This window comes from Phodopus roborovskii, unplaced genomic scaffold, assembly GCF_943737965.1.
Source record: "Phodopus roborovskii unplaced genomic scaffold, PHOROB, whole genome shotgun sequence".
Lineage (NCBI taxonomy): Eukaryota > Metazoa > Chordata > Mammalia > Rodentia > Cricetidae > Phodopus > Phodopus roborovskii.
In genome coordinates, this window is record NW_026126469.1 from 28,722,435 (window position 1) to 28,866,613 (window position 144,179).

The window sequence follows — 144,179 nt, forward strand, 5'->3', positions numbered from 1 at the left end:
AAGGTCAAATGGTAACTCTGGAGTTGGTTCTGTTCTCTACCTTTATGTAGTTTCTGGGGATTGTAATCAGGTTTTCAAGCTTGTATGGCAAACATCTTTACCTACTCAGCCATTTTGCTCCTCCCATCATCAAGAATTTTTGATGACATTAAAAAAAAAAAGCTCATGTTGTTATAATAGCAAGTGGAAAAAAAGAATACAGACATGACTAAGGAAATTAGCCAATATCCTTGACATTGCCAGCAGAGAATTTAAGCCTCTGTTGTCGGAACCTAAGTCTTAACAGCTTCGTGTGATGGAAAAACAGTATCACAATTTAAATATTTCTTCGATTCTTTTTTCAGATATCAGATGAATCATTGAACAGAAGTGAGGATAGCTACTGTTCACTCATTGTCTCATTGTCATAGCCCATGTCTTCAAGCCTTTCTTGCTCTTAAGGATCTTATCTCATGTAAATCAGACTGATTCACTGAGAATGCTTGAGAGGGGGAGGGGAGAATATATATATATATATATATATATATATATATATATATATAGTTTAATGTTTGGTAAGGGGGAAGATAGAACTGCTAACTTTGAAAAAAAATGCATGTCATTTATCTTTTTTCCTGTTTGCAATGTTTTCTTCCCCTTCCTGGAGCACTTTGCACTGGGGTAGGAAATTCTTACCACAGAGTTTTTTTTTTTTTTTTTCTTCCTCTCAACTGTAATTTAAGTGAATACTAACTAGTAACATTGCACAGAATTTTTCTGGAAAGTCAGAACCTCAGATGTGTGACAACTGAAAGGTGATTTTCTGAACTTCCAATAACCTAACTTTTCAAAAGTCAGAGACAATGAAAACTATGTATTGAACCCCCAACAGAGGTCCATGCCTGAATGTCCACTGATCTGGCAAAATGGACTCTGTGGTTGTAACTAAATTAAGGGTCTTCAGATGGAGAGACACTGCTGGGCCTGAGCAGGGCCAAATCAGTCACACGATCCTTTTAAGAGACAGGAATAGGGGTCATGGGGGGGGGGGAAGGGAATCAGGTACCCCAACAAAGGCCAGAGTGACATGTCCATGGGCCAGAGAGTGGACATGTCTTGCAGGTGCTGGGAAAGGTTGAGCCCCCAGAAGAAGTAAAGTCCTGATGATGGCTTGATTTTAACTCCACACAATGCTATTCAATCTGACTCCCAGGCATTGCGTTTGTGTTGTGTTAAGCCACCAATTTTGGGATTGCTATGGTGATAACAGAAAAGTGGTAGGTACACTTACAATGCTCCCAGCGTTATGTATGCACTAGATAGTAATTTCACCAAAGCATTTCCAAGGAGAAATATTTATTCCTCATTAAAAGACCAAAGAAGGCTGTACACTTTTTATTTATTTATTTATTTATTTATTTATTTATTTATTTTATTTCCCCCACTTGGAGAACTTCCCAGAAGTTAATTGTGATTGGGACATTTACAAGCACAAGCTCCAAGTAGATCAATATCCAGCCTCTGATTTGAATGGAGAAATCCATCTGTCTCCAGCATGCTCAGAGCCTTATTGTACAGTTTTATCTGTGGGCAGCAGAGGAGGAGAACCAATGAACTGGGAGATAACCCAGTCTGCTTCCTCTGCAAAGCTTCGGGGCATTGCACAGGAAACCTACTGCTGTGTCAAGTCCCAGAGAAGTAGAAACTTCTTCCAAGTTACTAATCACAGCGAAATGCAAGTCCACGGAAAGGGCAGGGAGGAAAGGAGTGCCCGCTGCTGATGGTTAAGAGGTGCTACCACGCAGAAGCCAACGGGAGAGCAGAACGAGCTGGCCATGGTCACTGCTGCACCTGTGAGGAGAAAAAGAACAGGGTGAGCAGCAGAAACCAGAAACCAGAAATGCGCTGCTTTTGGAGAACTTCTGACCTAGTGGTACTCTTGATATGGGGAGTCCTCGTGGCTGGTGAGTTTGAATTTTCTTCGGGAAAATGACTAGGGATGAGAGATCTGCTCTGTGCTGTTTTTGAGCCTTCCCTTTTCGCCAGGCAATACAAGCCGATTGCTGCTGTTGAGAAGGGGGGCTGGGGTTCTCTAGATGTGAGTTATCTCATCACCCCTACTTTCTGCTTTGTCTTATTTATTTTGCTTCGTGTCCTATAATATATGTGTTTCTATAATTTCCTTCACTGCCATGTCCTCATCTTCCCTTCCTTTTAAGGACAAGGCAGAATAAATTAAACACACATTCATAGCAATCAAAAGGGCTCTCTGTATTTTCTCCCTTTTGGGAAAATATCTAAATGACTGTCATCTCCCATACCCCATACCCCATCTTGGTCTCCCTTGCTTACGTTTGTTTCTTTCTATCACGCCCTGTGACTGTGGGATTTATGCATCTAGTTATGCTGGCATATCTGTGATGTATGTCTGTATTTATCTTGAAAATGTGTGGGCTACAGGAGACACTTTCTGAATCAGAAAGTGCACTCCCTAATGTCTGCATTCTTGTAGGAGTTGAATTCGATTTGGGACTACTGTGGGGGTGTCCTGGTTTCACTATAGAAGGTAGGTGGGAGTTGATGTGGGAGGGCATTTTCATGTTTCAGTTTTAGTAGATGGGAGAAGCTGCAAGGGAACAACACAGTTCTAAATTTTATAATTTAAAAATTTAAAGGAGAAATGGTACATTTTCCTCTCATCAGACTTCCTTTAAAATCATTTTTGTCTATCTCTTGGAAAAAGAGTATATCTCATAATAACCTTGTTGGTGAGCACACATAATATAACTATGGTATACCATTGCACCTCTCTGCTGAGAATTTTCACATTTCTCTTTGATGTGCATAGCAACCCAGTGAAGTAGGCATGGAAGACAGCTCCATTTTACAAAGATAGAACTTGAAGCTTAGAGAGGTGAAATGATTTGTCCATGGTTATAAAGGGTACCACAAAACACTTGCGTGAGCAATTTACCCATATGCTTTCCACTAAAGAGAACCACCCATAGTAGCTCTGCTGGAAAATGCTAAGCTAATATTGGGCTATAAATTGAATGGAAAAAGAAAAAGAAAGAGAGATCTATGTCTTTCAGTAGTTGGGCTTCTCTAGAAAGCTCCTAAAATCTGTGAAGGATGAGTTTGACAGGAAAAGCCAGGCAGGCAAGAAGCTGTTTGTGTCAGATTGAGTATTAACTTAGCAAAGCAGACAGAAAAGCAACAAAATGAAAACATAACAGATAATTTGAATTTTAAAGGCTAAAAGTTGATTTTTAAAACTTCATCTGAACACAAATTGGAGATGCTATGTTCACCAGATCCCTGAAATTCATGCTTACATCATAAAATCAAGTGTTTAGAATACAAATAAACAAATTACTTTATACACATGACCTGGCATGATAAGTTTGCTAAGAAATTATGGATAATGGTGATCTGAAAACCAACCAGGGCTTCAACTTTTTGGCCTGTTACTGGTGTTGCAGTAGCAAGCTCACTCTGTGTAACATCCATCACATAGGAGAGGGAGGTAGGGCATCTGGGTTAAGAACAGGGTGCTTTTGTTTTGCTTATTTACTTTTAAAATTTAATTTAAATTGTAAACTATGTGATATTTATCTAATAAAATACTCTATCTAGATGGAAGTTAAAAAGAGTCTAAACTCTCCATTTCATGTGTGGCTGCCTGTCCTCACTTTCACTGACCATGCCATTTCTTTCTACTTAATTTTTGTTCCATTGACTTCCACGTTTCTTATGTTCAAATTATAGTTTCATATCCAGACTTAAATCAACCCTCCTCCCCCATTTTTTATGTTACTGGTTTTACCAAAGTGAGTTGGAAAAAGCAAAGCAAAACAAAACAAAAAACAAAATAAACAAGGAACCAATCCTCCAGTGTTTTGTTTTGTTTTTTTTTTCTTTTTCTTTTCATAGTTTTTATCTTCCACTAGGGGGCAGGTAGCAACAGGAGGAGACACAAACAGCTCTAAAGAGATTAAAAGCAATGTCCAAAAAGTAATGAATTGTCCTTATTAACTTCAGCCCTATCTTCTTTTTATTTTGTATATTTGCCTACTAGCTTAATATATAGGTGTATTTTCCTCTGGACATTCATGTTTAATATTATGATAAATAAAATGTCAAGAGTTTTCTCTCTACCTCTCTGTCTCTCTCTCTCCCCGTGTGTGTGTGTGTGTATGTGTGGTATGTGTGTGTGTGTGTGTGTGTGTGTGTGTGTATGCATGCATGTGTGGTATATACAATATTGATTAAAAGTTTCCAGCAATTTAAATGAGGTATATGAAAATACAACTAAATCCTCAAGGAACATTTAAAATCAGAAAATATTAAAATAAAGAGGAGGAAAGGTAAAAGCATAGGTTGTTGGCAGTGTTACAGAGGAGTTGGGTCTTGAGTTGGGCCTTGACTGACAGCTTTGGGTAGATAGAAGTTAGAGAAGAAATTGGGAAGGAGGGATGTGTAACAGGAACAAAGGTCAGGAAGTCTGTGAGGCAATGGGATTTAGCTTACAGGAACAATGTATCATATAATAATAATAATAATAATGCATTCCAAGGGTCTCTAATGGATAAATAGGTTATCTGGATACTGTACAGTTAATGGTGAGGTCATCTGTTACCTTCTGAAGAGAAACAATAATCTAAGGCAGTAGATTTGGAAAATAATGTGGCAGCAATATCCTGTTGCTTGGCAGTGGCACTTAGCAAAGCATTCCCTTTAAAGCAGGAATAGGGAGCTTCTGAGCTGGAGATCCTACAATATGAGTTCTGTGCAACTGATAAAGGAATCATAGAGGAAGGACATAATGCTAAACATTCCTATCCATACTGGGGAGTATAGAAAAATCCAGCATTTGGAGCCATGTATGGAACAGATGTTCCCTCAAAGCTGATACAGAGATTGTAATGATAGAGGAAACACCAGAAATGCATGCAGTCAGGTCTGGGGAGCCATAATGATCTTTTTCCCTCCCTATAACAGAGAACAAGATCTAAGAAGAGATGGGAAAGGAGACAATACCACCAGCAGATTATGGCTTAGCCTTAACAAAGAGGAAATACATGCTCTGAGATTGAGAAATGGGATGAAACTGATATTAGATACAGGAAGGTTGACCAGCCCAGAATAGCTAGACCAAGATGGGGATAAATGAAGGTACTCACCATTCGTTAACTATTACTCAGTAAGACCACAGGAATTTTAGCTCATGATGCTCCCGAGCAAAACTATCCAGTGGTCATTTGGTTTTATATTATGTCCTAAGAATTAATCTATGCAGTCATTAAAACATTATCAGTGATAATGTGATTTTGGCTCTTCTCCCTTGGAATCACTGACTCCCATTTTCTATTTCCTGACTGGGTTTGGGGAGCAGGACAGTGGGTACCATGTAGCTTTGGGTTTTGTGGCAGTAAGTAGGAAGTAGTCACTGTTCATTACTTTAAGAAATGATAAACATCACAAACTCATGTAATTTTTATGAGAGTTGGTTATAATCTATTCATCCCCCCCCAAAAAAAAAACTGACAGCATCCATGCTTTAAAACTAAACAAAGAATTTCAAGGTTTTCATACCTAGAATTTACATGCCTTGTGTGTCTGAAAACCTAGGCTCTGTTCTGAGAATGCAATTTTATTTTTGTTTGAAGAAAGTACCATAGAGAAGGTGTAGTAGCATTGAGGTACACCAAGCAATTTTCTTTAAGCATCTCTGATGGTCCGAACTGTTGATGCTGAGCAGGTTTTTCTGAAGTCAGACTTAGACTGAGTTTGGTGTATAGAACATTCCTGCATCTCAAACATCCGACACAGTGGGTGGGAGTACTACTAAGCTAGCATTGATTAGAATGCTGGCCCCTTACACGCCCACCTTATTCAGTGATTAGGTGGGTTGCCCTGGGAAGGGCTTGATTTTGTGCAAGAAAGGAAAACTACCTTTGAAGTCCTGGAAAACTGAAAGTTGTCTACTGGCAGCACTCTTGGTTGGAGAAAGGGGCTGTCCCTGAAGGGTATTCTGGTTGGCACATTCTAGATATGCGCCATAGTTTCAGCCTCCTATGTTCTTCATTCCTTTGTGAAATTCTGAGTCTCTATCTGGTCTTATTTCCCCAGTCAATTTTATATCTTTAATTTTTTATTTCATTTTTTGTTGTTGTTGAGAAGTTCTTTCAGTTTTCGTTTGTATGAAAAGAATTACTAATGACTTTATATCTGAAATGTTTATCTTACTTTCATTATCAAAGCACATTGTTTGCTGGAGATGTGTAAAATTCTGGGCAGAGATTGATTCCCCCACCATCCACTTTTAGAGCCTGAAAAACTCTAATAAGAAGTCAGCCTGCCATTCACACTGTTTCTCTAAATTTAGTCTCCCATCTTCTAGGGTTATTTCCAATATTACACCCTTATTGCTTGGGTTTGCAATACTTAATCTGTCTAACTGTGGCATTTTCATCTGTAAGGGATTACTTAGTCTTTTTAGACAACATTTCCTCACTTAAGAAACAAGTCGTTATAACACTATTAGGAGATAGTCTTTTCAGAAGGGAGGGACTCAAGACACCTCTTTCATTTTGTATGTGGATTAATGAAAGCTAGTCATGTTCAAGGAACTGATGAGCATGTCACTTCATCCTTCCAGTGAACAAGTTGGCTTGGAACAGCTCTCCAGTACCAACAATAGAAGGCAAAGAGCTGTGTTAAGAGTGTGTGTATGGTAACCCAAAGTTTTAGATGTGATCGTCTGGAAACGACAGTGACATTCAAGAGAGAAACAATAGCAGCTAAAGGTTAGGGATTATCATTTAGGAAAAAAGTCACAGCTAAAATGAAGTTTGGCCATGGGAATGTTCTGCCATTGTGTCTATCACTGCTTTGTACTGCTGTTATTTAATGAAGAAAGATGTGGAGGGTCTGGGGATGTAGCTTGGTGCCAGAGCATTGCTCCACTATGTATAAGGCTTTTAAATTAATTCCTAGCACTCAAAAAGACAGCTACAGTTCCTGTTCTCTTGGAGCTTAGTATCTGGCAGAAAAGATAGATATTAAATAATAAAATAATGAAGCAACATAAAGAATGTAGGGGAAATATAGGATGGCATAAAACTGTAATTGGTGGATGAGCCTATGTGATACACAGAGAGCTGAGGTATGGTTGGAGTGAGCGAATCCATGGTGTGGAGGTTTAGCAGAAATTCTGGAAGATGGGAGGGATAATGAGGTAAGAATCAGAGAAACAAGGGTAGGTAAAGACCCATGGATGGTGGTACATGCCTGAAATCTTAGCATTTAGGTGAGTGGGGCCACCTAGGCTACATAGTTAGAGGCTGTCTCAAAGGAGCAAGCAAGTAAGCAAAATCTCTTTAAAAGTAGAGGAACAGCTGATGCTTGAGAGGATTCTCCACACCAAGGTGCTGGAGGACAAAGGCAGCTTGCAGAGAGGGTACTGAGCAGGCAGGCAAGGAGATGGAGAAGGAAATGAGTAGGTGTCATGGTGGAGAAAGGGGCTTCACAAGGAGAAAGTGACCATATGTTGTCAACTTAGAGAGCAGAGAGAGGTGACCCAAAGTTTAGTAAATCTTTGTAGGAGTAGCGCCATCCTGTTAACACACAACATAGTTAACCATGTATATATTCTAGGAGGTTGAGGCAAGGGAGTTTTTAAAGGTGGAAAGAGGAGGATTATACAGGGAGTTTTCATGTTGTCATCATTGGCTGCAAGGGTTCACGACACAAGTGGAGTCTGTCCACATTTGCCCATAGTTGCTGGGTAAATGTCTTTTACTTTCTGTGGAAGGTAGCAGTGATCTTTACCCGGAGTTCTACAGAGTCACAGCATCTCTTCTTACCACACAGACACTCAAGACCCCTGTCTCACATAACCTTTCAAATTTATTTACTTTATTTGATTTTTTTTTAAAAAATAAGCCTTAATACAAACATCTTAATTCTAACTTCCCCAGTATAAAAACCCAGCCAAGCAACCCAGGTGTATAAATACTGCCACGAAGATAGAATTTGACTGCAAAGATAGTGGTGGCCTTTGAGATTGTAGTTTGAGTAGAAGGTGGCTGGGGGTGGAGGTGGGGAGATTGCTAGTACTGCTAGGGAAGTGAGTGGGAGGGAAATTGATGTTGAGAGCCCAGTCCACTCATTCTAGAAGTAAGGCAGCAAAGAAGGGGGAAAAGACTGTAGCAAGAATGGGAAAGCAGAATCTACCTTTTATTTATTTATTTATTTATAATCTCTATCAACACTGGTAAGCCGAGGATAGTGCTAATGATAAGGACACTATCTGAGACAGTTCAGTAAAAATGTCTTTCTGATCTCTATGTGTCCATGCAGTTTTAAGGTATTTAGTAACTTCCTTTGTCTTTTGACATTTTTTTACTTTACCATAAAATCCCACTGCCTGAAAAACTTACCCAATTGCACGCTATAGAAACATTTACTTCTGTGACTCTTTGTAAGGTGTTGACAAACATGTTGAAGTGGTGAATGCATGTAGATTCCAAATGATTAAGTCTAGCTGTTTTTATTCCCAAAGCAATGCTTAATCGGTTCCTTCTTAGGAGTTGCCCAGGGGCTACTGTAACCCAGTACTTTTTAGATGTGCCTCCTGGAGCCAGGGAAATCCAGTCTCAACAAATCAACAAATGAAACAAAACAACAACAGCAACAAAAGATGTTCCAAATGGAATCTCCCCTACCCCCTTTGGTTTTTTGGGACCGGGTTTCTCTGTATTGTTTTGGAACCTGTTCTGGAACTTGCTCTGTAGACCAGGCTGGCCTCTTATACATGGCTCATGTATCTGTAATCGTGGCCTCTTAGGTCTTTTAAAAAGGAAACCAGAATGCTTTTTGCCCCATGTTCCTTCAGTATATCTAGGATCCTGATTTCTCAGTTAGCTTTCTTCATTCTTACAACTTCTACATCTTTCTGTCTACAAGCACACTTTGTTTCTCTTTTTTTAGGCGTGTCTTCAGTCCTCAAGCATCTCTTCCTTAAGAATCCTTGAGAGTGTAAGGCTCCATTTTGTTGAGTCAGTCGGCTCTGCTCTCTAGGTATTTTCAGGCTGGTTTCCCCTTGAACATCTTTACTAAAATGTTTTCCTTATAGGTCTTGGGGACAATCACTGACATTCTTGTTGCCAAGTTGTAAAGTTCTTCAGGATTTTCCCTCATTTAACTTGATCTAGATCCTTCATGTCAGGAAATCTTATTGCTTCTGCTTTGCTACACTGCTTCTGCCAAGTTCACAGCCTCCAACAGAGCTCTAGGTACACAGGTTTTAAAGGTCTGGGTTTGACCTTTTATCTAATTTCCATACCATAGACAGACTTTTGGCAGTTTACAGGCTTGAGCTAGCTCACAGTCACTCTCAGTCAGTTTGTATTATATTTTACAACTTTAAATAATCTGCCTATTCCTTAGTCTAGTGTCTAGAGTTGCTGGAAGGATTAGGTCCAACAATACAACTTAAGTTTTTGGCACAGTTTATATTCACAAACATTTAAAAAGGATTATTTTATAGTTTCAAAGAATTTTTAATTGTTTTATGACATTTTAGTTAGCTCTCTACGTATCAACTTTTTGGCCATTTTGAGTTTCTTGAGAAATAAGAGATTTTTGTGTTTTGGGTTTTGTTTTAAAAACACAGTAAGATGGCTTTTATTAGCAGTTGGCATAAGTCGCTGACACAGATGACTGCTTTGCTGTGGAATAAGATTTATTGTTTACCACAATTACTGTTTGCTTTCTAATTTTTATTTACCTGTTGAAGTTATTGTTTGAATTCTTGTGTCTTAAGATTTGCTTTTTAATCATTTTATTTATGTCTTCACTTTATAAACCATCTGGGTGTATTATTTGACCTCTGCATCCCATTTGCTCAGTAGAATTGCAGTTGCTAACTATGACACTTCCAAGATGTTGTTTAATCTTTTGTAAAGATATTAATGTCTTTTTCCTGTTTTCCTTAATTCAGCTTTTCCATTTTTTTTCAGAGTGATTGTATGTTTTCTGTATATTTTCTGAGGAAAATTGGCCTTTGTTCATCATAAATGTTGTGAATGGTCTTTAGAATTTTGCTTGGCAATCTTTTAGTGGTTTTTTTTTTCCCCATAAAAAGAATTTAAGTTCTAGGGTTAACTACTTCAGCATTTTTATTTATAGTTTTAGTTTTCTATGGTTAGAAACGTTTCTGGTTAAACCCAACTGACACATTTCACCTGGAACTTTCTTCCTGGTTTCAATACTTGAACTCCTAGGAAGTCCTATAGCTCCAGAAACAGTATCTTAACATCTTCAGCCCTGTTCAAGATGGAAAACCCCAAACTACCCAAGTTTTCTTTCAGGGATTTAAAAAATTTTGATATTTAAATATTTCATTTCTTTTCATCTGAGGAGTGAGATAGAAACCTGATTTTATTTATTCCACATGCCTAGCTATCCCTCTTAATACCATTCACTAATAATGTAGTGAATCACCCTTGCCTACAGGAACTTAAGTGTCACTCATAATATCTGATACTCAGTTCTCACATGTGTAATTAAGCAACTGAGGTTCTCAGAAACCTGTGTAAAATTACGGGGATAAGAAATGAAGACAACAAAATTCTTGATATTCTGACTCAGATTTTGATGTTTTCTCTCCTCTATCTTTGATAGAACTTTGGACTCTGTCCAGAATTTTGTTACTTAACACCTAGCTAGAGTGTTGTCTGCTAATGGGTCAGTATCTTTAATAAGAAAAGATAGTTTCATAAAGTCTAAGAATATGAAACAAATTCCTAGATCAATTGTGTCAATTATGATTAAAATATTAAAGCTAAGACATAGACATACAAGCTTGTAGTTTTTATTTACTTGCAATTATTTTATTTTTTCTATGTTAATATATACATGTTGTATAAAATAGACAATTTAATCCCACAATTCAAGGAGCTTTATTCTCATTCCATCTATAACTCAAAAATACCTTGAAAAAAATGACATTTTTCTAACTTACAGCTACAACACGAAGTTTATAAAATGTAGAAAAGCATCTACTAAGTCACAATTAAAGTTACCATGTTAACCTTTATTAGAGCCAGGAGTTTTCCATAGTGACTTTATTATTCTTGTGGGTGGCAAAAGTTCCTTTGCAGTTGAGCTAAATAAAGGTCTGCTAATGCCATCTGAATTTCTGGATCTTTTATAATGAAGATGTGAATCATGAAGTTGTATTCATTTAAAATAAAACCTTGAGCCTGGTATACTGGCAACACCTTTAAACCTAGCACTCAGGAGATAGAGGTAAGTGAACCCTCATAAGTTTGAGACCAGCCTGATCTATGTAGCAAGGCCAGCCAGGACTACATAGATAGACCATGTCTGAAAATGAATGAATAAACAAGATAAAATAGAATCTTCAGGAGAAATGAATCCATGATTATAATGAATTTACTACTTCAGCTTGCAATGTGGTTTTATATTATTATTCATTTGTAAAACAAAGAAACAACAATGTATATATTTTTTGGAGGGGAAAGCAATACAGCATAATTCATCTTATTATATAAAAACACTTGAAGGAAAAGAACGAGACAAAAACTCCCATTGCTCATATTCTCTAGCTATTAGAAATGGCTTCCTGCTTCACCTCCAAAGACCCAGCCTTGAGTGTATTAGAATAGCTTCAAAGATCCTAAGGGCGGAAAGAAAACAGTTATGAAGTTTGAGATTTAGGACTGACAAATGAAGACAGGAAATCTTTTACTTGGTTTTCCTTAGATATTTCTGCAGATTCTGATGTATAGTTTTTTTTTTTTGTGTGTGTGTGTGTGTTAAATAGCAATGAAGATGACAGGTTCTGTAGTTTATGATAAGCAATAGGAATGAGTTTTACTCGACTAAATACCTATGTAGAAGTAGCTATAGAAATGTGGAAACAAAACTACCTTATACTTATTTTTTGCAGTGATACAGTTATAAATTCAGAGCTTCATTTTTTACAAAACTACAACTTGGGCCCCATTTAAAATTTAATACGAACTGCATTTATTAGACCTTTAACTGTAAGTTTGCATTTCCTCTAAAGACCTGCAAATGAATAGAAATAAATAAATTTTTAAAAATTTAACCTCGAGTTTATGCCCCCAGCATACATCTTGGTACCACTGCCAGCCCCCCTCCCCCAATACATCAAGTCACATAACTGTCACCCACATTCAGAGGGTCCATTGGGTCCCATGCAGATTCCCCAGCTGACATCCCAAATGCTCAAATGACTCTCAGCGATGGATCACTTGGCTTGTGCGCCCATGAAAAATGTCGCTAGCTTTGAGAATTAATGTGAATTGCAAGAAGGAAAATCTTAACATTTTTTGTTTCTCATTTTATGCATTAGTAATAATAAATGACTATTAACCTCAGCGTTAGCTGCTTAACTGTGGCACACTCCATGTTCTATTTGAACTAATAATGGGTCCAGAACCAGGGACTGCTAATGCTGATATTTCAGAAATGCCTCCCTCCAGGGCTTTTTTTTTTTTTTTTTGAGTGTGCACTCAAAGCTCAGCATTTTGCAACAGATGAAAATTGTTTAATCTTGCAAGGAAGTCATGTGTTGTCTCTGAGAGCCCCTTTCTGGCACTGAGGAAGCTTCTCTGGGTTTGCACAGTCATGCCTAAGCATTGTGTCCTGTGTGGGCGGTATTTGCTTGCTCAGGCATATGACAAAGATGGTTTGGGAAAGGAAACTTCTGCCGCTTGAAGTTACTAAGAAGTTTCGCTAACCGTAAAACCAAAAAGCATTCTCCTGTGATGACTTAGGTGGAAAAGTCTTCTCTCTCAGTATTCAAATACTACTTGCATTCGGACTCTGTTACGTGACTGTTTGTGCAGCCGCATATGGTGATGGTACATTTATTAAAACTCGGTGTTTCTTTTCTTTTTTTTAAATGATGTTTTATTTTTTAAAATTAGCTTACAAGTGTCCAGATGATATTTTTTATTGATATTCCACTTTGGTTTAATAACTGCCCACCCCGCCCCGCCCCGCCCCGCTCCCCACTCACTATTCCCTTTTTCACTTTGTTCTATTGTCTTTCCTACCCCTTTCCTTAAAGCACTGGCCCCTGCCCCCCCAAGTCTGATTGGCTCCTCTCTAGGTTCCTGGCCTGGACATACATTTACTAACTAGTGGCTAGCATCCATATAAGAGAGAGATCACATGGCATTTGTATTTCTGATTAGAATCTTTTCTAATTCTATCCATTTTCCTATGAATTCCATTTTTCCATACAGTTAAACAAAGTTTTATGTGTATCTATATCACATTTCAATTGCCCATTTATGAAGGCTGATTTGGTTCCCTTTTCTTATCATGGTGAAAAGAGCAGAGGCAAACACAATACTCAGGAATGGTAGCTGGCTCGTGCGGTAGACCCATTTTTATCTTCTCAAGAAGCTTCAACATTGATTTCCACAGTGGCTGCCCTAGTAAGGGCTCGCCATCCTCACATCTTTGAAACATTTGCTGTCATTTGCTTTCTTGACGGTGTTTATTCTGACTGGGCTGATAGGAATTTCCCAGACTTAGTGATGCATGCCTTTAATCCCTGAACTCTGGAGGCCAATGTCCACAAGCCTTTGTTAGTTTGAGGCCAGCCTTGTCTACACTGTGAGTTCTAGAACAGCCATGGCTACATGGACAGACCCTGTCTCAAAAACGAAACAAAATGAAGTGGTTTAAAATTATTTTTAGTTTTATTTATGTGTATTTGTATACCACATGTGTGAAAGTACCCATGGGGGCCAGAAGAGCTTTGGCTCCCGTGGAGCTCATGTGACTGCTGGGAACTGAAGTTAAGTTGTCTGAAAGTGTAGGGAGGACTCTTAACTAGTGAGAAAAATCTCTTCAACCCTTAATTTTTAAAATTGTGTGTGTGGTGTATTGTGTGCAGGTGGAGGTCAGAGGTCAACTCATGAAGTGTTGGTTCCCTCCTTCCTCCGTTTGAGTTTCAGGATCAAACTCCAGTCATTAGGCTTGGTGGGCATTGTCTTTACCCACTGAGCTATTTAACCTCCCTCAAACTAGATTTTATTAGCCAGAGGTGTAGAACATTTTAAAATACATCTCTTTTCCATTTGCATTTCTTCTTTTGAGAACTGTTTGTTTATGTCTTTGGTCCTGATTTATTCATTGACAGTTTGAGGGGCTGGTGTGTATTTTTACTGTTCTTTATGCAATCTAGATACTAACCATTCGTCTGGAGTTAGCTGGACAAGATTTTCTCTTATTCTGTAGACTGTCAGTTCACTCTGTTAATAGTTTCTTTAACGGTAAAATTGTGTTTAAACTTTATGTAATCCCATTTGTCAATTCTTGTGTGCAGTAGGAGAGCTATCAATGTAATTTCATTCTTCTGTGGGTGAATATTCAGTATTTCCCCACCTCCAAACAAGGTTTTTCTGTGTACTCTTGGTTGTCCTATAACTCACTCTGTGAACAAGGCTGGCCTCGAACTCTCAGAGATCTGCCTGCCTCTGCTTCCTGAGTGGTGGAACACTGCCCTGTGGATATTGAGTTTTGCTCACATAATTTGTTGAAAAGAATGTCTATTTTTCAAGTTCATATTTTTTTTGTCCTAACTGTGTGTGTTTATTTCTTAGCCTTTTAGTACATTCCATTGGTTTACATGTCTGCAGAAACATAAAAGGCTTTGAATTGCCAAAGCAATTCTCATTAAAAAGAATAATGACCGTTATTTAATGTTTCCATACAAATTTTAGGATTCTTTTTTCTAGTTCTGTGAATAATGTCACTGGAATTTTGATCGGAATTTTATTGAATCTGTAGATTGTTTTTGGTATTATAACCATTTTCAAAACATTAATTATTCCAGTCCAAGAATATGTAAGGTCTTTCCAATATCTATCAGCTTCTTCTATTTTTTAAAAATTTAAAAGTTTTCCTATGTAGGTCATTCACCTTGGTTATGTTTATTCCTAGATTTGCTTTGAGGTTATTGTGAAAGACATATTTTTCCTGACTTACTTCTCAGCAATTTTTTATATGTGTAGACATACATACATAAATGGAGTTCTTAACTGATGTAAGTAATAAAAACCCAGAGTCAAATATAGAGAAAAATGCTGAGAGATCAGAGAGAAAAAGGAACAAGCCACTGCCACACCTTACTTCCTTAGTGTCTCAGCAGACAACAGAGTGATTTCCTGTTACTCCCTGCTTATACTGTTTCCACCCCTCTACCTTACTTCCTGTCTGTCTGTACAGACCTCTAGACCTCTATGGTTAGCTAGTGGCAAGCTCCAATTCTCTGACCTTCAGACAGATATAACCACATATAAAGTCAATTTGTTGCCCTAAAGTCATCTTTGCTCTGTGCATTCATCTTTCCTTTCCTCTGACCCCTATTTACTCTAGCCACAACTTTGCTTTTCCCACCATGCAACATGGCAGCAACAAGTGTGCAGCTTTTCCAGTTTTTCTTTAAATTTAGTCATGTGCATCTGATTTTTCTTCATGTCTTTTAGTGGCCCAATAGCCCTTTTTCCCTCTTTCTTTAACTTGGGATCTCCAAATGTGGTCAAGGGTACCCTTGAACTTCTAGTTTTTCATCTTCTACCTCCAAATTCCTAGAATTACACGAGTATATTATGTCCAATTCTGTACAAGGCTGGGTTTTGAACTCAGGGCGTTGTGTATGCTAAGCAAACTCTCTACCCACTAAGTTATGTCTTCAGATCTGATAATTTCTTTCAAGCACTGAGTGATATTGTCATTTCCAAATGTGATATAATATATTTACCTATTTGTTTACAAAGAATATCTTGTTATCTACATTAGACCTGGCAAGGGGCTGGAAGAAGGAAAGCGGGTTTACTCTACAAACTACTTGACAAAATAAGTGGGAAATAATTGATTAATACCTTATACATGTAATTTTCAAGATGCTGACATATCAGTGATGATTAAACTTCTAATTACTGCTTTACTATGCTTTAAATGTTTAAACACTGTTATTTAAATATTTTCTAGAGTCAAGCTGTATGAATGGGAATCAAACGTCACTGAATAGTTCATTACTTAAGACAGAAGGTACTCTTTTTCGTTATCTTGTGGCCAGCACTGTGGGACTGGAGTATTGACTTGCTCAGAAACAGCAGCTTGTGCCTTGGCTGCTGGACAGATTTAGGATGAGTGACTGTTATCACCACTCAGCAAACTTGTATCCATCATGGACACTTAAAGTAGGTGTACAGGCAGTGGCCTTGAATTTTTGCTTTAGAAAGTGAATAATGTAGTTAATTCTGATAGATTAAACATACAGAACCAAAAAAAAATGTGAGAAAAATCTATTTTTTTTTTCTGAAGTACATTCATTAGTCAAGCAATGCTCTAGTGTAATTTTGTATAAGCTGCTGTGGACAGACTTAACTCATTCTCTTTGTGTCTATGTGTCCAGTTAGCACTCCAGTGTCTGTACAGATGGGTACAAAGGCTCAGCTGTGCTGCCCTCCCATTTCATTGACAAAAACAGTCTTAATAACGTGGAAAATAACCCTCAGAGGCCAGCCTCCCTGCACAATATCCTACAAAGTGGCAACAAAGGAGATCAGTGAAGCCAACTGTACCGACAGGAGAATCACCTGGGCCTCCACACCTGGCCAGAGTCCTCATCTTCAGATCAATACAGTGGCCCTCAGTCACGATGGGCAGTATTTATGTGAGGTGGCATCACATGAAGGGCATTACCAAGAGAGACATGACCTCCATGTTGTAGGTAAGTAAGTTGTCACATATTGTGGTATTTCAGGCCACCAGCTTTTAAATGCCTTTGGAATTAGTGACAAGGCTGAAACTTGTTTTCCATTCTATTTCTACAGTCCCTCCTGAAGTAACCCTGTTTCCAGGGAAAAACAGAACTGTAGTTTGTGAGGCCATTGCAGGCAGGCCTGCTGCTCAGATCTTTTGGGCTCCAGATGGCTATCATGTCACTGAGAATGAATCACACAGCAATGGCACTGTGACTGTCAGGAGCACATACCACAGGGAGCCCAACAATGAGTCTGCTGTGCTCTGCTTTGTCTCCCATGTGACTGGCAACAAGACTCTGCAAATAACACTGAACAGAGGTAGTGAGTACTTCTGTATTTTTTGCTTTTGTTTGTTTATTTATTGTGTTTGCACATTTGCCATACTTAGTATGTGGAGACTAGAGGGCAACTTGTCCTTCTACCAAATGGGATAGCACTTTGGTCTTCAGACTTCACAGCAAATGCTCTTGCCAGCTGAACTAACCACAGGCCCATTTTTTTCTTGTTATTGTTTTCTTCTTCTGAGATATGATCTTTGCAGTCCAGACTGACCTTAAATCATGATCTGCCTATGCTGCCTGAGTGCTGGGATTACAGAGGAGCTGTTTCTTCTCTTAGAGGGAACTGGTATTTGACTTACTCTTTAAGTAGTAGCTAATGAATAACACAACACTGAAGACAATTTGAGTTGTTTACATAGACATTGTTCTAATGCCAGGGAATGAATTGTTGAGCTGGAGAAGTATTTTGTTACTCCATACCAGGTGGGAAGAATTGCCAATACTAAATACTTCTTATCTGTACTCCCTAAATGCCTTTCATTAGGTTCACCATAAAACATTGTCTTACTTCAGTGATGTGTAGACGTTAACTCTCAGATTATCAAATAATACATCAATAATTGCGGTGTTCCTTCTCTTCCTGGTTTCTCTGCTTCTTCCAGTTGTTCAAAGTGAGAATCAGATTTCCCTGCTCATTCTGTCTTGTCTTCTGAAGCCAATATTTATCAGAAATTATGTATACATTTGAAGCTTGTGATACAATGATAAAAGTGAGAACATCCACAGCTTTATATTGAGTTTCAGAATGCAATATGACAGCTAGGAGCAAAGTCTTTGTACAGCATGACGTCTCATTCACAGCTGTATAAATATGGATATCATTCAAAACGTTCTGATAACAGTCCCTTTCTTTTTCTATCTGAGGAAACAGGGTGGGTTAGTATACTGCAAAAACAGCAAGTAATAGAACAATGTCCTACATCATATTTTTTCTTAAAGACATCTTTTATTTTCTTTCCTTTTTTTGAATCAATAAAGGGATTGACATTTTTCTTAGTCTCTGAAAGGTATAAAACACATTTTTAAAGTTTTTCTTTTCAAAAAATATTATTTTGCAATATATATGCTTATTATTATGTTGATCATACTCTTTCCATTATCCTCCCATTATCCTTCCATTGAACCTCTTCTTCAAAGCATGATCTCTTCTATTTCTTCTTTTTTTTTTTTTTTTTGGTGTGTATGGCACTTTGTATTTAATTCAGGTTGCTTGCATGAGCATGGATAGGGAATTATATAACTGAACAACTTATGAGCCCTTCCCCCATCAGTGGGGGAATGTTGAAGAGTTCAGTCTTGTACATGCAGCCGCTGCTACTGTGAGTCCAACGCCCATTTTATGCTGGAGTTTTGTATTGCTCCTTCCCATCCTCTGGCTCTTACTTTCATTCTACCCCTCTTCTTCTGTGTTCCCTGAACCTTGGAGGCAGTGATAGAGATACAGTGTTTAGGACTGAACACTCCATTTAACAATGGCTTGTTCTCAGAACCTTGAGCAGTTATGTGTCCCTGCATTAACTATCCCCTTTTGCAAACAGAAAGTTCTCTGACCAAGATTGAAAGCAGCACCAATCTATGAACATAGTATTTAGAAGACAGCATGACACCAATGTCCATTTAGCAAAGCAGCGGTGGTTGCCCTTCCTCCCCAGGGCTCATTGTCTTTCTCACTACTTGGTTTTGAGCATGTTTCAGTACCAGACATGAATGCCTCCTTCATTTTATTAGTGAAAAAAAACCCTATTATCTGTATGTATCATCTTTGAACCATAAACATTTCCTGTCTGTCATTACAGGTGGCAAAGCATTATTACGATTATATATTTCATACATCATCCCACCCATTCTTACTAGTATTTTGATCATCGTAGGATGCATTTGGCTTTTGAAATTCAGTGGCTTCAGGTATTAAGTGATGATTTTTTTTCTTCAATCTTATTGGATTAGAAAAGGCTGAGGAACATGGGACTGCCTGATATATTGGGAGTAACAATAGTGTTCTCATGAGCAAAAAAGGCATGTGAAGTGTTAGACTGGGACAACCCTGCATGGGGACAGTGTTTAGTGAGCTGCTCGGGCGTGCAAACACTGAGATTCAAGCCAGTAACGGCTGAGAATCTGGGAATGCTATTTTTTTAAATTTGATAAAATAATTGCCATAATTCTTTCCATGTAACAAAGAGATCATGTCACATATATTTTATTGCATCAAGTTCCTATCTCAATATTTTGCTTTTTTTTTTTTTACCTAAGATCCAGAGTTTTCTTATTTTGTATAATAACTGCAAATCAATGTATTCCATTCATTTTGGATTTACTGAGACTTACATAATAGTTATCAGAATAATTCAATACTATAATTGTTTATTCTAAACAATGATGCTGCTTGCATTCACTCTAGATTATCTTATTTTATTTTTAAGAAAATGTAAACGGACAAGACCAGATGCTTCTCCAGTTGTTGAGGAGGTAAGATAAATGAAAAGAAATATTTGTGAACTTTAAAGCCACATGGTCTTAAACCTAGTAACATAATCTGTAATTTGTATTAATATTTATGTTTTAGTTGAACAAAACAATTCCAATTTACACTGTTAGTAGTCAGTCTTACTTACTCTGCTAATCATCTATCAGATAGTACTTATAATCTGTCCAATACACCTTTCCAACTGAAAAATTCCATCTTTGTCACTCTTGGACTGTAATCTCTGGAGAAATCAAGTAGGTGTTTCCTTCTCCAGGAACTTGTGTCTAATTCCTGACTTCCCCTTTTCAGAACCACCAAAGATTTTCTCTCATCCAGGCTTTAAACAGCCTTCCCCTTAGTCTCCTGTAACCAGATTCTTATTGTCTTTGACTCATCTCTTTGAAATACTTCTCACATTACTCTGCTCATTTACATTTCTACTTTCACCCACCAACCATATCACCCAAAACATAGATAATCAACAGATGTTTGACAGATGATTAGAACAAAGCCTTGCTCACATAAGTCAGAGATACATATATGAGCATTACTAGTAGTTAATAGCATGGTAGGGGAAAAAAGGTAATTTGGGTAATGATTTCTTGCTCTTTTGAAGGGATTTTGACTTTGAGCTTTTTCCAAGGATGAAATGCAACCTTATGCTAGCTACACAGAGAAGAGAAATCCACTCTATGACACTGTGACCAAGGCGGAGGCTTGTCCAGCATCGCAAGGTGAAGTCAATGGCATGGACTGGCTTGCTTTATCAGCCACTGAAATCTATCACCAAGAAAAATGAATCAAGAGACAGCATAATTACTGTTTTTCTTTTCTTAAGATTCTACATTGGAAAGATGACATGGGGATTAGCTCTTCAAACGTTCTTAGGAAGCACACATGTTTCTAATGGATTTACATCTATAGTCTTCTATGACTGGCGGTTTGGAATTTTTGCTGCTACCAGTTAGTCCTTTGAAGAAATGATGTAATTATTACAAAGAAAGCACATGGTTATGATACAGTATCAAATTGTGCAATACAGTATGATGAAGACTGAATTTCTTCCAGACATAACTACAAAAGGAACAATCATTACTAAAGAGTTTCTCATGAATTCTTCCAAAAAATTTCTCTGTATATGACATGCCTATGACATATGTGTGCATTTATATGTTTATTTACATATGTGTATACATGCACACATCACCTTGTCAAGACAATTCCTTGTCAAAACATGCTGAAATACTAGACTTATAAAAGTTAATAATGTAAATCTTAAAAATCTTTTTATAACAACATAAGCAAAACTACCTCATTCTTTTCAATGGCTATGTAAAAATCCACTGTAAGACTACATTGTAATTTAATTAATCATGATCCTTGGATGGGCCTTTAGATTTTGTTTTCTGTGTGGTATTAAACAATACCAAGTAGAATGTTTCTTGTGGATAATCTCTGCATTATTTGATCACATTGTGAGATAATTTTTTGAGTGTAATTGTTTTGTCATTTTACATTCCCACCAATTGTGTTTGGATGTATCTTTCTCCACGTTCTTATTCTTGTATCTTTAATAATCTCACAGTTTTAATTAACCAGTTGGGTGATGTGTCTTAAGATTATGATATTAACTCTATTATTTAGTGGAAGTGGATTCATGTCTTTGTCATGTCTGCAAGAGAGACAGCATTTGTAATGAGAGTACTTCTCAACTCCTTGTATAGCTACAGGAATACTGACATCTCATGCATAACAGTTTTACACATGTTAGGAGTTGTGTACTTTTAACGTTGTGTTCTGTTGTATTTATTAAATAGCAAGTGTCTTTGGACTATCTCTGTAGGTGGGACAACTTGGGAGTATTTGCACGCTGAAAGGATGGCAATGCTTTTCCCTCCATTTTTGTTAAGAGGGAGATATGGGGAATACAAATATTGATAATTTTTAACATATTTTTAATTGTTAAAAATAAACCTGTTTTCCTTTAATATCAGGAAAAATATTTAAGATGGTATTTTTAAAAATCTTATTTTGTGTTCTTTGTTCTTTTGAAACAAGGCCTTGCTGATATCTAAGGTAGTCCCTAGACTTACTATTGAGCCCAGGCTGGCCTTCCAAGAACTGTGATTACAACTATGTGGCAACATACCCACAAAAATTTATTTCATTACAATAAAACAGTAGAAATTAAAACAAGACCCACCCACTCTTCATATATCCCAACTGAAACAGTTCAGGTAACTCTTTTGTATATTAAAGTATTTTTTTCTTTTCTTTCTGGAAAATGATCTCATTTCATTCTTTCTGTTTCTCCCTGCCCTCACTCCACTTTGGAAGTTATGCATTATAACATATATGGCTATGCTTTATTTTTGAACATCTAAAAATAGTAGTATGGAGGTATAATTGAAATTTAATGTTTACCCATTTTTAAATTTTTTATTAAATTTCTTAGCTTACTTTACATACCAACCACAGTTCCCCCTTCCTCCGCTCCTCCTGTTACCTTCAGCCACTTCCTGTCTATCTCTCCTGCATCAACTCCTCCTCCATTCAGAAAGGGACAAGGTTTCCATGAGAGTCAAAAAAACATGGCACATCAAGTTGCGGCAGGACCAATCTCCTTCCCTGGCATCAAGGCTGGCCCAGCATGGGGAATTGGTTTCCAAAAGCCAGCTCAAGCACCAGAGACAGGTCCTGACCCCACTGCTAGGGGCTCTACAAACAGACCAAGCTACACAGCTGTCACCCACATGCAGAGGACCTAGGTCAGTCCTGTGCAGGCTCCCTAGGATTTATCTTTGAATAAGTCAGACTTTTCTAGTGGAAGAGATCCAATAGAAGGAATATTCTGGGAGAGCCACTGGTCTTCAGTCCACATGAAAAAGGCAAAGAAACTGAGTCCTGATGTCTGTGAAGAAGGAAACAGCAGACGCAGCTGCTGCACGGGGTTTGCTATGGAAGTATTTACCTGTATTTGGTCATCTAGACACTCTTAGGGCATTTTGGCCTTGGACCAAGCATGTCCTACTACTGTACCATCTGGCAACAGACCTGGGTGTTATATAGACATACAGAATTCAAGTGTTGTGGATGCTGCCACTAAGATGCAAAGGAAAGCCTGGGAGGCATCAGTTCCATCAAGAATATTGGCTTATAGTTCTCATTTCTTATGTCTTTTGCTTTGATATCAGTGTGAAATTGAACTGGAAAACTACAGATCTGGGGAAGAGGTTGGAAGGCTTGGTAATTGTTATTCTTTAAATGTTAGAAATTTCCAGTGAAGCCTTCAGGTCCTGAATTCTTATTTGTTTGTTTGTTTATTTATTTATTTTTGATTGAGAGTTAGTTTAATCTCACTACTAGTTGTATTTATCCAAACTATTTTATTTACTCATACTGCTTCTCTGTGGGCCATATGCTTCTGAGATTCCCTACTTCTCTTCAGTTATTGGTTGGTGGTTTGCAATTATTCATGGTAGTCTCTAATGATATTCTAATTTTCAATTATTATTATTCCTACAGTATTAGCATCAGTAGATGTACAGTAGTATAGAGACAGGGGTATCACTATGTCACCCTCTCACCCTCTTGCCCTCACCTCCCAAGGGCTGGGATCACAGATGTGAAGCACTGTTCCTGGTTTTCTTACAATATTTTTGTTTCTATGATATCAGTTGTAAAGCTTCCTCTTTTGTTTTGGCATTATGTATCTGTATCTCCCCCCTTCTTTTTTTTTCTTGATAAATCTACAGGTATCAGTTTTGTTTATATATGTTTTAAAAATTTAAATTTTAGTTTTATTAATTTTTTCTATTATTTTCTGTTTTTCATTTTCCTTCCCTCCCTCTCTTCCTCTTTCCTTCCTTCCTCCCCCTCTCCCTCTTTCCCTCCTTCTCTCCCTTTCTTCCTTCTCCCCCTTCTCTCTTGCTCTCTCATACTCTTTCTTTCTTTCATAATAGGAATTGAACCAGGGCCTTATCCATGCTAAGCAAGCACTATGCCATTAATCTATACCCTGGCCTTCTCATCAAACTTTTGTTCTTTCATTTCTTATGTTAACCTTCAGTTTAGTGTTTTTTTCTATTTCCAGATCTTTGATATATAGTTATATTTTTCATTTGACATTTTTAAAAATGTAGGTATTCAGCATTATAAACTTTAAGGTTTTTAAAAGTTTTCCTTTACTCTTTGATCTACTAGTTGTTCAAAGATATGTGAATTTTCACACATTTGTGAAATTTTTTTTATTAACACAGAAAAATTAGTTATGTATTTATACCCTGATAACCATTTATATGGAAAGGAAATTGAAAAGTAAATTTTATATGCAGTAATATCAAAGAGAATAAAGTCCCTAGAATTTTAAATTGAGGCAGAAAAAAAAGTACTGAAAACTATAAAACATTTATGAAAAAATTAAGATTTAAACAAACGAAGACATTTTGTTTATTCATAGATTGGAAAACTTATAATTATAGGTCAAAAGATCTGCAGGTTCAATACAATCTCTATCAAAATCACAAGGACATATTTTATAGAAATAGAAAAATTTCTGACATCCATATGAACCTATAAAAATTTCTGAACAGCCAAACAATTATAAATGAAAACCAAACCTGGGGACATCACACTTTCTTATTTCAAAATACATTATAAAGCCACAATAACTAAAATTGCATACTATTGTTATAAAGATAAATGAGTATAAAGTAGTATAATGTAATAGAGAAAGCAGAAATAAATCCGTGAATATTTTAAAGATTTATTTTTACTTATACACACGTGTGTGCATGTCAGCATGTGGGCGTGTGCACACGACTCCAGGTGCCCTTGGAGGCCAGAAGCATCAGCTCCCTTGGAGTTGGATTTATAGGAAGTTATGAGTTGCCTGACTAGGGTGCTGGGAATGGAACTGAGTCTCCTGCATTAAAACAAAGTTTAAGGAGAACATTTTCCTTAAATAACTGCATTTTGTAATTTCCCGTAGGAGCAGCAAGTGCTCCTAATCACTGGTCTGTCTTTTCAACCCCAACCCATACATATTTATGTTAACTGACTTCTGGCAAGGGTCTAAAGAATACACGATAGAGAAAGGATAGTCTCCCCACCAAGCAGTATATATCCATATGCTGTATGTGAGTCAAATCTGACCTCTGTGTTATTGTGTGTGCAAAAGTCAATTTAAATCTCAGGGTAGATGAGGATAATAAGATACACATGCATTGTCCTTTCACCAAACACTGTCACTTTGACCATCAAAGCACCAAAGAAGTGGTCTATCTCATAGCCGATATCAGCCCCTGGTGATAATCTATACGTTGGAGAATTAAATGTGGATATCACAGTGACTTCTTTTTTTTTCTCATAATAAGGTAACACCAATTGCTTCTTTTGGCTAGCCAAAGAGGAACCAATGTCAACCATGGGGGCTTGGAGGGTGCCACAGGATAAACCCAAAGGACTGGGCTATTTCCTGCAAAGAGAATGTGTGAGCAGAAACTTCAACCTGTGGGAAAATGTCCTCAGTCTTCATCTTCACACTCCATGAAGAAAACCTGTTTGTGGTGGGAGACAGCATCTCCTAAATTGCCACAGCTGTAGAACACCGACCAGAGGAAAGAAAGGTGAAACAAAAGTGTGCAGATGCTAATACTGGTGTTTGGGTGGAGAATTCGTTCTGTGGAAGTCACCTGATAGGTCATCTAATTCCAGTTTGTCAATCCTAAACACATGCACATACAGGTAACACTGAAAGAAAGGACTCAGTAGGTAGGATGTGTGTGTGTGCACAAGCATGCGCATGTGTGTATGTGGTACGTAACAATAATAACTGAAGAAGAGGTCATGAAATTCAGAGAGAGTGGGAAGGCATGGGGGGGAGCTGGATGGGAGTGAGAAAGAGATGGGAATGATGTAAATTAATTACTCATATATGAAATCTCAAAAAATAAATTTTTATTAGTTTACAAAACACTAGACTCCCATATAGGATTTTTCATGGTTATTTCATTTTGTTAGATTCTGCTCCTTATCCCTTTCTCTGCTGTACCTTTTGTCCTCGCTGTTCAATGGCACTAATCCTACATCAGCACAGAATTGAAATGTCTGCCCTCAGCTGTTCTATCTGGAGGTGTCCTTGTCTCTCACTCCCTTTACTGGTCCTGTCTTAACTTATTACCCTTCCCTTGGACAGTGGCAAGAGATTTCTAACCCATAATTCCTACATCTAGTCTCTTTTTAAGGGTCATGTTTCAGAATGCAACCATATATCCTTATACATTATTCCATCAACACCTGTGTTTTCCAAGCTCTCCAACAGCCAATTCCCCACTTGTTCTGCATATTTAATGACACACGTGTCTCTTGTCTTCCATACACTCCTGTTATTGCATGTGCTCTTCTCATGGAAGAGCATGTGCTCTTCTCATGGAATCCCTCTCCTAGACTTAGTTCATGTTGGGTATCTGTGTAAGCGTGTGCCAAACAGCTCTTCATTCATCTCAAAAGACTGCCATCAACCTCAGATAATGCAAACTAGGTCACTTACATTCTACCTTCATGAGATGGTAGTGCTCCCTCTTTGGACAAATGGCATCCAAAGTGGACAATGTGTTTATTAAGTTACTAGAGAGTAGAGCAGAGACCTATGACTTAGTTGACCATTTTTACTTATATAGATGTTTACAATTAAAGTCATAAATATCTGCATCAGGTAGATCGATGAAGAATATTCCTTTGTATTTTTTTATGAACTGTATTCCTATGTTTATGCATGTTTTCATGTGTCTGTGTATGTGTTTATGTGTGGGCTCACATACATGTGTACGTGCATACGTGTAGAAGCCATGGCTAAGATCAGGTGTCTTCTGCATTTGCTTCTCTGACATATTTTTTTGAATAAGGTCTTTCACAGAATCTGGAGCTTACTTTTGGCCAGAGGGGCTGGCCAACAAATCCCAGATCTTGTTATCTCTACTTCTGCATGGAAATTGCAAATTCCCAAAACTGCATCTGTTTTTGTTTTCTAACATGGTGCTGGGAATCTTAACTCAGGCCTTCAGGCTTGAGTGGTTACCATTTTTACGCTTTTAAAGTGTTTCTGGTAAAAATGTGTTGTGAATGGACAATTGAACAGTGCCCTCTAATGTAACTGATGTATGGATATTATTAACCAGTACTTTTTTCCTACATCTAGTTAACACTTCTCAGTTTGTATCAGGAGCTATTGGCCCTTCTCTCCTCTGTCTCATGAAAAGAGTGATGCTAAAAACACAGAGACACTCTTCAGAGATTCTACAGGAGACTCTACAGGAGACATAGAAATGAACTGCACTTACCACCCAATGACTTGCACCTCCAGACTGGCCCTTCAAATTAGTCATTATTACATGAGTGTTCTTGTAATGCTTGCTGGAACTTTCCAATGTGACAATCACCTTTTTATATTAGGTGACATACTTCACTGGAAGAGTAAAAAACTAATCCAGGTTCAGGATGGAAAAACAGAATTTTCCAAGATTCTTGGAATCCTTTGTTTCCTCCCAATTTCTATAATTCACATAACCCATCACAACATTTTAAAAATACTAATGTTGCTATTTACAGAGCATTTACTACATGTTAGAAGGTTGTGTGTTCTACATGCATTAATTCACTTAGCTGTCATATTCCAAGAACAATTAGTCTCACTTTACAGAAAGAAAAATGAGGCACACAGGGTGATAAGTGTAATTTCTTATTATTCCTAAGATGCATGCATTCCCCACTTTTATTCAACATAGAGTGAGTACCAGCTATTTCATATCTCAGTGGGAATATGCAATAAAAAATATAGTCAGTGTGAAAGATGGAGCAGAAAGAATGCAAGGACCAGGGGAAGGGGTGGTATGTTATAACACTGTATTCCAGGCATGATATGGCATTTGAACTCTCAAACTCACAACAGCCATGATTGCTTGGACAAGACCTATGCAAGACTGGGAACATCAACACATGGTCATGGTTAGAGGATCAGTCATAAGGTCCCACCCCTCTGTAAGGATGGATAGGCAGCTAACAGCTACTAAAGGAGGGAGCAATATTCTCTATTTATAAAGTTTATTTATTTTTGGTACATACACATATATAGTGTGTTAGTATGTACATATGTATGTATATGTGTATAGATATGCTTCTCCATGTTTTCTACAGGTATCTTTCTCTATTGTTCTGTACTTTTTCTTTTTTTTTTCTTCTTTTGATGTTTCAAATAAGTTAGCTGACCAGCAACCTTGGGGATCTGCCTATATCTGCTCTCCCCACCCCTTCTCCAGTGCTCAATAGAGTTGGTCACACTAGTGACATGCAATGTGACCTCACTTTCTTCCTATCTGCTGATCTACATTTACAGTCAGTTTTCTGCCAGTGCTGCTAATAATGGATCCCTTCTGAGTCATAGAAGGCTGGAGAAGGCTGGAGAGTGAATCTAGACAGACAAATGGAATGTTCCAGCACAGGATGAAATATGAAGTCATGAATAATTGGCAAAGTTTTTTTAATCCCTTCTCTATATAGTTAATATGTTAAAAATCAACAGTATTGCTTAAGTCACAGGACATAGTTCTGGCAGAGGCTGAAGCTGGATGTCTAACTCCACAGTTCAGGCCCCTTAACTCAGGATTAATAAGGATTAATCGTCCTTAGACATTACTCATAAGCTCCCTTGCTTTTTAAAGAGTTAAGCTGGAAGCAATTTTCTGTCCTTGCTTATGTCATCCTTTGAGGTCACACCTTTCTTCAGAAAGGACAGCAGTGCAGCTATGTGAACAGTGTATGGGAAGTGAACGGTGTAGCTCTAGACCACAGGGGGAAATTGAGCAAAGCCACAAGATGTGACTGCAAAGAGCATACCTATCCAGGAAGACATGATCTCTTGGTCATTTGTTTGGAGCAAGAATCTGACCACTGGTAAGTAAGCTGGCATTTATGGACCCAGTTATTAAAACTTTTTCGCTCATTGAATTATCTCCTCCAAAATCCAAAGTGACTTAGATCGGGTTTTCTCATGCTTCTTTCCATTTATTGCACTCTCTCTTTCATGTTGCCATGAGATTGGTCTCAGATCAATCATCCTCTCACCTTCTCTCCGATTAGTTTAAATAGATTCACTAAAGAACGGGAGTGCGATGCATACATAAAGCAGTGAATGACACCAGTTGACTTATGCCTTTTGATAGGGATTAAATTTATTCCTTTAAAAACAGCAATCCCTTCTTCTACTGACTTTGCATTTATTTTGAAATACCCAGAGGCACACACATTTATTTCTTTCAATGCTAAAGCTCATGGATTTATTTTCAATTGTCTCCGGTCTGTGTTTAGTTTATCTTTGTCATTTAACATCAATGATTATATTTCTAAAAAGTTAGGTTTTGTTGTTTAATTGTTTCTTCTTTTTCTTTTAAATCTTAATAGCCATGTGTCATTTTAGGGTGGCCTTTACCCTCTTATGTTATTTTCAGTTCTTGCTTTGAGCTATCTCCCGTGGACTGCTATAGTAGAATGGTAGACTTACAGACACAATAATTGATATATGGTGAATGGGAATGTTGTGTGTGGCGAGGAGCAAGAGAGTACTTTGGAAAGTCTGTTAGGTATTTAAAAGATTTTATTCTGATTATACTAAGAACAGGGCACATTAAATGAATTTGTCTACATATGAAAAGACTTAAAGTGATGAAATCATTGGTGGGCTGCCGAAATATAGTGCGAGTGGACTTGCGTAGAGCAGACAGAGGAAAGTGCTCTGCTGATGACCTAAGGGAGGCATTGTCTCTGATATAAATATATTGTTACTTTTAGCCTTAACCGGGCATTTGGCTTTTTCTACTTATTGTACTTTAGCTTAGAAAACTGAGATGTTTTCTGGGTTCTTCTTTCAGAGGAGAACATATGGGATTAGGAAGATTAAGTCAGGGGACGAATAGGTCATAAAGCCAAAAAGGTGGTGAAAAGATTAATGAGGAGAATTGTAAGGACTAAAACCAATAATAGCATGCCTGGAAAATCTATACCTTTAAAGTGGGTGGAATCAAGACATTTCTAGACAAACATTCCCAACAGACAATAAACTACACATACCTGAGGAAATAGGAATACTGATATAAAAAGTACTCATTTAGAAGATAAATATGGAAGCAACAGTAAGTCTATGTTAAATTGGTGCCATGCAAAAAGGATATTAGTAACAGTAACAACATGAAGGGGAAAGATGAACTCATGAATGGGCTGAATTTATTACTACAACTAAGTTGATATTAATTCAAACTATTTGGTTATAAATATAATTTATTAAGATTTATTTTCTGATTAAAATATAAGTATTTTGTCTGTATGTGAATATAACACACATGCCTGCATATTATGTCCTCACTGGTATCCACCAAGGCCAGAAAAGAGTGTCAGATTCCTTGTAATTAGAGTTACAGATGGTTATGATCTGCTGTGTGGGTGCTGGGAAATGAAACCAGGTCCTCTGCAAGAGCAGCCAGTGTTCTTAGATGCAGAACCATCTCTCTAGCCCTATAAATTTAACTACAGTTATCATAACAAAACCTCAAAAGGGAAATGAAAAAGAAAATAACAGTAGAAAAAAATCAAATAAAAAACTTAAGAAAGAGTTGAGAAATGACTGATGTATAAGACAGAAAGTAAACAAATGAAAAAGGAGCAAGAATTAATTCTTGCATAAAATTATGTTATTGATTAAACTTTTCAGTTAAATGTCAGAGGTTAGCGGAATGGGAGGGCACCTAACATGATCCAATTATATGTTATTTATAAGAGAGTAACTTTAGAACAAAGAAGCAAATGGGTTACAAATGGAAGGATGAAAATATATATTTATGTAAATAGTATCCATACTGTATTAGTCAAGGTTCTTTAGAGTCATAGAACTTATGGAAGGAATATCTCTCATCTATATCTACATCTATATATCTATCTGTCTATAGGCTCTCTCTCTTCTTTGTGATTTTCTGTCTACCATAAGGTAATGCCCACATAGGGCAACCCCTCAGTCCTAAGCTTTCTAGCATTTAGAATCATGAGACAAATACATGTATTTTATTTATGTTACTTAGTCTCTGCTATCCTGTTATCTGCCATGAAATGGACAAAAATAGCTTGTGTTTGACTTGACAAACTGAAGAGATATTGCTGGAACAATGGTCTATGTCCTAGGTGAGACCCTAGAGCAAGAGGAAAGGTTATGTCCAGTGTCAAGGTCTTAGGCTGGAGCAATGTTATTTGCAAGATGGGACAACAATATCATTATTAAGTGGGTGCCAACTCAGATTGATGTGGGTCTTGCTTCTGTGGCTCTATGGCATTATGTCTTAGGGTTGCTATTACTGTGATGGAAACACCATGGCCAAATGCAACTTGAGGGAGGAAAGGGTTTACTTTGCTTACATATCTCACAGCACAGTCCATTGAGGGAGCAAGCCGGAAAGCATGAGCTCTGCACTAGCTCCTGTTTCCATGTTCCCCCCAACATCCCTCTGACCCAGCCCAACCCAAATTCCTGCTGTTATTATCAATGTGATAGGTATTCTTGATTGACAAGTTGACTACATTCAGAATTAACTAATGGGATGATCCACCTATGGCAACCCCCACACACACACGGTTTTCATATGTGTGTGTGTTTGTGTGTATAATATATATACATAGATATGTATATATATATCTTTTTGCTGTATTTCCCTCACTCTCATTGGCAAGTTTATTTATCCTGCTACTGAAGTGTTCTTTCACTGGTGTCAGAGCCTACTTCTTTGGGATTCTGTCATATACTGAGCACCAGCTGAGACATCCAGCTTGACAGGCTGAACAACTACTGAATTCTTGGACTTTCCACAGGGGGACAGACATTGTTTGATTAGCTGGATAGCTGGACTACAGCTTCTAGCTACTATCAGGAATCATATATAATACATACACCCCCCACACACATACACACACACACAATTCCTGTATATATATTATCCAACATATATATGTATATATATACATATATATGTACACAAACATACATACATGTAGACTTAAGTTCTGTTTCTCTAGGAATAGTGATTAGTACAGACTGTGGTACTGGGAAAGGATCCTGCAACAGGAGAAGGCTTTTCCACAGGTCCCAGCTGCTGTGAAGGCTGCTCCATCACTTGGACCATGTGCTCGATCCAGCAGGAGGCATATAAACTTGGCCACCTCTGAACCAAGCCTTTGATGCTGAGGAAACACTTCCCAGAGTTCACCTCAGTGGTGCTGAATTCTTCTTGATCACCGCTAATTTCTCAGTTCCAGCTATCATCAGTTGTCCCAGTAAAGGACACATTTTGCTTCACGTCTCTTGTTACTTCAGTGGTGCCAGTGTCTTGTTAAGCACAGCCAATTCTCTAGCCCAGCTTAACAGAACCACAGATTCTTAATTCAAAACATCATATGGCCCCAATAGTCTTTAAAGTTCCCTCTGAAACTTTCTTCCTTAGAAATCATTTATATCAGGAGTCTTGTTACAGCAACAGAAAGATGAGTTTACCTATTCTGGACTGTCCTCCTTTTATCTCTACTACCCCTCCCCCCAATTAAATGCTATCCATCATGTTTGGGAAATGCATGCATTTCTTATGAAAAGTCTTCCCTCTATATGGGACATTCACATACCTCCAAAATCATGCTTAAAAATGTTCACAAGCACCAATTTTAATATAGTTTTCCATTTTTAGAAGGACCATTTAGACCCAGCTTAAAGGCCTTGACAGGGGCTGTCTGGTTCCCATTTGGAGCACCTGTTTTATGTATTTTTCCAACTAGTCTCTTTATGCAGGGTTAAACCCTGTGCCCACCCTCCTCTTCCCACCATCCTACATGTCTCAGGTTAATTATAAGATAAATGATGGCCAGAATATGGAATGAGGGCCACACTCATCCATTGTAGGTGGGAGTGCAAGCTCAAACAACTACTATGGAAACCAGTGTATGGGGTTCCTAGAGAGATAGGAATTAATACAACTCAAGATCCAGCTATACCACTCTTGGGCTTGTCCCCAAAGGGTATTTCATCTTATCACAAGCACACTTGTTCAACCATATTCATTGCTGCTGTATCATAATAGCCAGAAATTGGAAAAAAATGTGGCCCTTCCACTGAAGAATAGATAAGGAAAATGTGATACATTTATACAACAGAGTATTACTCAGCTATTAAAAAATAAAATCATGAAATTCTTAGGCAAATGGATGGATCTAGAAAAAAATCATCCTGAGTGAGCTAACCTGGACCCAGAAAGATAAGTATGGCATGTATTATATTTACTTATGTGTGGATATTAGCTGTTAAATAAATGTTAACTAAGCTGTAACCTGTGGACCAAGAGAGGTTAGATATAGAGGAAAGGATGTGGGGAGGCATGGATCTCCTTGGGAGGAGGAAACTGAATAGATTTTATGGGTGAATTGGGGGCTGGAGGCAATAGGAACAACAGGATTAGGAGGGGAGAGGGAGGGGACATGGAATTCAGGGAAAGATAGCTAGAATGGAGGGGCATTTGAGGGGTAGTATAGAAAACTAGTATGGTAGAAACTTCTTGAAATATATGAAGGCAATCCTAATGAAGTCTCCAAACAATGAGGGAGACAGAGTCCCAACTGGTCTCCCTTGTCACCAAATGAAGCTTCTGGTACTGGGATTGGGTAACAATCAATTGAGTTATTGACTAAAGGGGCCCATGAAAATCCCCAGACAACCTGGGCTGTTGCCAGGACAATAGGCTGTTCTCCACAAACTGACAGCAAGGCCCCATTGTTGAAGAAAACACCTATTATAACTCATTGAATACAGAGAGGTTGATCCAGTGCCTACATAGAAATTTCACCTATACATTCTAGTGTCTGGTATAGGAAGATATTCTGCAGGCTACTAAAAGAGAAAGTTAAGCACCAATCCACAAAACCTTTGATCTACAATCTGTTCTGCCTGCAAAATAGGCTAGGGCAATGAAGGCACAAAGCATGCGGAAGTAACCAACCACTGTCTGCTTTGATTTAAGGCCATTCCTTTGAGTGGAACTAATACCTAACACTGCTTGGGTGATCAAGAACCAGAAACTAGCTAGCTCAGATAACTAGAGTAAAACCAAATACTACTGGTCTAAAAAAAAAAAAAAAAAAAAAAAACCAAAGTAGCAATAAAATGGCTTCTAATGATACTCTTCTATACTCACAGATCTGTGCTTAATTAAGCCATCATCAGAAAAGCTTCCTCCTACAGCAGATGGGAAAAAAATACAGAAACCCACAGCCAGACATTACACACACACACAAACACAAACACACACACACACACACAGAGAGAGAGAGAGAGAGAGAGAGAGAGACAGAGACAGAGAGAGAGAGAAAGAGAGAGAGAGAGCATCTCTAAATGGAGTGGCTCAAACAAATCCCTCCTCTCAGTGCTTTGGGAACTCTGCTGAAGAGCAGGTGGAAAGGGTGTAAGAGCCAGAGGGGATGGAAAAGACCAGGAGAAAAAGCCTTGTAAACCCAGCTAAGCAAGGCTCACATGACCTCACAGGGACTGCAGCGAGCACAAGGCTGCAGGGGGCTGTACCAGGTCTTCTCTGTACATGTTGTAGCTTTCAGTTTAATATTTTTATGGGAATCCTGAGAATGGGAACAAGTAGGTCTCTGATTCGTGTGCCTTCTCTTAGACTCTTTTCTCCATGGTGAGTCCCTTGTTCAGCCTCATTGGGATGGTTTTTGTTAATCTTATTTTATTTTGTTAGGTTTTGGGCTTATACCTTAGAAGCCTGCTCTTTTCTAAAGAGAGACAGAAAGGCAGTGGATTTGGATGGGAGTGGAAGTGGAGAGGAACTAGGAGGAGGAGAGGGAAGAGAAACTGAAACTGGGATATAATGTTTGAGAAAAGAATCTATTTTTAATAAAAGGAGGAAATACTATCCTACAGATAACCATGCCACAGTCTTGTGAGGTTATAAAAACTCAACAACCCTGAAGCCCCACCCCCCCCCACCCTTACCCCTTGCTTTTTACGCATGAGCCATCTGCTACTGATCCAGCTTGCTCTTCCCCCTGTTGTTGGGCACAAGGCCTCTGTGATCCCGCATAGCAGCTTTCTCTTCTTGAAACTGTAAGTAAGGGAGTGAATAAGTAACTAAGAGGCTTTTGGCTCTCTAAGTGTCTTTGTGCTGTGGTTTGTTACCATAGGACTGTAAATTTTCTGATGCAGGAAGGAAGGATCTGGTCCTTGCCTGTTTCCCAGCTTCTGGGGGCCTGCTGATAATCCTTGTTGTTTCTTAACTTGTAGAAGGAACACATCTCTCTCTTTGCCTTTGTGTTCACATAAACATTTCCCTGTATACATGTATATGCACTTTCATAGAGATACCAGTAACTCTGAACTAGAGCCCAACTTACCCTGACCCTGTATAGTTTTATTTTAATTAATTATAGATGAAATGACTTTATTTAAAAGTAAGACCACATTCTCAGGTTTGGGTATATAATTTTAAGATAAAAATGAGGGGCAGCATGCCAGTTAATCCATGATGGGAAGTATTTGTTTAAAGTCACACTATCCTATGATCAATCATGTTTATTTGTATGTATATATCTGAGAAAATGGGTGCCATAGAGACCAAAAAAGTATGTTCAAATCAAGAATTCTCATAGAAGCTTTATATATTAGTTATCAATGAAAGCAATTCAAATCACAGAGAAACTGATGAATGAATCATGATATATCCTTTGGTGAGTCCAAATCAGCATGCAGGGAAGAACTCTCTAAAGCATTTAGTTTATGTGGTGCTCCGGAACTGGCACAGTAGGCAAATGGTGAGAGATGTCAACACCCTGTTTGCTTCTTGAGAAGTGGACAAAGGAAGAACATGTCAGCAACTCTGAGTAGCAAAATGTCAGCACCTTAGTTTCAAAATTTTGCAAGTGCTTGTCCAGTTGTACAGATTCATCATCTGTACACACATTATTTGCTCATTATCTAGTATATGAATCATGCTTTAACAACTGCATCAAAATGGAAATTGTCATAAAATGTATCTTAATGTTTTACTATTGCGAGGGAATGAAATGGTTAAGCATTGGCTTCTTTCTGTATCAGTTACCAAACATCACCACACCTTCTTTCCTATGCAGGCTTAGTTATGGAACAGCACATAGAATGAAGATGAAGAAAGATATGCAAAATGAGGAAGAAAATCACCCTTATATCCGATGAACTGAGCACAAAGTTGACCCCGAGAAACAGATTCACTGAGTCCATCCAGGGTTTATGGTGATTTGTGTTTAACTAGAAATCACTCCAGATGGATGCCCTGGGCAGGACCTTGGCTTTGGGGACACTGATCTCCATCACCATTTTGGTGCCAGATGTGACTGGTGAGTGACATTCTGAGTTTTTTTTTTTTTTTTTGAAATGAAATTATCTTTCTGGCTAATTAGACTATGATAATCCTCCTGTCTCAGGCTCCTGATTCTTGGGAATACAGGCATACATGTTTGTTGCAGGCTAACAAGGCTACTTTAACACTCTACTGGTTACTTTAAAGTTGATATAATTTATTTTACATACCAACCAGTTTCCCCTCTCTCCTCTCTTCATGTACCCTCCCTGCACCTCCTTTCTACCCTGCCCCCCAATGCACTCCTCAGAAAGGGGCAGGGCTCTCATGGGGAGTCACAAAACCTGGCATAGTAAGTTGAGGGAGGACCAAACTCCTCCTTCCTGCATCAAGGCTGAGCAAGGCATCCTACTATAGGGACTAGGCTCCAAAAAGCCACAAAGCTGGTTATCTTTAATAAGTGGATTTTCTACAAGTATTCCATGGAATAGATTATTCTACTAGTCATTAACATGAATTTGGAGATTAGTGACTGCCTGTAAGGAAACGTTTTGCTAGACTTCTTGCTTGTCCCATCTTTAAGGTTGAAACATGTCAAAAAAAAAACAAAAACAAACAACCAAGAACACAAACAAACAAACAAAAAGTGAGAAAAACCTCTGAGAAGAGATACAGTGGGGTCCAGAGCAAAGTGGAGGTTCCGGACTTAGCTAGGAAGGGATAGTCCTCCAGTATAGTAGGGGAAAGAGGGACAAGGTGGCCTGGATGCAGGTCAGCTTATAGATTGGTGTCAATGATTATGGAGCATGTCTTTTTAAAAAAATTTTAAATTTACATTACAATCTTATTTTGCATACCAATCTGTTTTCTCTCCCTCCCTTCCTCCCATCCCCGCCCCCCACATCTGTATATCCCACCTCCCATTCACTCCTCACAGAGGCTGAGGCTTCCCATGGAGAATCATCAAAGTCTGTTACTTCATTTGAGGCAGGACCAAGACTCTCCCCCTTCTATCTAGGCTGGGAGAGTATCCCACCATAGGGAATGGGCTCCCAAAGTCCATTCGTGCACTAGGGGTAAATACTGGTTCCACTGTCTGTGGCCCTGTAAACTGCCCAGGCCCCCCAAAAACATCCATGTTCAGGGAGCCTATTTCGGTCTTATACTGGTTCCTCATCTGTCAGACTGGGTCTGTGAGCCCCCACTTACTCAGGTAAGCTTTTTCTGTGGGTTTTCCCAGCATGCTCTTGATACCTTTGCTCATCACTCCTCCCTCTCCACAACTGGATTCCAGGAGTTCAGCTCAGTGCTTCTCTGTGAATCTCTGCTTCCGCTTCCATCAGCTACTGGATGAAGACTCTATGATGGCATTAATGTAGTCATTAATCTCATTATAGGGGAAGGGCATTTAAGGTAGCCTCTCCACTATTGCTTAGATTCTTAGTTGGGGTCATCCTTGTGGATTCCTAGGAATTTTCCTAGTGCCAGGTTTCTCGTCAAACCCATAATGGCTACCTCTCTTAAGGTTTCTCTTTCCTTGCTCTCCTTCTCTGTTCTTCCTCCAACTCGACCTTCCTGATCCCTCATGTTCTCCTTCTCCCCTCCTCTTTCTCTTACCTCCCTAACACCCTACCCCCTCCCACTGCATTCCCAATTTACTCAGAAGATCTTATCCCTTTTCCTTTCTGGGTTGTCCAGAGTTGTCTGAGTTGGGGTGTCCATGTATGTCTCTCTTAGGGTCCTCCAGAGTCTGTCTTAAAGCATTTGAAGTAAAGCTATTCGAAGTTACCAGTGGAAAGAGGGGGCGAGATAAGGAGTGGAATCCGTGAAATAATCACCACAAAGACGGGACAGGCCAGCCTGCTAGCTGAGTGCTAGAACTTACCAGGACCACAGTTCCCAAACAGGATGGTCAACATGGAAGCAAAGTGACTTTTCTTCCAATACAAAAACACCAGAGTATTTCCTTCTACTTCAAAATGTATAAGATACAAGTCTGTCATAAATTACCACATTAATAATCCATTTTAACAATTAAAAAGCATGAGATATCTCTATATAAAGTTAATTTAACCATCTTAAATTATTAAATTATTTAGTGGTGTGTGTGTGTGTGTGTGTGTGTGTGTGTGTGTGTTGTATGTGTATACCCAGGACACAACATTTTGTGTGGGGATCACAGAACAACTATAGGAGTTGTTCTCTTTTTCTATGTGGATTCTAGGGTTTAAACTCAGGTCTTCAGGTATGGCTGCACATACATTTGCCCTCTGAGCCATCTTGCTGGCCCCTGACCTTCTGAAAGGTAAAGATCTGTATTGTGATTCAGCACATAATCAACTTTGATGAATGTACCTGGGTCATTTGAAAAATACATATTATGTACATTGAAATTGTTTTATTAATGTCTCTTTAGTCACTAAAATTGATACTGTTATTGATATATTCTATGTCTATACTACTTTTTAAAATTCTGATTGCTGGTTGATTTTGTTGAACCCTCCTGGAAGGCATCATCCTCCCTGTGGAGTGGGGGGTGGGTGGGTGGGATGGGAGGGTGGTCGGGGGGGCATAGGAAGGAGGGAGAGAGGGAGGGAAGGAGGGAGAGGGAACTGGGATCGATATGTAAAACGAGAAATAAATAAATAAAAATTTGATTGCTCTATCCATTTCTGAGGAAGAGGTGTTAAAACCTCTGTCTATGATTGTGAAACTGTCTACATGTCTCTTTAATTTAGTTAAGTTTTGCTTTTCATTGCTTAAAGCTTCATTATTAGGTATGTACTTAATCATGACAATTAATATGGTACAGATTTGAAAATGACTAGTAACATTCTTTTGCTTTTGAATAGCTTTCCTGCTGTTAATTTAGACTCCAGTTTCTCTCTGCCCCTCTCCTCCTTTCACCCCTACCACGTTGTGTGAAGTTAATATTTTGCTGCCAGAAGTTTGTGGTGTAGTTATATGGTATTTTACATTATCACCATTAATGCCTGTAACTACCTGTTGGAACATGGTTAAAAGAATGACCCATGGTGAACAGTGCCTTGAAGACTGTGAAGGAGACTCAAGAAAGAAGGGCAGAGGGACTTCTACCTCAAGTGCATTTTGTTTCTTGGATTGTCTTGGTCATGATTTCATGCCTCTTGTGTTAAACATTTGCATTTAATTAATAAGACATGTTTTTTCTTGTTGGATGTCAGATCAAAACTATAGAATCCAACTTGGTGAAACAATAACTGAGTGTTGTCCTCAGTGGACCCTGATTCTGGATATGGCCTTCTGCCTTGCTTTCATGCCTTCCCAGATACAATCTATAGTATGTGCCAGGTGATTGTGTTTACATTGATCTATCCTGAGAAAATTCTTGAAAGGGGCTGCTTTTTCAATACTTATTTTGTGCATACCCATGATTATTCACATGTTTTTCTGAATTCAAATACTTCTTTTATCATTTTTTCAGTTACATGAAATAAATACATGAAAGTATATTTAAACTGAAGTAACTTTGTTTATAGCATTATCCTGTAGTTAACCCTATCTGTTAAGGTCTTCAAAACCCAAGTCCTACAGACACAGATCTTCACAGGTCAATTAATGTCAACACTACCAACACTCCATATACATGCACATACCATCAGTCATTTAATTTTGTTCATGCTTCTAGGTAGGTAATGATTATTTTTCTGTGTTTTTGGTTGACATTTACTTTGTATTACTAATCCTTTCTGTGTGTCTACTAGCCATTTAACTACCAGTATTTTTGTGAAGTGTTTGCTCAAATAACCTCTCCAGTTTTCAAAACTGGTTTTTAACATGATTGAATAGTTTATTAATAGTTCTTCATGGATAAGTGTCAGGTTGTATGAAATGCTTCTTTGTCATCTACTGATAATGGTCACATGACTTTTCTCCTTAGTCTGTGTGACGGCTCTCTGAATGTTGAACCAGCCTAGCATCCCTGAGATAAATCCCACTGGCCATGTTTTATGACCCCTTTATAAGTTATTGAATTTGATTAGCTAATAATTTGGTAAACTTCTAATCCTTGGGCTTCTATCTCCTAATTGCTGGAATTACATGTGCAAGTTACCATGTCCAGTTCCATACAGGGCTGGGGAATTGAACTCAGGGCTTTGTTATGCTAAGCAAGTACTAATTTTTGATAAGGTTATCTTCCTCCCATGTATATTTTTGTTAGAAATCAGGTGGCTGTATTGACAAGGCTGTTGGTTTATCTCCACGAACTGATGGTAAGGCTCTCTTGCTGAAGACAACATTTATACAACTTATTGAATATGGAGATATTGAGCTGGTGCTTACCTAGAACGTTCACACCTGCTCATTAGTGAGCATAGTATGGGAAGGTATTCTGCATACTACCACAGGAAGAAGTAACAGTCCTAAGCTGGATATCTCCATCAAATCCCACCTCCCAAGGCTCAGGGAACTCTGCTGCACAGGAGACAGAAAGATTGCAAGAATTGGCAAGAAGGGAAGATACCAAGGAAACAAGAGCTCCTAGACACAGAAGAACTCACAGAGACCCTGGCAACATTCACACACACAGCTTGTCCAGGTCTAAGTCAGATTGGATCCCAGCTCTGAGAGGAGAAGTAGACAGTGCCCCATCCCTAACCCAGAAGCTGTTTCAAAATGATAACTATGCACAAAAGAAAACTTACTTTTCTCCAACAAAGTCTCACTGGGTAATATACCACACTTAAGGGTAGGCCTTGTGGCCAGCAGAAGATGGCCAACACAAAATTAACTCAATAGTATTTCTCTCTCTCTCTCTCTCTCTCTCTCTCTCTCTCTCTCTCTCTCTGTGTGTGTGTGTGTGTGTGTGTGTGTGTGTGATAATGCTTTGCCTGGAATTTTTTTAAATTTTATAGGTCTTTGTTTACATATTATGGTTTCCGATTTTGTGTTTTTATGGGATGTCTTTGTGTGAGAGTGTGTGTGTCTCTTTGTGTTTCTTGTGTTTTTTCTTTGGTGTGCTCTCTCTTTTTTACTGTTCATTTGTTCGTTTCCTCCAATCCTGTTTTGTTTGTATTTATTGGTATTTTATTACTACTAGCTTTAGATGTCTGATGTTTATTTTCTAAGGAGAGAGAGCAGGAAAGGATGTGGATTTGGGTAGGTGAGGTTGTGAAGGAGTTGACAGAAGGGAAATTGATTATAATCTATTTTTATATTTTTTTCCTTTTTTAGTATCTTTTATCCCTTTTCTCATACAGTCGTACTGCTGGGAACCTTGCCTGACTATAGAAGATGGCCAGTTCAAGCTCTGTGTCCTCCATTACCAGCCTTCACTAGGGTCGCTTGTGTAGATTCTAGGGAGCTTCCATTGTACTAGGTTTTTGCATTGTCCCACATTTCCACCAATTTCAGTCATCTCTCCTAGGACTCTCTCCCTCCATTCTCTCCACATGAACCCTCCTGCTCCTGTCCTCACCCTCCCCCAGTCATCCCACAAAATGTATTCTACTTCCCAGGGAGATCTACGAGTCCCCCCTTGAGACATCATTGTTACTTAACCTCTCTGAGTCTCTAGATTGTAGCATGATTAATAGCTAATATCCACTTATTAGTGAGTACATATCATGTTTGTCTCTCTGGATCTGAGTCACCTCACTCAGGTTGGTTTTTTCTTTCTACTTCTATCCATTTACATGCATATCTCATGGTGTTATTTTTTTAACAGCTGAATAATACTCATTGTGCAAATATACAACTCTTTTTTTATCTATTCTTAACTTGAGAGACATTTAGGTTGTTTCCAGTTTATGACTTCTATGAATAAAGCTGCTATGAACATAGTTGAGCAAGTGTCCTTGTGGAATAGTAGAGTGTCCTTTGGGTATCTGCCTAGGAGAGATATGGCTGGGTCTGGGGGTAGTTTGAGTCCCAGTTTTCTGAGGAACTGGCATGTTGATTTCCATAGTGACTGCACAGTTTTACACTATCATCAGCAATGGATGAGTGCTGCCCTGATTCCATATATTTGCCAGCATGAGCTGTCACTTTTGCTATTGATGTTAGTCATTCTGACAGGCGTAAGATGAAATCTAAAAGTTGTTTTGTTTTGTATTTCCCTGAGACTAAGGTTGTTTAATGTTTCTTTAAGTATTTTTCAGCCATTTGAAATTCCTCTGTTGAGAATTCTCTGTTTAGATCTGTAGCCCATTTTTAAAATTGGATTATTTGATTTGTTGATATCTAGTTTTTTTCATTCCTTATATATTTTGGATATTAGCCCTCTGTCAGATGTGGAGTTTATAAAAATCTTTTTGCACTCTGTAGGTTGTCATTTTTTTCCAATTGACAGTGTCCTTTGCCTTACTGAAGCTTTTCAGTTTCATTAGGTCCCATTTATTGATTTTTGATGTTAGTGATTGTACTATCTTCTGTTTAGGAAGATGTCCCTTGTGTCATTGCATTCAAAGCTATTCCCAACTTCGTCTTCTGTTAGGCTCAGTGTATCTGGTTTTATATTGAGGTCTTTAGTCCATTTGGACTTGAGTTTTATGCAGGGTCAAAGATGTGAATCTATCTGGATTCTTCTACATGCTGACATCCAGTTAGACCAGGACCATATGTTGAAGATGCTTGCCCCCCCCCCACTTTTTTTTTTTATTCCAGTGCACATTTCTGGCTTCTTTAGCAAAAAAAATCAGGTGGCTCTGGGAATATGGATGCATGTCTGGGTCTTCAGTTGGATTCTATTGATAAACATGCTTGTTTTTATTATTAGAACTTTAAATCAGAGATGGTGATACTTTGGGAAGCACTTTTATCATACAGGATTATTTTAGCTACCTTGCTTTTTTGTTTTTCTGTATGAAGTTGAGTACTGTTCTTTTAAGATCTGTGAAAAATTATGTTTAGAACTTTGATGGGGATTGCATTGAATCTGTAGATTGCATTTGGTAGGATAAACATTTTTAGTATGGTTAATCCTATCAATCCATGAGCATGGGAGAGCTTTCCATTTTCTGATGTCTTTTTCAATTTCTTTCTTCAAAGACTTAAGTTTTTCTCATACAAGGCTGTCACTTACTAGGTTAGAGTTACCTCAAGGTATTTTATATCATTTGAGGCTATTGTGATGTTTATGATGAAAGTTGGTCTTTAATTCCCTTTCCTTGATAAATCTTTGAATATCATATGTAGCAGATCTCAGAGTAGTTAAAGGAAAGCAATCTATTAAGTATACTTGGGGTACACAAACTTACTTCTTAGTTACCTGATACATACTCAGCCTGAAATCATGTACACAATGCAAGATGAAATCTATTTCTAGAATTAGTTAGTGCTCTATTATGACACTTAATATCACAACAGAAAGTTTAAATATAGATATTATTACTTATTATTTCAAATGTATGTTATTAATATGTGACCACTATTATTAAATATATGAAAATGTAATAAATATGAAACATATTATACATATTTAATAATGTTATATATTACATAAAATAGCTATATGTATAGTAATCTTTTAACCTTAGAGGTAATATTTATACCTTAGTAACAATAGAATAGTCTCTTAATTTTGGTTTTCTTCTGTCTTATATCAGGTGACTCTTCTGACATAAGATAGATTTTAGAATCTCCTTTAACAATCATGCATGATTGAAAGAGAGAGCCATGCTCCAACTCCAAAACCAGCTTTGATTTTTTAATTGAATTGGGACCATAAAGAGACCATTTGTCTTTTATGTTTATAGAGAGTAGAAGAAACAAATATTTGGGAAGATTTATGAAATTTTATCCTGGTAGAAATATGCTATGTCAATAGGTCAATTTCACTCTTTTTTCCTGATACATTTTTCTCTGGATGATTTGTCCTATTTCTTCAGATGTTTCATATATACAGTGGTCTTCAGATTCCTTAATTGGATGCTTTTATCCTCTTGGAAAGACAAAACCAAAAACCTTCCCCAATATTAACTTTGAAGAGATCCTTTTTTGTCAGGATATAGCTTTATTAAGACAAAAACTTTTCTTTGGCAACAGAAAAAAATTATTTTATTTTTTATTATTAAGTACTTTCTTGCTTGATCAAAGGAAGGCTTTTGTTAGTCTTAGAAGTTAGTTTGGATTGAATGACAAAACTGTTTGCTGAACTATGGCCTCTCCTAATAAAGCAGTGTGATTATCACAGTAGATGCTGAAAAAACCTTTGACAAAATCCAACACTTTTTCATGATAAAGGTCTTGGAGAGATCAGGGATAACAGGAACACACCTAAACATAATAAGAGCAATATACAGCAAACCAACAGCCAACGTCAAACTAAATGGAGAGACGCTTAAGGCTATTCCTCTAAAATCAGGAACAAGACAAGGCTGCCCACTCTCTCCATAGCTCTTCAATATTGTACTTGAAGTTCTACCTAGAGCAATAAGACAACAAAAGGAGATTAAGGGGATACAAATCGGAAAGGAAAAAGTCACACTGTCACTATTTGCAGATGATATGATAGTTTACATAAGTGATCTGAAAAACTCTCCCAGAAACTCCTAGCTGATAAACACCTTCAGCAAAATTTCAGGATATAAAATTAACTAAAAAAAAATCAGTAGTCCTACCATATACAGACAATAAAGGGGCTGAAAAAGAAATTATAGAAATATTACCCTTTACAATAGCCACATAAAACAACATAAAATATCTTGGGGTAACGCTAACCAAAGAAGTGAAAGACCTTTATAGCAAGAACTTTGCATCTTTAAAGAAAGAATTTAAAGAATAAACCAGAAAATGGAAAGATAGCCTTTGCTCTTAGATAGGTAGGACAAACATAGTAAAAATGGCAACCTTGCCAAAAGCAATCTACAGATTCCATGCAATCTCTGTCAAAATCCCAGCACAATTCTTCACTGACCTTGAAAGGATAATACTCAATTTTATATGGAAAAATAAAAGACCCAGGATAGCCAAAACAACCCTGTAAAATAAAGAAACTTAAGGAGGAAAACACCATCCCTGACTTCAAGCTCTATTATAGATCTACTATCCTGAAAACAGCTGGTATTGGCACAAAAATAGACAGGAAGATGAATTGAATCAAATCAAAAATCCTGATATTCCCACACAACTATGAACACCTGATTTTTGACAAAACAGCTAAAAATATACAATGGAAGGAAGAAAGCATATTCAACAAATGGTGCTGGTATAACTGGATGTTGGTTTGTCGAAGAGTGCAGATAGATCCCTGTCTATTGCCATGCACAAAAGTTAAGTCAAAATGTATCAAAGACCTCAACATAAATCCAGCCATACTGAACTTCTTAGAAGAGAACAAATTTGTACAGGAGACCTCTTCCTGAACATACCAGTAGCACATACACTGAGATCAATAATTAATAAATGGGACCTCCTCAAACTAAGAAGATTCTGTAAGGCAAAGGGCACAGTTGACAAGACCAAATGGCAGCCCACAGACTGGAAAAGATCTTTACCATCCCCATATCTGACAGAGAGCTGATTTCCAAAATATACAAAGAACTCAAGAAACTAGTCAACAAAACACCAAATACTCTAATTTAAAAGTGGGGTACAGAAATTAGTAGAGAATTCTCAATAAAGGAATCTAAAATGGCTGAAAGACACTTAAAATGCTCAACATCCTTAGCCACCAGGGAAATGCAAATCAAAACAACTCTGAGATACCATCTTACTCCTGTCAAAATGGCTAAAATCAGAAACACCAATGACAGCTTATGCTGGAGAGGATGTGGAGAAAGGGGAACACTCCTCCACTGCTGGTGGGAGTGTGTAGGAGATAGTCCTTCTGTAGCACTGACCACGCCCATTGGGGGGTGGAGCCATGGGCGGAAGTGACCTGTGGAAGGAGGTCGGAGGGGGCCAGGAAAGGCTCTCTCTTTCTGGCGTGACTCGGACAGGAGAGGATCGGGTTGAATTTCCTGGTGTTCATCTGTCTAGGTTGTAAGTTATTTCTCCCTGAATAAACATCTATTCGGCCTATTTGTTTATCCTGATCCTTATTTACCGCAATATCCTGTTTGTATTATCTTTAGAAAAAAAATATCGTTTCTAGGAACACCTTGCCTAATAATGCCTTTTCATGTGACCCAGTTTGCCACAATAAAAACATCTGACCTTTTAATTTTTCTTAAAATTTTAGAAATCACCTCTCCCATCCAAGTATCATCATAAGTGTGAGATAGAATATCAACTGTATTTCAGTCCATTCTTCTATGGATACTGATCTTACCTTTAAAAGCTTAATTGCTCTTTTGCATTCTGAATTAGCATTTTTAAAAGCCAAATAATTAATTAATATTTGCCCAGTGTCTGGATCTGATATCATTCTATTTGTAGCTGAATCCCATAAGTGAAGGCTTCTATTGAGCCTTGTGTGATTTTAGTAAATGAATCAGCATTCCTTCCTGATTGTTCAACCCTGTTCCAAGCATTTGAAGCTGCTACATGGCAGAGAACCAAGATGTTATCATCTGATATAGACTGTCTTTGCAAATCAGCATACTGGCTCTCACCAAGAAGCTGTTCTTGGAAAATCTCAGTACCTCTATTTCTATCTCATTGTTATATAAACCTAGCTTTTTCTCTCCAACATGTTCTTCATTGTAACAAAGGACACGCTTCCAATACTGTCATAACTAAATCTTTCTAGTATTGTGGAATAATGCTATTCCTAGTTGACCATTAATTTAATGTCTGTTTCACAAAGTTAATGCATATCATATGGAATGACTGCTTCCTCGAATCTCTTCAGATATAACATTTCTATGGGATCCCTAATAAGTTCTGTATAGCCTCCAGGTTACCTATCATCTGGTGGTCATTCTTGCATGGTAACTAGATAAATTAAGGTTGGTCTTCTGATAACTTTAGGTCGCTCCTTTTTCAGTTTATAATGCAATAGTGTATTAGGTTCTGCTCTAAATTCCTCTGTGTCTGAGTATTTTTAATATTTTCATTAGGTCTTTCTAAAACTTGTATCGTATGAATAGTAAGTCATTCTAAGGCTTGTATCCAATCAACCAGATTTTTCTTATTTTCATTAGTAAGTCTTTCTAACACTTGTATCTTAATCAGTAGTATTTCTAAAGCTTGTATCTTATCAATAGTAAATCTTTCTAAGCATGTATCTTATCAGTCAAATTATCATATTTGTCACAGCTATCAAACCACTTTTTAAAAGATAAGATATTAATTACCAAACTGATAGTAATTACAATCAACATTAGGTCAATTCCAGACAAGTCATTTATCCCTTCATTTAAATTTTCCATTTACAAACCATTCATAGTAGCACCATACAGGGTCCTAGCACCCTGAATTGTGATATTTCCCATTCTAAATGTGGGAAATGATTTTCTTTTCAATATTTTTTAACTCTTCCTTAAAGGATTTGCCAGGTATCTCACCAAATCTGCTGACTTATCACTGTTTGTGCATGGTGTTGGTGGTGAACTCAAGCCCTTCCCACAATTTCCAAGTACAAGCCTGCTTTTCAGGGCCTGGGCAAATGGCAGCCTGACTGTTGTGAGTGCTCATGCAGTTAGGCCCAGACAGCAACTGCAGCAGAGCCAGGCTGGTGTGGCTTCTCTGCCCATGTGGTCACGCCACTTGGAGCTCTAAATGTTGTTTTAACTTTGACACAGTGTCTATGCCTTAATATACTGTTATTTCATCCAACAATTGCAACTCAGCAATTACTGACCTGATTGTCTAGCAGCAGCCTGGTCACTAGGGTGGCAGCCTGGAAGGAATCTGCTCCTGCAGGACCTGGCTCTCTTATTGCCACCAAAGGTATAACTAAATCACTGTCATTCTACTTATCAATAAATCTCAAGGTTTGAAAGCTGGGTTGAAAACCTGCTAGCTCAGAGAAGCCAGTTCAAAACCAGCTAACCTGCTTTCCTTGCTGGTACCTCCAAAAAACCTGAGTCCTTCCACTCTGTCAAAACAAAACAAAAAGCTGTGCATTCCAAATCTGTTTCCTGTGTCTCTCTATCTCTCCAGGATGCCCTCTGATGCTCTATGATTACTTTCTGTCATCTAGGTGCTAACTCAGTCTCCTGAATCAAGGTTAATTTGATTTAATCAATGCAAATGCACACTTGGTCTTCACAGTGTTACTAAATAACCCTCAACAGATGACACCTGGAGAAAAACATTTAATCAAGACAGATCATGTGTTATGCCTACCTACCAAGGGGTTGGAAGAAGGAAAGCAGGGTACTCTGCAGATAATTTGGCAAAGTAAGGTTACTTATAAATGAGAAATAATTAATATATCATAGATATATTTTTAAAGATGTTGAACAGGATGATGTGACTTCTAATTACTATTTTATAATCACTTAAATATTTAAAACTCTTATTTAAATATTTTCTAGAGTCAAGATATTCAGGTATGGATTGGAATCAAATAACACAGAGTAGTTCATTGCCTGTGGCAGAAGGTATTTTTTTTCCCAATCTTGTGGCCTGCACTGAGGGAATGCAGAATTCACCCTGTTTAGAAATAGTAACTAATGTCTTGGCTGCTGGATGGATTCAGGATGAGTGGAAAAATTTGGCGATGTGGGGGTTTTGGATTAAGGGAACATGAATTGTTGCTTCTAAAACTTTGCTGCCTTAGAGTAAGGAAGGCTATGGAATTAGCACCATTCCACATCTGTGTTAAAGAACCATGCATCATCTAATTAGATGACCTTTATTTGGATATGACATGTGAGGACTTGAGGACCCCAAATAGTATAGTTAAGAGAGTTAATACAATGTTTATCAGAAGCAAATAATTACTGCTCTGGTTAAAGTGACATTAATAACTTCTTGTCACAGGTAATTGTAAAAGATAACTTTATTGAATAATCACCAATCAGCAAAGTTGTATCTATAATGGACTCTTTAAGTTTGTGTATCGGCAGTGTGAGGTACAAGAAATGTGTAGCTCAGAGGCCTTCAATTTTTCTTTAGAAGGTGAAAATGTACTTAATTCTAGTAGACTGAACATACAGATAAAACAAATATGACAATAGTCTAATTTTTCTGGAAAATAATCATTAGCCAAGCAATGCTCTAGTATAACTTTATATATGCTTCTGTGGACAGGGTTTTCTTTCCTCATTCTCTTTGTGTTTGTGTGTCCAGTTAACACTCCAGTGTCTGTACAGATGGGTACAAAGGCTCAGCTGTGCTGCCCTCCCATTTCATTGACAAAAACAGTCTCAATAACGTGGAAAATAACCCTCAGAGGCCAGCCTCCCTGCACAATATCCTACAAAGTGGCAACAAAGGAGATCAGTGAAGCCAACTGTACCGACAGGAGAATCACCTGGGCCTCCACACCTGGCCAGAGTCCTCATCTTCAGATCAATACAGTGGCCCTCAGTCACGATGGGCAGTATTTATGTGAGGTGGCATCACATGAAGGGCATTTCCAAGAGAGACATGACCTCCATGTTGTAGGTAAGTAAGTTGTCACATATTGTGGTATTTCAGGCCACCAGCTTTTAAATGCCTTTGGAATTAGTGACAAGGCTGAAACTTGTTTTCCATTCTATTTCTACAGTCCCTCCTGAAGTAACCCTGTTTCCAGGGAAAAACAGAACTGTAGTTTGTGAGGCCATTGCAGGCAGGCCTGCTGCTCAGATCTTTTGGGCTCCAGATGGCTATCATGTCACTGCGAATGAATCACACAGCAATGGCACTGTGACTGTCAGGAGCATATACCACTGGGAGCCCAACAATGAGTCTGCTGTGCTCTGCTTTGTCTCCCATGTGACTGGCAACAAGACTCTGCAAATAACACTGAACAGAGGTAGTGAGTACTGCTGTATTTTTTGCTTTTGTTTGTTTATTTATTATGTTTGTGCATTTGCCATACTAAGTATGTGGAGACCAGAGGGCAACTTGTCCTTCTACCAAATGGGATAGCACCATTCTGCTTCTTCAGATGTTTAGAGCATTTCATACTCACTTAGCACTTTTTGAAGTCTTTTAAGTTGTAGAAAAGTTATCTGTCACAAAAACCACCTCAGTGTGTTATCAAAAAAAAAAAAAAGTCACAAAATTACAAAATTGGTGGGGTAACAAAATGGGTAGGAGACAGAAGGAGGAACTGTAGGTAATTATAATCAAAATACATAGTATGATATTCTCAAAACATATTTTTAAATGAAAAAAACAATGCCTTTTAAAGGACTAAAATTTGCATGGGATGCACTTTAGACAGAGAACTCATGATCTAAGCTAGATTTGACCTGAAAACCTCCTCCGTGAGGACTAACTTTCATAGCCACCTAAGGTGCTGTTCCAAAGAGAAGGAACTGATAGTGCCTCCGACCTATGAAGCTTATGAACCACAACAATGACCAGCAAGGCTAGCCTCTAAGGTACAATTGTGGCAATCATATGTTGGCAGCAACCAATAGCTGCCTAATTACATTTGAGCAAGGAATATCATGCCTTGTACTAGAAAACTACCCAACTACTCAAGGTTATTGAGGTCATTTGTCTTAGAGATCACAATACTACAGCTCTTCACTAAATCAGCATAAGGCCTGTCTGAACTCTAAATACGCTTATGGCCTCCAATAAGTTTGGCTCTTAACCCTTACCAAAGAAGCTTCTCTTTGTAATAGACAGAAACCCGTATAGAACACCATAGATGATCAAAATGCAAAGAACACTGAACATGGATGTCCAGTCTCCATGGATACTTCTACAACACAGTTTGTATACCTAATGCTCAGGGAATGTTGTAGAGAGGAAACAGAACATTATAAAAACCATAGGACCAGGAAATCTACTCTAAGACTGTGTTTCCTAGAAATGACTAGGAAGCTTCACCAATGAAACCTCAATAAAATATCTGCCCAAACAAGACCTGAATAATTAACTAATAATAGCAACATGAAAGGGGGAAATTTCATATAGCCTCACCCTTAAAAAGAGAACAATAGTTGACTAAGGGGTGCTGAGTGAGGGAGAAGTAGTCTTTTCTCAGAGATGAGATGATCCCCTAATTGTTTATCCAAAACCATGTAATCAGTCCTGAAATCAAGTACATGCAAACAACACCAAATGACCTTAGCAGACTGCACTTGCATATTATGTATAAATATGCAACAATAACAATTTAGAAGAGGCTAGCAGCAATTTGAGAGGGAGCATCAGGGGGAGGATGGAAGAAGGAAGAGGAATGGAAGCAAATGATGCAATTATATGTTCTTAAACCCAGTATGTACTCACTCATATATGGGTTTTAGACAAAAAGTAAAGGATTACCAGTCTATAATCTACACTGCCACGAAAGCTAGGAAATAAGGAGGACCCTAAGAGAGACAGACATGGTCCCCCTGAGAAGGGGAAAGGGACAAGATCTCACAAGCAAATTGGGAGCATGGGGGAGGAGAGAGGGAGTTAGGTGGAAGAGGAGGGGAGAGGTGTCCATGAGGGAGCAGGAAGATTGAGTCAGGGAAAGAATAGAGGAGAGCAAGAGAAGAGATACCATAATAGAGGGAGCCATTATAGGCTTTAAGAGAAATCTGGCACTAGGGAAATGTCCAGAGATCCACAAGGATGACCCAAGTAACTATCTAAGCAATAGTAAAGAAGCTACCTTAAATGACTTTCCCCAATATTGAGATTGATGACTACTTATACGCCATCCTTGAGCCTTCATCTAGAAGGTGATGGAAGCAGAAACAGACACTCACAGCTCAACATTGAGCCAGACTTCTGGAAACCAGTTGCAATGAGGGAGGAGCAACGGGGTCAAGATCAGGCTGTAGAAACCCACAGAAACAGCTGACCTGAAGAAGGGGGAGCTCATGGACTCTAGTCTGAGAGCTGGGAAACAAGAATAGGACCGATCTAGACCCACTAAACGTGGGTGTTAAGTAGGAGGACTGGGCAGTCTATGGGGCCTCAGGTAATAGATCAGTATTTATCCCTAGTATACGAATGGACTTTGGGAGCCCATTCCACAGAGAGGGATACTCTTTCATCCTAGACTCATGGGGAGAGGGCCTAGGCCCTGCACCAAATGATATGACAGACTATGAAGACTTTACATGGAAGGCCTCACCCTCCCTGGGGAGCAGAAATAGGATGGGATGTGGGTTGGTGGGGGTGCAAGGGGAGGATGGGTGGGTACAGGAACTGGGGATGACATGTAAAACAAGCTTGCTTCAAATTTATATTAAAAAAATTTTCAAACTATAAAATAAAATTATCATGGGAACTTTTTCTTCATATAATTAGTGTGTATTTATTCACAAAAAGCAGGACTTTATTTCTAAACTTGATCCTGAAATAATGATAAACGAGTGGCATTTGAATTATAATTGATAAGGTTTTCTGATTTTGACGTTCTCTAAATCTTTAGATATATTGTAAGTGATTTTAAACCTGTTTGATTCTAAGTTCTTGATTACTGAACTGACCTGAATTTTTATCCTTGCCTGTAGATAAAGGTGTCACCAGCCCTCTGAATTCCTTGCTGACCATTCTCTATGTGAAACTTTCCCTTTTGGGGATTATTCTGCTCATTATAGGATTTGTTTTCTTCCAAAGAGAAACCATTTCAGGTATGAACAGAAAACTGAAATGTTAAGAATTATTACAAAGAAATACTGTTATATGTTTAAGTACACAGTGGGCTGGGAAAGTATGTTATATGGCCCTACCATGGTTGTTCCACAGCCTTCCTAAGCATCTGGTGTTGTTAGCAACAGAGTCCAGGCTTAGGTGCCCACAACACTGGCAAGAGCATCTGCTTTCCTGCAGTTCTAACTAAGAAGGCCCTCTCTTTGAGGATCCATTGGTAGAAATGAAGCAGCTGTAACTTTATGGGTTTATTTTTGACATCAGTGGATTTCTGTTCTTTCTTGCTTCATTAATTGTATCTTATGTTGTTTATTTTTGTTTATTTAAAGAGAATAAAAATCCTGATTTTTGAAGCCCATTAGCCTGATGACACAATACAAGAAAATAGCCTGTTGTAATCACCTCTCTTATGGACAACCAGCCCGCCTATTCCTGATGTCTTCATGTTTGTTGGCAGCCATGCAGTATGAATATGCAGGCAAAAGCTTGGTCCTTTCCACCATGCTTGTATGAATGGCTTTCTCCCCTCTCCCTTCCCCACTTCTCAGGCCAAAGAAGAAGATGGCTTAGCAAAAGGTGAGCAACAGTGCTGGCTGGATTTCCTTCACCCACATCCTCTGGGAGTGGCTTCCATCAACTTCCTGTTCCTGGCACATTTTATATGATCATGAATGTTACACCCTCAAGTACCATGACAAACAGCACCTTCAAGTCAGCTAGTATCTGTCCTTATTTCTTTGCTTCCTTGCTACCAAGTAGCTGGAGAGTTGTCTTTTGTATTAACCATTGAATACATAGCTAGGATCTATTTTTTAGCTGTATCTCTGTACTTTAGGAGAACTTAAAAATTGAGCCCAGAGAAGACACTGCCAGCATCATGGAGATAACACTCAAAACCCCCTTACTGTTTACAGCCCCAGAGTCTGTATCCCTTTGCTGTTTGCATTGTGACTTACATGAGTTGGGATGGATCAGTGAATGTAAGGATAAGACATGGGTGAACCCTAATAACTGTGAACCCAGACCTTGTCTTAATTTGACACACATAGTAGTCCTATAATAAAAAATATACTTTTAGTTCAAAGAACAATTTCTTGGGTAAAGTGGCATGTGGTTTGGCCTATTATATTTAGTGTTTGTAAAGTTATAGAGAGAAATGAATGTATAATGCTAAAGGATACTTTTAAAAGTTTAAGTGTTGCAGAAAATGAAAAGATGTGGATTCCTTCCAGACTAATGTGGTTTGATCCCGCCAGACCGCCTGAAACATAGTACAAGGTGATCCTACATTCAAAACAACTAGACAAAAAAGACCTACAGACTACAGCCAGGATATCTGAATCTTCTTCGAATCCCCCATGACAGCGCCCCTTACCAGCAGGAAGTAGTTTGGAAAGAACAACGCCCAAATTCCCAAATATTGTGTATAAATGTTTGTTTTCATTTAATTGGACTTTGTTATATAAAATTAAATAAAATAATAATAAAAAATAAAAAAAATAAAAGTTTAAGTGTTGTCCATTGTACACTTGAATGTATTGATCAGGTCAGGACAGTGGGTAAATGGTGGTGCTCTAAGCTGCTGTTCTATTACACCTGAGAACTCTGTTCTCTGGTTATTTTATATTCAGTGATAACTCTGGAGAGGACAAGATTGTATGTGGGTGAATTCATGAGTCAGTCCTGGAGTAGAAAGCACACCTGCTCAGATTCCATGACTAGTACTCAGTCCTATGACCACATTAACATGTATGAAGTGTACACAATAGAAACTAGTTGATTTGAAGAAAAAGTTTAAGGGTTGGTGCTCACTAAGCAAATCTCAGCACACATTAAAGCACAGGGACTGTTGTGGAACACTTTTTGAATATGTGTTACATTTGTTTATGCTGTGGAACATTTGTTTAATGATGCAAAGTTGTGTTGCATTCTTTTCTGGTGCATTTGTTTAGTTTTGTGAAGATCTGTTCCTTTGCTTTGCCTGCCTGAAATACCTGACTGGTCTAATAACTAGCTGACTGGCCATTAGGAAGGCAGGTGAAAGTTTAGGCAGGGCTGGCAGGCAGAGAGGATACATAGGAGAAATCCAGGAAGGAGGACAGAAGGAGGGAGAAAACAAGAAAAGAAAACAAGAAGGAAAGAAAAAACTTGACAAGGGAGGACATCACGGGCCAGCCATACAGCTACACAGCAAGGCATAGAGTAAGAAGTAAAGGAAGGTATACAGAAATGTAGAAGCCTAGAGGCAAAATGTAGAGAGGACAATTAAAGAAAAGCTGCCAAGAAGCAAGCCAAGCTGAAGCTGGGCATTTATATGTAATATTAAGACTTCATGTGATTTATTTGGGTGGTAGCATGCCAGAAGAGCAAAGAGCAAAAGAATAAACGTAAAAAGAATGAAGATGAAAGAAAAATGATAATGCATGCTTTAGTTGAAAGAATTCACTATATGTCAAGCAGTGAATAAATTCATAATTGTCACTCAAACACATGTAAGATCTGTGCTCTTTTATCTCTTCTTTCATTACAAGTTCTTCATGTTTAAGTCAGGAAGTAGAGAGGAAAGAGATCCAACACTGGAATTCAGTAACAGACTAGAAAATACAGGGGCAGAGATTGCAAGTTGCTGGGTCATTATCTCTCCTCCCTGTTCTACTTGTGGAAGACAATTCTATTCACAAATAAATCTTCCTCCACCTCTCTCTCATGTTTTTAGTAGATCTCAAAGTTCTTTCCATAAAGAGTTCATGGCTCTGTTTACTCACTTGAAGTAGTTTTCTCTGGCCAATAAAAACACAGATAAATGGCGGTTTGTCAGTTCCAAGTTCTTGTCTCACTCAGAAGGTCCTGAGTGTTTCTACTTTTCATTCTATGTGGATATGGAAGACCTAGCCTGCAGGAGGATGAGAATGGAACACAGCTGATTCATGTCAGTCAAGCCTTTCAATTCTCTGTGGAGGCCAGCTGAAGGACCCAGGAGTCAGCTTTCCCTCAGACCCTTAATCAACCTCAATCAAGATCATTAGACATGGCTGATCCCATACAAACAGTCATTGCCATAGAGTTCTTGTGGTTCCTTATCAGGCAGCACATTTGTGGCATTAAGCAACTCATACATTGCTCAAACATAACTTCACTCTTATAAGTAAGTCCTATATTGCTCAATAACAACTCCAATTTTCTAAGAACAGAGGTAGCTCATAGATTCATTCAGTTTCTTTTGCCTCTGAGCCTGACCATTAGCTCTGGCAAATGAAATGTGTGGTGTTTTCAGGAGAATTCTTGAAAGGAATTGAAGGATTTTATTTTGATTTCCAACTTATCTATGGAATTGCAATACTGGTGTGATGCCTGGAGAACCTAGAGCTATTTGAGCCATGGATAATGTTATGGATGAAAGCTATCAAAAGTGAAAAAACAGAACAATGGAAGGACTTGTCCCAGATGTCCACAGATTTACGCCAATAGTTCTGGAGCATCCATTTGTTGCCTTAGTGTGATAAACAATAAACCTTGTTTTTCAAAGCAGTGCTATTTGTGGTTTTACGTTACCCGTAGTTGAGATTAAATCTGGTTGAAATAAATATTTATATGATCCACTGGAAAGTGTACTACCACGAACATTGATTATGTTAGTTGTGTTCATATTCTGGATAATTTTAGTTCTTCCCTTAAGGCTAATTGTCTTCCTTGGGGTTTCTTTTGCTGTGAACCTAGGAACCCTTACGGTATACAATATTTAATTGGCTTGGCTCACTTACAGTTTTAGGGTTTCTGTTCATTACCATCATGATAGGGAGAATAGAATCATGCAGTCCAATATGTTACTAAAGTAGTAGCTGAGATTCCTACACCTTGTACACAACAGAAATTCAACTGACACCCAACAAAGCTTAAGCAAAGAGAACTCAAAGTTGCCCAACAGTCACACACTTTCTCTAATCAGGACATACCTACTTCAACAATGACACACCTCTTTGTAGTGTCACTGTCTTTTGATTATGAGGGTCAATTTTGCTCAAAGTACCACATTTCACACCCTGGCTATCTATTAAAAGACCTCTACAGATTCATTGAAATTCTTTACAGATCTTTAAAGGTCAATTCTCAGTGCCATATGGAAAACAAAAGAAAATAACCCAGATAAGCTAACACAATCCTGAACAAAAACAGAACTTCAGGAGACACCACCATTCCTGATTCTAAGTAGTACTGTGAAGCTATAGTAATTAAAAACTACATGGTATTAGCATAAAAAAAGATGTGTTCATCAGTGGAATTGAAGTGTTGATCCATGGAATTGAATTGAAAATCCAGATATAAGGCACATTCATATAGACATCTGAGTTTTGGTAAAGAAGACAGAAACAGACACTGGAAGAAAGACAACATTTTAAACAAATGGCTCATCGAACTGGATGTCTAATGCAGAATGTAAACAGATCAATATATATCACCGTGCACTAATTACAGATGAAATTACTTTATTTAAAAGACCACATTCTCAGGTTTGGGTATATAATTTTAAGATAAAAATGAAGGCCAGCTGGGCTGCATTGACGGCTCTGCCTTTAAAGGCTAGGCTCACAACCAAAAACAAAAATGAGGGGCAGCATGCCAGTTAACCCATAATGGGAATTATTTGTTTAAAGTCACACCATCCTATGATCAATCATCTTTATTTGTTGGTATATAGCCAAGAAAATGTGTTCCTTAGAAACCAAAAAGTATATGCAAATCAAGAATTCTCATAGAAGCTTTATATATTAGTTATCAATGAAAGTAATTCAAATCACAGAGAAACTGATGAATGAATCATGATATATCCTTTGGTTAGTCCAAATCAGCATGCAGGGAAGAACTTTCTAAAGCATTTAGTTTATGTGGTGCTCAGGAACTGGCACAGTAGGCAAATGGTGAGAGATGACAGCACCCTGTTTGCCTCTTGAGAAGTGGACAAAGGAAGAACATATCAGCAACTTTGAGTAGCAAAATGTCAGCACCTTGGTTTCAAAATTTTGCAAGTGCTTGTCCAGTTGTACAGATTCATCATCTGTACACACATTATTTGCTCATTATCTGGTATGTGAATCAATCTTTAACAACTGCATCAAAATGGAAATTGTCATAAAATGTATCTTAATGTTTTACTATTGCGAGGGAATGAAACGGTTAAGCTTTGGTTTCTTTCTGTATCACTTATCAAACATCAACACACCTTCTTTCCTATGCAGGCTTAGTCATGGAACAGCACATAGAATGAAGATGAAGAAAGATAGGCAAAATGAGGAAGAAAATCACCCTTATATCCAATGAACTGAGCAGAAAGTTGACCTCGAAGAACAGATTCACTGAGTCCATCAAGGGCTTATGGTGATTTGTGTTTAAGTAGAAATCACTCCAGATGGATGCCCTGGGCAGGACTTTGGCTTTGAAGATACTGATCTCCATCACCATTTTGGTGTCTGGTAAGTGTGACATTCTGAGCTGTTTTAGAAAATGTATCCATTCTTTACACTAACTTTGGACTGTGCCTCCACCTTCTGACTCCTGGAATTATAAGCTTCTACCTTTGGAGACACAAAGTGTCAGGCTAACAGGGCCACTTCAACACTCTACAGGATACTCTAAACCTGATTATTTCTTTTTTTTTTTAATTTTTTTTTATTTATTTTCTATAACAAAGTCCATTTAAATGAAAACAAACATTTATAGACAATATTTGGGAATTTGGGCATTGTTCTTTCCAAACTACTTCCTGCTGGTAAGGGGCGCTGTCATGGGGGATTCGAAGAAGATTTAGAAATCCTGCCTGTAGTTTGTAAGGTTGCTTTGTCCAGCTATCAGTCTGGGTGCCCATTATCTCCTCCTTGTTCAGATAATCTGTCTGTATGTGTTTCTGCAGCCTGGTCTTGTCCTCTCCATCTGCATCTGGGTTCTAGTTTGACTCAGTGTTTATGTATGGGTGTTTGATCCTGTTTCCAACAGGCATTAGTTGAGGGCTCCATGGATAAGTTAGTTATTGATCTCACTCTCCGGAAGGGCATTTATGGTAGCCTTTCCACAGCAGCTCAAATTGTTAGTTGGCAGCAGTCTTGTAGTTCTCTCGACATTTCTTTGTGTTCAATTTTATCTTCAAACCAATATTGGCTCCCTATTTTATGTTCCCTCTCTCTTTCCTATCTTCTATTCCTAACCAGGTTCAATCTTCCTGGTCGCACATGCTTTCCTTTCCTCCCCCTCATTTTCTCCTACTTCTCTCTCCATTCGCTGCCCCCCCCCACTTCCCCTGAGCTCTAGGGGACTTTTCCCTTCCCAGTTCTGTGAGGCAGTTTATATGAATCTCTTAGAATATACCTTGTATCCTAGTTCCTCTGGTGGTGTGAATTATAGGCTGGTGATCATTTGATCTAGGTCTAAAATCCATATATGAGTGAGTACATACTGTGTTCCTCTTTTTGTGACTGGGTTACCTCATTCAGGATGGTTTCTTCAAGTGTCATCCACTTGCCTGTGAATTTCTAGATACCATTATTTTTTTCTGCAGAGTAGTATTCCATTGTGTAGATGTGCCACATCTTCATTAACCATTCTTCAATTGAGGGGCATCTAGGTTGCTTCCAGGTTCTTGCTATTACAAATAGTGCTGCTATGAACATAGTTGAACATATGCCTTTGTTGTATGGATGTGAATCCTTTGGGTATATGCCTAAGAGGGGGATTGCCGGGTCCTGTGGTAAACTAATTCCCATTTTCCTGAGGAACCGCCATACTGATCTCCAAAATGGCTGTATGAGTTTGCACTCCCACCAGCAGTGGAGGAGTGTTCCACTTACTCCACATCCTCTCCAACATGAGTCATCATTGGTGATTCTAATTTTAGCCATTCTGGCAGGAGTAAGATGGTATCTCAAAGTTGCTTTGATTTGCATTTTCCTGATAGGTAAAGATGTGGAGCATTTTCTTAAGTGTCTTTCAGGCCTTTTGATTTCCTCTATTGAGAATTCTTTCTTCAGTTCTGTACCCCATTTCCCCCCTTTTTTATTTATTTTCTATAACAAAGTCCATTTAAATGAAAAGAAACATTTATACACAATATTTGGGAATTTGGGCATTGTTCTTTCCAAACTACTTCCTGCTCGCAAGGGGCACTGTCATGGGGGATTCGAAGAAGATTCAGAAATCCTGGCTGTAGTCTGTAAGGCTGCTTTGTCTAGCTGTTTTGAATGTAGGATCACTTTGTACTCTGTTTCAGGTGGTCTGGCGTGATCAAACCATATTAGTCTGGAAGGAATCCACATCTTTTCATTTTCTGTGGAAACAAAAATAGTAATCCTTTTCCCCAGTAACTTGTCCTTCAACTTAAATTTTGGAGTCAAAGCATTTTTTTTAATTTAATATATTATTTTACATATCGATCCCAGTTCCCTCTCCTGCCCTCCCTTCCTCCAGCCTTCCCTCCCTTTTACCCTCTCTGCCCTCTCACATGCACTCTAAGCACTCTCCCCTCCCATCCCTCCACCCCAATTCCATATGTAAGGGAATGCCATCTAGTTTTTGATTTCCTCTATTGAGAATTCTTTCTTCAGTTCTATATCCCATTTTTTAATAGGGTTATTTGGTGTTTTGTTGACTCGTTTCTTGAGTTCTTTGTATATTTTGGAGATCAGCCCTTTGTCAGATATAGGATTGGTGAAAATCTTTTCCCAGTCTGTGGGCTGCCGTTTGGTCTTGTCCACTGTGTCCTTTGCCTTACAGAAGCTTCTAAGTTTGAAGAGGTCCCATTTATTAATTGTTTATCTCAGTGTCTGTGTCCCTGGAGTTATGTTCAGGAAGCAGTCTCCTATAACAATTTCTTCAAGTGTACCTCCTACTTTTTCTACTAAGAGGTTCAATGTGGATGGATTGATGTTGAGGTCTTTGATCCATTTGGACTTGAGTTTTATGCATGGGGACAGACATGGGTCTATCTGTAGTCTTCTACACACCCTCATCCAATTGTGCCAGCACCATTTGTTGAAGATGCTGTCCTTGCCCCATTGTATAATTTTAGCTGTTTTGTCGAAAATCAGGTGTTCATAGGTGTGTGGGTTATTATCAGGATTTTCAATTAGATTCCATTGATCTACCTTTCTATTTTTATGCCAATACCAGGCTGTTTTCAGAACTATCGCTCTGTAGTAGAGCTTTAAGTCAGGAATGGTGATGCCTCCTGATGTTCTTTTATTGTATAGGGTTGTTTTGGCTATCCTGGGTCTTTTGTTTTTCCATATAAAGTTGATTATTATCCTTTCAAGGTCGGTGAAGAATTGTGGTGGGATTTTAATGGGCATTGCATTGAATTTGTAGATTGCTTTTGGTAAGATTGGCATTTTTACTATGTTAATCCTACCTATCCAAGAGCATGGGAGATCTTTCCATTTTCTGGTATCTTCTTTAATTTCTTTCTTTACAGCCACGAAGTTCTTATTATATATGTCTTTTACTTGTTTTGTAGGTGTTACACCAAGATACTTTATGTTGCTTGTGGCTATTGTAAAGGGTGATGTTTCTCTGATTTCTTTCTCTGTCTCTTTATTGTCTGAAAAAAGTAGGGCTACTGATTTTTTTGAGTTTATCTTGTATCCTGCTAGTTTGATGAAGGTGTTTATCAGCTGTAGGAGTTCCCTGGTAGAGTTTATTGGGTCGCTTATGCAAACTATCATATCATCTGCAAATAGAGACAGTTTGACTTCCTTTCCAATTTGGATGCCCTTGATCTCCTTTTGTTGTCTTATAGCATTAGTTAGAACTTCTAGTATGCTATAGAAGAGATATGGAGAGAGAGGGCAGCCTTGTCTTGTTCCTGATTTTAGAGGAATTGGCTTAAGTTTCTCTCCATTCAGTTTGATGTTGGCAGTTGGTTTGATGTATATTTCTCTTATTATGTTTATCCCTGACCTCTCCAAGACCTTTATCATGAAAGGGTGTTGAGTTTTGTCGAAGGCTTTTTCTGCATCTAGGGAGATAATCATATGGGTTTTCTTTTTCTGTTTGTTTATATGGTGGATCACGTTGATAGATTTTCATATGTTAAACCATCCCTGCATTCCAGGGATGAAGCTTACTTGGTAATGGTGAATGATTTCTCTGATGTATTCTTGAATTCGGTTTGCCAGTACTTTATTGAGTATTTTTGCATCGATGTTCATCAGGGATATTGGTCTGTAGTTTTCTTTCTTAGTTGTGTCTTTGTGAGGTTTGGGTACCAAGGTTATTATGGCCTCATAAAAAGAGTTTGGCAATGAACCTTCTGTTTCTATGTTGTGGAATAGTTTGAGGAACAGTTCTTCCTTGAATGTCCGGTAGAATTCTGTGCTGAATCCATCTGGCCCTGGACTTTTTTTGGTTGGAATGCTTTTGATGACTACTTCTATTTCCGTCCAGGTTATAGGTCTTTTTAAGTTGCTTGTCTGGTGGAGCCAGGATGTATCCCTGGTTCACAAAGAACTTTGGGAACATATCCCCCATGAAGGGATAACTGCCTTAATCTAGAGACAGGAGAGAAGCCCTAGTCCCTACTTCACAGGACCTGTCAGATCTACATGACCCCAACTGGATGGCATTCCCCTACATATGGAATTGGGGTGGGGGGATGGGAGGGGAGGGTGTTTAGAGTGCATGTGAGAGGGCAGAGAGGGTAAAAAGGGAGGGAAGGAGAGAGGGAGGGCGGGGGGAGGGAGCGAGAGAGGAAGGGAGAGGGAACTGGGATCGACATGTAAAATAATATATTAAGCTAAAAAAAAAAAAAAAAAAAAATGCTTTGAATCCAAAATTTAAGTTGAAGGACAAGTTACTGGGGAAAAGGATTTCTATTTTTGTTTCCACAGAAAATGAAAAGATGTGGATTCCTTCCAGACTAATGTGTTTTGATCAGGCCAGACCACCTGAAACAGAGTACAAGCTGATCCTACATTCAAAACAGCTGGACAAAACAGTCCTACAGACTACAGCCAGGATATCTGAATTTTCTTCAATTCCCCCAAAACAGTGCCCCTTACCAGCAGGAAGTAGTTTGGAAAGAACGACGCCCAAATTCCCAAATATTGTGTATAAATGTTTGTTTTCATTTAATTGGACTGTTATATAAAATTAAATAAAATTTAAAAAAAAGAAAAAAAGAAAAAAAAGGAATAAAAAGTTGTTTGTCTGTTCTTGATTTAATTTTTGTAAGTGATAGTTACTCAGATTATTTCTAATAAACCAGTTTTGTACAAATATTTCACAAAGGAGATTATTTTATTTGTTATTATCATGACTTTGAAGATGAATGACTGTCTGGAAATGCTGTTTTCTTATATTCCTTGCTTTTCCTATCTTTAAGGTAGTCAGAGAGAGAGAGAGAGAGAGAGAGAGAGAGAGAGAGAGAGAGAGAGAAAGAGAGAGAGAGAGAGAAAGAGAGAAAAAGAGAGAGAGAGAGAGAGAGAGAGAGAGGTCCAAGAAGAGAAGAAGTGGGATCCAGAATCCTGAGTGAAGTGGACACACTTAATTTAGCTAGGAAGGGACAGTCCATCATCATAAGAGAAATAGAAGAAAAGTGGCCTGGATGCAGCACAATTCATGGACTGATGTCATAGATTATTGAGTCTTAAGCATTTAAGTAAAGTTGTTGGAAGTAACCAGTAGAAAGATGGGGCATGATAAGGACCAGAGTCTGTGAAATAACCAGTACAAAGATGGGACAGGTTAGCCTACTAGCTAAAGTGGTAGAACTCTAGTTGGAATTTTACCTCATCAGGACCATATTGCCTAAGCAGACTGGTCAATGTGAATATAAATTGACTTTTCTTCAAATACAAAAATACCATCTTCTTCAAAATGTGAAAGATGTAAGTCTCATATCAATTCCAACATTAATAATCCATTGTCAAAATTAAGATAGCATGAGAGGTCTTTATATGAAACTAATGAATTTTCTTAAGAAATTTTTCAAAATATATATGCATGTGCTTTGTGTGTGTACTGCACTCTTGCACCCATGTGTGTGTGAGTGTGAGTGCATGTGCGTGTGTGTGTATGTGTGTGTGTGTGTGTGTGAATGTGTATATGACACAGCATTTCTTTGGGGGGTCAAAGGACAACTTGTAGGAATTGTTCTTACCTTTCCATATATGAGTTCCAGGGTTCAAACTCAGATCCTCAGGCTTGGCTGCGTATCTTTACCTGCTGAGCCATCTTGCTTAAATGTATAGGTTTGTGCTGTGATCCAGCACATAATCAACTTTGATTAACATACTCATGATATTTAAAAAATATGTAGTATTACATTGGAACTGTTTTATAACAGTAACTTTGGTCACTATAATTGATACTGTTGTAATGCATTCTATATCTATACCCTTTTAAAAGTTCTTGTTGTTCTGTTCATTTCTGAGGAAGATGTGCATAAACATCTGTCTAAGTCTATGAAATCATCTATGTGTCTGTCTAGTTCAATTTTGCTTTGTGTCATTTGAGGCTGTTACTAGGTATATTCTTCAACATGATGATTAACATTATTCCGTTTTATAAGTTTCTAGTAAGTTTCTTTGTTTCTGAAGAATTTTCTGTTATAAATATGGACTCTAGTTCCTTTCTTTCTCCTCCTCTCCTTTCATCCCTCGCCCCATGTATTTCCCTTTGTATAAATTTAGGCAGTTGTTCCATTCAAAGATTTTTGACTGTTTCATTTAGATTACCTTTCGTCACCATAGAATTCTTTATAGAAATCTCCCTAGTCCTTTAGTGTCCTCTATAATCTGAGTAATGTCACTTCTGATTTTTTCTCTCCTTATTTTGGCTAGTTGACGATTTTTTTTTCACTATTCTGGCTAGTTGATTGTTATCTCTACTTGTCCCTTTTCAGAATCAGCTTCAGTTTTGTTGATATTCTCTATACTCCTGTGTTCACTGGTTTTGAGACTAATTTTTCTTGTGCTTATTTTGGTGCAATTGATTGAATTTTAGATGATTTTTCTACTCTAATACAAGCAGTGTAGGCTAAATCTTTCCCTTTAGGCACTGCTCTTTGGTATTCTATGAGTTTTGATAATATCTGTTTTTACTTAGTTCAAGATATTTAAAATTTTCCCTTAATATATCTTCTTCACCAAATTGTTATTTTAGAATGATATGGCATCATCTCCAAATTCTTGTGGATCTATTGACTTTTATTGATTTTTAGTTTAATTCCATGATAGCCAAGATGTAGTCATTCTATGATTCCATTCTTTGAAATGTGTTAAAATGTTGGTCTGGAGAGATGGATCACAATGGTTCTCAGCACTGGCTGCTCTTTTAGAGGACTCAGGTTGAATCCCAGTACTCAAGTGGTGGCTCACAACTCTTTGTGACTCCAGTTCCAGGGGATCTAATGTCCTCTTGTGGCTTCTGACAACACCAGGCATGTAAGTGGTGCACATAGATACATACAAGCAACATTCCCATACACATAAAATGAATTTAGAAATTGTAATATGTGTATCATGGTGCAGGATATAGTAATGTTCATGAAAGCCCCATATGAACTTGGAAAAATACGTATTCTTCTACTGTAGGAAGTCATCTGTAGAGACAAAAATTAGACTGAGCTGGTGACAGAGGTGGTATGTTCACAGTTATGCCTTGCCTGATTTTGTACCTATTGTTGGTGTCACCATTTCTGAGAGAGAGAGATGTTGAAGTCTGTAAACTGCAGAAGCCTTTTTACCTAATTCTCCCAGCAGTTTGTAACAGGTTTTGCTTCTTTGTCTAGACTGTCTGTTGTTAGGTACCAACAAACTAAGGATTGGGATTTGCTCTGGTAGGAGAATTGGTGGTGCATCTTTATACAATGCCCATTTTAATGCTTGATATTTCAAAGTTTCTTTATCTAAAATTAATAAATTATCTACCTTTTTTACTGTTTGCATGGAACATGAAATTCATCTTCCATCACACTCAAAGATCTAAGAATGGAAGAGTAATGGTTTCTCAAAGGGTAGAATTTCAACAAGGAAGGGTGTGGAGTTCTGTGGTAGCATCATACCATCTAAGTATCAGTGGTCATGGCTTCATTGTTGTCCTAGAATAGAGAATAAGTAGTCTGTAACTACAAAGATCAACTAAAGCAGAGGAAGGGGTTAATGGAGAATCATTTTAATCCTGAGTCTAAGTTTACTAAAAAAACAAAAACAAAAAAACCCTCTACATTGTGTAGGTAAGATGCCTACCATATGATGAAACAAAAATAATTAGAGTCTGTTATATGAAGAAAGCTTATGAGATCAATTTGGATGAAGATGCTCACTCTGAACAAGATCATGGTAGGGACATGGGGAAAGAAAAGCGGCCCCTTATAAAATATTCTTGGTAAAATGAGATGTCTCACTAAGTGAAAACCATTAATTAATACTTTGTAAATGTAAATTTAAAGATGTGAATATACTTTCATACTGAGAAGTCATACATCTCTTGTTTTACAGTGATTTTTGGTGAGTAATTTTAGTCAAGGTTAATGGTTATCTATTGCATTGAATAGAACTTTGTTGAGAAAGACTTTTCTTCTACATGAACATATAAAATTGATTTTCATTTTTCCCTAAATATGTTCTAGATTCCAGTTATTTGAATAAGGGACACCGGCAGGAGCCACAAGATTATCAGAAGCAGAACCCACCATATAATCAGGATCAGGAGCCACAGTATCGTCCATTTCCTTTTCCACAGGGTATTATTCTTCCTCATATAGTGGCCATTATCAAGGAGTTTGAGAGTGGGTCTTGGTTAGAAAAGTATCTGATACCCTGACTGTAGTATTGCAGCCTTACTCTTAGTACAAGCATCTAGTGGTCCAAGTGTTGTTGTGTGACATGTCCTGAGTAACTGAACTGTTAGTTGTTTCGCTAACAAGATGCATCTTTGTTTGCCTTTGTGAACCTTTGTGAAATTGTAGTCATGGAAAGACCATGGGTATCTCAGTCACTGTTCTATTGCTGTGAAGAGATGCCATGACCATGGCAACTCTTATAAAAGGAAACATTTAATTGAGGAGTTGCTTATAGGTTCAGAAGTTTAGTCCAATATCATGAGGGTGAGGCCATGGTGGCACTCATGTTGCTGAAGAAGTAGTTGATAGGAACATCCTGATCCTCAGGCAGAGAGGGGTGGAGGGGTTACTGGGCCTGACCTGGAATTTTGAAACCTCACGCACACTCTTGAAGCCATACTTCCCTCAACAAGCCATACCCACTCCAACAAAACACATCTAATCCTAATCTTTCAAACAGTTCCTTTCCCTTGTGATTAAGCATTCAAATATATGACCCTTTGGAGGCCATTCCAATTCCATCAGCCACAATGGGCTTCATTTTGTCTTAGGTCTGTGTTAAAGTGTCACTTTCTTCTTTGTCTGGTTATATGGCCTTTATTTGGTCATAAGATGTGAGGCTTGCTTATGTGCCCAGAGGAGGCAAGTGATACAACAACAAGAAAGGGGAGAGGTTTTAGCAAAGCCAAGTCTCATTCATGCCAAAAGTTCCCCCTTCTTGTAACTGTTTCTGATTATGACAAAGTGAGCTCATCCTGACACCCACATTTGTGAACTGGAATATATGTTTTGGTAGAATAAACACCCTTTAGCAAACTTATCAGTCATGGTGTCTTTTGCCAATGCACAGTTTTCATGAGGTTCTAAGTAGGAAAAGCTTGCAGATTATGGGGTCTAATTAAAATGTTCTATAGATGAGCGCATGGGCCTACTGGTAAACTTGTGTATTTACTTCTGATAGAATAAAAATAAAATATATGGGCAAAACTCAGCTGAATTGCCTGTGAATTTTACACTTATCTAATAGCAAGGAAGGACCACATACCTAAGTATTATATTTTACAGTTTTACGCATTTTCAGTAAAATTATATTTTTTCAATGTTTTTTAAGAGCAGTCATATGTTTTCACTGGAAGTAAATATTTATAAACATCTTCTATTTATACTGATTATTATGTTTATTTTTCATGAGATGGTAAGCCTTGGAAGATTATATACTGTTTTAAATTCAATTGATTTCACCTATTTGTAATCTGTAAATAAAAATAAGCCAAAAAAGTTCTAAATAGCTCAATGTAAATATCATGAACTACTTTTAATTGGAGTGACTTTATATCTTTCAAATTAATGCCCACCTCAATCCTCGGGAGGAGGCTTGCTGATTATATTGGTACTCATCAAATCTTAGGAGACAATCACATGATTTTATATTCCATTTTGGTTCCTGAAGAGCCCAAGTTGTATGATGACACTAATATTGTCCACCAACAACTAGCTTTAGAATTCTATTTTTGTAGTTTAATGTAATTTTAGTGTGTTTTCATGTTTGGTTTACTTGATCTTAGTTCAAAGACTGAGAAGCAGTTGTCTGTGTCTAGATAGCAAAACTGTTATGTTCACCTCATATATTTTACCAGACACACGTATCCACCAAAAATGTGTAGCAGAGGGCACAGGTGGGTAGTATTTCAATTTGTTTTAAAAGCAATGTGTACTTTGTGAAACGTAATTTATTAATTATAAAGTTTTTAGGATGCTTGCTAGAACATTCTAATACAACTTTGTAAAATCTATTGTAGATAACTCAAACACTATTAAGCTCTCAGTTTCCTCTCTCTCTCTCTCTCTCTCTCTCTCTCTCTGTGGTGTGTGTGTGTGTGTGTGTGTGTGTGTGTGTGTGTGTCCATCCAGTTAGTACTCCAGTGTTTGTACAGATGGGCACAAAGGCTCTGCTGGGCTGCCCTCAAAATCCATCAACAAAAGCAGTATTGATAACATGGGAAATAATCCTCAGAGGCCAGCCTCCTTGCACAATATCCTACTTAGCAGAAACAAATAAGACCAGTGAAATAGACTGCACTGACAGGCGGATCACCTGGGCCTCCACACCTGACCAGAGTCCAGACCTTCAGATCAATACAGTGGCCCTCAGTCACGATGGGCAGTATTCATGTCAACTAATAACACCTGAAGGACAGTTCCAAGAGAGACGTGACCTCCAAGTTCTAGGTAAGTGACAATGTCACATATGTGGTATTTCAGGTCACCGCATTTTAGACAGAAACAAATGCCTTTGGAATTTGTGACAAGGCTGAACTTTCCCCCCTTTATCTCCACAGTACCGCCTGAAGTAACTGTGTTTCCAGGGAAAAACAGAACTGCAGTTTGTGAGGCCATTGCAGGCAGGCCTGCCGCTCAGATCTTTTGGGCTCCAGATGGCTATCATGTCACTGAGAATGAATCACACAGCAATGGCACTGTGACCATTAGGAGCACATACCTCTGGGAGCGCAACAATGTGTCTGCTGTGTTCTGCTGTGTCTCCCATCCAACTGGCAGCAAGATTCTGTCCATAGAACAGAATCAAGGTGAGTACCTTTTATTCTTTAAAGAAGAAATATTTGATATTTAACTTACTATTCTTCCCTCAGAGATGATCCCCTAATTGCTTATCCAAAGCCATGTGGTCAGTCTGAAATCATGTGCATGCAAACAACACCACATGGACTTATGCAGACTGCACTTGCATATTATGTATAAATATGCGACACTAACAATTTACAAGAGGCTAGCAATTTGAAAGGGAATATTGGAGGTGAGGACAAATGGAGGAGGTTGGAGGAAGAAAGGAATTGATGGAAATGATGCAATTATATTTTCATAAAAATAAAATAAGGTTTGCATGGGAACTTTTCCCTTATATAACTGGGAAGTATTAACAATACTTAGTATGTATTTATTTACTTTAAAATATTTGTAAATGTCTACCAAGCACAAAAGCTGGACATTATTTCTAAACTTGATGGGGAAACAATTATATATGAGTGGCATTCAAATTATAATTGATGAGGTTTTCTGAATTTGACATTCTGTAAAATTTTAGAAACACTGTAAGTGATTTTAAAGCTGTTGCTTAGATTAGATTAGAGCTATTACTGAACTTGCCTGAATTTTTATCATTGCCTGTAGGTAAAGGTGTCACCAGCCCTCTGTATTCCTTACTGACCATTCTCTATGTGAAACTTACCCTTTTGGGGATTATTCTGCTCATCATAGGATATGCTTTCTTCCAGAAGAGAAATTATTTCAGGTAGGAACATTAAATTGAAATACCAAGGCTCTTTAGAAAGAAATACATTGTCATAAGTTTGAGTCCCAGTATGTTATATGGCCCTGTCATGGTTATTCCCTCAGCCCTTCTTCAATATCAGGCTTTTTTTTTAAACAATAGAACCCAGACATATCTGCCCACAACACTGACAAGAGCATCTGCCTTGCTGCAGCTCTGATTGAGGAAGGACTTAGCCTGGCCTTCTCATTTGGGCTTCATTGGTAGAAATGAAGTAGCTGGAACTTGATGAATTTATTTACAAGTTTCTCTGTGGGGGTTTCTGTTCCTTCCTGCGTATTTGAATTTTATGTTTTTTTTTTTTTGTTTCTAGAAAATGAAAATCAAGATTTCTGAAGTCCTTTAGTCTGATGACACAATATAAGAAAACAGCCATTTGTAATCACCTCTCTTGTTGACATCCTGCAGACCTGTTCTTGATGCTGGCAGCCATGCGGTATGAATGTGCAGGCAAAAGCTTGGTGCTCACCACCATGCTTGTATGAATGGCTTTCTCCCCTCTCCCTTCCCCACTTCTCAGGCCAAAGAAGAAGATGGCTTAGCAAAAGGTGAGCAACCGTGCTGGCTGGATTTCCTTCACCTGTGTACTCCAGGAATAGCTTCCATCAACTTCCTGTTCATAGCTCCATTTTATGTGATCAGTCACAAATGTTACTCTGCTGGATGCCATGAAAATCAACACCTTCAAGTCAGCCACTATCTGGCCTTCTTTCTTGCTTTGTTGTTACCAAGTAGCTGGACAGTTGCCTTTTGTATTAAACATGGAATACATAGCTAGAAGCCTTTTTGTTTTATAAAAGTTAAAAGTTGAGCCCGCAGAAGGCATTGCCAGTATCCTGGAGGTCACACTCAAAATCCCCTTAGTTTTTAGAGTCCTAGTTTCTCAATTTCCTTTGTGGTCTGCATTGTGATTGATAGGGATTGGGATAGATCAGTGAGAATAAGACACGGGTGAACCCCAATAACTGTAAACCAAGACATTGTTAACTCAATACAGATAGTAGTCCTATAGTTAAAAATACATTTTTATTTAAAAGAATTATTTCTTAGGTAAAGTGGCAAGTGATTTGGGATATTACTTTTATTTTTAGTACAAGTCTTGGGGGAAAAATGAATGTATGTATGTAGTGATCACGCCAGGACAGAGGGTAAAGGGTTAGTTAGTTTTATTCCACTAAGAATAATAATTTATGAGTCAGTCCTGGAGTAGTAAGCCCACCTGCTCAGATTCTATGACTACTAATCAAAATGAGGGTTGGTGCACATTTAGCAAATCTCCCACACAATAAAGAGCAGGATAGTGGGCTAATGTCTAGACTAATGCCCACTTTAATAGTGGAAAATCACTATGTGTCAAGCAGTGAATAAATCCATAACTGTCACTTATCTCAAACCCATGTAAGGTTTGTGCTCCTCTTTTAATACAAGGTCTTCATGTTTAAGTCAGGACATACAGAAGGAAGAGGCCCAACACTGCCATTCTGTAACAGACTAGGAATTACAGGGGCAGAGATTCCAAGTATTTTGGGTCGTTGTCTCTCCTCCATGTTCTACTTGTGGAAGACAATTCTTTTCTTTTCTTTTTCTTTTTCTTTTTTTCTTTTTTTTTTTTTTTTTTTTTTTGTGGAAGACAATTCTATTCACAAATAAATCTTCCTCCACCTCTCTCTCATGTTTTTAGTAGATCTCAAAGTTCTTTCCATAAAGAGTTCATGGCTCTGTTTACTCACTTGAAGTAGTTTTCTCTGGCCAATAAAAACATACATAAATGGCAGTTTGTCAGTTCCAAGTTCTTGTCTCACTCAGAAGGTCCTGAATGTTTCTCCTTTTCATTCTATGTGGATATGGAAGACCTAGCCTGCTGGAGGATGAGAATGGAACACAGCTGATTCATGTCAGTCAAGCCTTTCACCTCTCTGTGGAGGCCAGCTGAAGAACCCAGGAGTGAGCTTTCCCTCAGACCCTTAATCAACCTCAATCAAGATCATTAGACATGGCTGATCCCATACAAATAGTCATTGCCATAGAGTTCTTGTGGTTCCTTATCAGGCAGCACATTTGTGGCATTAAGCAACTCATACATTGCTCAAATATTACTTCACTCTTATAAGTAAGTCCTATATTGCTCAATAACAACTCCAATTTTCTAAGAACAGAGGTAGCTCATAGATTCATTCAGTTTCCCTTGCCTCTGAGTCTGACCATTAGCTGTGGCAAATACGATGTGTGATGTTTTCAGGACAGCCCTTTAAAGAAAAGGAAGGGTTTTCTTTTGATTTCCAACTTATCTGTGGAACTGCAGTACTGGTGTAATGCCTGAGGGTCCCAGAGCTACTTGAGCCATGGATAATGCTGAGGCTGGAAGCTATTCATTGAAGTGGAAAAACAGAAAAACAGAACAATGGAAGGACTTGGGCCTGATGACCATAGATTTCTCCAACCAGCCCCAGACTATCCATTTGTTGTCTTAGTGTGATAGAGAATAAAACATGTTTTTCAAAGCAATGCTATTTGGGGTTTCACTTTACACATAGCTCAGATTAATTGTAATGGAAATAAATATAGATACTTGGTTGGTCATTTAGGAAGTTTACTATCCTAAAAACTGGTGTATTCTACTCATGTCCATGTTCTGGATCATTTTTTCTTTTTTCCTTAAAGGTAATGAAGCAATAGTTTCAGGAGAAAGGAATGGTGAGTCAGCGAATCATCTCCAGAATAATTTTAGAACTGTTGCTCTTGTATGGTTAAGGAAGGCTTGCTGTGGGGAAGTGCTTGAAATCTGTGAATGTAAAAAAGATGATCCAGTATTTCGGCAATCTCTAGACATTTGAGGACATGTCTGTGTTGAGAGATTGGAGAGAATAAAAACTGCCATGGGCTCCCAGGAAGGATCTGAGTAGGGGAGGGAGAAGGGAATTGAAATTGCCTGGACTCACTTGTCAGAATATCAAATGTGACTTTTCTGCTCAACTTCCAGTGCCACAGTTTTGTTGTGGTGTTAGCTGAAAGGGTAAAAGGCTACACAGCTGCCTTGTCCAACCCTCTCATCTTCCTGTCTGTACACAGATGTGAAAGTTTCCTTTTTTGACCGCACATGCATATAACCACATATATGTATATACGAATACATGCTCATGCATGTTTATATATTGTGATGTCCCCATGCCAGAAACTAGATGAACTTGATGTCTTTCCATAATATCAAATTTACTAAATAGCAATAAATTCATAAAGTATGCTCCTCCACTGACAGCAATTTTTCATGTAGTATCAAGTACCTTGACAGCTGATTGAAGCAACCTGATTTCTTCTGTTTCAATCTTAACTATGTATATGCAATGTCAGACCATATTTTATATATCACACAGAAAATATATAGGTATGTATGTATATATATATGCATTTATCTTTACATCTGTCTATCTATCCAACTATCTGTATCGATTTGTCTATCTCTCTCTGTGTGTATATGTGTGTGTGTGTATTTATCTATAATCTACCTATACAGGTTACAGAGTGTGTACAAAGGGATAAAAAAGCTGTAGCAGACTTTAATATGTTCCAAAGAGGCCTAGCCAAGAGGTAAAAACAGAAGCTGATAGGGTTGCTAGAAGAGTCCCCAGGAAGAAGAGTCCAATAATTAACCATCAAAAGCTTATTGGAGATGCTGCTGTCACCCTTGCAGAGTCAAGTCATAGGGGCAGAGTTCAGCTTCTTGAGAGTTGAGTCAATTCTCAGACCAGGGAGACATTAGAGCAAAATGGTCCACACAGATGAATGGTGGATGGACTAACAGCAGTTAGAGTAGGTGACATCAGCAGCGAGGACCAACCCAAGCTGAAGCCCGGGGCACAGTCAGGAATTTTCTGCCTGCTGGTTCCTTGACTCATACACAGGGTGGTCTGGTGACAGGATGGTGAGGGTGCTGCCATCACAGTGTTAGTTGTCCTTCTAATACAGTCCAGGTGAGGATGTTTTAATCTCCCTCTATCTGGTACATCCAATATGTCCTGGAGCCTGGTTTTCCTGATGTGACTTTAAAATATGCATATAGTCTCAGTTGGCTTTGATAAATGAGTAGGATGTTGAGGCTCTTACTTTTGGGAATAGGTTAGTTATTAGCCTGTGCTCCCTGGGTGGCAGTGGCGTTCACATCCTAAGAAGCTCTTACTTTTGGCAATAAGTTGGCTATCAGCCTGTGCATCATGGGTGGCACTGGACAGGCAGTGGTGTTCACATCCTAACAAACTCATATTGCTTCTGTACTTGTACCCAAACGGGGTCTGATGCTCATGTGTAATAGAGTCCCTTGCTGGGGGGGGGGGGGGGAAGCGGGGCTGGCTTCATAAAGTACAGTCTCATACAATATGGTGTGACTCACAGCAGGGAAGTCTAATCACAACACCATAATCTTACACAGGAATCAATATGGTCTCAGACTGAGGGAAATTGGCAGCACAACACAGCTGAGAACCACTAGGTGGTGCTTTGACTTAATTCTTTTTCGCATTTTGAAGCAAACTAAAATCAATGTTGCCTCAGGCAAAGCCATCCTGTATTTCTGTATTTTTCCAGACATTAACTCTTTAGCCTTTCTTGAGTGGTGTTTGGAATAGTTACAAGAAGAGGAGGTGCTAAACTTCTACTTAGGCAGAAAAACATCTTTTCAGTTCCTAAACATGTATTGCCATTTTACTTAATTTTAGTAGAAACGGTTTGCTTACCAAATGAGTTGGGAGGAGTGAATATTCACACTTCAGGGAAGGTCATTGAGTTGTCTTCACAGTTAAGACAAGATTAGTACTCATTTCTTCAGATGGAGAAAATGGTTTGCTGGTGTCAATTGCTTCGGGTAAAATTAGCTCTGTTTTTCCACTTTCTAGGTCCTTCCGCATCATATCTAGAGGTGCATATGGTATTCTAATGCTAGAAGGAAGCTACAGATAAATTAGGTCAACTTCCCCATTTTCTAAAAGAGGAAACTGAGACTCTCAGATTCAGTGGTCATGCAGTTTTACTAAGAAGTCAGCTGCCCTGCTTTACTGCTCACCAAGAGAACACAGCTATTTTCCAAGGCCAAGCCAGACAAGGGTACCCTCAGAAAAGAGGATTGGTCATCACTGCTTTGGACCGTATCTTGCTCACGAGGCCCCAAAGCTCCCACCTGCCTCATCTCTCTTGTCTGATTGGCGAAGATCATGTGATAGCTCTTTAATTCCTGGAAAAGAAGAAGGGAAGGCACTTAATACTGATTAGACCTTTAGCAGAGTTGGGCAGACTGGGCGGGGCTTGGCTTAAGATCTGTCTTTTACTAGACACAGGTCCTTGTGGGAGATGAGGGTGTAGAGAACCAGGGCACTGTGAAAAAGATGAACTGGAGGATGTGTGTGAGGCCTTGCTGATGAAGGTGGTGGCAGTGAAGCTGACTTAAAAGATGCATAAGAGTTTGACAGTGGGAAAGCTCAGGGAAGAAAGGGTTAGCAGGAAGAGAAGATGGCCTGGGCAGGTCAGAATGGGTCCTCACATAATACAAACTGTATCATTTCCTTGTGTTTCATGAATTCATTTGGGAACAGAAGGGAGTTTTTAAGAATGCCAGCAGTGTTCTGCAGATCCAGTTAATTTTGATGAGTTTATAAAGTTCTCTGAACAGAATGTCCAAATCTGACAGATTCATCCAATACTGATTTGAAGATTAAATGAGAAGCCAAGAACACTAGCTCATATTAATGGAGAACCAAAACGGGTCTTCGACAGGCAGTGGGTCTGCTGGAGAGGCTGATGGGTAGGGAGTACCCTTCCTCTCTGAGCTGATGATACCTGTACTTCATGGATAGGAGGTACCCTTCCTCACTGGGCTGATGTTACCTGTATTGCAAGGATGCTACAGAAACACAAAATCTTATCTTTCAGTCTGAGCTTCCGAGAGGTCCTAATACCTGCACAAACACCCAGTAAAATGTTTTGGTGCTTTCTTCCTCTACTCCTGCCTTTTCTCCCTACCTGAGACTCTGAGAGCTCACACATGGCTTAAACAAACAGGATCCCATGGCTGTTACATCATTCCCCTGCAGAGCTCCAGTGATTTAGTCATTATGAGAGAGAAGAGGCTAGCATCCAGCATTGCAGAGGGAAGCTCTCTCATGTGAATCAAGAGTATCTACAACTCTAACCAGAGGAAGAGAGGAAACATCCACAAACTCATATTCATCAGCAGTAAAGGGAACACAATACATCCTAACGGAGGAATTGTGAAATTCGACTACTTAGTAGGGCTTTTAGGGAAAGAGAAAACAAATTACATTCCAAATTGCTGGAATGATTTGCTTGTCAGGAAGAACAAGATCTTGACTAGGGGACAGTTATATATAAGAAACTGGTAATATACTGTTGCCTAATAATGTGATGAAAATGCTTGAATGCATCACACTTTTCAGTTTCTCCTCTGAAAACTGAGTATCAGAGCCCTCTGGAGGAGAATGATCTGTGGTTAAAATGAGATTTACACTCATTCTGAAAGGTATCTTGCCTACCATGCAGCATCCTAATATGCTGAGGCAGCTCTCAGAACCTATTAGGAAGACGAATCTAATGTGTTGTCAAGCCTTTCAATGGGCATGGGCAGGTCTGTAGACCCAAGTGAGGCTGTGTGGGACCTAGGAGCCAGACAAGGCTATGTATTTTGATCTTTTCCTGCAAGACCTCATGGTTTATTTCCAAAGGTCAAATTCCTTCATTCACAGTTTTAAACCTTTTGGCCCAAGGATATCATCCACAGCATAACACCTTTAAAGAAACTCTCCCACAGACCTGCCTGTTCCCTTGAGTAAAAAACTGCAACATTATTTACAAGACAGTGAAAACCAAGGAGCAGCCCAAGATGTCAACTCTGAAAGGCTACAGTAAATGTCTTGGGACTAGAAATAATGATTAAACAGCTCTCAGGCCAGCAATAAGCATCTGTCTTTTGTCATTTTCCCCACACAACATAAAATGTGCAGAAGAAGGCAGCCATGCCAGCAGGGGTCAAGGAGGTCAGTTGCTGGTAACATTTTCCACTGTTCTCTTACAGCAAAGACCTCAAATCCCATTAGCATTCAACTGCCTCTCAGTGGATGGTCCTGACTTATGCAAGCCAAAGTGGCTCATCCCTTTCCATTAAAAGGAAAAAAAAAAAAAAAAAAAAAAAAAAAAAAAAAAAGGCGAAGGCTGCAAGGCTCAGTTTTACAAGACAGGAACTATAAATGCCCAACACATGTGAAATAATATTTAGCCTACACACTAACAATCAAGGCAGTGGTGATTTTAAAGATAACATTTTCATAAATAAAATTATACTATTAATCCTTTTTATGGGATCCATGGTTGAGAGAGGGAAGGGGACAAGCAGCATCTGATGGAAATACAGACTAAGAGAGCAGAGGGCAGCTTGCAAGCCTGGGCTATCAGCCCCACCTTCAGTATGTACAGAATACTGGCATTCACAGGCACCAGGGAAATGTCACAGTATGGTTTACAACAGCAAAAGGAGAGGGCCAGTGAGCGTTGATCTCAGTATCATCATTATCACTTTTTAGAAGGATACAATGTTATAATGCAGCCAGAAGGAGTAAGGTTACTTTTGCAGGAGCTGTAGAAAATGCCACTGTGTCTGTGTCCTTTTGCTTTTGCTTTCTCCTTCTACACAGTCCTCTGGCCTTCAGCATGTTGGAATAGACAGTTACAGCGTGTTGGCTATTGTTTCTCATCTTCTCTAAAGCATTTCTTGACCTGTGGGTCAGACCCAGCTGGGGTGGGATAGCCCTTTCATGGGGTCATCTAAGACCATGGGAAAACACAGATATTTACATCATGATTTGTAACTGTAATAACATTACAATTATGAAGTAGCACCAAAAATAATCTTATGGTTGGGGGTGACGACAATGTGAAGACATGTATTAAAGGGTTGAAGCATTAGGAAGGTTGAGAAGCACTGGCTGATATCAAGGGTGAGAAAATGAATGAGGTGGAATTATATACAGCAATATGGGAAGATGCTCAAGGCATAATGATGAGAGAAGAGAAAGGAGCAAGCTAGAGAACAGATGAAAGATGAAATTCAGTAGAACAAGCAGCAAACAGTCATGTGATGCATTCTAATTACTCTCACTTCTGTTTCCAACTTGGCCCTCACAAGGAGAGAGACACAAAAAGACAGACACGAGGAGACTAGAGATAGACTGCCACCTATGTGGTCTTAGGTTTGGTCTTTAAAAGCACAAGTTGTGAGCCTGAGCAGCTCGTTCCTTTACCCACTGAGCCATCTTGCTAGCCCTGAAAGATATATTTTGAATTATGCACCTATTCTTGGTTCAAAACCCAAACATTACACATCAAACTTCCTTTCCTTACCATCTACTACCCTGCTTGCAGTCTTCCAGACGTTTCTATATTTATATATTGAATTATATGGGTTCAGGCAAAAAGTTCAGTTTGTACTCTGGTTTCCAAGAAAAAAATATCAATTACTCTCAGTCAATCAGCCCCCATTTCTTTCCTGTGGTGGAAGGAAAGAATCAACCCCTGCAAGTTGTCCTCTGATCTCACATGTGTACACATGTATGATAAAAATACATTTTCAAAACACTAGGAAGTATCACAGTCTAATGATTTTTCTTGGTAGAGGATAGGGGAAGAGCCCCAGGATTGGCTGAGACAGTGCAAAGGAGTTACCAAGGACAGACTCAAACATAGCTGATCTTGTTGACGGATCTGATCTGCAAGAAGCCATGATTTTCCCTCATTTTCTTTCCCAGATGGGTCATTTTCTGGCCTGCCTACAGATCTGCTTAGCAGTGTAACAACATCAGGACTTATGAAAGTTTGTCACTAAAGAATTAATTAAAGGCATATGAGTAGAAGAATGAAGCGTTGCATCCAAGATCCGTCCTGGAAATGTCTCCTCAGTTATTCTGGAAAACAATATAAAGTCTGATATTTATGAGTAGCTCATGATTTTATATTTAGTTTTTATTCCAAGCACTTCATAGTGTGTGCAGAATCAATTCTATGTTTTTCATGCCCCTTCTTTATTTGGGAAGGGTTTAAAATTACATTTTATTTTCCCCCCTTTGGATGCTTCTCTTTCCTGAAGTTCAGGAGAGATTTTAAAATTATTTTTAGTATGACAGTAAGTATTTAAATGTAAGACTACTGAAGCAGAAGCATGTCTCCTGATGATCATTTCATTTCTAAAGCACTATTGGAAGACATTGCTGGCTTACCAGAGGTTGCAGCCTTCCCATAGCTTAGTTGCTTATCTTAATAAGCTCAGCAAAATGGAGCTCCCTCCCTCCAGCAAAGCTTCCTGCCCTTTACCTGCCCTTATCTGGAGAATGTCCCTGGGCTTGGAAGACCCACCTTATCTAAATGCTGTCTCTAAAACCAGATGCCTGATTCATCTTTAGCTTGACCTATGATTCAGAGCCCCACTATGCTAGGGCCTCTGCCATAGGATCCTACTGACACATACTAAGCTTTATGATAGGAATTAGGATTTTCCCCCAGGCTCCCCAATCCTATATATTCCTTACACTCTGGAATAAAATTGAACTGATTCATCTGTCTCCCAGAGGGCTGTCTCCATCTTTGCTCATGGGTTGCCAAAGTTTTTGTGGCCCCATCTGCCTCTTTCTCCTCTTAGCCTGGTGGCAAACAGGGTAAAGGGGAAAAAAGAGCCCTACAACTAATATTTGAGCCACCCAAGCTGGTGGTACCTAGTGATGCTAACTTATAATGGTTTAGTATCTGTGCCCTTTAGTTTTATCTTTCCGTAACATGACTCAGCTGTTTTCCCATTAAGCTGTGGTTTGGAAGACAGATCCAGTCAGCCATAATAAGACATTTCCTGTTGAATTCACATATTTTCATGTCTCTGGTTCTTCCCATGTGACTTTTGTTGCACCTGCCATGATGCAGTATTTATACAATAACAGTTTGTTTAAGCAACAAAGATGCTTGTTGAAGAATATTGCATAGCTCATTTGTAAGGAGTAAGGATTTTCCTCCCGCCGCTGGTCTTGTCCCGCCGCTGTACCAGCCCCAATTAACACACAGAGACTCTGTATTTGATATAATGTTGTTGGCCAGGTACTAGTTTCTTATTGGCTAGCTCTGTCTTAATTATTAACCCATTTCTGTTAATCTAATATCTCCATGTGGTCTCCTCTTGCCGGAGAGCTGGCTACCGTCCTGCTCTCTCCAGACTTTCCATCTTGACCCTCCTTACTACTTCCTCTTTCCTCCTTGTCTCCTAGTCCCTCCTATCTAGCTTTCCCATTGGCCAACAGTGCTTTATTCATTAACCAGTATGAGAAACATATTTACAGAATGACATCTCCCATCATCTCCTCTTTTCTGTCTAAAATAAAAAAGAAGGGTTTTAACCGTAACATAGCAAAATATATAACACAACAGTTAGCAAGTAAGAATCACAGTTAACAATATTTAGTCCTTTAACATTTAGCAAGATTTAAGAAAATATTCCATCATCTATTCTATCTTTGTGAGTTTAAAGACCTATATGTAACTTATTGTTAAGCCTAACTAAGGAAAACTATAACCATAACTATCTGTCTTCAACTCCATCAAAGACTACAGAAGGATAGTATATAAACTCTAGAAATGACAGAGACATCTGCCTTGTCAGTCACCTGAAGTTCTTCTGTAATCTTCCATCTTCAGCCCATAGGCCATGGTGTGTCTGGCAGAATCTTCAGCAAAGCAGGAAACTTTAAACTGTCTTCTTGTATTGGCAGTTTGTCAGTCACTTTTCTCCGTGTCCTGCAGACTGTCTGGCAGACTCTTCTATGAAGCAGGAATTCTGTAGCAATGTCCATTTTGCATCAGCAGTCACTTTTCTGTGGGTCCTGCATGTCCAGTTTATGCAGCATAAAGTCAAACAGTCCAGACAAGAGCAGTATCTTGTCCAAATGGCTAGTCTTACCCTATTGGAAGTAAATTTCATAACATGTTTCTTCGATGTCCATCTTCCTTTCTGATGCAGGTGGTGTTTCCAGGAGCATTTTATCTCTTACTATCAAGAAAAACCCTAAACCATTTTAAATGCTATATTCTGTAGGTCTTTGAAAGGTTTGAAGAATGCCTATCCATCTCAAACACATCTCTATATATCTAGAAAACCTAATTCATCTAACTCTAAGTTTTGACTATCATAGGTAATTATCTATAATCTGTACTACATTATACATTACATTTTTAAATGAGCTACATAAATACAATACCTAAACAAGAAATATACATATCACAAAATTGACCTTAAATTGTGTCAATAAATGAAAATCCATTCCAAAACAAAGTAATCATATCTATACCATAATCCCCTTTTTAACCTTTAAAAAGAATTGGCTGTCATCATTAACCACTGATAACCAAGCCCATTTAAATGAAAACAAACATTTATAAACAATATTTGGGAATATGGGCATCCTTCCTTTTTCCTCCTTGTCTCCTAGTCCCTCCTATCTTCCTTTCCTATAGGCCAACAGTGCTTTATTCATTAACCAGTTGAGAAACTTATTTACAGAATGACGTCTCCCATCACTCATTAGATCTCAGTGTCCAGAAACTCAGTCTCAGGAAATGAGGAGGAAAACAGTAATCTACTGAGTAAGGCACTAATGCCACAAGTCCTGAACCACAGGGAGTGCATGGGTTACAGTGTTGCCATAGTGCCACTGGATACTGGAAACCTCCCCTCATCTTACCAGCTACATCTTTAGTTCTTGACTCAGGGTCCTAGATGGGAAAGTGCCTGGAGCACTTGTTCAAACTCCAGCTGTCAGAGACATATGCAAAATAAGTAATTTTCTTGCCTGTCCTGGATCCACCTTTTACCAGAACCAAGTAACTTCCCTCCTCATAAACAGGGAAGGAGCATTCAGAGGCCAAGAATCCTGAAAATCCCAATGATGTCTGTCATAATAGGAATTAAATGGCAGCATTTTTTGAACCCATGATTCTGAGATACTTGCAAGCAGCAACCCTCTTAATAGTGACTTTTAATTTTCTTACCTGATCATATTAATTTTCTATTGTTGGATAACAACATAGCCCTACATTTAGTAATTTAATACAAATTTACAGATTTATTACCTTACACTGTTTGAGTTCAGGAACGGTGTGGATCTGAACTGGATGATTCTGAGATCTCTTAATTAAGATGTCAGCTTCAGTCACACAAAGGCATAGAATGGATTTCAGGACTGGCTCTGAAGATGGCTCACTCACCTGAGGAGCAGGTAACTGCACTCCCTCCCATATGTTGTTCTTCACAGACCCAAATGCTTTCAGGACATGGAAGCATTGGAAGCTTCAAAGTCTTCAACAACATTTCTACAGTGTTCTGTTACTTATACAGCTTACTACTGGCCAGTGCTGGACAGGGCTGCACTGGGACATCAACAATGGGACTCAAGCATGACAGAAACTTGGATTTGAGGGCAGGCAGTGGTGGTGCATGGCTTTAATCCCAGCACTCTGGAGGCAGAGGCAGGTAGATTTCTAAGTCTGAGGCTAGCCTGATTGCCAGAGAGTTCCATGTCAGGAAAAGCTACACTTTTCCTGTCTTGGAACACAATAATAATGATGATGATGATGATGATGATGATGATGATGATAAATATTTGTTTAAAAGAAGAAACTTGGATTTGAGGAGTTGATTTCATAGTTATAGTGGGAAGTCAAATAGAGCCACCAGCCATATGTTTCTGAGATATGATATGATATTCCAACCTCACTTGGAATGAGGTTATCATTTGAAGTCCAAAAAGGCTTGCTGAATATGTTATGTTTGAATCATTAAACAAACCCCAGAAATTAAAAGTATATGAAGTATATTCAAGAATCCTCAATTGAAGCCAATTTGACATCTCTTCATTGAAAGAGGCTTTTTATGACTCTTTCAGAGTTGTCAGATTGAAATGAAAAAAATAGGAAATTAAGATTTACAGCGTTCTCTTGAATATAACACCAGTAGCACAGACACTGAGATTGACAATTAATAAATGGGACCTCCTCAAACTTAGAAGCTTCTGTAAGACAAAGGACACAGTTGACAAGACCAAACGGCAGCCTACAGACTGGGAAAAGATCTTCACCAACCCCATATCTGACAGAGGGCTGATCTCCAAAATATACAAAGAACTCAAGAAATTAGTAACCAAAACATGAAATAACCTTATTAAAAAGTGGGGTACAGAGCCAGGATATCTGAATCTTCTTCGAATCCCCCATGACAGCGCCCCTTACCAGCAGGAAGTAGTTTGGAAAGAACGACGCCCAAATTTCCAAATATTGTGTATAAATGTTTGTTTTCATTTAATTGGATTTTGTTATATAAAATAAAATAAAATAAAAAAAAGTGGGGTACAGAACTGAATAAAGAATTCAAAATGGCTAAAAGATACTTAAGAAAGTGCTCAACATCCTTAGTCATCAGGGCAATGCAAATCAAAACAACTCTGAGATACCATCTTACTCCTGTCAGAATGGCTAAAATAGAAAACACCGGTGACAGCTTATGCTGGTGTACGCCATTTTGGAGATCAGTGTGGCAGTTCCTCAGGAAAATGGGAATCAGCTTACCACAGGACCTGGCAATCCCCCTCTTAGGCATATACCCAAATGATCCACATCCATGCAACAAAGTCATGTGTTCAACTATGTTCATAGCAGCATTATTTGTAATAGCAATAACAGGGAAGCAACCTAGATGCTCCTCAACTGAAGAATGGATAAAGAAGATGTGGTACATTTACACAATGGAATACTACTTAGCAGGAAAAAAACAATGAAATCTTGAAATTCGCAGGCAAATGGATGAAACTTGAAGAAACCATCCTGAGTGAGGTAACCCAGTTACAAAAAGAGAAACTTTGTGTGTACTCACTCATGAATGGATTTTAGACATAGAACAAAGGATCACCAGCCTATAATTCACACCACCAGAGGAACTAGGATACAAGGAGGAACCTAAGAGATTCATACAAGGTCCCTCACAGAAGAGGAAAGGAACAAGATCTCCTGTGCATATTGGGAGTGGGGGGGGGGAAGTAGGTAGAGAGGGAGTTAGGAGAAAGAGAAGGGGAGGAGAGGAGAACATGTGAGACCAGGAAGATTGAATCAGGGGACAAATAGACAAGAGCCAATAAAATAAAATAAAATAAAATAAAATAAAATAAAATAAAATAAAGAGAGATACCATAATAGAGGGAGCCATTAGAGATTTGAAGAGAAAACTGACTCTAGAGAAATGTCCAGAGACCTACAAGGAATCTGAGCAACAGTGGAAAGGCTACCTTAAATGCCCTTCCCTGATAATGAGATTGAGAACTAACTTATATGCCATTATAGAGAACTCATCTAGTAGCTGATGGAAACAGAAGCAGACACCCACAGCTAAACACTGAGCTGAACTGGAATCCAGATGCAGAGAGGAAGGAGTGATAAGAAAATGGGGACAAGACCAGGTTAGAGAAACCCAAAGGGACAGCTGACCTGAACAAGGGGGAGCTCATGAACCCAAGACTTATAGCTGGGAAACCAGCATTGTATGGACTCTGACCCCCTGGACATGGGTCTCAGCTAGAAGGCCTGGGCAGTCTAAGGGACCTCTGAGAGTGGAACCAGGATGTATCCCTTGTGCATGGAAGGATTTTGGGAGCACATTCCCCATGGAGGTTCACTCCCTTAGCCTAGAGGCAGGAGGGAGGGCCTAGACCCTACTCCAAATGACTTGACAGATTTTGTTGACTCCTCCTGGAAGGCATCATAGTGTTACTTGACTGATCAGTAAGCTTTTAAAAAACTAGAGTCTTTTTGCTTAGAATGAAAGAGTCATGCAGTTTGAGACACAGGTCATAAAGGACAAAGATCATTATTTTTCAAGCTCTTGATGCAGCTTCACTTTTTTTCACTATTAATTCTATTGCTGTCATAAAATCAGTAGAGAATGAAGATAATTTGGGTGAATTTTTTCTGTCTTAGTCAATTGGGCTGCTGTCACAGAATAGCCCTAGTTATTACAGTTCTGGGAGCCAAGAAGCTCTCGGGAATCTCTCATCTCTCTCTCTCTCTCTCTCTCTCTCTCTCTCTCTCTCTCTCTGTGTGTGTGTGTGTGTGTGTGTGTGTGTGTGTGTGAGACAGATTTTATTTTTATGCCTTAATCAGTTTCTGCGTGCTTTCTTCCTAATACCATCACCTTTGGGGTTACGATGTCAACATATGAAATGGAGGACAACACAATCTACAGTACACATTTCGTTGGGTTTAATTAAGTAATGTTGCATCTGATACAGGAAGAAAGAAACAATGAGGGAAAGATAGAAAATACTTCCCAATAACCAGTCTCTCATGGGCATAGACAATAGATACCAGTTGAAATGGCAAGCAGACTTGTTTTCTAGCCTAACAGAGGGAGGGGAATTTACTGAGATCAAGGGCATGGCAAATATTTCAGCACTTCAAATCAGTTATAAATTAGGGGTATCTCTAACGATGAAAACAGGGTGTGCTAAAGTGTCTTCTGAAGTTTCATGGTGGTTATAGAGTACACAGAGACGCTTTTGAACCAAGAGAAGAATAGCTTAACTGGAACTTGCATCAACCACATACCACAACATACTCTTGCTAGTGTGTGAGGTTTATTATTATTTAGGTCTTGAACTTATTTTTTAATCATTGATAGCTAAAAGTAGTGCATAGTGGCACTAATTATATAGATAATAGAGATCTCTATCCATCTGTCTCAATAAAAGAGGCAGAAAATCAATACATGCTGTGAGACCTGGGCCTTTCATGATGGAAAGTCCTAGAAATATTCTACTATGGTAGAGTTTACAGTAACCCCATGACAATGGTCACGATGGGGGAAATCTAAGCTTTATCCAGAGGCAGAGCCTGTTAGCCCAACTTTGAAGGCAATGCTCTCAAAACAGAGACAACAGGTCTAGTTAGACATTAGAGCCAAGGAAACTCTTCCAATATACGACCTGTGATCATAGACCAGAATTAGATGATCTACAGCCTTAATGATTAATGAGGAAAAGGAGACAGAAATCAATACTCATGGAAGTGCCCATTTCATATTCCTTTTTTTTTTTTTTTTTTGGTCTGGAACTTAGTTTTTTTTTATTATTTTATTTTATATAACAAAGTCCAATTAAATGAAAACAAACATTTATACACAATATTTGGGAATTTGGGCATCGTTCTTTCCAAACTACTTCCTGCTGGTAAGGGGCGCTGTCATGGGGGATTCGAAGATTCAGAAATCCTGGCTGTAGTCTGTAGGGCTGCTTTGTCCAGCTGTTTTGAATGTAGGATCACCTTGAGCCTGGTTAGGAATAGAAGATAGGAAAGAGAGAGAGAGAGACAGAGACAGAGAGAGAGAGAACATAAAAGAGGGAGCCAATATTGGTTTGAAGATAAAATTGAACACAAAGAACAGTCTAGAGAACTACAAGACTGCTCCCAACTAACAATTTGAGCTTCTGTGGAAAGGCTATCATAAATGCCCTTCCCGGAGAGTAAGATCAACAACTAACTTCTCCATGGAGCCCTCAACTAATGCCTGTTGAAAACAGGATCAAACACCGATACTTAAACACTGAGTCTAACTAGAACCCAGATGCAGATGGAGAGGACAAGACCATGCGGCAGAAACAATACAGACAGCTTACCTGAACAAGGAGGAGCTAATGGCCACTAGACTGATAGCTGGGAAGCCAGCATGGGACTGACTCAGGCCTCCCTGAATATGGGTCTCAGCCAGAAGAACTGAGCAGTCTAAGAGACCTCAGACAGTGGAGCCAGGATGTATCCCTGGTGAACAAAAGGACTTTGAGAACATATCCCCCATGGAGGGATAACTGCCTTAATCTAGAGACAGGAGAGAAGCCCTAGTCCCTACTTCACATGACCTGTCAGATCTACATGACCCCAACTGGATGGCATTCCCCTACATATGGAATTGGGGTGGGGGGATGGGAGGGGAGGGTGGTTAGAGTGCATGTGAGAGGGCAGAGAGAGTAAAAGGGAGGGAAGGAGGGAGGGAGGGATGGAGGGAGGGAGGGAAGGAGAGGGAACTGGGATCGACATGTAAAATAAAAAATTAAATTAAAAAAAATGCTTTGACTCCAAAATTTAAGTTGAAGGACAAGTTACTGGGGAAAAGGATTTCTATTTTTGTTTCCACAGAAAATGAAAAGATGTGGATCCTTCCAGACTAATGTGGTTTGATCAAGCCAGACTGCCTGAAACAGAGTATAAGGTGATCATTTCATATTCCTTAATCACCTCATTAACCGTATGAGGCCAGATGCTTGATGAAGGTTTTCATCTATTTTGAATCAAGAACACTGGAGTTACAATGGAAGTGGTAGAGAATAGAATGTAGTACAGAGTCTCCCCCAAACACTAGTTCCTTCTAGATTTTCTTCTTCAGAGAACTGGAAGGGGACGAGGAGGAAGTAGAATCATTGAGGAATCAGAGATCTCTAGAAGGAACAGGAAAGTGACTTCACAATCAGTGAAGAAAGAAATAAAGGTCATAAATTATAAGACCCCTTTTCTGAAGGCACAGCACACACCTTGGATGCAGGATACAGAGAAAGCTAGCGGGAGCTAAACTGGAAGCATCCTTCTTCTTGGTGAGTTTTCATAGTCCTGGAAAATCTGCTGTGGGATAATAGGGGAGAACTGCATTGCTGTAGGAAACAAAGGAACATTTTTATGAACCACCATGTATAGTTGACAGGTTATATAGCTACCCTGCAGTATTATGAAGGGGCTGAAAGGAACTTGATGACAATTCCCCTTTGTCCTTGTTTGAGAGAGGGGGGAAGCATGTTCCTTTATAAACTACGCTTTGTCCCTGTGATCTCTTTTGAACCTCTAATTCTTTAAAAATGGCACTCTGCTAGCATGAAGGCAGGGAACTGGGGGATGGCATCACATGATCCTAGAAGGGAAAAACTTGGCCCTCTCCTTTGGTAGGTCTCATGATAGCCTGATGTGCAGGCTGAACAACTACTTTCCAAATAAACATATTGCACAGGCATCTGAAGTCTCCCCTAAAAATAGAACTTGGCACTGGTTCTGTGAGTCCACCTCTGTGGTTTCATTGCGAGCATATGTTTCACATCTTAGGATATTCAAGTCATGTGGTCTGGCTTAATATTTTTAACAAACTGAAATGGAAAATTGCAGCCCAAATCCTTAAAGAATTTGCCTAAAAACTGCAATTGAACATATGCAGCCTGCGATGTGAGCAAACTGCAGACCCAAGGATAACTAGGTTTTATCCCATGAGGCTATGTAGCTCATGACTCCACAGTAGACTCTTTTTGCTCTGTAACTTGCACACAGAGGAACCAAGGCCATCTTGCCAAGTCTTGTTAGAGTGTATAGCTTTTCCCTCAAAATTCTGATGACATCAAAGACCAGGCTGACTACCATCCCTGTCTTTCCAGGAGTAGTTACAACTAATTGTTTGTTGAAGTTTAAAACACAGGTAAGCCATTCAATCTTTTGTGCTGATTAAGAAAAGTACTGACAGACAGAACAAAATGACTATTGAGGCCAGTGTTAAGTGTTGCTTAGCTCTAAGTAGTGCAGAAAACCAGGTTGCAAAAAAAAAAAAAAAAGGTAGTCAAAGGAGAGTTTGAAGCTCTTCTATTGCTGAGAAGGGCTTTTGATAGTCACAGGAGTTCAATGCCAGCCTGTTTGCTCATCCATACTTAGCAATGCAATGTCATTTGTGTTACTTAACTTTCTGTAGCAGTGACAAACTCTCTAAGAAAATCAACTTAATATAGCAGTTGTTTAGGCTACCAGTTTCAGAGGGTTCCATGGCTGCTGGTCCTGTTGATTTGGGATTATGACACTATCATACATCATGATAGTGGAACCATGTGGTGAAGGAAGAGTGTGCATTTATGTCAACTAGGAAGAGGGTGGGTATGAATGAACACAAGAATCTCCAGGAATTTCTCTTCAAGTACCCATCCTGAATCTACCATGGTCTATCTTTTAAATGTTGCATTACCTCCAAAAAGCATTGAGAATTAAGCATTTAGGCTATGAGCCTTTGAAGTTGCATTTAGATACAAACCATATTTGACCATTCATGAAATACTTGCATACCTAGAAGGTGGACAGTAACTATTCAAAATATATTATTTACCTCATGATGCTTTAATTCATTTTATTTTTTCTCATAGCATAGTATAAATAATAAGAAGATCCCCCAGTTTAACATGTGTAGTATTAAATTTTTACAATTTATTTCCTTTTATAGTATAAATAAAGAGATTGAAGTTTTGACAATGGTTTTATAGTAATTCTATGTTCTTTTCCCTTTAGTATATTATCAAAGAAAAACACTAGAATTTGTTTGTGAAAGCCCCGTGACCTAATGCAAGGAACCTCTACCGAAGCTCAAAGGCTGTTCTAGTACTATGTATGCTTCGGGGACACACCTTAGACTGCTCTGCAGTAAGTAGATAATTTTAGACTAGATAATTCTTACCTAAGTCACTTCTTCTCTGAGGTTCTAGGCTTCTGTGAAAGCTGAGTAAAACCAGCACATCTCAGATCATGTGTATTTGAGGAAAGCGTTCTGGAAGAACCATAATTAATTGATAACAGTAGTCATCATTGAGAAGGGGAGAGGTGTAGTCCAGGATAGCCTCAAATTCAGTATCTGCTTACCCTGTGTGGAGATTATAGGAATGGATCATCGTTCCCAGCTATAAAAAAATCAAATTTAAAACTCACTATTTTGGGGTTCTCCAGGAGAGATGATGAAGAGGACTTAAAACTTTATCTGAAGTATTAAAAGTTTTAATAGGAATGTATTTATGGGACCAGCAAGATGGTTCTGTGGGTAAAGGCACTTGCTGTACAAGCTTGATGACCCAACTTTGATCCCCAGAATCCATGTAAAAAGCTGTGTGTTGGTGCACATCTGTAATCCCAGCACACCTAGCAAGATGGAAAAAAGACAGGAAAATTGCTAGGTCACCTAGCCTCAATGTACAACACAACAGAAATGAGGGAGACCTTGTCTCAGGCAGAAGAAAATGGATTCCTGAAAGATGTCTGACCTCTACTCAGGCATCATGGCACACATGCAACTTCATTCTCTCTTAGAAATTCTCTCTTTCTCTCCCTGTCTCTATCTCTGGATAAGTAAATAAACAGTCACACAGAATAAAATTTTAAGAGAAACAAAAGAGTTGTGAAATTTGAAGACATCTCTTGATTTCAAAGCTAACACTTCCTTTTATTTCTGTTATGATCTCTCTCCTCTTGCAATGAAGACCTAAAGTTTCAAGATACGTCGTCCAAGTTCATTTACTGAGCCAGCTAAGATGTTGCCCAATATTTACTTTGCCAAGCATTTGGTACTATGCCATGTTCTTTCAAATTTTCTTAAATCGGTCAGAACTCTGAGTTATGATGCCTGACTCTCCAATGAAGGAATGAAGTAGTCAGATCCTGTCACCTTCCAGGAAGTGCTAGAGTGAAAATTCAAACCTATAACTTCCAGCTCAGCCAATTGCCTTTCCTTTTAGGGTTGGAATTTTCCCAACACCAAGGGCTACTTTATATTAGCAGACAATGAAGCCCTTGAACAAAGTTCACCCCCAGATAGATATATACCTTTCAGTCTGGGTTAACTGATCTTAGAACATTTGTCAAGCAAATCACTATGGTTTCGGGTGTTTTTATATATGGCTGGCAGCCATCTGGTCACATTATTAGCAAAATAAGCTGTTTCTAAATCATGTCATGTGTGAGCCAACAAGAGGTCCTTTCTTTCGCTTCTTCTCAGCTCCACCTCCGGCCTTTTCTGCTCCCCTTTTATAGACCTGAGTAATTTAATAATGTCTGAGCATGTTGAGGTAATGGTCTCCCCACTTCAACCCATGCTTTTAAGGAAGAAAGAATTGTAGCTAAATTAAACACACTCTCTTATTTTGATTTTTAACTTCAGAAAGAACCAGGAAAAAAAATGGCTAGGCATTGCATAAAGATAAGTATTGTCATAAGCCGCAGGAAAGCAAATTAAATGAAAATATTTAATAACAGGGCAAATGTAAAAGTGGCAGATATCTGGAAAATAGAAAGCAAGAAATGCATCGGAACAGACTTTTGTATGCTAGTGGTTTATAATGATCCTGACCTTGCTGTGTATAACAGCTTTCTGTATATCAGGTGACTCACATGAGCAAACCAGTTCCATCCTTATTCAGAAATTCCTCTGGAAGGATTGCCTTGTCAGTTTCCTTGAATAAACAAAGAATCCAAGATTAAGATAGAATTCAAGCCCAAATCTCTCTTTCTCTCTTCCCTCTCTCTCTCTCTCTCTCTCTCTCTCTCTCTCTCTCTCTCTCTCTCTCTCTCTGTGTGTGTGTGTGTGTGTGTGTGTGTGTGTGTTGTTTTGTGTTTTTGGAATCCTGCTCCTCCCACTTCTGGTAAAGGTGGTACCCAGTCAGTGGGCTTCCTGTTCTTGGTGCTGGGTAAGCTAAGCCTAGGCTGGGTATCTGGGATGAAGAAAGACAACAGTCGTCATTTAACTTAGCTGCTCACAGTCTATTTCTTAGTTGTCTAGTGCCAGCTACTATTGATTCCCTCTGGATAACTTTGATTTGTACTGCTTTGAAAAGAGTGGTCAAGACCATGGGAGCAGAAAAGTTCCATCACTTTCCAGAAGATCTATTTTAAATTAATTAGTTTGGTTTCTGATCTCTGGCTGCTGCATTGGAAATGTGACAGTAACTTTGTTGTGACGTTCATTGTAGGTTATAAGAGATGGAGTGTGAACAGTGCCTTCACTTTCGGGTAATGGTAATTCATTGTTAATAACATGCCCAAATGAAATCCTCACCCCACTGAAGAATGCTTAACATGTTGCCATTTCATTTTCCAAGAAAATCTTCCTCTCTCCTCTGTGAATAGAAGCTCCTGGTACAGGGAGAGGGGACTAAAGGTTTCTCTGAAAAGGTTCTGAAATCTGCTTTACCTTCCTCAGATACCAAACAAAACTGTTGCAGGCTGCCGAGCTGCATAAGACTACGGTGCCTTAGTCTGGACCATGAAGACCAGTAAAGCTGGAAAATATAACCTGTTCCCACTGAGGAGACAGAGCTAACTCTTGTCCCTGGCAGAACATTTTGTTTGGACACAATGTTTTTCAAAGCTACAGAGCACTCTAGTTCTTCTGTTGTATATAATGTCCTTGATCATGGCTTTGCTCTGCTCTCTTGAAGCCTGTCTATCCCATAGACACCACTAACACACACACACACACACACACACACACACACACACACACACACACACACACGTGCGCAGAGAAACACGCCCAATATACTCAGTAGTGCTTAAATTGAGCTACTCTATAAACTGAAAGCAACTTTTTTTGTAAACTAGTCTAGATTTTATTTTCAGCTATGAACTACCAGAGTCTCCTGAAGATGCCAACTTCTAGAATTTCCAAAGTACGTGTCTAGTTTTCCTGACAAAAACTCAAATCCTATTTGTGTTATGATTTTTTTTTCTTTTTAAAACAGGGTTTCTCTGTGTAGCCTTGGCTGTCTTGAAACTCACTCTGCAGACCGCTTGACCTTGAACTTATAGATCCACCTGCCACTGTCTCCTGAGTGCTGTGATAAAAGTCATGTGCCACCACCACCAGCTGTGTTAGGAAGTGTTAATACTCCTCTTCATCTACTACTAACAGATAAATATAAAGAAGTCTTGGTGAGGTGGATAAATGAAAAAGTTGAAAATGGGCACAGAAAACCAGCAATCTGAGCTTGGATCATAAATATACAACTTAACCATTTGTGGACCCTGACATAGTCACCTCCTCCTGCTGATCCCCAGATTTTTATATATAAGAGGAATCTATGAGCAATAAATAGTTAGAGACTAGAAAGTAAGGTCTGCTGCCGACTGTTCCAAAGTGAAGTTAAACAACAACAGTGCCTATTTAAAAAACAAATGGAACCTGAACCAAGGTATATCACTCAACTGGTAGAGAGCTTTCCTAGCATGCATGAGACTGCATAAATGGAGCATGGTAACACACGCACACACACACACACACACACAGGCACATGCACACGCACTCACACATGCACACACACTCACACATGCACATACCACATTTCCATAATCCCTCCAGATGCCAGAATTTAGGTTTCAGAGGGACCAACACAGTAGATGAATGTATCCAGTTAGGGAGAATATGTCACAGGTAACCTATGCCCAGTGGCAAGGGAAGCAGCAGTATTTGGTGACCTCATTTTCCCTTCTCTGTGCAGAGTGTAAACAAGCAGCAGAAGGGGAGTGTGAGGTCCACCCAGTGCCAGTGCTCCTGTCCCTGCTTCCCCTAGCTGCTATTTTTGCTGTTTTTGCAAAGGCCACTGCTGCTTCTGGCAGGAGCCAGGTAGGCTAGGGCTTGCCTTTGGTTTGCTAACCCAGAATTATTGCTGACATTCTCCTGCAAGATGAGGGTGGAGCAGGAAAAGGTGCCCCAGATGTTTACTTCTTGGAAAAGTTTTGAGACCAGAATCCTGGCAGGCTAGAATAATCTCCCACCAGGTGGGCAGGGTTGAGTGGGGACATGGAAGAACTCAACAGCGAAGGTGGCTGGCCATATCCTGCTTTAGGAGGCAACATGAGGTCCCAAAGCTGCCCTGCAGGATGCTGTCTTCATGGTGAGAAGATCAGCTATGAGTATTCTACTGGCAAGAAGGGAAAGCATTGAGAAATGGCGAGAACAAGTGTCACTAAGAACAGGTACAAGCCCAGTATTTCAAGTTCGCTCTGTTGCAGAAGACTCTATCTGTAGAGGTGTGTGAGACCTGAGAAGGCTGGAGTGGGGGTGCGGAGTGTTTTAAAAGATTTTGTTGTGTAGACTTGAAATCCAGCACTTGAATCAATCATTGCTATGCTTTAAGGAACCTGTTAACTACACAACTGGCTGTTTTTTTGCTGAGACACCTTGACATATTTTGGCATAGTTTTGTGTGTGTGTGTATGTGTCTGTGCCTGCATGTGTGTGTGTATGTGTGTGTGCCTGTGTGTGTGTGTGTGTGTGTGTGTGTGTGTGTACTATGCCTCCCTCTCTCCCTTAGGAAGGATTTGCTTGGGTAGAGGAGAGGACTGTGGATACACACAGCAAACATTACCAGCACCAATAGTTCTTCCTCACTTGTATCTGGGAGGACTGGGGTCCTTACGTGGGGACTATATTAGGGAGCTGCGCAAGAAGTGAACATCCTTTAAGAAGGGCAGCTTCTGAGATAGCAAACAGATGTGCTCACTCCTCCTCACAGCATGAAGTGACACCAGGAGGAACAAGAAGCTGCATCTAAGGAGTCTAAACACTGACCCAGGCCTTTACCTCAGCTGTGACTTCTCTGTCTACACACACTATGGGGACACCTCAACAATGTTGACTGGGTAGGGTGTCACAGAACCAATGCTCGACTTTCCTATGTTTCCAGAAATAGACTACTGGATTCTAGCTGGAGCCTGAGGGGCATCATTCTCTCTCCCAATCCATGGGTGGACCTAAAGAAGAAGCTACATCTACAATGGAGAGCCTGAAGGCTTACTTTGACTGAGCACAATGTTGTGACTGTAGAGAGACAGGATGTGGATTGAAGTCAACATTTTCACAGGCTGTCTGCACTGGCCATTTACTTCCAACATCAGTACCTGACCTCACATTCCTATGACAATTAGGCAAAGCTCTTGGAATGTGTTGCTAAGCTTAGAAGACCTCTTGCCTCCACCAACCCAAAGGCTAGGATTGCTGAAGCATCTGGAACCTATAGAAGAAAGTCACCCAATATTTTATAGCCTGCTTACCTAGTGCCAGTAATGACCAAGCTTGAATTTCTTTCTCACCTTAATAGAGGCTTGTCCAAAAAGAAACTTAGCTTCCGTGTTTGTGGACCTGCAAAATAAACTAGCAAAAAGAACTTAAAGAGGCAGGACAGATTTTTATCTGTTCAAAGAAAAATGTTGCTTGAAGAGATGGCTGGAGTTTGGAGCTAATAACCCATCTTTATAGGGGCAAGGGTGAGAAAGAAAGAGAATTAATTGGAAAGTAAACAAATTTTTGGAAAGCTAAGTGAGCCCTTAAGAGAATAGATGGGGATGGTGAGAGTTTTGTAGTAGTGCCTGTCCAGGGAACTTTTTATCCCATGCCAGGTTCTCTCTGGTGTAGACAGATGCCACAGTGGTTAAGAACACTGGCTGATCAAAACCCTAATTCTAATTCCACCATTCTTGTGGTGGCTAACAAGCATCTGTAACTCCCGATCTAAGAGATCCAATGCCCTCTTCTGGCCTCTGAGGACACAGCACACACACAGTGTGCAGAAATGTATGTAGACAAAGCACTCATACATTTTTTTAAAGGACAGATTTGTGTGTTATGAAATCTTTGGGTGCATGTGGGGGGATTCTTCTTTAGGTTGAAGGCAATATGCTCCAAAATCAGATATAAATTTAATTTGAAGAGGACAAAAAAGTGACATACTTCGTTCAAGTTCAATTCATATGAACTTCAAATGTAAACATCTAAAAATATCTAAATACATTGGCTTATTACCAGTTGTTAACAATCTAATACAGCTTTTCTGGGACATATGGGAGATAAAAATGGAAAGGCTTAGAAGGAATACCAAGGGATAAAGGCTTACTGCTAGAACTGGTCAACACACTGGGCTATATTCATGGGAAGCCCCAGAGTCTGTTCTCCAAAGCAAAGCCTCTGTTACTGTCTGGAGCACAAGTTAATGATTAGCATGTATATCTGTCTTCTCTCAGGATTCAAAGGACATAAAATGTACATACATTTTTCTTTTAGAAGGGTGACCCCTTGAGGAAAATTATGATTTCTTTGACACTTTTTCCCCGATGAAAAAGTATTGAAGAGCTGATGTCAGAACCTGACAGCAGGTGAACCCGTAGACGTCTTTACCACTGTGTGGGCATTCTATTCTAGATTTCTGGCAATCCTTGAGTGTACCCCGTTTCTTCTTACTAACCTTAATACCTCTGCATTTCCCAAGCATTAGCGGCAAGACAATTATTAAGCAAGGGTTTCTTTACTGAAACTCTGGTAGTGTAACAAGGTAAAATGTTTCCCACAACATCTCTTCACCTCTCTTCCCCAAAGGGGAGGGGAGTTCTCCATTCTATGTTTCTCAAGCATAGTTTTGGCTTCCTCTATTTTGCTGAGTAATTCAGTGTTTCTCCTAGACTTGCAACAAGGCAAAAGGTCCACAATGTCTGGGACTCTCTTCCACTTAGAGGGATGTTTAGTAAATAATAGTTATTATTTGAAAATGGCTTAAATATCTTGCTCTAAGGTCCCTCAACTCTGTCCTTTGTCCCCGCTGTGCAGTTGACTGAAGTGCATTTTTCCCATGTATATAGGCAATACCTTAGAACAATGCTAGTCAGTGGAGTTTTTTGTTTGTTTGTTTTTTGTTGTTGTTATTGTTGTTGTTTTTATTCCTGGATGATTACATATGAATCCAGCTAAATAACATGGTCACTTGCTGATTTAAATACCAGGATGTTGGAAATTTCGGGGTCAGGTGTTTCAGAGAAGATGTTCTTTCCTTGAGTATGAGCAGAAACTTCAGACTTTGTTATATTCTGACACAGTCTGTGTCACAGTATAACTGGGCACACAATGAGGCCACATCTTGGTGAATGAAAAGCCCAAAACAAATGTAGAGATGGTCTATTGTACTGTTTGCACAACTATCCTGTGAGTAAACAAACCTCCTCATGGGAAGAGGTTCTAAATCTTTTCAGAAGAGGCAAGTTTCCAACCTCTTCTCTTGGTGGCATCTCCTTCAAAATTATCTGTCATTGTACTATGGGGGTTGCCCCGGAGAAATATGACTTGGATTTCTAAAGGTGCCAATGTAAAGAGAATGCAGAGTTCTGATTATATACAGTTTGTTTGCTTTAAGATCACAATTCCACATAAAAATAGGAATGATTTTGTTTTGGCTTGGGGAGTTGGAATAGTTATGTGGGAATGGCTCATCTGTTCTACTAGTTAGGTCTCCTGAGGACAAAAACATTTTTAGATCTTTAATCTGTGGAAATTCACATTAGATATGCTGCCCTATTATTAATTATCTTTCTTAAGCATCTGAGAAAACCACAAATACCATGTCCACAGTTAGGAATGAACTCACTGCACTGGAAGAATTGTATAAACTTGACAAATCTTTCTGCTTCTTTATTTGGCTTCATGCTTAAAGGGTAGTCTCATTAGGTACCCATGGAATCATTCTTTGTGTATTAATTAGTTATAAGTAGACTCCACAGATAGCACATATTTAATGGTAAAATACATGTGTATTGTGTGAAAATATAGTGTTTTATATTCTAATGAAGACATTTCAGAATTTCTTCTATTATGTTCAAACTACAGCATACCAAAGTCAGCACTGTTTAATATTAGAATATTACTCTCTTCCTAAAGATAATATAATTCCAAGTGACACTGAGCAGACTGTTTATATTTCTGCATAACTAGAGGACTTGAACTTTATTTAAGGGGATCTTGGCTTCAGCGCAGTGCAGGGGGATGAATACTGTATCTGGCAGACCTATGTGTCTGCCTTACAAAATAAACGTTTGATAAATCTGAAATTCCTTTGTAGGTTTAACCATAGTTAGATTGAAGACTGAAAATGTCTGTAAAATATTTTCACATGAAAATATTCACAAGGGCACCAGTGCACTTTCAAGTTGATTAGACCCATCTCTAATTCCAAAAATAACTGATATTATTTTTTTTTTTTTACCATTCCTGCTCCTCTGAGTATTGGATCCTTGTAGATGGCACATCAGTCAGGAACGAGACAAAATATTTTCCATGTTAACTTAGACTAAGGGACAAAACATGAGACTTTCACAGTTTGACCATGGGTTTTGGGTAAGCCTGACTTACCATTATGCCAAGAAGCAAATAATAGTCCAAGAGGGGGTCTTGGCCTTATCTCACTATGTCTACATATTGTAGAAGGATGGGCAAGTTTTAATATGAGAGTTGCTGGATGGAAGCTGGGACCATGGAAGGAAGCCTGTGGACATTGTCTGGGATCAGAAGGAAGGCAATGCCAATGCTGGAGACACAGTATGGAGGAAAAGAAAGGAAGGGTGGGAGACCTCTGAATTCCCTTTTCCTTACTTTCTCTGAGGATTACATCTGGCTGAAGCCATTTGCCCACAGAATTTGGAAACAACCTTTTCAGGTAAGAGTATAACATGAAATTGGAGAACCTTGGATTATATAAAGTTTATTTTTCCTTTTCAGTAAGGTAGATACTTGCTGTTTCCATATCTGTATAAGTTACCTCTCAGTTACTGTAACAAAATACATGAGAAGATTCAGTGTTTGAGTTTTTAGTCCATGGTTGGTTGGCCCATGGCTTTTGGAGTGTAGGGAGTAATGTGTTCTTGACAGGAGCATGGCTGCATCAAGAACCCAATACCAGAGACTCATGGGGATGCGAAGCCTTCCCGTGGCTTCTGTGTGGATGTTGACAGAGGCTCATGGGGATGTGAAGCCTTCCCGTGGCCTCTATGTGGATGTTGACAGAGTGAAGAAAGTATCAACCATAGCTTCCCCGTCCTGGTTGTCTCCAGCAGCCAACGTTCCCTTATAAGAACCTTGCCCTACAGTTCACTAGACATGCTTCCATGTTTAGCTGCATAAAATAAAACTGCCTCCACATTCAGATGAATAAGATAAATGCTCCAAATTTCCCTGCTGCTGGTGCTGCACCTCCCTCGTGTGCATGGCCCACACAGTCCACTTTCCTGTCTGTGTGTCATGCCCTCAATGATGCCGGGACCCAGAAGCCTAGCTTTTGACACAGGATCATTGGAGGGACATTAAAACTCCAAACTAGAGTGTTGTCTTTGAAGCAAGGACATGAGACCCTGAAATTCTTCTGCCCATTTCGTATGGCACTGGATCTGGCCCATCACTATGCCTATATTTAAGAGAGAAGCAAGAAGGGACATCCCAACTGTGTGTCTATTCAGCATTTTGATTGTGTGTCTATGGCTCTGGGAATGCATGTGCTTCAAATTCAACCTACCATGGCATTGTTCTAGAAAGCTGAGATAAGGGAGCAAACAAAGCTGTCAACAGTTTTTGTTATATATATTCTTCTCCCATACATTAATTACATCCTGACTGAATTTTCCCCTCCCTCCACTTGTCCCAGTCCCTCCCCTATACCTCCCTTCTCCTCTAGATCTAATCCTCTTCCCCTACATTCCTTTCCCTTTAGAAAAGATCAGGCCTCCCAGGTATATCAGCCCAACGTGGTACAAGGTCCAATAAGACTAGGCACAAACCCTCATGTCATGATTAGATGAGGCAACCCAGTAGGAGGAAAAGGGTCCCAAGAGCAGGCAAAAGAGTCAGAGACACCTCCTCAATGCCACTGCTGGGATTCCAACAAGAACGCTAAGCTACACAAACATAACATATATGCCGAGGGCCTTGCTCAGACCTATACAGGCTCCATGATTGTGGCATTAGTCTCTATTGAGTCCTGTTTAGTTGGTTCTGTGGGCTGTATTCTCATGGGGCCCTCAAACCCTCTAGCTCCTACAATCTTTCCTTCCCCTCTTCTGCAGGGTTTCCTGAGCTCTGCCTAATGTTTCTGCCAACAGTTTTAAATCCTTCATTGTGCTGACATTCTAGTGAAGACCCACAGACAACAGAAAATAATTAGTTTGTAGTAGGGAGGTGCATATTATGGACAAAACAAGCAGAGCAAAGTGGACAGAATTAAGTTTCCTCCAAAGAGGCAACAATGTTTGTGATGTTACACAGAACAATTGATACACAGATCTTTGACTTGGTTCTATACCTTCTATAAAATGTATGGCTAGACTTTCCCTTATCAAGGAGTCATATCACTTCCCTATTGATCTGGTCAAATTAAATGTAATGTTTCCCTATGTTTGAAGGAGTAATAATTCTCTGCCTATAAAGACAGAATTTGTATAATTACTTTGTTCTAGATTGTAAATGAGAGCTTACTAAATACTAACTATTAATAATAGCTAAATCATTCAGGAAAAAAATTTAGTAAAATGACTATTTTCCATTTGATTAATTTCCATGCAGGTGTTCTTTAAACTTTCAGAAAATCATTAACAATTTCAAAAGTAGCTATGTTAATACAGAATAGACATGTAAGTGAAGAATTCCCATCCATTGACTTCATACTAATTTTATGCTTAACCACATAATTTTTCTACAAAATCTGACATGGTGATTACTGTACAGCATTTTTTTCTTCAGAAAGCTGGTTCTACATGAGGAAAATGTCTGCTGTAAAGACATCCTTTCAACGGTGTGCCTGGATATCTATCCCTACCTCTCATGCTCCACTGGCTTTCCAGGTAACTCTGCCATGCTACATCTTCCATCTTGTTCTTATTATCCCCATAACAGATCCTGAGCTAGGCCAGCAGAGATGCCCCACAGGTAAAACCCATGCATTTTTAGAAGGCTATCCAGGGCTGTAGGTAGATGCTCTTCTCCCTGAAGATCTAGAATGATCCTTACTTAAATCTAAACCACAATACTCTCCCAGTTCACTTGGGAATATCTAATATCTTTTAAATTTTTTAAAACTTCTTTTATTTTATGTATATGAGTGCTTTGCCTAAATGTATACCACAGGCACACTTTATATCCATGGAGGCCAGGGGAGAGCATTAGATCACCTGGAACTGGAGTAATGAAACTGTGAACTACCACATGAATACTAGAAACTGAGTCCTTGGTAAGAACAGCAAGTAGATCTCAGCCCCTGAGACATCCCTCCAGCCTGAGAACATTTAAGACACCCTTTCTTCCTTTTAGGACTTCTTACTAAGGACTGTATTAGTTGGGACTGGAGACATGATTTAGCAGTTGGCACATCTTGCCTATCAGATGACTTGGGTTCAATTCGCAGAACCTACACTACAGCTCACATTCTTCCTTAATTATTTTTCCAGGAGATCCAAATCCCTCTTCTGGCCTCCATTGGCCTCCCAGGTATGTATTTGATACTCACACATACATCCAAGCAAACACTCATACACATGAAATAAGTTTAATAATAATTGTATTAGTCATCTTTCACATCACTGTGACAGAATGCCTGAAAGAAACAATTTAAGGAAGAAAGGATACATTTTGGTTCACAGTTTGAGGGGATATAAATCCATCATGGTCAGGAAGGTGCAGTAGTGTACCTTTCTGGGAGTAGGAGTCCATTTGTTGCACTTCAGAAGACAAGAAAATAGAAAGCTTGAGGCAGAATTGCAGAAGCAGAGCCAGGCTATGACCTCATGTCCTGGCCCCTCAGTGATCCCTTTCCTTCAGTTAGGTAGCCCTCACCTAAAGGTCCCACAATTTCCCAAAGCAGCATCACCATCCAGAGACCGAATGTCCAAACACATGATCCCATGGGGAGCATTCCACATTAACAACATGACAGGAACATCATTTTAGTGATGCTAGTAATAAGTCAGGAGGGGTGCCTGTGCTCCTTGAAGTGATATGGAGATAAAAACCCAGGGCAGCACAGTAACCTATCTGCTGGCCAAGCCTTTCCTGATAGGAAAGACATGGATGTTTCTGTTGGTGACAGAAAAGACAGCTAAAGAATTCACTGGTGGTATTATAAGTATTGCTTTTTAGCAATATATAATTGTGAAATATAGATGAGATCTTGCCAGAGTATTGCTTCAAGATGGCAAGAATTTTTTTTTATATGAATCAAAAGTCTAGAAAAATAAAAGATTTCTGAGAAAAGATGAGTGGGGAGAGGCAAGGACCAGCAAAGTGTCCATGTGTGATACTGTGTGCCATGATTCTGCAGATTTTATTCCATGGAATTTGAAGAACATAATGGAATAAGGAAAATTTTTCCTGGAGTCCATATGTGTATTCTTAGCAAGTCATTACTACCTATTGAGAACAATGGCTCCAGGTTTTATTAAAAGATATGAAATTTTCATTGTGTGATCTAGTCCATGGAATTATAGGCAGAATAAAGCTATTAGCCAAAACAATGGCTGTACTCCAGAACAAAGGATTATAAATAGAATACTACATATGAAATCTTTATATGTGGAGGTCAATAGTCAATAATTCCCGCTTTGAGAAATTTTTGATCTAGTCAAGGGCTTGCATAACTCATCATTTTCCCCCTTTTTAAGCCTAGATGCTCAATGGATACATTTAACCATATCCATCTGTAAAATCCCAAACTATCATGAAAACTTCTGTTGTTAGTGTAAGAGAACACCATAGTCACAAGATAAGGACTATTAATATTGTCCAATACAAACTCTTACATTTGTGGCAGTTTGAATGCAAATGGCCTCGGTAGGCACATATATTTGAATGCTTGGTGTCCAGTTGGTAGGACTGTTAGGGAGGGAATGAGAAGTGTTGACTTGCTGGAGATGGCGTGCCACTAGAGTTAGACTTTGAGGTCTCAAAAGTCTGAACCATTCCCAATTGGCCCTCACCCCTGCCTGGGGGTTGTGTCTCAAGATATGAGCTCTCAGCTATCACTCCAGCACCATGTCTGCCAGCCTCCTACCACATGATGTCTCATCACAGCAGTAGAAAAAATAAATAAGACCTTCTATCTTTAATAAGTCTTCGTAATGTTTTAAATTCAAAAGTTTATTAAATTAATTTCAATTCTTTCATTTTTTAAAGGGGAATCCAAATCCCTTTATTGAACTTACTTTAGCTTCCATTTCTTTAAAGTTTTTATTCTTTTAGGTTTACTGATATGTGTATCTCATATTACCAAACAACACTTAAGTTCTGCATCCTGTACTAGACAGTAGGAAACAGTAGTAAGACAAGTAAGCTTCCATTTCATGGACTTGTCTTCTTAAATCTATAGGAATCAATGCCCCTTCTGAATCACTATTTTAATCTTTGTACTGGAGACTGCTTTTAAAAGGTCTGGAATGGGGAACTTATCCTTTTTGACTCAGACTGGTGGGACTATTGCTACCATATCACATGCTAGAGCGTACATCCTACCACATAAAAGAGACACTCGCTTAGTCACCATAACCAGCTTTAGGTTGATTAAATCAGAACAATAAAGCGGGTTGTTCAGGACAGGGCAAAGGTTAGAGGACAGAATTGTTGCATGGTTTGCCTGCTAGTTCTGCAGTCTGTAGGTAGGAGAATTGGTACAAGCTCTGTTCTTGAACCTTAGCTGATTCTCAGCTCTAGGGTCGCTGTGAACCTAAGTGCAACAGAGAGCAAATGTTACTGACATCAGAGCAAGGGGAACAAGTAAAATACCTTCTGTGGCTCCAACTATATTATGTCTAGACCCTTGAATGTGTTTATCTCCTTTAGTCTCTGTGACTTGAATTTCTGTTCCTTCCAGACAACATGGTCCTTCCACCTGTACCACAGACATCTGCTCAGTTCCCTTCCACTTGTCCTTTACATCAGGGCTTGCTCTACTTCCCCAAGAAGTCCTTCCTGCCCCACCCACCCTCCCACCCCCAGTTTCAGTTAGCTCTTCTCCTACATGCTTCCATTTCCCCATCTTAGCATCTGTTATCTTACTGAAAGTGTCTGCATTCAAAATAGTCTCTCCCTTAGCCTCAATCTCCATGAGCCCAGAAATAATACCTTAATCTTAACTTCGTTTTCAGTTAAGAGGAACTGGTTCATAGCAGAATTTCGTAACAGGTCTTGAGATCTTTGAAATACAGTGCTTAGAACCAAGGGATAAAGTCAGAAATAGATTATAGACTATAATTGTTGGGAACAGCTCCAAGATGGCTGGCAGGAACTGGCTTTTAAAATATCCTCTTAGTCCCGTCTCTTCTGGAGCAAGTGAAGTCATTAGATGGGAATTGAGAGCATCTCATTTGGAGGTTGTAGTGGCTTTCGTCCATCAAACTGGGCTCCAGAAAATCCAGACAGGTACATTCACTGTAATCAACTTGGTGTCTAAGTAGAAAAGCCAAACTTCAGAACTGCCTCTCTAGAGTGCCAAGGGGCAGAACTGGATAAAAAGAGAGGCTATAAGGAAAAATGTAATAGAACCTTCCAAGTTGGACTTCAGAATCAGGTCTGAAATCTCAGCTTCTTGTTATTTTGTTGATGATAGCCTCCTCCACCCTTGTATACTTCATCCCACCCCAAACTCTACCTCTAGCACTCTACTAGGTGCTCCCTATTCATTCTTTCTTTCTTTATTCTTTTCTATTTTTTCCCCTTCTTGGTTATCTTTCTTATTTATTTATTTATCTTATTTGACATATCAATCCCAGTTCTCTCTCTATCCCTTCCTCCCTTTCTCTCCCTCCCATCTCATCCCCCCCCCACTCCATAGGAGGGGTCAACAAAATCTGTCAAGTCATTTGGAGCCTGTCTTTAAGCTAAGGGAGTATCCCTCCATGGGGAATGTGCTCCCAAAGCCCTTTCATGCACCAGGGATATATTCTGGTTCCACTGTCTGAGGTCTCTTAGACTGCCCGGGCCTTCTAGCTGAGTGAGACCCATGTTCAGGGGCTCTGAGTCAGTCCCATGCTGGATTCCCAGCTATCAGTCTGGTCTCCTCCTTGTTCAAGTTATATCATCCTTTCTGAGCAGCATCTTGCTTTGCCTCCTAAAGGTTCACTGTAATGTTCACCTAATGTTCCCCAGTCTATCCTACTTTCTAATCAATCCCAGGGCCTTAGCTTCTCATTCTCTTGAAGCAGCTATTAGTTTGGCTGCAGGCTCTTCAGATCCCATGCTGCCATGCTTCAGAACAGTTCATCTGCAAAGGCTCCAGAGTCTCCAGTTTAGGATTAAAAAAAAATCAGATTTCAATGTGCCTCTTATCTTAGCTATTATTTGCCTTATATAATAAAGAAATTGTATGGTATAATAAAGGAAATTTCAGCACTGGCGAAATATGAAAAGAGTAAAAATCCATGTTCTCTCCTAACTACTCACTCACCAACAGATGCATTCTGAGAACCTACTGGGTATAACTGGATTGGTCCATATTAACATTTCCTAGGAAGAAGTAATAAGAAGCCAGCTGTTGTGGCATATACCTATAATTCCACCTGCTGAGGGGGTAGGATTTAAATTTGTGGTCAGCCTGAGTAACTACTACAAACCCTGTCTCAAAAAAAAAAAAAAAGAGAGTAACAAGAAAGATTGGCAGTAATTAAGGTGGAGCAATCTGTTTTAGTGTGATGGTTGATCTTCATTGTCAACTTGATTGGATTTAGCATCACCTAGGAGACACATTTCTGTATGTATTTGTGAAGGTCTCTCAAAGTTTTAACTCAGAAGAGAAGATCCTTGAGTACCATGAATATGGGGGGCACTGTTTCATGAACTTGGCCTTGGAATAAGGATACAAGGGGAAAAAAGAGATGGCCAGTAGAGTAGTGTTTCTCAACCTGTGGGTCATGGCCCCTGTAGGGGTTGAACAATCCTTTCCAAACATCCTGCATAACAGATATTTAAATTCAGAACAACAGCAAAATTGCAGTTATGAAGTAGCAACAAAAGACTTTTATGGTTGGGGGGGTCACCACAAAATGAGGAAACTGCATTAAAGGGCCACAGTGTAGTGTTAGGAAGGTTGAGAACCACTGCAGTGAAGCTTAAGATTCACCTTCCTCCCAGTCACTAAGAGCAAGCAGCCACATAACATCTGCCTCCACAAAGCCACCTTCCACCATGCCTTCTCAGCCAAGATGGACTGCATTCCCCTCGAACTGTAAACCAAAATAAACTTGCCATCCCTCAAGTAGCTTCTTCTCAGACATTTTATCATAGCAGCAAGAAAAGCCACAAATCTGCCATGACAATTTAAAAGGCCCCCAGAAAATGCTGGAAAGAGGATGCCCCATTTCTCCTGCTCCATCAGTCCACACTAGCAGGGTCTAGGTCCTCAGGGCCCTGACCCTCTACAGAGATATCTTTCTATCTTCTGTAGCTTTAAAAGCTTTGAGCGTGGAGCACATAGTTTCCAGATCACAGCACATAAGCGTACAGGAGCCAAGCTGCATCAAATGTTTGCCACTCACAGCCTCTGTCCCTTATCTGGTTCTGGGCTTTCTTCTCTGCTTCTGGCATCCCTGAGATCTCTACACCTTCATGCATCTCAGTGGATTTTCATTTCTAACAACTAATAGTCTCCATGCTTTGTGGAAGTAGAAACTCAACCTATGTGAGGAACATCTCAGTGGTGGGTACAGAACAGATGGTTTATTTACTTTTTACTTTAAAGATTCAATGAACTTCTTTGAGAAAGACAGACAGCCTACATAATTTTTACTGACTTGCCTCTCAATAAAGAGAATTTTTGAATTTATTGAATTCCAGACCTAGATCTTAGATTTTTAGCAGCTCTTATACTGAGCATTAAAACAAGCTATTATTTTTGAAATGGGGATTGGATTTTAGGGCCTTGTACGTGCTAGTCTGATATGTTATCACTAGATTATATATGCCATTTTCTTTTCTCAATAAAATTTAAGACAGTTTCACTAAGTTGCAAAATAGGATTTTGATTTACTGCAGCCCAGGCAGGCTTTGAATTGGCAATCTTGCTGCTCAAGCCTTCCCAGGAGAAGGGATTACAGGACTGCTTACCAAGCCTGGCAGTTTTTAGCATCTGGATGTAGCTGGCACATCTCAGAGGGCCCAGAGTTTCCTCTGGAACTATACTTACTGTCCCTGGGAGCCCAAGACACATTTCCAACCTCATTGAATATTCATTGTGCTTTGATACTAAACATTTATCATATGCCCAAGTCCTTTAGTGTCTATTGCCGAGGTGCTTACATTCTCTAATACCAATAGGCATTGAACCTAGAGTCCTCATAGGTAACTATGATGTACTATCTTCTAAAGAAAATGTTACCAAATTCAAAGACTAACAAAACCCTCTCCATTATATTGTTCTTTAACCCATGGTAAGATTGTTGACCACAAGAAAATTTTGGAAAAGGGATGTTCCATCTCTCCTTCTCCAGCATTTCGCATTAATAGCTTCTAGGTCCTTAGAACCCTGACCCTCTACAGAACTGTCTTTCTCACAATAATTCTCTGCTTGGTAACCTCAGCAGACATCATCTAGCAAGAGCAGTAACTCCCAGAAGTAGAGCTTCTAACCCAGGATCCCTGGGGAGCTGGAGGGCCATGTGTGAGTCAGAAACTCTGAGAAAGCACTCCGGGCCATGAGGCCCATCTGAGGGAGAGTCTGACTCCCTTTTGATGAACTTTGCAGGACCTGGGGCTCTAGGACACATAATGACACAGGCTGCTGCGTTGGCAGCATGTTGGAGAACTGTTTCTCCACCCAACTTGGACAAAAGTCACTCAGACAGATGATGTCAGTGGAACTTGAGGGGAGACTCATTACAATCTGTGCTCTCAGTGGCTGAGACAATATTTCCTGGAACCCTCCAGAACTGATGGTGTGAATTTATACTGTGTAGTCATTCTGGAGAGAAATTGGCAGTACATGGTGAAATTATGAGAGCCTACACCCTGTGACCTAGCTAGTCCTCTCTGTGGTCTACACCCCAGAAGATCTCAGGCAGGGTCAATAAAGGGATTTGTATAAGGTTGCCCACTGCAGACCACACAAGGGAATAGCAGTCATGATGATGGTACTTAAGCTACCTAACATCTACTAGATGTTTTAAATATTTTACATATCCTCAATACTTGAAGTAGATACCCCTTATGAATTTTGTTTTAGAAATGAGAGAACCGAAGATTCATAGTACTGAGGAAATGCACTGAGTTCATACAACTAAATAGTGGATTACAGTGACAGGCAATCTCAGGATGTAACACACACACAAAGAAGGAGAAAGAGAGGGGGGGGAGAGATTAATATACACAGAAACAATGCATAGAACTTAAATGTATTGCTATACACACACATGCAGTCTACTAGTGGGTCCTCATGAGCTGTCACAAATGAGAGCCAGAGATGACAAAGACATACATAGAACACAAAGGACTAAAACAAGAGGATGTCTTACCTAGAAGGGAGATAATTGACTGCCTGGAGGTGGTGCTTAATTCTGCTCACTTCTGACATCCATACCCCTTCTCCCTACATAATTCCCTCCATTCAATTAGAGCCAAAGCTTCGTCTAGCCACTATGGAGAATCGGGGGAGATACATTCACTCTCATCCCCTTGGTTGGGGCTCCATATGGTGAGCAGAATACATGCTCACTGGTGTTTTCCTTTACAGTGTAAGTCATTCCATCCCATTCCATGGGTAAGAAGAAGAAAAGTTCAGAAAGGAAACAACTTTCATATTAGCAGCAGATCATAGCTTCAGCCCTGTGCTTTACAGCATAGCATAGCAAGGGACCAGGCAGCCACTGGTTTTCCAGAAACAGAGACACTGTTCTAACAGTGGAGGATGAGCCATCAAAACAAGGATGATAATATTGTCTTCTAGAGCTGTTTGGAATAAAGCGTCATTGGGAACTTTGGAGAACATTATTTATTTTTCACATCTTGTATTTCCAGGGGCAGCTGACCCCAGTATTTACCATTGTTTACACTTTTGAACAATGTACTTGGCCATAAATGAGCACCTCTTGATCTGTTCTTGCCCATAAATCTAAAAAGAGGAATGCTGATGAATATGTTTATCGTTCACATACCTGCAGATAGCTGTTCCTCATGTAGGAGTAGATTCACACATCGTTAATGCTGACTATATGGGACACAAGGAATAATTAAATAGGACATTTTTAATGGCAAATGTCCAGTGACTTCATGAAGTTATCTCTCCTCTCTTCTTTCACCTCACCTCTCCTATCCTTTCCTCTCCTCATGTGTGCCCATTACACATCCAGAGATGGAATGCTAGTAAGGCAGGAAACCCCCATCTTCCCAACTCTCAATTTTGAGACTACTGACTTCTCAGTTGTGGGCAGCCCAGACCTTAGACCACAAACAGATCATCTTCATAACTAGTCAAATAATACTAGAACTTTCAGCTGTGAGCCTACCTTTAACAGCTGAGCCATCTCTCTAGCCCATAATTCCAGAAGTTTAAAAATAAGGTATTTAGCTTAAAAATTCAGATAATAACACAATGGAATTTTGTTAATGATTCATGAATTGGGCAGCCTCATATCTATAAAATACAAAGGCACTGTGATGATCTGGCAAAAGAGTTGGGTTTTGTTTGTTTGTTTGTTTGGGCTTTTTATTATTTTTTCTTATTTTGCATACTGATTCCAGTTCTATCTCTCCCTCCCATGCCTCCTGACCCTCCCCAATCCCAGTCCCCACCCATTCCAGGGAGGGTGATGCCTTCTAGAAGGGATCAACAAAATCTGTCAAGTCATTTGGATTTAGTGGGTTTAGGCCCACTTTCCCATTTCTAGGCTAAGGGAGTATACCTCCATGGGGAATGTGCTCCCAAAGTTCTTTCATGCACTAGGGATATGTCCTGGTTCCACTATCAGAGGTCTCTTAGACGTCCAGGCCTTCTAACTGAGGCCCATGTTCAGGGGGTCTGAGTCCGTACAATTCTGGTTTTCCAGCTATCAGTCTGGGGGTTCTATGAGTTCCCCATTGTTCAGGTCAGCTGTCTCTGTGGATTTCTGTAGCCTGGTCTTGACCTATTTGCTTATTCCTCCTTCCTCTTTGCAACTGGATTCCAGGAGTTTGACTCAGTGTTTAGCTGTGGGTGTCTGCTTCTGTTTCCATCAGCTACTAGATGAGGGCTCTATGATGGCATATAAATTAGTTATCAATCTTATTATCAGGGAAGGGCATTTAAAGTAGCCTCTCCACCGTTGCTCAGATTGTGAGTTGGGGTCATTCTCCCTGTCTCCTAGTCCCCTATATCTTGCTTTCCTATTGGCCAACATTGCTTTATTCTTTAACCAGTAAGAGAAACATATTTACAGAATGACATTTCCCATTATACCTGCTTTCTGTGTCTTCCCTCATTAATCTCACCAGAAACCTACTAGCACATTTTTAGATAAACAGGTGACATTCAAAGGGCCTAAGGACATACAATCATAAAGCTGCATCTCTTAAGATTCAAATTAGAGTTGACCTGGCCCAAAGTTGGTCCCCTGAACATTCATATCATAGAGACACTTCAAACTTTTACACTGGCTTTTGGGACATGGTGGCAGCCCCACACCTATCAAGAACACAAAGGCCACTTATCATTGTTCCTTGATTGACTGGTCAGTTTCTGAGCAAGAAGTTCAAAAGCACGCATTCAAAGGGATTGTGTCTTTTGTAGCTTGTACGGTAACTTGCTCTGATCAGGCTTTTTCTTTGAGAGATCTTTGCTATTTCAAGCAGTCTAGCTCCTGTTCCTCCTTACTCATGACCTCCCTACAGGCCCACTGTGGCTGCTTCCTGCTGGCTATGACTCAGTGCACTGCAGGGTGCACAGTGAATAACTGGTCCCCTATGTGCCCATGAGCAGGGTCAAGAAGTGACCTTGTGAATCAAACCTGGTGCCTGATGGGTGCAGAGGACACGAGGAAGGCTCTCTGAAACTGTGCAAGGATCTAGGTGAGAAAGAAGAGGAAATTAAAAACAACGATTTGTCATAATATGAAAAGTTTTTATTCCTATTGCACAAAGAGAGACACAAAGATCTGACCCTAGGCTTCCTGTACTCCAACTCACGCCAAACCACATTACAGGGAGCAGGAAACTCCCTGTAAATCCATTTCATACTTACCTTGGACATTGCATTTTTTCCCAGAATCCTCATGGTATTAAAAAGGTAAGTGTAACAAAGTTTATTTTATGGTTGCTTAAACTGAGTCTCAGAAGGCAATGACTTGTCAACATTTAATCAGCCTTTTGGGACAGCTGACCCATGAGCAGAATTTGAGCCTAGAAATTTATATTCCATTATCTTATTATCAAACTTTTCCATTTCTACAAAAAAAGGTTTGTTAATATTGAAATCAATGCCTTATGATAATTTTTTAAAGTTCCAGCCATTTTTTTTTTGCTCCCACTTTCAGGGCAGATGAAAAATAATAGTCTGGGGAATAGATGAGTATAAAGGTGGGAGTATTTAAGATCTTCTTGTTGAAATATGACAGAAAAGAAATCCTAAGTATTCAGCTCAATGAATTCTCACAAAGAGAAAAACTGCATGAATTTTCTAAATTAGGAAGCATGATTATTTTCATCCTGACAGCCTCTTTTATGCTAGCAACTAAGTGTGCTGTAAGGCAGAACAATGTTAAGATTTATAGCTGCAAAATAAAGTTTTCAGGGGTAATGAAGGAAGGTTCCTTGAGGGGAACTCTTAGGTGAGGTAATTCAAATGTGGCCTGGTACATGAAAATACTTAGGAGAGTGTTGTGTCTGGGGAGGAGGTCAGGAGAGAAGGATGTGGCTCAGAGAACAAGGCTGAGTGAGTCTGTTGTTAACTCCATAGAAGGGAGGATAGGGAACCTGGTGAGGGGGTGGGAAAACCCACTGTCAGAAGAACTCCTAAGACTGTTGCTACCTCTTACCGAAATGGCTTCTGAACTGACAGTGGTGTCCCATGATGAGGTCTTTCAAGTTACCCCCACATACACTACTGAGCTCTCACCTACACTCTGTGAGGTTCCAATAGTGATGCGAAACAAGAACACAGCAGACAAACCAGATGGAGAGAGTTGGGAGAGGATTCTGTGGCTTTAGCTTAGCTGTCCAACCAGCAAGGCTGGTGAAGTAACCACATATTCATTCCTTGCTCAATTTCAAGAGAACTGAGAAGCAGATGTGGTTGCAATAGGGCCTTCTTTTTCTCTTTTATTGAAAATAGATTCTTTTCTCATAGGGCATATCCCGATTACAGTTTCCCCTCCCTGTACTCCTCTCAGTTCCTCCCCATCTCACCACCCATCTGGATCCACTCCCTTTCTGTATCTCATTACAAAAGAACAGGCTTCTAAGAGATAACAACCAAACATGACAAAATAAAATGAAACAAAATCCATCATACTGAGGCTGAACAAGGCAACCCAACAAAAGAAAAAGGGTCCCAAGAGAAGGCACAAAAATCGGAGACCAGCCAATCCACACACTCAGGAGTTCCATAAAAACACTAAACTAAAGGACCTGGTGCTGACTTGTGTAGTCTCTGTGCTTGCTGCATCCGTCTCCTTGAGCTCATATGAGGCTTGCTTAGTTGGTTTCAGAGGGCCTTGTTCTCCTGGTGTTCTCCATCTCCTCTGTCTCTTACACTCTTTGCACCTCCTCTTCCATGAGGTTCCTTGAGGTCTGACAGGGGGGATTTGATGGAGGCATTCCATGTGGAGCTGTGTGTTCCAAGGACTTTCTCTCTGAATAATATCTGGCTGTGGGGAAATTGACCCTTCTTTAGGAAAAGTTGATGTGTCATTTGTAGCCAGTGTAAAATAATGGTATCAAAGCTGAAACTCCAAGTTTCCTCGTGTTTTAAATGTAACGTTTATCTAACTGAAAACTGGAGGTTTTATTTATCTATGTAAGATAGCCTTATGAATGTAAATATTCCAAAGCAGAAACTAAAAATATGAAGCTGTGTAGATTAATGACCTTCTCATTAGTACTTATTTAAGCCCAAGAAAGGAACTGAGGTCTTCCTTTGCTCTAGACTTTTCTGAGGACAACTATCTGAACTGATGTTTCCCAAGGAGGTTCTTTCAGTACAAGGGAACAGTCTATGGCACTTAGACAGAGGAAGAAATTGGCAACATTTCAGGGGCAGGCAAATGTGTATACAGGGTGCAGTGTGGTGGTGGTCATAGTGGTGGTTTGGCAGTTATGAAGAGAACTAGTCTGCCGTTGGTAATCACCAAGCACCCATCTTGTCCATCACTGCCCCACTCTTCCCTCTCTGTCTCCTTCACACCTCAAGTGTCATCTAGTTATTGCCTTAGGTTCAAATTCTTATCACAAAGATCATCTAATCCTTCCCAGACAGTTAAAACAGAGCACATTAGACTATTTTTTTTCAATTTTTTATTTATTTATTTTTATTTAATTTATTATTTTACATGTCGATCCCAGTTCCCTCTCCCCCTCCCTCCCTCCCTTTTACCCTCTTTGTCCCCTCACATGCAACTTAACCACCCTCCCCTCCCATCCCCCCACTCCAATTCCATATGTAGGGGAATGCCATCCAGTTGGGGTCATGTTGATCTGACAGGTCATGTGAAGTAGGCACTAGGGCTTCTCTCCTGTCTCTAGGGTATGGCAGTATCCCTCCATGGGGGATGTGTCTGCAAGGTCCTTTTGTGCACCAGGGATACATCCTGGCTCCACTGTCTGAGGTCCCTTAGACTGCTCAGTCCTTCTGGCTGAGACCCATATTCAGGGGGGCCTGAGTCAGTCCCATGCTGGATTCCCAGCTATCAGTCTGGGGGGCCCGTTAGCTCCTCCTTGTTCAGGTAAGCTGTCTGTATGTGTTTCTGCTGCCTGGTCTTTGCCCTCACATTAGACTATTTTAAAGCAACAAAAATGTACTGTTCACAGTCCTAGCAATTGATCCATCCATAGTCAAGGAGCCCATGGATTAAGTGTTTAGTGAGAGGTTGTTCTTCAAAGAGGGGACCTTCTTCATGGTCTCACTCAAAAACCCTTTATCCTTTTCTTGTTGTCTGCTATTTTGGTTGTGAGCCGAGCCTTAAATGATTGATCCATCTTTCCAGCCTCCCTTAGTCCCTTTTTTAGGGCAACTAATTCTATTTGTGAGATCTCTTCCCTCCCTCATGATCTAATCATCTTCTAAAGACCTCTACCTCTTCAACCATCACATTCAGGCTTAGAGGTCAACAGATGAATTGGTTGAGGAGCACAGATAATTCATCCCATACCATAGCTGGTTTTTCCTGCCTTTCCTTCCTCCCCTTCTCCCCCCACCTCACGTCTCCCCTCTCCTTCCTTGTTGTTTTAAGAAAGTTGCAAAAACTTATTTATTTATGTTTATGTGTATGATTGTTTTACCTACATGTATGCATGCATGTGAACCATGTGTACATGCCTGGTGACAGCAGATGTCAGAAGAAGGCATCAGATCCTCTGCAACTAGAGTGCCAGACAGTTGTGAGATGCCAAGTGGGTGCTCAAAACCAAACCCAGGTCCTGTAGAAGAGCAGTCCGTGCTCTTAATTGCATACCACGGTATTTTTTAAGCTTCTAATTAATTATGTAAGGAAATATTTTGCCTTGTGGGCATTTTAAAGTTTGTAAAACAGTGTCCACCTGTACTGAAACCAGTGGAAAGTCCAAACTAACCTTAAATTGCTCTTACTTGCTTTGCCACCAACTTTAGAGATCCCTGAGATTAGCAATATATTCTTATTCTGTTGCTGATATTGAGATAAGCCAAGTTTTTCAAGAACTTCACCAGACTTAAAACCAGTTGAAACCGCTCACCCTTCATCTGGGTTCCAATAGAGTCCAGTGGGTGACCATTTTGATATCCGAGGACTCAGACTGTCCCCTCAGAGTGCAGTAACAGTGCTTTGAGCTGTCATATAAAGAGTCGTATAAAGAACATGGGAATTTGATTATTTTTTTTGCACATACTTCCCCAGTTACCTTTCCCCACGTCTCAGATCACCAGGCTTTATTTCCATGAATACTCTCAAGCCATTTCCTCCAGCTTGCTTCTCCCTCATCCTCATCTTTGACTATCTTGTGAATAATGCTTCTTGGGCAGTGTGTGTGTGTGTGTGTGTGTGTGTGTGTGTGTGTGTGTGTGTGTGCGTGCTGCATTTTGATGTTAATTATTTTTGCTGAGTTCAAGAGCTATGAGGTAGGGCTTCTGGACATAGGAATGAATTGCCTCCTTTCAAGAGGGAGAGTGAGGCACTATAGGAATAACAAAGGCTCATTAAGGTCTGAGAAAGAAAGGCCAGACAGAACTACAACCTAGAGTCTGAAGTCTGAATGGGTGAGCAAAGTGAGAGATACGGGAGTGTAAAGTTCTCTCAGCCCATAAAAGTGAAAAATCAGAAAATGTTACTAGAATTCAACAACCCCTAGCCCTGGGAGCTATATGAAAAACATGAGTGAATGTTCTTCCAGTTACTCTAAGAATCAAAAGTGATTAGACTAAGACTAAGGATGACTTAAGAAACTTACTTTGTAGACAGAAAGCATTACTTTAGAAATAAGTACTACAATGGTAGCTTCCCATCTGGTATAACACCAGAATGGAAATCCCATGGAAGGAAGGTATCCTTAGCTGGCAGAGTAAGTGACCTAGAGATCAAAGGCAGCAGACCAATTAAATGAGGAAGAGAACTGGGGTAATTTTGGTCTGGACAGCAGTAGGAGAAGCAATCAAGGGGCATCTCCCTCCAGCCTGGCATGCTGTAAGTCAGAATCTGAACCAAGGCTGTAAACTGGCCTTACTCTGTGGGCACCTCCACCCTTATTCCACTCTCTGAAACCTATGGCCTTGGCTTCTGCTGCAAGCTGGGCCTTGAACCAAGCCAGACACCACACAATAGGGTTCTCACTTTCTCACTTCAGTTTCCTTCCCTCACTTTCCTTCCTTTCCTGCTGGGAATCCCCAAACAGCAAGAGCTAGACATTGACCTCATTTTGTTCCCTGTGCCAGTAGAACCCTGTTCCTCTTAAGCCTTGCTTTCAAGCTTTACTCTTCCACAAACACAGGTAACAAATCTTTCCTAGTGTTTCTTATAAAATTGTGGACCAGGAATCCAGGAATTTTCTAATGGATCATTTTTGTCTTCTTTTTTTTATCCATCCCTTGCCTTCACAGGCCATAGCACTGAGTCTGCACTGCACAGAATCTGCTTATAAAATGGCAGCTGAATGTTCATAAAAATTGAAAGAAATATGCATAGGTGTAACATCTGGAGAAAAAGAATGGAGCCTGGAGTGAGGGAGGAGATTTGAGGAATTTTAAAGTCCCCCCCCCTTTTGGCACAACTCACTTGGTGACTTTCATTTTTGTTAATTCTCTTAGTTAATTATCCATTATGTCCACATTGGCAGAAAGAATAGGCAACGTACAGCAGCTTCTTCAGGTTGGAAGCTGGTGCTCTCAGGAAACTTGCCTGTATTTCTGGGGTGGAACAGTGACTGTTTGCTGAAGCCAACACATTTCCCATCTTTGATCCTTCATTGCCTTTCAGGAAGCCTTAATATGTTTTGAGTTTTAAGATGCTGATTGCCTGCTACGGTGAAAGGCATGTTTTGAGTTCTACATCCATTTACCAGTGTCTGGCCACGGGAATCAAAGGGAGTCAGAACCAGCCAAAATCCTGCTACATACCACATGGAATCATTTCAAAGAGTCAGGGTTGGCGTGCCTTAACTCTTGTCAGCTTCCTGTACTGTCATCTTTCATACCCTGGGTTCACACCAAAGGCAAAGGAAATGATGACATTTCCTTCAACTGTGGAATTTGAGGAGACACTTCTGTTGATGTTACAACTGCTTGTATAAGCTAAACATGTGAATGTCCCACAGCACAACAATATAAAGTCTGCTGCTGCACTGGTGTCTTTGATCAGTTGCTTAAGAACCAGTTATTAGATTACAGTTTGGAGGGATGTCCTGTGGCTCATCTGTTTTGATATCACTGGCTCCTAGCTGGATTCCTGCCTTATGACCGGAACTCAATTTTCTCTTGACTTTTTGCTTCACTCTGCCATTTTACTTGACTCAAGCTTGTAGCAAGTCTAAATCCAAACAAATCCGAAGGAAGTTCATGGTGTGGTGAACAGTGCTCCTCCTTCCCTGAAAGATATGTTTAGGTCAAAAGGCCATCATGTATTATCTTTGAGCCTCAAAATTCAATAACACAAAGAGGAAGACACAGGCTAGCCTGCAAATGATGCATCTATACAAATGACTGTTCCCACCATCAAATAAATGGCCAGACACCCATTCACCCCCCAGGACTTCGTTGCTCATGTTTTATTTTCAAAATTGTTGCTTTGAGAGTGGTGAGACAATGGATTTCTGTTGCTTCGGACCACAAACTTTGTGGCAATTAATTACAACAGCCCCAGAATCAGATATAAGATCTCTATAAAAATATCCAGCAGAAGCAATTCTCAGTCCACCTTGAGTGTGGTGTAGGTGGGACATGAACCATATCTAATGCGGAGTGATGTACTTTCCTGAAAAATTCACTGAACCAGAAATCCCTGCTTCAAGTTACAATCCAGTGTCAGTATGGGTGAGTCCCTCTTTCTCCCTGGATTTCTGTTTTTCCACTATAAAAGGAAGATGCCCCAACACCCCTTCAGACAGGGTGGAGGGCAGTGAGCTTGGAGGAGGAGTGAATATGACACAGAATAACAGGAGGGCCACAATTCAAAACCTGACTAGAAGAACACAGAGTAGCACAGAGTGTTTAGATACAGTTAGTCTGCAGTCCCTATGTAGTTTTAGGGTCGGGACACTCATATTCCAGATAGAACTAGACCAAAGCTTGTATATCATTACATTTCTTTAAGAGGACTTAACAGCCTTCAGATGGTGACGCAGCTGTGCCAGCTGAGTGGTTGTAGATGGATCAGTCTAAAATGTGATCTAGAATATTGTAATGCAATCTAGAACATTATAATGTGGTCTAGAACATTGTATTTTTAGTTGTGAGCCTAGCCTTTAACAGCTGAGCCATCTCTCCAGTCCAGTGATCTAGAACATTGTAAGCAAGAAAAAGGATCTGTGCTGAGAAGATTCCAGTTCTAAGATGTGTGCTCATGGGGGAAATGGATCTTTGCCATCAGCCCTGTGAACTGAGTCATCCTTGCTGTTCCTCAGCTAGCTCAGGCCCACTCAGCAGCCTTAGGATGTGACTTAAATGGTGGAGACACTTCCTTTACCTTATTACAAAAGCTTATGTCAAAGACTGCCCTGTTTGTTCAGTGCTGTTGATCAGCAGTGGAGATGGGGCTCCCAAGATGCACACAATCTCAGAAGTGTCTAACACCCAGAGCAGACAATTCTGAGTCCCCAGGATACTTTATTCTTACCCTTGTCTGGGTGACAGGAAGTTGTTCAGTGGTCAGATGGCCTATGAAGATTCTGTTAGTAGATTTTATCCATGAGTAGACATTGTAAATGCACCAAAGCCCAAGAATCGGGTGGCGATGGTTTCATAGAGCCCTTCCCTAGCTGATGATCTAGTGTCAGCTTGTTTTGGTTGGAGTATGTGGTCTGTCGATCTGTCTTTAAATGCTATGGAACTTGTTTTCTTTTTCTTTTTTTTTTTAGATTTAAAAATCTAAATTAGGGCTGGACAGATGGCTTAGCTGTTAAAGGCTTGGTTCCTAACCAAAAATAAAAATCTAAACTAAGTCTCAATTTCCTCACTTGTTAAATGGTGTCAGGTAACATACAGAATCATTGTAAATTTAATAATTATAAGAGACTTAAAATAATATAAATCATAAATGGACATATCAACACATAGTAGAACATTTCAACTCTTGATTTATCATCTCTAGAGAAAAAAAGCTAGATAAATAGAATATCAGAATAATTCTGTGAACCAGTTACTTAAGTGACAGATATAAAACACTACTTACAGCTAGAATAGTCACATTATTTTCAAGTGCACATATTATAGCCTATTGTTTGACTGTAAGATAATCAGTTACAGTCAAAGATGAAAGCACAAGGAAAATCATAAAATATGTTGACAAGAGCATAGAAGAAAACTATTCTTTCAATGCTTACGTTACAAAATATACAACTTCTGAAGATAGTAGCACATTTTCCCAACTGAGGGAATCTCAGAAAACAAGAACAAAGCAAACACAAAGTAAACTGGAGGACAAAACAGAACAATACAAAAACAACAATAATGAAAATAAATTTTAATAAAATAAACATTAACAAGCAGACTCCCAGAACATAGCGAAAGACCTACTAGAGTATGGCTGTGGAGTTTTTGTCCTGAAATGCAACTCTAATTTGGTATTCAAAAATAGAAATCAGTATCCTTTGCTGAGGAGAATAATAATATTCTTTTAGCACCTACAGGTAAAATATATGAAGAATTCAATGCTGTTTCACACACAGAACACTAGAAATCACAGTATAGTTTCTTGAACTGATATAGAGCATTTTTTTGTAAAGCATCTTGCAAGTTCTTGGCCACTGAGCAGTTTCCATCGTGGGTGGGAGCCACAGCTAGTGGGGTAGGACTTATATCCAATCAGAGAGTAGTTGGTTCCTCCCAGAATGATTGCACCAGCATATCATGTAGGTAGGTCACCACTTAGATCACAGTGTTAGAAGCTGGGTTGGTGTTTACCAGTCTCCTCTGGTAGTGAGCAGAATACCTTCCAGTACCATGAACACTAGTCACTAAGGTGTGAAGGCTCTAGTTGGTACTAGCTTGACTTCTCTGTGTTAATGAGACATGTAAGTGTTGTCTTCAGCAATAAGGCCTTACCATCAGTTTGTGGAGTGCAACCAATAACCTTGGCAATACTCTAAGATGTTTGAGGATTCCATGGGGTCCTTTTGGACAACAACTCAACTATATGAACTTCATTCCTGGCATTGGAGGTTTCACCATGGGTCTGGGAGAAAACCAAATACTATTATTCTGATAAAGGAACATATCAATAAAATGACTTCTAATGATATTCCGCTATACCCATTCATCTATTCATACCTATTATATATACTCATACCTCACTCATTCATTATCAGCTTCTTCTTGCAGTAGATGAAAACCAACCCAGAATTCCACAGCTGAAGAATGTGCATAGAGTGAGAGACCTTTATGGGATGTCTCCACCAAACTCCTCCCCTCAGGGATCAAAGAACTATACTGAAGGCAGAAAGATTGTAAGAGCCTGTAGAGGTTGATGACTACAACAACTACAAGAAAATTGCCTTTTCCAGATATAATAGGACCAATACACATTTGAACTCACAGAGACTGTGGCAGCATGCTTATGGCCTGCACAGGTTCAAGATAGGCAGGGTCCCAGCACTGAAAGGGGGATGTGGACACAGGTTCCATCCCTAACTGGTATGGACTTCATGGCAACCATTGCTGTTTGATGAAGTTCCAGCATTTTGAAACTGCAGATCACAATTCTCCAGCATCCTTAAAAAAAAATGATTCTCACTATGTGTTATGGGGAATCATATAGTGTGGTAATACTGCACACAAGACTCCTCATTGTGCCCCTCTGATTACACCAAGATTAGAGAACTTAAAATTTTCTAACTGGACATGCCTGGTCCCAAGAATGAAGGCACTATTTCAAGGGAAACAATGGGCCCAAATCCAGCACCAGAGGCCATTAAGGCCAAGAGTTCAGTTAATGTGTGGTTTAATAGAAAAATAGTAAGGCATCAGGACTTTCCTTTGGGAAGTTATGAGGGGAGCAGGCCCATGCAGTAAGACTAAGACACAAAGGAACGCAGTTAGGGAACAGCTCAGAGCAAACACTGCATCCTGCCCCTTGAGGAATGAAAATGATCTTAGGGGTTTTTCTCAGGATTTGATGTCTGACACCTCCTGACCACAAGGGTTGAGACAGTGCAGGAGGAAGTGTAAGAGGACACTGGGTGGAGTTACTGAACCTAAGAGAGCAATAGACATTAAGATATTTGCTGAACTTCCTTCTTCTGGCCTAAGGAAATATGCTATATTAAAGCTGATGACTGAGTTCATCCAGGAATCATTAAGTTTGCTTTCAGCCTTGCTTGTGGCTATACTATTGTGCAATCATAGAGTATAAAATGTGTGGCCTTTTTAAATATGGCAGCAGCCATCCTGGTTCACCCTAAGATCATGCCAGTCTCCTCCCTTCGAAGACTGCACACCTCCTCTTTGGGACCTGAATCTTACTGGAGCTGGACTCTGCCACCTAACCAAGAAGCGATATCTAATTGATATCTTCTTAGAATGAAAAATTAGTTTCTTCAATGAAGTCTCACTGAGTATATTAACATAAGACAATCTCAATGGTATTTTTGTAGACATTTTGTCTTATGTTGTTTTGTTACTGAATTTTTTTTTTGTCTTACTGGCCTTTTGCTTGTATATTATGGTTTCCAATTTTATGTTTTTATGCTTTTCTTGATTTGTGTGTGTGTGCACGTGCACACATGTGCTGACATGCATACATGTGTGTTCATATGTGTGGATATTCAAACAAAGCCTGTAGTTTTGCTGGCTTCTCTTTTAGTAAGAAAAGAAAGAAAGGAAGGAAGGAAGGAAGGAAGGAAGACATTTCCCTTTGTTCCACATTCAACGAGTTTTTTTTTTTTTTTTTTTTTTTTTTTAAGACCACAGAACTTAATAATATTCAGGAAAATAACTAGGCCTATGCAGGTAAAGATAAACCATTTCATTAAGAAACAAGCTCACCAGGCAGTGGTGGTTGCTGGAGGAGTAGCTGAGAGTTCTACATCCAGATCTAAAGGCACCAGGAAAAGACAGCTTGAGCTTCTGAAACTTCAAAGCCTACCCCCAGTGACATACTTCCTCCAACAAGACCACACCTACTCAACAAGGCCACACCTCCTAATAGTGCCACTCCCTATGGGCCTATGAGGCCATTTTATTTCAAACCATCAGGCCAACATATTAGCGTAGAGACCCTCATAGCCCTAAAGTGTAGATTTTGTCTTATGAAATAGAGTCAGGTATATTACTGCCTTGCTTTTTCATCATCAATAGGAAGGGGCATTGTTTTATATCTCTTTTCCTTTTCACAGGGTGGGGACAGGATTTCTCCAGGTATTCTAGGCTGGCCTGGAATTCACTTCTTGCCTTAAACTTTGCTTCTGAGTGCTGCTGGATTAGAGGCATGTAGGGTACTGCTGTGAAACAATCCTTTTCTAAACTGTAAGTATATATTAATCTCATTGTTTAGTAAAAAGGTGACAGACTGGTAGCTGCACAGGAAGAAGCATAAACAGAAATATGGGTTAATTTAAGTGTAAGAGTGCCCCGACCCGCGGGGCAGTCAACGACGAACTGGGAGACACCTAGGGGAATCAAAGGGCAAGGGAGGATAAGAACGACAGCACGTCCATATTCTGATCAAGCTGTCAAACTTTATTTTCTCAGGGGAGGCTCATATAGGACCATGGGCAGGATGTGAGAGGGGGTTTGCAAGTGGGCAGGGTGAAAGGGTCAGTAGAAGGAACGCCCTGAACTAATCTTTAACTGGCTGTAAACTGTAGCAGGAGGAATATCCTGAGCTATTCTTTAACTGGTTGTAAAGTTACAACAGGAGGAATATCCTAAGCTATTCTTTACCTGGTTGTAAAACCGCAAGCCTGTATCTAGGAATGCTCTGCTAAATATTCTGCTTACTTCTTAAGAGGCAGTAATTTTCTATCTCAGAGGCCTGAGGTAGTGAGGATGGTGATGATGATCCCCAACATAAGAGTTAGCTAGTAACAAGCCTGAGCTATTGACCGAGAATTTACAATTAATATAAGCTTCTGTGGGGTAATTTGGAAGAGGCTCCTAGGATGGGAAAACACTTAGCGTGTGCCATCCTGCCAGGCTATGTGTGTGTCTCAGCTTTGCAGTCCCTAAACATAAAACAGTGAGAAGTAAGGGCTAGCAGTGTGGATTAGTGGTAGAGCACTTACCTAGGCTGTGCAAGTCCCTAGGTTTAATCCCAGCACTGAAAATCAACAAAACCTCAAGCTGAGTAGAGTAAGATAGAATAGTGTAATACATAGTTGCTTTTCAATGCATGCTCATTGAGCTAGCCAATGAAATAATTTGCATGAATTCCCTTTGTAGCTTCACTCTGCTCTTCAATATACACATGTGTAACTGCATAGGGGATTTCACCTAATATTGTATGAAGGGGGGTGCCCCTGGCAATATGAATCCTGGGGAGAAGAAATGATAGATAATGAGGACTTTTTTCAACTTTTTTTTTTTTTTTGAAATTGCAACAAAATCGAGTAAATTCCTGAAAACTTTTTGAGTCAGTGATATAGTTTGAGTATTTCTCTTGGCTGCACCTGGCTGCAGAGCAAGTACAACAGGCTGCTTCTTACATGGGTTATGATCACATGACAGATCAAGTCAACCCATTTTTTTTTTTTTTAAGGATCCTTTAAATGACCATCTTCTCCTGTTTAACCTTTATCTCCCATAGGCTTTGGTGACTTAAAATCTGTAAACAGCAGCAGTTCTGAGTTATAAAGCCACCCCCCTGCCCTGAAGGAATCGTCTGTCTTCACAGGTGTCATACAGCCACGTGTTTTTAATGTTTTTATGAAAACTCACAAAAGCCTGAAAGCCAATGACCAATAAAGCATATTAAAAGTCAGATTGTGTGGTGTGTGTGTGTGTGTGTGTGTGTGTGTGTGTGTGTGTGTGTGTGTGGCAGCTTCTGAGTTAATGGAGAAGCAAAGCAGTCAGCCAGATGGATGACTGTTCAATAGAATTCCAGTAGAGAGACACAGAAGCCAGGCTGGATCTGGCTGTTTGGAAGAGTTGGGTTGCTCTTGGGAAATCTTTCTGAAAAGAAGGACTGAATGTTCAAAACAGATAAGCACCTTGTCAGGCTGGGAATGGGGAGCTGAGAATCTTTGGGGCCAAAAGAACCAGAGATTACATTGCACTTTGTGAAGCCAGAGCCCAGATGTTCAGCATTCCAGAGGGCCCAGCTGGCTCAGCCCATGTGAGTCATGGGCTCCACTCTGTTTGCATCTCACTCACAGAGGGAAGAAATTCTGTTCGAAGCATGGAAGACACTGGTTTGGGGCTGGGCTATCTCTATAGGCTGCCTTCACTTACCTGGCTTTGTGTGAATTTATTTTCATCCATGTCCCATCTGCATGCTTCACAAGAACTCCCTCCTATAGCAGATGAAATGGCTCTGGCTTACTTTTCACTTTGTCTTCTTAGAATCACCTCCTTTCTTTAATTTCTTGGGGCTATAGAGATGCGAGCATCCAAGGAAATCTTCCTTTTATATGTTCAGTATCACTTGAAATATCACTACAGCTTGAGGATATCCTCAACTCCTGTTTAAGGATAATGAAAAGGAGATGCTCCAAGTGTTATTTTTAATCCAGCTGTAATCCTGTGAGTTCTTCTTAAATAAGAAACGAATGTTCCTTCTGCCGTTTTCTTTTCTCTGTAGGATGGTTCCAGATCTAAGTTTCGCTCTTTTGCAGACAGCTGGCAGAGTGATTCAATGCATCTTCTTTCTGTGTTAGGACCTCCTATGTCCTTTGGCTCTTTAGTATGTATGGAGGCTTAGGTCTCTTTGGCCTAATGGTGACTATAGTTACATAGTGATTGGTCATTCTTGAGTCCTGGACATTGCCTCATCCTCCTGTCCCCAAATACTTGCAAGCATAGCTCACACTGGGAGAGAACGTCACCCAGGGACAGAGAATTAGTGGAAGAGAGAGTGCCTAGAGCACCTAGTTGATCTCCCTACCCCTGCCTTCCTTAGTGCAATGGAGCTAGAGCAGGTGATCCTGAGTGAAGCCTGGGAAGCCTAGAGGACCCTGAGGCAGACAACAGTGGGGGAGACTAAACACATAACGACCTAGCATCTCCTTTCTGGCTGCAAATGGAAGAAAAACCTCAGCAGCAGCCTGTAGACTGTTGGTACCATTCCTCTGGTTTGGAAAGAATTCAGGAAATAAAAGATTAACTTAAGAAAATACTTGTTCAGTTTTAATGAACTCAAAAAAAAAAAAAAGCAAAAAAATATTTCTCTTAAGCATTTCTCCAGAAAGCAGAGACTTCTTGTTTCCCACATCCAATTCCAAGATCTTCTAAGTTCTCCATTTTGCTGGATATTCTCAAAGCTTGGACCCTCTGTATGAGATTAGGAATGTTTACTTTGAGATGTTTTCTTTATTTATATGAACATGAATTTGAGGTCATTTGTGCAATTTTTGGAATTTATACTGTACAAAAGGGTCAGTCTCCTACAAAGTGAACTTTTACATTCTGTAAGTTACACTCACTGGTATGTTCTCTCCTCTCTTTCCCAGAACCCACATTTAATTCCTGTGTCATGTTGTTCTCCATTCTGACAGGCTGTATTTTCCATCCTCTGACCCAGCAGGTTATACACTGGGGTTAGGAGCAGTAGCCTCTAGCTATTGTCACTGTCTACATTCCTGGTAGAATTCCTATAGAGCCTTCTGTATTAATGCTACGACCCTTCGTCTATTGAGTGTGCTAATTTTAAGACTACTTATATTTAATTAATATGTTATATTTAAATATACAATTAATTTACATTTAATTAGATATATTTATATGCATAACACTTTGTTAGGTAGGGAAGATACAATAGTTTAAAAGATAGGGAGGGGTCATGTGGTCAAAATGTCCTCTAAGTGCTTATGCTTCTACCAATAGATTTGTGCTGCTCCCAACTTTGGAGAAAAGCTTCCTTATGCAGTGCTAGTGGTTAACTCAGAGTGGTTAACCATTCACAAATGGTCCAGTGCTGAGAAAGTGATGGTGAGTGTTCAGCTCTAAGTGATTCTTCTATATAAACCTCTCCTCACCTGGGCTTGGGGAACATAGCCAAAGAGTGATTGAGAAGATTGTAAGAGCTAGAGGACAGGGAAATACCTATGAAATGCTGTCATCTAGACATGACATGATGGTGTGCACCCAGAATTCATACCAGCTATGGCTGTCAGTACAAGACCAGCACAAAATCAAGCCATCCAGCTTGGATGATAAAGGGGCTTGCAAGGCCTGACTCCTAGCTAAGGGGCTATTGCAGCGGATTGCTGCTTGTGGAGGAGAGATAGTTTTTTTTCTCAGAGAATGTCACCATTCTCTAGTAGGCTGGTTGCCCTACCCCCTGGATGGCCTCACACTCATGCACATATGGGGGGCACTAATTGAACTTACCATCTCTGTCTCTCTGTCTCTCTCTCTCTCTCTCGTGTGTGGGTGTGTATGTGTGTGTGTGTGTGTGTAGAGAGAGAGTCTCAATATATAGACCAGGTTACCAGGATGGCCTTAAACTCACGAGATTCCACCAGCCTCCATTTCCCTTTCCCTGAATACCTTGATTAAAGGTGTGTTCTACCATGCTCAGCTAGGGGCTTATTAGTTTTAAAAAGAGAGAAAGCATGAAGTTAGGAAGGACCCCAGAGGTAGTAGGGGTGGATATGATCATTGTATATATCTATAAACCTTCATAGACTAAATAAATCATTGTTTAATTAATACAAATGAAGAATGTCCCTATTCAAGTACTACATATCACAGTATGATGAGGGAAGTAGATGTTAAACAAAACCTGATTCTTCCATTACAATGAAAATAGTGCTACATAAAAAAAAGTCAGAAGCATAGAATGGTGGTCTTATTTCATTGGGGGATATATTGATAAATCATTCATGTTGACATCCCAGAGAAAATGCTAATTTTATAAACTAAAGGAAGGTGAGGTCAAGTCCTCCAATTGAAGATAGTGAGATGGGTATATGAATGGAATTGAGAATAAATCTCACAGTTTCTGATAAACAGTCTGCTATTTTTTCAGCTTTCTGTCACTATCACAAAATACCTGAGATATTCAACTTAGAAAGAAGAAGGTTTATTTTTGTTTTGTGGTTTTGATATTTTACTTCATGCCCCAAGCTGCTCTTTTGCTTTTGACTGTGAGCATATACATTTTGGTGGGAATGGTATAACTGGGTAAGATTATTTACAGCAGTACTGAGAGGGATCATAAAGTCCAGCGGTTCTACAATCACCTTTAAGAGCATGCCCCTAATAACCAGAAAACTCCCAGGAGGCCTTATATACTTAATATTTTCACTGTCACTCAATGCCACTAATTTTGAAGTTAGCAGATGGGCCTTAGAGGACATTTCCAATCAAAACTACAGAAAACAGTCTATTTAAGCTCAGACCTTCAGTTTCTAATCCCTATCAGCAACTCTGCCAAAACCCACATCTCAGGACATACTACAGCCTTTCAAACACAACAGCTCTGGACCATTCATACAGTAAAACCTCCCAGGTTAATAGTAATTCTCTCTAGGGATTCCTATTGTGGATATTACTTTTTGCATATTCTTTATACCAATCACATATTATTTTTATAATGCAATAGAATATTTTATAACAATGAATTTTATGTTTTAAAGAAAAGCAATACAGAGAGGAATGATGTCTAACTGTGTGGCCACCTAGTGTATATTGATTGACATATGGTAAGTTGGTTGAAGTAATTCCTGTACAGTGTAGACTGTTAAGTGTTTATTCCATTTTCTCAAATTCATATCCAAATCCCCAGGACCAAGCATGATGCCTAGACTATTGCTCAATAAATATTTGTTGAATGAATCCATAAGCAAGCTTCCAACTAAAATTACTAATTATAAGGCTTCTGACCATGGAAGTTACTATCTTTAAGAAAGAGACAAAAACTTTACATCTTTTAGGGTCTAGTACTCAACCAGGCAGTGATGTGGAAATGAGAAAGTTCATTTCCTGTCTCAGAAGCAACTTTTAACCATGCCCCAATTATTACTGGACCCACCAAGGTAAGTAGACACAGATAATTTTGATCTTTGAACACATTAGAACCTTCATTGGGAAACCTATTGATTTCTTACAGAAAGACTCCTTGTCACAAATATTTGTGACTGAAACCTAAAAGTATAAACTCTGGTTGGCCTATCTGGTAAAACTAATATATTTACCACAATGAACACAGAAGACCTATAATTCATGCTTTCATACCATCATTGCTAATGATGGAGTTATTTTCAGTCAAATGTATTTTCTTGGTTGTGGAGACTGTAACACATCTTTGAAGCATCAGAGGAAGAGAACATAAGGTTGACTGAGATCCCAAAGTGCTCACATCTGTTTGTTTCCAAACTAATCCCAGACCTTGACCAACAACACATAAATCCTTTTGTACCACAACAATCAAGAGTTCATCACATAATTTGTGGCATGGATTACTTTGCTCTAGTTCAAGAAACTTGGTCTTGCTTCTTTTCTTTCTGGATTCTTTCCCTTGGCCCAGGAAGTAGAAAATAAATCTCACACCATCTTCATCCAGTTCTCTGCTGTAACCGAGCATGCTTTCATTTAGGCTAGCTCCTGCCCACTCAATACCACTTTTGGGTAAGGTGCTTCCCCAAGCAGCTCATCACTTCCTCCTTCTCTCACCCTGCTAGTCATACATGTGGAAATTAACATTCTGTCAATGATCCCAGAACCTACAAACCTCTCCTCTTTTCACCCCATGTCACCTCTCCCATGGTAAATAATCAAGATCACATGGTTTTAAGAGGATAATACTTCCAACTCCAGTCTAGGAGCATCTGGTGTTTTTACTAAGTCCACACACAGGGTTTTAGGTCGTTGAATTGAAAGAAGACTAACACAAAAGGACAGCTAATACTTTTTAAAATTCCCTTAGAGCTTAGTGTTGTGGGTGGTAGAAAACTGGAGGACAGCATAGAGTTGGATAAATCCCCCAAACACTAAGAGATTGTCCAATTTTCTTTTTTGGACCATGTTTAGTTTGACTTGGGAGTTGTTTTGTTCTGGTTTTCCTCTGTATGGGCACAGAAAATTTCATGCTTATGAAAGCACTAAAGTTTATGAAAAAGTTTATATCATGATGAAGGTTTGAATTAATAGATGGCTCAAGGGACTGCAATCTAGAAATTTTGGGTATAAATAAAATATTTAAAATAGTCACTCTGAGATTAGTGGCCTATAACTGCATTCTCAGAAACTGGGAAGGGGAAGGAAAGAATCACTGTGAGTTTGAGGCCAGACTGAGCAATATATTTCATGACCTTTTCTCAAAAACATAAAATGAGATAATAAATATCCCAATAGCCTTTAATAGTATTTACAGTCTTAATTTTTGCCTATATATAAAATGGGAGGTGCCATTCTGTCCCAGTCTTAATGAGGTGACCTGTAACTTCAAATTGAGAAGGTGTGGTGGTTTTCATGAGAATGGTCCCCGTAGGTTCACATATTTGAATGCTTGGTCCTTAGTTGGTCGAACTGTTTGGGAAGGATTTGGAGGTATGGCCTTGTTAAAGAATGAGTGTAACTGGTGGTAGACTTGGAGGTTTCAAAAGTCCACAGCATCCCCTGTTAGTCCTCTTTCTGCCTTGTGCTTACAGCTAAGGATGTGAGCTCTCTGCTATGGCTCTGGTGTCTGCCTGCTTGATGGCATGCTTTCTTCCATGAAGTCACTTTACTGTAAAACTGTGTTTGCCAGTACACCCACTCTTCTATAAACTACTTTGGTCATGGTGTTTTGTCACAACAGTAGAAAGCTGACTGAGACAACAGGTTTGATAAATTCCTTTACTAGTGTCAGACTTAATGGGCTACTGTATTGTTACAAACTATTAGGTGTAACATTGAGAGTATCTGCTATAAAGTGCTATTAGAAAGGCAATTATTTGTAAACCATGACTTTAGGAAGTAATACAGATCTTACAGATTGTACTGAGTAGAAGTTTCTCAATGAAAATGTTGTGGCAGTCTTGAATTCTTATATTATCTGGCACAATCTAATGAATCATCTGGTACTGTGTGTCATTGAAATGTGTAACTCTACATTTAAGATCCACGGGGAACAAATGAAGTCAACCATAGCTGCTCAGCCAGATTAAAAAGATTTCTTCCCAAATTCTCTCAGTATTTTCTTCCTTTGCACTTGCTCCCAAGGACCCATACCCACACACACACAGAAAATGTTTATAGCCAGACAAAGATTTTAAAAAAATCCTCCAAATTACATATTAGATACTTTGCAAAAGAGAGAGAAAGGCTGGGGAGGTAGTTCAGTGGCAGAAAACTCCATTAACATGTAAGGTTTTGGGTTCAACGTGCACCGGATGGGAGAGAAGCTGGGAGGGGAAAAGAGAGACACAGAGATAGAGAGACACAGAGAGCACCATCCTGAGGGAGAACACATAGGACAAGAGTTTTGCTACATCAAACCATCCTAAGCTTTATCAGCACGAGATAGAGATTGGAGAGGTAACAAAATACTGTTACGGACTCAACCCCTTTGGCATTTTCATAAATGACCAGCATGCCCTACTTTCTCCATGATCTCTTTACGGCTAACACAGAGCTTCTTATGTTGACAATTCCCCCAAGAGGTAGACATATCCATTTTGAACCAAGGCTGGTTCTTGAGACTGTTCCTTTTCAGAGCCCGCATTTACCAGAACTCTCATGTAATACCAATTGTTACAACCAGACAAAATTTACAAGCTTCCATGTCTTGCCCAGCACCTGACTTCAAGCTGCAGCATGTTCTTTCAAGGCCTTTGCTCAAGAGGCTGTCCCCTGCAGAGTTTTCAGAGGTCTGATTCTTGTAAATGAGAATCAGCAGGTAATCAGGAGATTTGAAACTTCATTGGTTTCTTGTGTTTTCCTGTCTTACAATGTGAGGAAGGCTAGCCCTGGATGATCACAACATCAACTAAACAACTAAAACCACAGTACCTTACAGGAAATTCTGCATTTCTCTCCAAACATGTGAAGAGCAAAATCGGGTGGATATGGAAAACCTACTGCAAGTTGGACTTTCATGTTGATTCACTGTCATCATTTTGTGGAGATTTTGATGAGAGATAAGTTCCTGAAAATTTGTTTCCTTGCTTTATGTTTTGTTTTCTAATTTACTGAGTTCTTGTCAGCGCTTATCATATGCTTAAATGTGTTTCTGCTGCCAGCAGTCTTACAATGCCTACTAGCAGAAAAAGAAACATGATTTTGCTTTTCTTTATTTCCTCTTAAATGGTTTTGAATGCATGGATGTCAATACTGTCAAAGTATTTCCATATTTTTATTCGTTTAGAAGCGACGCCTGTAGTGATGTCTCCTCACTGACAGCCCATACTGTGTGCTCAGCATTTTGGCGGGAATGCCTGCCCAGTGTGATATGAGCTCTTGTTTTTCTCTTAGCCCTGCTCACGTCTTCTTAATGGATGCTTACCATTTTAAAGGTTGCAGAAACCTTGGGAAAAATTGAAAATGCTATTGCTGAGTTACCAGAGGGATGCCAATTAAGTTGTAAGCGTCTGAGGGCACAAACCTGTGATCCTAGTGTTCAGAGGCAGAGGTATGAGGGTCATGAGTTGAAGGCCAACCTGGGTTTCCTAATAACATATTGTCTCAAAATAGAATAATTTTAAAAAGTAAAAATAGTGCCTCAAAAACTAAACAAAATCTGGTCAGTTTCTTTCTAGTGTAAGGCTGACTAGTACTACAGTCTCTTCTTGCCTATGAGGGTTAATTAGTTAGGTCAGTGTTGGAGATTGACCAGTAAGCGTGCTGATAAGCCAAGAAGACAGGAGGCCCACCCAGTTCTCTTACCCTTGTGAGAAAGTGCAAGAATTAATTTTAAGCCTATGTATGATGGTCAAAATCACACACACTGAGAGTAGTAATTGAAGGAACAGTGAGGACTAGTAAATTGATATTTTAATCTAAAGGAAGGACAGTCATTGATTGCTTTCAATACTTTTTTAAAATGCCATTTACCCAAGGCTTCTTAGTCAATATAAGCTGTCCTGTGTAGCTAAAGGTTTCTTTCTTGCCTGCCAGTTCCCAAATAACCACTCTGAGGCTTAATATCAATTATAATTGTTTGGCCTATTCGCTCAGGCTTATTATTAACTAGCTCTTACAACTTAAATTAACCTATTTATATTAATTTATGCATTGCCACATGACCATGACTTATCGGTAATACTCTGGCATCTTACTCCTCTGGTGGCTACATGTCATCTCCCTGACTTGATCTTCTTTCTCTCTGTACCTCTGTTGGGATTTTTCTGCCTAGCTATATTCTGCCTGGCTATTAACCAAATCAGCTTCTTTATTAACCAATGGCAATAAAACATATTCACAGCATACAGAGGGGCATCCTACATCAGTCCTACTGTTAAAATTTATATTCATGCATTTTTAAAAAACTTAGTTCCCCAGAGGTTTAATGAATACAACAACTGTTGTGAAATCAAACAAATATTGGGAAATGAAGGTCAAGGACCGTCTGGGTCAAGGGTTTATCTATCATAGACATGCTCTGGGTGGCATCAGGAAATGCTACAATGGAGAAACATGATTTTAATAAGGTTGTATGAGAAGATCAATAAATGATTGGTAGTGAGGTTTTCAAAATCTGTATAACTATGAGCCTATAACTATGAGTCATGCATGAGCATATGAAGGAAAAAGAATGACAAGAAGGAAAGGTAATCTAGGTCAGGTTCTCTGACTAGAGACATAAAAAGAAGAAATTTTATCTAGTTTTCACCCCAGGCTTCATAGAACTCCATATGAAAGTTTGTCAGGAAAAGTTTTGGAGAAAGTAAATTTGAAATGTCAGTAGCACAAAATTCTACTGTTATATTCAGCTTGGGAGATCCTGTGAAACAGAGTAATAAGGGTAGAATTGGCAAGATTGTATTCTAGGTCCAACTTCCACGTGCCTTTAGAATAATTTAGGACCTGTTCTTGTTCATTCATTCTACTGATAATTATTGGCATGTGTGTGCGTGCGTGCGTGCGTGCGTGCGTGCGTGCGTGCGTGTGTGTGTGTGTGTGTGTGTGTGTGTGTCTATCCCTGGAAACTTCATTTTAGGAGACACCATCATTTATTTACTTGTACTTTTAATGAAGACATCTTTAAATGGGACACATTTTTAAAAAGTTGAGAATATGCCATATTCTCTCATTCATTTGTTTTACCAAGTGCTCAACTTGCAAGATAAACACCATCATCCTTTTACTTCAGTTAAGAAAAATTATGCTGAAAGATAGAAAGCAATTTATGCATAGCCATCCACCCATTAACAGTTCCTTCCTGGCCCTTTTCAACTTGTCAGCTCATTTGTGAGCCTTCAGATAGCATGAATTATCTCAGAGATCAGCTGAATCACATATAAAATATAAACACTGTCATTTCTACTGTGCATGAGCAAAGATTAAAATGAGCCAATACATAATCAAGATTTTCAAGGTACAAAACAAATTATCTTGATAACAGGTGATGTGAGCTCTAAGTTTAAATTTGGTCCTACATGGCTAATTAGCAGTTCAGAATCAGTCATCTTGTAGTCAATGGATCAAGAGGTGCAGGGTGGTGCCTACCAAACTTCTGGGATTAAAAGCAAGTCCCTTTGGGGCTGGAGAGATGGCTCAGTGGTTAAGAACACTGGCTGGTGTTCCAGAAGTCCTGAGTTCATTTCCCAGCAACAGCAAGATGGCTCACAACCATCTGTAATGAGATCTGGTGCCCTCTTCTGGCATGTAGGCATATGTTCAGACAGAACATTGTATACATAATAAATAAATAAATCTTAAAAAAAAAAAAAAAAAAAAAAAAAAAAAAAAGCAAGTGCTTTAAGTTTCTATATGCAAGTTCCCTTTCTATATGCAAGTTCCAGGCACAATCATTGTGACACCCAGCTGGAACAAAAAGAAATTCTAAGCACAGTTCTCAACCCTGTATAAGGTTTTTAGTAAAATGTAAATGGCCATGCCAGTGGCTTACAAACACTTTTTATAAGGCTGAGTGAGGAGACCTGCAACTAATTGAAATGGAAATCCTCAAAATTCAGTTCTGAGTTGACTTTGAACTGAAATATGGTATAAAGGAAATATGGTACGAAGGAAAGAATGGGTTAGAAGAGAAACAGGTTCTTCATAATCAAGATTAGGCTCACTGCTTAGAGACTCAGGCTGGGTTGCTTTTATCCCCCACTTACCCATGCTTTACAGCAGAAATGGCCCAAGTAAGTAGATCATCAACTTTTGTCCACTAGATTACATTCGTGTTCTTCAGAAAACCTGTCTCTATGCTTTAAGATGAGGTAACGCTGCCTATATTTCCCCTGCATAGAGTAGAAAGTTGTTTTGATGTTTTTCTGGTGGTAATATTATGCGCCTTTGAAATGGAAGCAGTGACAGTGCCTGGATACACTTAGAAGCCAACACAACACCAATGGCAGGAGCTTTGAGCAGTGCCCTCCATGGCCTCTGTTTCACTCCCTGCCATCAGGTTCCTGCCTTGAGGTCCTGCCCTGACTTCTCTTCATGATGTGCTAAGCTAGAAATCAAATAATGCTTTCTTCCCCCAGGTTGCTTTTGGTCAGTGTTTTAACACATCGAGAGAAGAAGAAACTAAGACAGGGGTATTGATACGTTAACTTCTATATTTGGTGGTTCTATTTTAAAATTAACATCAGAGGACCCAGGTTCAATTCCCAGCACCCACATGGAGCTCACAGTCATCTGTAAGTTCAGTTCCAGGATATCAGATGGCTTCTCTCTTCCATGGGAACCGGTCACATACATTGACCACAAACATGCATTGAGGCAAAACATTTATAAACATAAAAGTAAAAATAAACCAGTCTTTAACAAAAATAAAATTGACATCTATGTTATATAAACTGATATTCTGAGGTGTACCAATGTCTCAGTTATAAAAATTTGAAATTTTCATAAAATTTTGGGCACAATAATAAAATGGTTGGACATGTTACACACATCTAATTTAAGCACTCAGGAGATTCCAGGGGGTGGTTAATATGAGCACTAATAAGACCACAATGTGTATTTGCTACAGATCAAGACCTTGACTCAAAAGATATATATATATATATATATATATATATATATATATATATATATATCTCCTTGAAAGTGATCAAATAAATACCCCTGCCAAAAAAGTAATCCTCCATTTGCTGCATTAAAAAAAAAATGGTTGCTTTTATTTTCAGGCAATTGATTAGTGAATATAAATGTTAAAACAAAAATGGAGTGTTTTTAGAAAATTATATATGTACAAGTGTTGGACTGCTCATGTGTATGTGTACCACATGCGTGCCTGGTACACAGGGAGGCCAGAAGAGGACACTGGATCCTCCGGAACTGGAGTTACATATGGTTGTGAACAGCAAGTGCTCTTAACTGTTTAGCCATCTACCCAACCCCAACTATATTTTAAAGTTGTTTTTAAATGAGAAGGAGACAGTGAGTAAGAACCTAGGAATCAATCTTGCTACAGCCAGCACTCTCCAAAGTTCATGTGGGAAACAAGCATGGAGGGCAAGACCAGAAATTCACATTTGCTTCTGTGAATGTTTATCTTACTTAAATTGCAATAATGTACCCTGGTAAGCCAAGCTAAGCAAGCAGAGGTTCCGGCTTCTAGTAATGAAGCCCCACCTCACTCCCATGCCCCTTCGGGTTCAAATCAGAGCCATGGATGTTAATGTTGTGTCATGCCAATGGCAAGGAAGAGAGACACAAAAGCCTGCCTGCCAAGAAAATGGGAGAGCCTGCAACGACATATCTATGGGGTACTACTGTATCAAAATTGTCCACTCCATCTATGCTTACTCAGGATGACATACGCCACAATCAGGGGCAACTCCTGCCCATCCATTGTGCCATATGTGTAGAAGAAAAATTTTCAAGAAACAAAACAAAATAAAACACACACACACACGCACGCGCGCGCGCGCACACACACACACACACACACACACACACACACACACACACACACACACACACACACACACACACACACACACACACACACACACACCCCACCAGGAAAGAGACCACGGTCTTTGTGGTATGATTCCTTACAAACCCTTCTGGGAGTACCTGAGTGCTTGCCATGCTTGTGGGTTTAGATGAGGGCGTGGCAGAAATGAGAGGGAACCAGTGGCCTGGAGCTCCCCCTAGAGGTCAAATCTATTCTACCCTGTCAGACCCAAACCTGCTCTAGATAGAAAGCAAGTGGCTCAAGCTGAGACAAAATCCTCAGTATTCTGCCCAGGAAAAAAGAGAAAGGGGCCGAATTAAGGGGACAGAGCTGGGTACTCGAAAGGAGGTGCGGGTCCAGAATGTTTAACAGCGCCTGGACTCAAGGCTGGCCCCAGAAGCTGATTTGAGATTCAACAAAGAACAAAATACTTTAGATTTCAAATTGTAATTTATTTGTGTGAATATGCGACTGTGTGTATGCATGTGAATGTATGTGCACGTATATAAGCACTCATGCTCAGAAGTACAAGAGGACATCAGATCCCCAAAGATCAAGTTGCATGCCTTCGCAGGAAGCCAAGCTTTTTGATGGGAGATGGGATTCCCACCTCTGTCATCATTGTCAGACAGCAAGCTTTTGTAAATTCTGAGTCATCTCTCCAGCCTCTCAAATGCTTTATCTCTTATAATAGATATTCATGCTTTAGAATCACAAGATACAGCCCAATTTTCCATTAAAGCTGTAACCTATTAAACAGTTCAAGAGCATTGTAATGTACGTGCATGACATGCCGTGTTCATTTCTCCAAAATACTTAAACTTCTGAACTCTGAACTGGGCCATGGCCCCAATCAGATAAGGGCATGGGTACCTGTGTTTCATGATGCTTCCTGCCACATAAACCTCAATGACAATGCAACTATTCCTGTGCTATGCAACATTTGAACAAGTGGCCTATTATCTCAGAGGTTTGGTTTATGCTGTAGTAAAACAGTCATATTGCATACAAATCAAGGTTTATCTCACTTGGTAGCAACTGGACTGATGGATGGTCCCTTAAAAGCCATCTAACCACCAGCTACCAGACCCTTAGCTACAAGGAAGCTGGGGTGTTAGACACTGAAAACAAGTGTTTATGTTGCTGATTATTCATTTCAAACCCATATTTTGGCATTTTAAAACCAACCTCAGTTTCTTGAGTACCTAAAACATTTAAATAAGTCCAAGTGGCTTCACTTTCAAGATAGATATATGGCAGTATATGAACAACCCAACTCTGGATGCACATGTTTTAGCCACAGACAACTAAGAGTGTTTGAAGTTGGAGAGTTACATCAAAAGAGTTAAGACAATAGATACCTTTCCTGATAATGTATGAGTCTTGGCCAGTGATTTGTCAACAGTTTACCAGAATCCTGAAGCCTAGCATAAGCGTTTCTAAAGAATATTTACATTCAAAACTGGCACCACAAGGGGTTTGGTAAATAAAATATCTCCTCCGTTTATTTTAAATTAAACTTTTCCTTCAAGGAACATTTTTTTTTTTAACCACAAAATTATTGTTAGCTGGAGTATACCATAAAAGAATCCTTCCAACTCCTGGTAACTAAGTAGTTCTCAGCTGCTGGGTGATTCCAAGGCTGTTAAAACCAATGCATCCTTTTGTAATTGCAGCACTTGGGAAGCACAGGCAGATTTCTGCAAGTCTGAGGGTAACCTAGTCTGCACAGTAAGTTCTAGGCTAGCTGAAAAACAAACACAGACATGGGCAATTGACAATACAAAAACTGAACTTACTCATTTATGCAGAACATTTACTAGGTACCAGACAATGAAATGTAATAAACCCATCTCTTCTATAGTAAATTCACACAATTTGATTCATAGGCTGCCGAGCATGGGTGGTTGTAAACCTCTGGATTCAACTCCGCCTCTCTGAGGACAGGGCTTAGGAATTTGTTGTTGTTAAATATGTTGTTTCTATTAATTCTTTGAGAATTCATGCATTCATACAATGCATTTTGATCACACGCACTATCCCTTCTACTCCATCTCCTCCTAGGTCCATGCTCCACTCTCCAAACTTCATATCTTTTTTTTTTTTTAATAACCCAGAGTTCAATTTGTATTCATGTCATCTATTCTAGTGTGGTCAACCCACTGAGGGGTACACCTTTAAGGGAAACTGACTATAAAGTGAAAAAATAAGATTTTAAAGCCTAAAGATGGAAGTAAGTTTACTAATCCATTGACTTCAAAATCTTGGGTCATCTAGGAGGGCTCAGTGCAAAGCAGGGTAGTATTGTATTCAATTTTTTCCCCTCTGAGGTTTTGATGATTTGAGTTTGTGGGGAAATAAATGAATTAAGGAAGAAGGAAGAAGAACATACACTTATTATACACTAAACATGGGAGGCACACAGATTCAGTACAAGTCCCAAAGAAGAAGGGACACAATGATTGAATCCAACACAGAGCTAAGCAAGGACAGACGCTTAGGCTATGGGGCAAGGGAGAATGGCCTAAGATTTCAAGAGTGGAGTCGGGTGTTCACGGACAGCAGAGGGGTCTCTGTATTCATTGAAGTCTCCCAGAGCCAAGTGTCTGATCCCCAGTCTCCAATGGTCTTCTCTGATCAGAAAGGAGGCTACCAAAAATTTTCATTATGTATCTGTGATTGTTTACTGGTGTGCAGTTTCTCTCACTAGCTATCTTGATTTGAGGAAAAGAAATGTATATTAGGAGACATATTTGGAGGTTTCATGATATCTACAAAGGCCTTAAAATGTGGAAAAGGGAGTCAGAGGTGGTCTCAGAGATAGATAGGTAGATAGATGATAGATAGATAGATAGATAGATAGATAGATAGATAGATAGATAGATAGACTTGAGAGATTTAAACTTATTGCACTTCTGGCTCTGTAAAAAGAGAAGACAAATCAAGAAATGCCAGTGACCTCTAGAAGCAAGAAAGTGGATTTGCCCTCTTAATTTTATCCTAAAAGACCCATTGCAGACTTCTGTCATTCAGTGGTGTAAGGTAATATATTCATGCTTTTTTAGTCGACTCTGCAATGTGAGGGCTTAGAAAATTCAACGCTGAGTTCCTTTGAACTAATGGAAAATGGAAGGGCCTCTGGTCACTCTGTCTTCTCTAACCTAGGGCTGGCCATAAAGAAATTCTTTGAAATCCCCTTGAAAGTCGGTCACTTGAAGCTTATTCTAGAGGGGTTCTTCCCACTCATTGGGAGGAAACAGTATGTTCAGTGGAGGGGAACCTGAAGACATGTTGGATGATGGAGGCTGAGCCATAGAAAGAAGTAGTATGTGTGTGTAGGAGGGGTGTCTTCTGAGGATTGTGGTCATGAGTTATAAGAGCATGCGGGGAGGAGATGGGTTGTGGAATAGTTATGCAGAATAAAAGATATTCTTAGGTTATTATAGCTAATTATTACTAGGTAATAGGTAATTGCCATTACAGAATAGGTAATTGCCATGGTATCAAGCTCTAGTTTAGTGCCTGCTGCTCAAGTTCATCTTCACTGATAAGGTTGGGGCAGAGAACTTATAACAGTTGAGAGCATTTAGGGTCATTTCTCTCCAAGTAGGTAAGGGGAGTTTAGAGAGCACGCTGTCTGGTGTTCCCCATATGCCTTCAGTTCAAAATAATCAGTGGGCCAGCACCACAAAGTGTGGGTAGCATCACCTGAACTCCTTCCCTATACAAAGAGGACAAGAATCACAACAGCCTGGCTGAGTTGCCCTCAGCATGTCACCGTTTGTCACAGCCTTTCATCTAATCACACTTCTAGACCACTGCCCCTTGTTCAATGAATCTAAGCATAGAAATTTATGAAAGGCCCTGCACTCCAGAAGGCTGATTAGAGGGCAGACAGATGATGGCTCAACAGTTAAAAGTCCTTGCCACTCTTGCAGAGGACCTGGGCTTGGTTCCCAGCATTCACATCAGGCAGCTTACAATCACTTATAACCCCACTTCCAGGGAATCTGACATCCTGTTTCTAGGCTGAGTGGTCCACATACACACAAGTAGGAGCATGCATACACACACTTTTTTTTTTTTTTAACCTTCTGATTAATTAAATTCATCATGCTTTTCTCTGATCTGCCTGCCTCTTGTTACAGGGTTGTTGTATGATGAGTAACAGACCCACACCTCCCACAAGTACAGAAGATAGGGAGAATCAAGGCCACGTGAAAAAAGGAAAGAGCCTAGCTAGCCTCTAGATCTTAAGTCTTTGGTTGGCTGAGTGTCAAGAATTTCAACAAGGCTGATGAAATTTCTTGCAAAGCGCTACCCTTTTTTTCTCTGAGAAAGTTGCACAAACAGTTCTGACCATGTTCCTTACAAAATGTACCTCTTGACTCCTGAAAGATCTGTGTATAGTAGGAACTCCTTTGACCTTTTGGAATGAGATTTTATCTTATCAGCTCCCCCCTTATCTGGAAATTTAAGCAATGAAGTCAATAAATCACCTTATAATCTCATTTACAAGAAAACCCCACCTTCCTTAGATAAGCATACCAAAACATTGCTTTTCACTTAATCTGTTATATTTAGCTGTAGATTAGGTGAGGTTTTTTTTTTTTTTTTTTTTTTTTTGAGTGTAACTCAAAAGCCAAGCATCCTATTGTGAAATAGACATCATTTAGACATGTCTCATTCTACTTGTCTGTGAGGAAGCTGTACCCCTACCCTTTGTGTGCACACTCTTATCCTTTCCTTCAGGATTACCTTGTGTGTGTGTGTGTGTGTGTGTGTGTGTGTGTGTGTAAAGACCCTGGCTGCACCTGAGTGGTGGAAAGAACTCGGAAGGCTGCAGAGCTGGCAAAGCTGAATTGTGTTTCCTGCTGCTGCTGACAGCTGGCTGAGGAGAAAATGAGCAGAGACACTGAGTAGCTTACCATTTCAAAGTGTTTTACTCACCCTCTGCCCGCTCTGAGAAAGTAACAAATTGTAGAAAAGTAAAAATTTTAAATCTATGTATCCCTCTTAATGTTCACAATTGATTACATGTAATAGTTTATGTTCGTAAAGGTAATTAAAATGTTCATCAAGTAGGAAAATAGCAAGCCTAGAAAAGAGAAATGATTAAAAATAGTTGAGTAAGGCTATGAGAACATCTAGAAACTTGAACTCTAAAAGTTGAAAGGTTTTATTGCTTTCACAGTAAACATTGTGATCATACCATAGATGTCTGCTAAATAGCACTGTCTGAGGCCCAGGACAGATCCCAAGGTTAAGCTTATTGCTTAGATCAGGTCCCTAGGGAGATTCTATGCTGAATTCAGTATTTTCTGTCTACAACTTGGTAGGATTTTTGTTGTTAAACAAATCACCACCAAACCTCAGGAGCATGTGAATTTTTACCAGATGGGATTTCACTAGATGTGAATTATTTAAGGACTTGCTTACCTTGCAAGTAGTTGTCTCAACCATTGCTTGAGGCAGGGTGTTCCCTGTCTGACTTTATAAATTGGAGAGTCTCCCACAGGAAAGTGTCTCAAGTACTGATGGGCCATGTCCCTACTGGGCCTGTCCTTCCTAGGTGGCTTAATTGAAAATGGTTGCCACCTCAAAAATCCCTAAATTCAATTTCAATCCCTACCTTTATTTCTTTTCCTGGCGTGGTGATTTGAATAGTAATGACCTCCATAGACTCATAATATTTGAAGACCAGGCAATGGAAGGAACTCTTTGCAAGCGTTAGAAGGATTAAGAAATGTGGCCTTGCTGGAGGAAGTGTGACACTGAGGGTGGGCTTTGAGGTTTCAAAAGCAGACACAGGCCAGTCTCTCTTTCCTACTCCTTCCTTTCCCTTCCCCCAACTTTTCTCTCTGTTTGTCTCTCCCCACCTTTCTCCCTATGGATCAGGGTGTGGAACTCTAGGCTCCTTCTCCAATACCAAGTCTGCTATGTGCTACCACACTCCCCTAATGATAGCTCTGAAACTGTAAAGCAAACCTCCAGCTAAATGCTTTCTTTTATGAGTTGACTTGGTCGTGGTGTCTCTTCACAATAGTAGAAAACAATAAGGCACATGGTAAACGACAAGCATCAGGAGAAGGCTGAATGAGGAATGTTCTGCAGTAGAAATGGGGACAGAACCTGTTGCTGCTTAGTCTCTATCTGAGTGTAGAATTCTCTATGAAGGAATGTAGATGGATTTTTCTTTGGGAAGCCATTCACAAAAATGACATGGAAACTTTCTATTAGTTATGAAAGTCCAGCCTTAGAATAGGCTTGGTCCATATCTAGTTCTTATAACTTAAATTAACCAATATCTTTAAATCTACATTCTTTTTTAAATTTAAATTAAAAACAATCCTATTTTACATATTAATCCCAGTTTCCTCTCCCTCTCATCCTCCCATGCCTTCTACCGATTCCCCCAACCCCCCTCCAATTTCTCTTCTGCTCCCCAGGGAGGATGAAGCCTTCCATGGGGGATCATCATGTCTGTCACATCATTTGGGGGCAGGGCCTAGGTCCTCCCCCCTCCCCCTGCCCCCATGAATCTAGGCTGAGAGAGTCTCCCTCTATGGGGAATGGACTCCCAAAGCCCATTTATATACTAGGGATAAATACTGATCCACTACCAGAGGCCCCATAGACTGCCCAGCCTCTTAAGTGACATCCACATTCAGGGGGCCTGGTTCAAACCTATGCTGGTTTCCCAGCTGTCAGTCTAGGGTTCATGAGTTCCCCCTCATTCAGATCAGCTGTTTCTGGGAGTTCCCCAAGCCTGGTCTTGGCCTCTTTGCTCATCACACCTCCCTCTCTGTAACTGGATTCCAGGAGTCTGTCTTAGTGTTTAGCTATGGGTATCTGTTCTGCTTCCATCAGCTACTGGATAAAGACTCAAGGATGGCATATAAGGTAGTTATCAATCTCATTATAGGGGAAGGACATTTAAGGCAGCCTTTTCACAATTGCTTAGATTCTTATCTGGGGTCATCCTTGTAGATCTCTGGACATTTCCCTAGTGCCATTAATCTACATTCTTTTACATGGCTTGGTTACCTTGACTCTGTACCGTCCATCCTGCTTCCTCTGTATCTGGTTAGCAACCTCATTCTTTCTAGTAACCTCTCTCTGCCTGGAAGTCTCACCTGTCTCTCCTGCTTAGCTATTGGCTGTTCAGATTTTTATTACACCAATCACAGCAATACATCATCACAGTGTACAAATATCCCATAACAAGTGAAGATTTGGAGGAAATGGTGGCAGATGCCCTTCTCTGCAAGGTTTTGGAAGTCAACGAACAGAGGATAAAGCAATATCCTTATGTGGATGAGTTAGTGAATTTTCTTGTGCACAGCCCTAGGATGGTAACCACACCAATGGGTTGTGTGGAAACATGGCATTAGGTTTGTGAGAAAGGAACAACGATTTTCCATTTGCCATATTCAATTTCCGTCAAGGGTTGGCAACTTAAGAAGCTTTGTATAATTTGCTTATGGCTCCAGAGAGCTTTTGATGTTATAGGGTAGTATACTTTTATTAACTAACACTTAGAAACCTTCTAGCAAAGTAAACAGACAGAGAAACATAGAAATATGCTCATTGATTATTATATGGGGTAAGATACAAAAGTGACTACATATTAATAGGATCAATTGAAGCCAAATTTTTAGGGAGAAAATAGTCATATTCCAGTCAATTTTCACCTATAACTCTTTTTTTTAAAAAAAATTCTTTTTAATTTATGGTTTGACAATCTCACACATGCATACATAAAGCACCTTGATGAGATCCATGGTCCATTACCTTTTCTTACTCCCCTCCCAGTTCCTCTGGAATCCTTCTTCCCATCATACCCCCTCCTACTTTCATGTTTTCTTTTAGTTTTAAGTGACTTCCTGGGTTTTATTAGTGTTGCTTGCATATTCACAGGTGGGTGAGGGTGATTTACTGAATCACAGGCAACTTACTGGTGGATGGCTACACTGCTGATGCCCTCCAGCAACCATAGATGGCCAATAGCTCCTTAGCTATAGGAGGGGCTTCCCATGCCTCTCCCCTATCCCTGCTAGACTATTGACAGGCTAGATCTTGGGCACTATCTGCAATTTTCAACATCTGATGACCATACTAAGTTCTTGAGAAATTCACAAACATAACACAAGGCAGGCATTGAAAAAGTAGGAGTTTTTTTGTTTTGTCTTGTTTTTCTACTGTATGTCTAGGACTATTGATCCCTGACCTAATAGCTTGGTGAGAAAAAGAAAACATCTGTGTAAACCAGCTTGTTGGTATGATAAACTTGGACTTGACTTGATGCCAGTCAATCTCTAAAGGTGACAGAATTAATTTTCTTCTGCTATTACAAGTGAGGACTCAAAAATCACAACATTTATACAAAGATACAGAACAAACTCTTTTCATACTCCTGAGTTAGGTAGCCAGTTGTAATAGAGAAACTTCACATGTTTAAAAACAACATAGAAAAGAAAACAACCCTGGGAAGGAGTTTAAAAAAACATCTCAAGAAATAAATGGAGTAGAAGCCAATGTCAAGTTATGAATGTGTAGAGAAAGTGACTCAGAGGAGGTGGTGATGAAATCTAAAAGAGTAGCAACAACTGACTCTCCTCAAACCC

The 144,179-nt window shown here is 39.4% G+C and overlaps 3 protein-coding genes across 3 annotated transcripts; all 3 read left to right on the forward strand.

The window, feature by feature from the left end:
- The first annotated feature begins 1,440 nt into the window (after window positions 1–1,440).
- Window positions 1,441–21,071, forward strand: Cd200r1 (CD200 receptor 1). Its single transcript, XM_051191534.1, has 7 exons — window positions 1,441–1,943; window positions 16,045–16,104; window positions 16,472–16,789; window positions 16,893–17,141; window positions 18,961–19,069; window positions 19,588–19,633; window positions 20,248–21,071. The coding sequence occupies exons 1-7, from the start codon at window positions 1,760–1,762 to the stop codon at window positions 20,254–20,256; spliced, it is 975 nt and encodes a 324-aa protein (XP_051047491.1). The 5' UTR covers window positions 1,441–1,759; the 3' UTR covers window positions 20,257–21,071.
- Window positions 21,072–35,849: 14,778 nt separating this feature from the next.
- LOC127227205 (cell surface glycoprotein CD200 receptor 2-like) lies at window positions 35,850–54,074 on the forward strand. Its single transcript, XM_051191535.1, has 5 exons — window positions 35,850–36,086; window positions 49,211–49,528; window positions 49,632–49,880; window positions 52,534–52,653; window positions 53,002–54,074. Exons 1-5 carry the CDS (start codon window positions 36,014–36,016, stop codon window positions 53,022–53,024), a joined length of 783 nt encoding a protein of 260 aa, XP_051047492.1. The 5' UTR covers window positions 35,850–36,013; the 3' UTR covers window positions 53,025–54,074.
- Window positions 54,075–58,076: 4,002 nt separating this feature from the next.
- Window positions 58,077–98,636, forward strand: LOC127227266 (cell surface glycoprotein CD200 receptor 5). Its single transcript, XM_051191622.1, has 6 exons — window positions 58,077–58,140; window positions 66,285–66,398; window positions 68,409–68,726; window positions 68,837–69,085; window positions 69,693–69,807; window positions 98,435–98,636. The coding sequence occupies exons 1-6, from the start codon at window positions 58,077–58,079 to the stop codon at window positions 98,634–98,636; spliced, it is 1,062 nt and encodes a 353-aa protein (XP_051047579.1).
- The last annotated feature ends 45,543 nt before the right edge of the window (window positions 98,637–144,179 follow it).

What these genes read in the sequence shown, in the direction of transcription:
- Cd200r1 (XM_051191534.1), top strand. Translation starts at nt 1,760, where the DNA reads ATGGTTAAGAGGTGCTACCACGCAGAAGCCAACGGGAGAGCAGAACGA. An exon ending in TTCATTACTTAAGACAGAAG is followed by an intron (nt 16,105 to 16,471) that starts GTACTCTTTTTC and finishes CTATGTGTCCAG; the next exon opens with TTAGCACTCCAGTGTCTGTA. An exon ending in TTGAAATTCAGTGGCTTCAG is followed by an intron (nt 19,070 to 19,587) that starts GTATTAAGTGAT and finishes TTTATTTTTAAG; the next exon opens with AAAATGTAAACGGACAAGAC.
- LOC127227205 (XM_051191535.1), top strand. Translation starts at nt 36,014, where the DNA reads ATGGATGCCCTGGGCAGGACCTTGGCTTTGGGGACACTGATCTCCATC. An exon ending in GCAAATAACACTGAACAGAG is followed by an intron (nt 49,881 to 52,533) that starts GTAGTGAGTACT and finishes CCTTGCCTGTAG; the next exon opens with ATAAAGGTGTCACCAGCCCT. An exon ending in CCAAAGAGAAACCATTTCAG is followed by an intron (nt 52,654 to 53,001) that starts GTATGAACAGAA and finishes GTTTATTTAAAG; the next exon opens with AGAATAAAAATCCTGATTTT.
- LOC127227266 (XM_051191622.1), top strand. Translation starts at nt 58,077, where the DNA reads ATGGATGCCCTGGGCAGGACTTTGGCTTTGAAGATACTGATCTCCATC. An exon ending in TCCATTTCCTTTTCCACAGG is followed by an intron (nt 66,399 to 68,408) that starts GTATTATTCTTC and finishes GTGTCCATCCAG; the next exon opens with TTAGTACTCCAGTGTTTGTA. An exon ending in ACGTGACCTCCAAGTTCTAG is followed by an intron (nt 68,727 to 68,836) that starts GTAAGTGACAAT and finishes TTATCTCCACAG; the next exon opens with TACCGCCTGAAGTAACTGTG.